At 33.5% G+C, this 103,203-nt stretch overlaps 12 protein-coding genes, 2 long non-coding RNA genes, 2 other non-coding genes and 4 pseudogenes across 18 annotated transcripts; 2 read left to right on the plus strand and 18 right to left on the minus strand.

Moving 5' to 3' along the window:
• Nucleotides 1-1,694: 1,694 nt before the first annotated feature.
• Nucleotides 1,695-6,189, minus strand: LOC148762887 (F-box only protein). The gene is made up of 2 exons (XM_088806851.1): nucleotides 6,037-6,189; nucleotides 1,695-1,961 (listed from the first exon to the last, which is right to left on the minus strand). The coding sequence occupies exons 1-2, from the start codon at nucleotides 6,187-6,189 to the stop codon at nucleotides 1,842-1,844; spliced, it is 273 nt and encodes a 90-aa protein (XP_088662977.1). The 3' UTR covers nucleotides 1,695-1,841.
• Nucleotides 6,190-6,803: 614 nt separating this feature from the next.
• On the minus strand, nucleotides 6,804-11,122 carry LOC148762888 (putative disease resistance protein RGA1). The gene is made up of 2 exons (XM_088806156.1): nucleotides 8,301-11,122; nucleotides 6,804-7,126 (listed from the first exon to the last, which is right to left on the minus strand). Exon 1 carries the CDS (start codon nucleotides 10,915-10,917, stop codon nucleotides 8,305-8,307), a length of 2,613 nt encoding a protein of 870 aa, XP_088662282.1. The 5' UTR covers nucleotides 10,918-11,122; the 3' UTR covers nucleotides 6,804-7,126; nucleotides 8,301-8,304.
• Nucleotides 11,123-15,383: 4,261 nt separating this feature from the next.
• Nucleotides 15,384-17,119, minus strand: LOC148762889 (disease resistance protein RGA2-like). Its single transcript, XM_088806159.1, has one exon. The coding sequence runs from the start codon at nucleotides 17,117-17,119 to the stop codon at nucleotides 15,446-15,448; it is 1,674 nt and encodes a 557-aa protein (XP_088662285.1). The 3' UTR covers nucleotides 15,384-15,445.
• A 416-nt stretch (nucleotides 17,120-17,535) lies between these two features.
• Nucleotides 17,536-19,079, minus strand: LOC148762890 (fructan 6-exohydrolase-like). The gene is made up of 5 exons (XM_088806659.1): nucleotides 19,072-19,079; nucleotides 18,764-18,896; nucleotides 18,150-18,388; nucleotides 17,959-18,049; nucleotides 17,536-17,841 (listed from the first exon to the last, which is right to left on the minus strand). Exons 1-5 carry the CDS (start codon nucleotides 19,077-19,079, stop codon nucleotides 17,650-17,652), a joined length of 663 nt encoding a protein of 220 aa, XP_088662785.1. The 3' UTR covers nucleotides 17,536-17,649.
• Nucleotides 19,080-21,090: 2,011 nt separating this feature from the next.
• Nucleotides 21,091-22,432, minus strand: LOC148762891 (uncharacterized). The gene is made up of 2 exons (XR_016026223.1): nucleotides 22,350-22,432; nucleotides 21,091-21,411 (listed from the first exon to the last, which is right to left on the minus strand). It is a non-coding gene; the product is annotated as an uncharacterized LOC148762891 (long non-coding RNA).
• On the minus strand, nucleotides 22,433-24,993 carry LOC18599570 (putative disease resistance protein RGA1; annotated as a pseudogene).
• Nucleotides 24,994-29,737: 4,744 nt separating this feature from the next.
• On the plus strand, nucleotides 29,738-29,830 carry LOC148762892 (small nucleolar RNA snoR8a). The gene has a single exon (XR_016026852.1). It is a non-coding gene; the product is annotated as a small nucleolar RNA snoR8a (small nucleolar RNA).
• A 1,785-nt stretch (nucleotides 29,831-31,615) lies between these two features.
• LOC148762893 (putative disease resistance protein RGA1) lies at nucleotides 31,616-35,291 on the minus strand. 2 transcript variants are annotated; one of them, XM_088806157.1, is made up of 2 exons: nucleotides 32,425-35,291; nucleotides 31,616-31,907 (listed from the first exon to the last, which is right to left on the minus strand). In XM_088806157.1, exon 1 carries the CDS (start codon nucleotides 35,039-35,041, stop codon nucleotides 32,429-32,431), a length of 2,613 nt encoding a protein of 870 aa, XP_088662283.1. In that variant the 5' UTR covers nucleotides 35,042-35,291; the 3' UTR covers nucleotides 31,616-31,907; nucleotides 32,425-32,428. The 2 variants fall into 2 exon arrangements, with proteins under 2 accessions (XP_088662283.1, XP_088662284.1); XM_088806158.1 differs by having other exon boundaries at nucleotides 32,419-35,291.
• Nucleotides 35,292-39,778: 4,487 nt separating this feature from the next.
• Nucleotides 39,779-44,310, minus strand: LOC18599565 (uncharacterized). Its single transcript, XM_007029584.3, has 2 exons — nucleotides 44,127-44,310; nucleotides 39,779-40,049 (listed from the first exon to the last, which is right to left on the minus strand). Exons 1-2 carry the CDS (start codon nucleotides 44,273-44,275, stop codon nucleotides 39,926-39,928), a joined length of 273 nt encoding a protein of 90 aa, XP_007029646.3. The 5' UTR covers nucleotides 44,276-44,310; the 3' UTR covers nucleotides 39,779-39,925.
• Nucleotides 44,311-44,913: 603 nt separating this feature from the next.
• Nucleotides 44,914-49,216, minus strand: LOC18599567 (putative disease resistance protein RGA1). Its single transcript, XM_007029586.3, has 2 exons — nucleotides 46,390-49,216; nucleotides 44,914-45,228 (listed from the first exon to the last, which is right to left on the minus strand). Exon 1 carries the CDS (start codon nucleotides 49,004-49,006, stop codon nucleotides 46,394-46,396), a length of 2,613 nt encoding a protein of 870 aa, XP_007029648.3. The 5' UTR covers nucleotides 49,007-49,216; the 3' UTR covers nucleotides 44,914-45,228; nucleotides 46,390-46,393.
• A 4,308-nt stretch (nucleotides 49,217-53,524) lies between these two features.
• LOC18599568 (disease resistance protein RGA2-like) lies at nucleotides 53,525-55,260 on the minus strand. The gene has a single exon (XM_088806160.1). The coding sequence runs from the start codon at nucleotides 55,258-55,260 to the stop codon at nucleotides 53,587-53,589; it is 1,674 nt and encodes a 557-aa protein (XP_088662286.1). The 3' UTR covers nucleotides 53,525-53,586.
• Nucleotides 55,261-55,790: 530 nt separating this feature from the next.
• Nucleotides 55,791-56,942, minus strand: LOC148762894 (fructan 6-exohydrolase-like). Its single transcript, XM_088806660.1, has 5 exons — nucleotides 56,898-56,942; nucleotides 56,617-56,775; nucleotides 56,291-56,529; nucleotides 56,100-56,190; nucleotides 55,791-55,982 (listed from the first exon to the last, which is right to left on the minus strand). The coding sequence occupies exons 1-5, from the start codon at nucleotides 56,940-56,942 to the stop codon at nucleotides 55,791-55,793; spliced, it is 726 nt and encodes a 241-aa protein (XP_088662786.1).
• A 2,289-nt stretch (nucleotides 56,943-59,231) lies between these two features.
• LOC108662305 (uncharacterized) lies at nucleotides 59,232-60,573 on the minus strand. The gene is made up of 2 exons (XR_001928205.2): nucleotides 60,491-60,573; nucleotides 59,232-59,552 (listed from the first exon to the last, which is right to left on the minus strand). It is a non-coding gene; the product is annotated as an uncharacterized LOC108662305 (long non-coding RNA).
• LOC148762895 (putative disease resistance protein RGA1) lies at nucleotides 60,574-63,189 on the minus strand (annotated as a pseudogene).
• A 4,671-nt stretch (nucleotides 63,190-67,860) lies between these two features.
• LOC148762896 (small nucleolar RNA snoR8a) lies at nucleotides 67,861-67,953 on the plus strand. Its single transcript, XR_016026853.1, has one exon. It is a non-coding gene; the product is annotated as a small nucleolar RNA snoR8a (small nucleolar RNA).
• A 1,785-nt stretch (nucleotides 67,954-69,738) lies between these two features.
• LOC18599571 (putative disease resistance protein RGA1) lies at nucleotides 69,739-73,309 on the minus strand. Its single transcript, XM_018120673.2, has 2 exons — nucleotides 70,557-73,309; nucleotides 69,739-70,030 (listed from the first exon to the last, which is right to left on the minus strand). The coding sequence occupies exon 1, from the start codon at nucleotides 73,171-73,173 to the stop codon at nucleotides 70,864-70,866; it is 2,310 nt and encodes a 769-aa protein (XP_017976162.2). The 5' UTR covers nucleotides 73,174-73,309; the 3' UTR covers nucleotides 69,739-70,030; nucleotides 70,557-70,863.
• A 1,200-nt stretch (nucleotides 73,310-74,509) lies between these two features.
• On the minus strand, nucleotides 74,510-77,120 carry LOC148762897 (uncharacterized; annotated as a pseudogene).
• Nucleotides 77,121-77,725: 605 nt separating this feature from the next.
• Nucleotides 77,726-80,337, minus strand: LOC18599569 (beta-fructofuranosidase, insoluble isoenzyme CWINV1-like). 2 transcript variants are annotated; one of them, XM_018122432.2, is made up of 7 exons: nucleotides 80,109-80,337; nucleotides 79,962-79,970; nucleotides 78,985-79,835; nucleotides 78,704-78,862; nucleotides 78,378-78,616; nucleotides 78,187-78,277; nucleotides 77,726-78,069 (listed from the first exon to the last, which is right to left on the minus strand). In XM_018122432.2, exons 1-7 carry the CDS (start codon nucleotides 80,233-80,235, stop codon nucleotides 77,878-77,880), a joined length of 1,668 nt encoding a protein of 555 aa, XP_017977921.2. In that variant the 5' UTR covers nucleotides 80,236-80,337; the 3' UTR covers nucleotides 77,726-77,877. The 2 variants fall into 2 exon arrangements, with proteins under 2 accessions (XP_017977921.2, XP_088662287.1); XM_088806161.1 differs by lacking the exon at nucleotides 79,962-79,970.
• A 1,440-nt stretch (nucleotides 80,338-81,777) lies between these two features.
• On the minus strand, nucleotides 81,778-84,698 carry LOC148762898 (putative disease resistance protein RGA1; annotated as a pseudogene).
• A 3,981-nt stretch (nucleotides 84,699-88,679) lies between these two features.
• On the minus strand, nucleotides 88,680-101,536 carry LOC148762899 (putative disease resistance protein RGA1). Its single transcript, XM_088806661.1, has 3 exons — nucleotides 99,099-101,536; nucleotides 96,154-96,160; nucleotides 88,680-89,002 (listed from the first exon to the last, which is right to left on the minus strand). Exons 1-3 carry the CDS (start codon nucleotides 101,391-101,393, stop codon nucleotides 88,680-88,682), a joined length of 2,625 nt encoding a protein of 874 aa, XP_088662787.1. The 5' UTR covers nucleotides 101,394-101,536.
• Between the last annotated feature and the right edge of the window lie 1,667 nt (nucleotides 101,537-103,203).

Here is a 103,203-nt window from a genome sequence, read left to right on the forward strand (position 1 = left end):
GAATATATCTCAGACAGGTATTTGATATACAAAGACATAAGTTTTATGACTTTTTCTCTTTGCTATTAATTATGAATTTGAAGTTGCTGGGCAAACTACACAGAAAAGAAGAAGGGCAAAACAATCCACATGTTATGCCACATGGCATGTTTCAACTTTCTTCTCTTTGGTTCCCTTTGCCAGTGCCAGTAGCCATGTTTTCTTTGGACAGACTGAGAGGTCGTTTTAAGCTTTCTGTATCCCTTGGGGGGAAAATCTTTTTTTTTTTTTTGGGTTTTTGAAGTTAAATTACAGTAAGAACCCTAATGTTATTTATTAAAAGAAAAAAAAAGAAAAAAAGAAGGGGGTGTTTTAGTTCAAATGATAGCCCACAAAACGCAATATAGTGAAGTTTATTGAAAATTGAAAGCATGGAGAATGCAATACCATAGATGGAGAACAATTGACTTTCGCCATAAAAGAATATATTATTAATGTGATCAAAGTTTTATTATATGTTACAAAAGAGAAAAGAGTGATACGTAAGATTTGAATCCCCTGGCAGATGAGTCCAAAACAACTGTCATTGCACATGGAGGTGGGATCAAAATGGCTGAGAAATGCAGAGGAACAAAAGGTAAGGATGTCAAGCCAAGACAAGATGTACTACCAGCCTATTGTGGAAAGCATGTTTGTTTACTCTTTGATTATTCCTTTGCCAGCCTCACCTCTTCCATATTGCACCTCTTCCCCCACACAAATAAGGCTTATCCTGAATAAGGCTGGCTACTGCTTCAAGGAATTAGTTTACATCCTTGTAAATGATTCCACTGCCTTCTGCATGTAGACCTTCCACCTTTTTCTTGTCAGGGCAAATCATTCTTGCTGTATTTCGACTGAGATGGGTTTTTAAAGTGACCTGTTTTCATGCAAAATTTGGCTTCTTCAACATATGTATCAGTCATTATGATTAGATAGATAGAACCCACATGGGATGAATGTTACTGGTTACCAGTTGATCCATTGAAGAAGACACAATGTGCCTGACAATAGAACCATCCGGATTTCTATGTTCGAAGATTGAGATGAAAAGATAGTCATTAAGATGCGGACAGGGGAGTAACAATCCATACATGACCCCTTTTGTTGCCATCCCTAGTCAAGGAAAAGCTTAAGGAAACTGCGCGGCACCCATGACGACTCTTCCTAGAAGGCCTCTTAATCAAACAAAAAATGGGTGTAAAAACGACAAACTAATTGATCCTGGGTTAAAGTTGCTAGGTTGTTTACAGATAAACTAAAAAGAAAGCAGTAAGCAGGCTAACGAAGTAATAAGAGGGCCAACTCCACCAGCTACAGATGATCATGTACTCGATGAAGAATTATTCAGATCTTTTCATGCATATTTTGCAGCTAAGCTCAATAGTTGACAGCTTTACTTTTTCAGAAAACTTAATACAATTCATTGGGAAGCCAAGTGCTGCATCACCAAAATTTCAGAACTTTTCCTCTTTTTACTTTTTACATAAAAAAAGAATCTAACCTGTGCCATGGAAAATTTACATTGTGGTACATTTAGGCCCGTGGCACACGCTGTCCTGCATCATTGACTATCACTTATTGGGCAGAGAACCACACATTTGCTAGATTTAGTGAAATTGAAGCTATACCAACCCCACAAAATAAATCCAGGAACCGAGAAAAAGGGACATAAATTAGATAGCCAATTCTCTCGTGATATATTAATGAAGGACAATACAAGGACAGTTACATTTATATCAAGAACAGAGGTATTCAGAAATATACAGATTTAATCTTCAGTGAAGATTCAGGTGATGAAGAGGGGTAGGGGAAATAACACATCAATCATCATCATAAGAGACATGGAAACTGGTAATGCAGCCTAAAGCCTCAGGGTCCTCAGCCCCACAGCAGTCATAGAACTTGGCAGCATACGGCGGATCATCAGGTCTCAATTCATAGTACCTTCAATCAATCCAAAGAGGTAAACAGTAACTAGAAAACATCTGCCCTTATGTCAGATAATTCAGGAAAATAGTAAAATGTGTTCAATTAACTTACAAGGAAACATTATGCCAAAAACAAGGGGAGATTTTCTAATCCGAATAATTTGGCTAACTACATAAACTTCATAAAACTTTATTGCTATAAGAGAGACATGCACATATGCAGGCACACTACAATATCTCCTCATGGCAAACAGTCTAGTATAGTCACAAACACAAGAAGTCAAGCACAATACCAAATTTTCTCATGGCAAACAATCCACATCTCTTTCTCGCTCAATCACATGTGAAATGTTTAGTCCAGTATATTTTCAATTGGAAAGGAGACACATGTACAAGCAAAGATATCTATTCTACAGTATGACACTGAATCACTTCTAGTCCATTATATATTCAATACAAAATATGAAGGAAAGATAACATTCTTCTTTATTGAGTAACCGTATTTTCGCATCAAATTTGAGACAAGCCCTTCTCCAATTGAACCTCAAAATCATTATCAGGGACTTCTAGACTAAAGACAGAAGACAGAGAAAGCTCTATCCTTGCCAAGCACCTATTCCTAAAACCAGGACTTCGATGGGAAGTTCTGACAACAACCTGTTAAAAATTACTTTTAGCTCACGTATACAGTTTTGAATTTCCATAGAGTCTCTCAACATTCATTTTTGAAAAAAAAATTATTTAATTCAGTATGATATAGTCAACATCTCCTCTTTTCTACTTCAGATATTAATCTCATTATAATCACTTCAAGCAATTAGCTCCACCATATTTAGTTCTGCAATCTCTCCCTCTCTACAATCACAGTCACACATATTGTAGAGTACCTCAACAACATGAAAGCAAGTTCAACTGCAATGCAAACTGTTACATTGATTCATTCTCATTACAGAACTGAGAAATGTAACTTTCTATAAAAGAGAGAGAGACAGAGAAAGAGAGAGAGAGAGAGAGAGAGAACATTTACCAAAATTGCGTCACAGAAGATTGTAGATTTGAATTTAAAAAAAAAAAAAGAAGAGGGAGACTGCATGAAACCTGAAAGCGTGTTTCATCACCAGCCATATTAAGTAAACATAAAAATATGTAGACATGGTCTTGCCAAAACTACAATCAGAAGTAGCAGGCTAGCAGCCGTGGGGATACACGAGATTAATGATTAGATTAAGAAAGCTGTCTGACATCCAAAGTTCTGAAAATGTCAGGGTGGACTCTTGGAGACATACGGAAAACACAATAGTTGAAGTAGCACTGATGAAGACCCATTTATTAACAAAAATCTTCAAGTCCTAGTGAAAGAGAGAATTGATCCTAGTATCTGTACAATCATTTAAAAACTTCACAAGCATGCTAGATGGCACCTTCTGGTAGTAGTTGTCTAAAGGTGGTCCATTAGTTTTTGCAACTATGGTGCTCTTGCTCATGTAGGTGAATGTGGTGGTAACTTTAGTCAGGATGTTTAAATGGTCGGACGGTATCAATCACCAAAAGGCAAAGCAAAATTTTGCTTAGAAGAAATACAAATCCAATCCATCCTAATCTAACATTTTGATTGCACGCTTACACTCTGTATGGAATGTAATGTACTAAGATGAACTTACTCATAAATGGCCAATGGAATTCATGAAAATAGTTAATAAACATAGTTGACTACACTATACTCATGTTACCATACAGCTTAGATATATCGCTTTTGCCAATCAGCTTGCTGATATCTTCTCTAAGGCACATCCACCAGGTTGTTTACATGACTTGGTTCTCAAACTCAACCCCGTTTCTATTTCACCATCTTGAGATAAAAAGGGCATGTTAATGCATGTAAAAATTTTGTACAATTTGTAGTCAACCATCTGTCACACTAAACCAAAAAACACTGTTTTTGAGTTGGTTTGGCATAAAAGCGTCCCGCTCACTACCTCACTTTTCTTCTGGAAAGCATTACAGAATGGATACCTATGGATAGCTGCATGAAGTCTAAGGGGTTTATGCTAGCTTCAAAATGTCAATGTTGCAACTCAGAAGAAACCTTAATGCATGTACTATGGCAGAGCCCTCTGGCACAACAGATTTGGAATCACTTCTCACAATTCTTTCACATCTCAATCATTCAACCACAAAATATTTGGCAGGTAGTATAGGCATGGTTTCACACAGGGGACTATACAAAGCAGGGTCATATACGAACTTTGATTCCTATCTTCATCTGTTGGTTCTTATGGGTGGAATGGAATGATGCTAAATACAGGCAACTAGGCATGTATTCCCAATGTGTCATATGGAGAATTATGAAGCTGTTGACACAACTTCATAAAGGTAACCAAATGGAGAAATGGCAATGGAAAGGTGATTTGCAAATAGCAAAACTGTGGAACATAGAATTCCCAATCCATTATTCTAAGCCCCCATAGATAATTAGATGGATAAAGAAAACTGTGGAACATAGAATTCCCAATCCATTATTCTAAGCCCCCACAAATAATTAGATGGATAAAACCATGGTTCAATGAAACAAAACTGAATGTGGATGGGAGCTCTAAATATGGCCAGGATGCCACAGGCAGTGGAGTAGCACGTGACCACACAGGTGAACTCCCTTTTGGCTTTTCGGAACACTTTGGTCCCCATAACTCTCTCAAAGCTGAATTACTTGCAATTGAGAGAGGATTCAGTTTATGTAGTGCACATAATTTGCCGACTATTTGGATTGAGATGGATGCCAAAGTAATAGTCAATATGATAAAGGACAGCAGTACAGGTTCCCATGACATCTGGTATGTCTTAGTATCTGTCTGCAAATATTTGCATCGTGTTTTCTATAGGATTTCTCATCTTCATCGTGAAGGTAACCAAGCCACAGACTTTCTATCAAATAGAGGTTATTTACATGAAGGACGTAGAGTATTCAACCAAGCTGAAGGCCAATTAGAAGGTATGCTCAAGTTAGATAGAATTAATCTCCCATATGTCAGAAGCAAATATATGTAAGGGAGTAGTACTCCTTATTTATTTTTTGTTTTTAGCATATCATGAAAGAGTAGTATTATTTTGCTCATGCTTGAACAAAAGATCTATAAGGAAAATAATACCTCTATTAGGACGATTTATTTTTATTTTTACTTTAAAATTATTTCTTGTAAAAAGGGTTGTATTACTTTTCTTACACATCCATCATTATGCAAGGAAAGTAGTACCTCTTTTAGGAATTCTTTCCCATATGTCACAGGTAATTCTGGAGGTAAGGTTTATATCCCCGCCATTATGTACTTAATTTTCATTTTAAGCAATAAAACATTAACAGCGTAGCTGGGCCCTGCGAGAATTTCCAACATAAAAAAAACATATTTATTAACTTGCCTTATTTGTATTCAATTGTTAGTGGTAAGAACCGCACTCATGCAACAGACACAAAAAGCAGAAATCCTAAGGAAATCTAAAGTAACTGAAAAACTAACCTACTCCTTCAATTGATTTATCAAAAACAAAGGAAATGATGGTGCTTGCTTACTAAGGACTTCGACTTAAAAGGTTCCTCATTAGACTGAGCTGAGTTCAATCATCATCCTACAATTTGTTGATTCTCATTTTTTAGAACCAATTCAAGCTCGGAAAGCTTGAAAGCAATCAATTGACAATTTATAGCCTAATTTCCAATAATATTTTTGATGAATTTTAAATAAAAATTTAGTAACAAAGCTAAAAGTAAAAAAAAAACTACACAATAGATAAAGAAGGGAGAAGTCATCAGTATTCAGCAGCAACTTTCATTCAAAAGAATCAAAAGGGAATACAAAATCATGAAAATAAGGAAATGGGTATGAATCATTTCTCAAGTACAAGCAGATAACAATTCAATTAAATAACATATAAATTATAAAAAGCATTCAAATTAGGCAAAAGGGTATCCAAAATCACCCCCACGCCCCCAGAAATTTTATTTTTTCTTTTAAAAGTGCAGTTCAAGCAGAAAGACTCGATTATAAACACAAAGAAAGACATATAGAAAGAGAGAAAGAAGCGGGACTGGGAGGTACCTCTTTTGGTCGTCATGACGACGACAAACAAAGAAAGAAGGGTGGAAACGGCAAGAAGCGGAAGTGTTAGAAGACGCAGTGTAGCTCTGCTTGCATCTCTTGCATATCTTTTCTGCTTCTTTTTCCATGTCTCTCTTCGTCTCTTCCATGGCCACGGCCTCTCTCTGCTTTACTTTTTCCCGGACTTGTATTTTTGTATCTGTGTGTCTCGGGCCCTCGGCCCACAGATTTTTATGTTTATTCTTTTTGCAATCCTCCTCTAAAATAGAAACCCGTCCTTCTTTTTTTTTTTTTTTTTAATAATTTTTACGTTTTTAATATAAAATAATATTTTAACAAATTAATTATTAAATTATTTTTTACAAATTAAAAAGTAAAATTTGAACTTAACTCTTTGTAACAAAGATAAAATATATCTCACTATTAAATCAAATTATCAAGTGCAAACTCATTTAAATTTTCAAATCAATATGATGTTTGCATGTTTTTAAGTTATCTAAAATCAATATATTGAAAAAATTAGACCTAACATGTATTTGATAATCTCAATTATTATCTCTTTTTTTATTTATATATCATACTTTTAGTATATGTACATAAATATTTACGTGTAAATCCTCTTTCATCTTCATTAAAAAAAGCATTAAAATATAATTCATCACATGCATTAGGTTTTTATTCATTCAATTTTCTTGTTTTTTTAGGAATTATAACCCTTAAAACAACAAAATATCAAGTAGAAGGCATTTAAGAATTAAAGAAGTTATTCTGGAGAAAAACTAAATATATATAAACATGGATCACCCAACCAAAACAAATTACAAACCAAATTTTGAATCCAAAGGCAATACATCAAGCCAACAAATTGAGAGTAGGGATTACATGAACAATCCAAAGCAAAGGAATTTAAGTACATAAACAAACATCAAATGTATATGTCCATAACACAAGTAGGGAGATAAAATACAAGCCAACAAGTAGGAGAAATGAGAAGCCAAGCCCAAGCACACCCCCTCCACTCTATTTCAGGGATTACAGCAACTGTACTTCCATCCAGTCCCAATACCAATAAAATGGAGATATGCCCTGCCACCCATTCACAAGCCAAATTAGGAAATTTCTCAAAATTAAATGTAACTTTTTCCAATTACTCTCACAAAAGAATGTTACTTTTTTTAACTTTTACCAGCTACTATTTGCTTCCATGGCTTTTTCATAAAATAACAGTGTCAAGGAAGTACTAGGCTACTAGCTAGTAAAAACTTCAATTAATATATTTCGATGAAAAATTAAAAGCAATACCCTTTAAAAAGCTATTCAAACAAGATAAATGTGAACATATTCTTTTTTTTTTATTATTCTGGGGAAGGGGGAATACTAATATCTTTTATTATTTAAAAATGAATATATATATATATATATATATTTAAGTTTTGAAAGTATATTTCGTGCTTCTTTCTTATAAAATGAAAACAATAAATAATAAAAGACCAACAACCACAAAAACAAATTCAAATGAAAATAAACACCGTCACAGCTTAAAGATTTTGTTTTTTTTTTGTCTTTTTGACTAGGAAAAGAATATTCGCACTCTCAACTTTTTAGTTAAAGGATAAATATGCTTCCTATTGATCCAATTGTTTAGATATTTAATTTTGTTTTAGTTTCTTGTGAAATAATAGTGATATTAATACCTACGCATGTAATAACGTAATCACTACTACTAAGCTGATCATACTAACTAGTTATGAATCTTAAATGAGATTTATAGACTAACAATACTGGCCCAAAATATAGAAGTTTTGTACAAAAAAAAATTGTAAAATTTAGAAGTTTTAAAAGTTTAAAAGCATATGGGATTGCTTCGTAACTCAAGTACATCGTGAAGTCAATCAATATGTAAATTGGATGGCAACACACCATGGTAATCTTTCATTGGACTTACATGTTTTTGATAAACCCCTATCTAGTATTCTTACTCTTTTATTTGAAGATATGTTTGGTGTTATTTGGTTAAGGATAATTTAGTTTTGATTTAAATTAATATATTTCTTTTTTTATAACAAAAAAAAAAACACTTTTATATATCATCTATCTGACATGTTCTAGAAAAAAAAAATGCCGTAAGTAAGTATTATTTACTCCATTTTCCATTTTATTGTTATTTCCTCTTACATTTCAAATAAAAAATATGAAACGGGGGAAAGCAAATTGCAAAAATGAAAACGAAGGAAGAAGAGAGAGAAATATTAGGCCTTACCGAATCATGGGGCTGATGATTGTTTAGATGAAACTTCATCACCGTCCAGATATATACGAGAGACATGAGCAATGTTGGGCCAATCCTCTCCGCCTTCCGGTTCGCATCTTTCACTCAAAACAGGACATTCTTGAATCGTCAAATGTTTGAGGCGCTGCATCTTTTCTGGCAGAGTTGATAATTTTGGGCAATCCATAATCTCAAGCTTTTCAAGTGATGTGAGATTGTGCCACTCTGATAAGGTTGTGAGGTTCTCACATTCTGCAATAAATAGGCACTTTAAAGTGTTGGCAGATCGTTGTAGAAGCCACTGGGGTAGAGCCTCCAGCTTTGGTAACGGTCCAAGGATCACTAATTTTAGAAGACACAAACTACTACCCACGAGGTAGTCTTGATTATCATCTTCTTTCTCTTTGAATCCCAGTGTCATATTCAGATCAAGCTTTACACAATCCCCAATTACTAGAGTATGTAATGCAGTTAGATATTTCAAACCGTACGGCAGTGATATCAAGTTTCGGCAACCAGATATACCTAGTAATTGAAGTGATGTGAGGTTCTCAATCCCTTCAAACAAATATTCCAGATTTTTACAGTCTTGGATAAACAAATATCGAAGAGATTTCAAGCATTCTAATCCACGTAGAAGCTTTTGTTTTGTAGTTATTGTCAAAGCTCTAAGACTGGTTAAGTATCCCATATCTCTAGGCAACTCTTCAAGTTTGTCACAACCATCAAGATATAGGGTTTGCAAATTTTGCAACTTACAGATGGAGTTCGGAAGTTTCTTGATGCTGTGATTGTTGGTTAGGTCGAGATACCTTAAATGCTTCAAATCCCCAATCCTTTTGGGTAATACCTCGAGATTAGATCTTTTGAAATCAAGCACCCGTAAATGTTGGAACCTCTTGAGGCATGCTTCAATAAAGGATTTGTTGCTAGGACCTATGTTCGTATCTGTACACCTAAATGAGCGCCAATGTCCTACTTTATTAAGTAATTTGAAGTCACTTTCTTCAGGAGAATCACAGTTAGTAAGGCACAAATGTCGAACTCCTTGGGCAATATTTTGCTCGGAAAGATTTATTGTACAACACTCATTTTTTGCTACTGATAGTGCAAGATCATGTAAAAGATCATGCATTTTAAATGCAATAAAATCAAGGCCATACTCATAATCTTGGAAAAAACACCTTGACAGTAGATCGTTCAAATACTGCCTCCCAATATCCTCCAGATCTTCATTTTTTTTGGAGGGCCGAATAAGACCATGAGCCATCCAAAATTGAACTGTGTCGACTTCATCAAATCCATAATCCTTTGGAAAGAGTGAACAATAAGCAAAGCATTGCTTTAGATGAGGAGGCAGTTGATCATAACTTAGTTTTAAAACAGAAAATATTTCATTTTCTTTTTCCATTAATTCCCACATCTCACTATCTTTCAATCGATTCCACTCACCTTCTGAAAATTTGGAGAAAAGTAAACTCCCCAATGTCTTCACAACCAAAGGAACCCCTTTGCATTTTCTAACAATTTCTTCCCCAATTTTTACAAGGTTCGGATGTCGCTTCTCTTCTCCTTCCTTGAATGCAAATTTGAGAAACAAAGATAAAGATTGGTCATAAGGAAGACCTTCCAAATTGTGCGGAGGGATTGTGCCGACCATCTTTCCAACTTGGTTACTGCGAGTGGTGACCACAATTTTGCTTCCGTTAGCTCCTCCCACTAACAATTGTTTCAGTTCTTGCCATTTTCTATTATCCTCATTCCACACATCATCTAAAATGAGTAAATACTTTTTACCATTCAAACAATGACGTAAAACCCTCTGTAATTGCTCCAAATCCATGTTACCAAGGTCTCCATCACCCTCCTTTCCAGCTTTAATAATTTTCAGAACTAATCGTTTCAGATCAAAATCATCTGAAACACACACCCACATTGTCAACCCAAAATGCCCATCTACCCTTCCATCATTGAACACCAATTTCGCAAGGGCGGTCTTCCCAAGACCTCCGATTCCAACTATGGGAAGGACGGAAATGTCTTCCTCATCAGCTGGATCTTGCATTAACATTTTTATGATTCTCTCTTTCTCTTCATCTCTGCCAATGACCTCCGATGCCTGCACAAAGGAGTGGGTCTCCCTGTCCAAGCGCACCACATGCCCAGGGCCATCATGTCTCTCAATGAGATGAAAATTATTTTTCAAAGCAGCAATCTCAACGAATCTCTCAGTAACTTTTTTAATCTTATGTGCCAACTTAAACCGAAAAGCAAGTGGGTTTGAGCTTGAAAAGAAATGACTTACCTTCTTTCCGATGCTCCTCTGTTTCACAACTTGCTTCCGCAGTGCTTCGATTTCAAATTCATCCAACACATCATCTGCATCATAACAGGCATCCCTAAGCTCTTGAAGCCAAACCCGCAGCTGATTGTCATGAGCCTGTTTTTCTTCAGCATCTAAAAGCACGGCTTTGATGGTAGTTAAGGTCGTCTTAAGCTTTGCAAGGTCACTCTGGACACCCCAAGCTAGGCGAATTTCTTGATATGCAATATTGGCTAGTTTTGAAAGGACATTTTCAGCAATGTTAAATGCGAAGGATTCAGCCATTATTGGAGGGGGGAAATTGTGCTATGCCTTCTGCTGATGAGGTTTATTGATAGAATTAAACAAGGAAGTGTAAAAGAAAGAAAGAAACTGTTGGAGAGGAAGAGAATTTCTACGAAATGATGTCTGTTTCAGCCCACCATTTTCGACCAATAATGCAGGTCGAACACAAAGGAACGAAGCAGCTAGGAAAAGAGAAAGGAAGTGAGAAAGATGCAAGGAAAATTAGACGTTGACCTCGAAAAGAGAACGGAGCAATTGGGTGTGGTCCTGCCACGTGCAAACTCATGTTAATTAAATACTGAAATATATTTTCAGAAAAATTAAATACTAAAATACAACAATTTGCCATACAACTTGCATCGTTGCAATAAAAAAGGGGAGGACTTCTGTGCTATCAAGCTGTGTTTGGGATTTGATGGGCCAAAACTATAATGGGCTTCAATCAATAAAAATGGATTAGTTGTTTTAAATGCATGCAAAATAGGAGTTCAAATGAATTAATAAAAAAATGATAACGTAATTAGTAAGTTTAAATGAAACATCATCATTATTCTAGACAATGTTCATAAGTATTTGCTCAAAAGTTTGTGGTGTCAAAAGTTCTATTTGAAACATATCAAAACAAGTATTAAGTATGCAAGAGATGTACTATTTAGTTGAGTATCAATAAACTCATAGTTCAGTATCTAATTATTGAAAATCTTTTCTTTCCTAAGAATAATTACTATGTATTTGTTTTGGGTCACATCCTTGACATATGATTAACAATCAAAAACATGTTAATGAACTTTTGTAGAGAATTCAAATAAGAAAAATACTTCAAATATTCTTCCAAATTTATTGGTTAAAACAGCACATTTAAGATTGTAAAATAAGTGAATAATTGTAAAAACAGAAGTTCATCCAATTGTCTAAATCAGAATTGCTGAAGAGTCTGATTGATCTGTTTGTTGTTACTCACCTTGTCAAAGTAATCGATGAGCTTGGTTTTATTTTTATTTTATTTTTTATTTTATTCATGACTTAAAATTTATTATTTGATTTATGAATATAACGTTCAAATGATACATTTATAAAATACATAATATAAATCTCAATAAACATTATTTTTTATTATCTATTCTATTAGTGTAACTTGCAATTCTCTCGCCTAAAGAGTTACTCATAAAAGCTTGCCTTTGCAAGCATCAAACAAATCTCATTAGATAATTATTTGTGAATAAATTTTTTTTTATATAATATAGACCCTATTTATTAAAAAAAAGTCATTTTATCAAGAACGTCCATTAAACCCTCTCATTTTATTGATGGGTCTCCTTGTCCAAGCGTACAACATGCCTAGGGCCATCATGACTCTCGATGGGATGAAAATTATTTTTCAAGGCAGCAATCTCAACGAATCTCTCAGTAACTTTTTTAATCTTTGCATCATAAAAGGCAATAATGCAGGTCGCGACCGCAAAGGAAAGAAGCAGTTGGGAGAAGAGAAAGAAAGTGAGAGAAAGATGCAAGGAAAATTAGACGTTGACTTCGAAAAGAACAGAGCACTTGGGGTTGTGCTTCCAAGTGCAAACCTCACATTAAGTAAATACTAAAAAACAACAATTTGCTATACAACTTGCGTCAAATTAATAAAAAAAGAAATGAATTTTGTGCTACCAAGCTGTGTTTGGATTTGATGGGCCAAAACTTTAATGAGCTTCAATCAATAAAAATGGATTAATTGTTCTAGATGCATCATAAGTGGGAGTTCAAATGAATCAATAAAAAAAAGAAAATGTAATTAGTAAGTTTAAATGGAAATATCATCATTATTCTAGACAATATATGTAAGTATTTGCTGAAGAGTTTGTGGTGTCAAGTTCTATTTGAAACCTATCAAAGGAAATATCAAGTATGTAAGAGATCCACTGTCTACTTCAATACCTAATTAATGAAAATATTTTCTTTTATATTAACAATTAGAGTAAAATATCCTTTTATCTTTAAGTTTTAATTAAAATTTTAAATAAATTTATTAATTTTTGAAATAGACACTCCACTTAAAAAATATAAACATCATTAACAGAGATTATAAAAAAACTAAAATACTTTTTTTTAATTTAAAAAAATAAAAAATAAGGAACATTTATCGGTGCTCCCCAGGAAAAGGGAGCACCGACTGGTGCTACCCAAGAGAGGGGAGCTCTCTTGGGGAGCACTAGATCATTGCTCTCCTATTTTTTTTAAATTAATAAAAAATTAATAAAAAATAAAATTATTATTTTAATATTACCATTTTATTAAATTAATAATTAACTAATAACAGGACTTATGTGATTTTTTTTATAATGAATTATTCATTTCGAAAATTAAAAGATTTGATTAGAATTTCAATTAAAACTTAAAAGAATAAAGTATTTTATTCTAATAATTACTATATATTTGTTTTTGGTCACATCCGTAACATATGATTAACAATCAAAAGCATGTAAATGAATATCTTTAAAGAATTCAAATAAGAAAAATGCTTGAAATATTTTTCCAATTTACTAGTTAAAACAGCGAAATTAAAATCGTTGAATGAGTGAATAACTATAAAAGTAGAAGATCATCCAACTTTCTAAATCATAATTAGTAAAGAGCTGCTTGATCACTTTGCTGTTACTGCTGCTATGCATCCATGAATTAGATAGAAAATCTCTCTTCCTTCCTCACCTTGTCAAAGCAATCGGTGAGCTTGGCTGTCTACATGACAAGGGGGAGGAAAGGAAGAGAATTTCAGTGAAATGATATTTGTTGCCACTGACTGACGCAAATAGAATTCAGATTGATCCAAATGGAAGAAGCAGCTGCGAAATGAGAAGGAAGCTTGAGAAGGACGCGATGAAGACTAATCACACGTTGAGCTAAGTAACTCTGGCGACAGCTTCCTAATCTGTTATTTTAAAGTTAAATTTTTATTTTATTTATTCAATCGTATTTTTTTCCGAAATCGCTTCTTTTCTCTTTTCTTGTAAATGTCAATGAAACATTTCGAAATTATTTATGCCATATGAAACTGTCTACACTTAGAAGCAGAAATTAGTGGGCTAGGGAATGTAAAGTTAGATGAGCAAACTATAACACGATTTCAGGTATTATAACTTATGAAACAACAAAATGTCCGATTTGAAAGTACAACGCATTGTAGGAGTTAATGAAGTTCTCCCAAAAGTCTTTCATTTTGGAAAGAAACAAACAAACCTCACCCAACCATAACAGTAACCCTTGGTCATTTCTTTTGCAGAATCAAAGATAGTTTACTTAAGATGGGCAAAACTCACAATGCCCCTATTTGCATTCATGAAAATAATAAACGGAGGAACGAAAAATAAAATTCCCAAGATTTGATACAATCAACAGAACAAAGAAATTACAACACAACATGCAGGACATGTGGCAAGCCAAGAATATCCCTGCGCTCAATTTTAAGATTTATCCTTTAGATACCGGAATAGTCCTTTAGTCCACCTGCCGCCAGATGGTGATTGCCCTGCCAATAATTAACAAGGATTTACAAAAATTTTTGGGAGACAATTGAAAAAAAAATAGAAAAGAAAAGAACTTAACTCGTACCTAATCATCGGGCTGATCATTTGCTACATTAAATTGCGTTACCGTCGAGATATATACGAGAGACATGAGCAATCTTTGTCCAATCCTCACCCGTCTCCCGTTTGCATCTTTCATTCAATATGGGACAATGCTCAATATTCAACTCTGAGGCACGGCATACCCTCTGGCAGAGATGACAGTTTTGGGCATTCCTCAATACTAAACATTCCAAGTGATATGACATTCTGCCACTCTGCTAAAGTTGCGAGATTCTGACATTCTTGGATTACCAAGTGCTGCAAAGTGTTGGCTGATCCCACAAGAAGCCATTTGGGTAGTGCCTCCAGCTTTGGTAAACCTCCAATTGCCAATAATTGAAGGGAGCCTTACACACTTCCGATGGGCTAATCTTGATTATCATCGTCTCATTTAAGATCAAGTTTTTCACAACTAGAAATTATCAGATATTTTAATGTTTTTAAAGATTTCATGCCAGTTGGAAGTGACATCAAGCTTGTGCAATTACCTATCATTAATGTTTCAAGGGATGTAAGATTCTCGATTCCTTCAAACAAATATTCCAGATTTTCACAACAAGCAATTACTAAATACCGAAGAGATTTCAATTGCTCAAGTCCATTCTCAGTTAGAACCCTTTGCTTCATACTTATTTTTAACTTCTGAAAATTGATCATGAATATCATATCTCTAGGCAACTCTTCAATTCCCAAACACATCAAAAGTAAAGTTTGCAATTTTTGTAATTTACAAATGGAATTTGGAAGTTTCTTAATATTGAAATTGTCGCTTAGGTCGAGATATCTTAAATGCTTCAAATTACCAATCTTTTTGGGCAATGCCTTGATACAAGATCTACGTAAATCCAACACTCGTAAATCATGAAATGTGGAAAGGCATTTTTCAATAAAAGATTCATTGCTATGACCTTCTTTCATATTTGGAATCGAAATGTAAGCATGTGACGTAATTTATCAAAATCAAAGACTTTAGAAGGGCTTTCCTCGTGAAAATTCGAGTTGTCAGGGCACACATGTCGAACCCTTTGAGTAATATTTTGCTTGAAAGAGTTTGACATAGACCACTCCTTCTCTGCCACTGACAATGCGAGATCATGTAAAAGATCATGCATTTTGAAATAATTATTCAAAATATTTTTGATAAAATCTTGAAAAAAAGATCTTAATGATAGTTCAATCAAATACTGCCTACCAATGTCTTCTGGTTCTTCATTTTCATTGGAGGATTGAAGCAAACCATGAGCTATCCAAAATTGGATCAACTCCCCGTCATAAAATTCATAATCCTTTAGAAAAATCGAAAAATAAGCAAAACACTGTTTCAAATATGAATGCAATTGATCATAACTCAATTTCAAAACAGGAAACATGTTGTTTTCCTTTTGCACTAATTTCCACATCTCACTATCTCTCACAAGTTTCCAATCATGTTCCGAAGGTTTGGAGAGAAGTAAGCTCCCAAGTATTTTCAAAACCAAAGGAACTGCCTTGCCTTTTTTGGCTATTTCTTCCCCAATTTTTCCTAGATTTGGATATTGTTTCACATCCCTTTTCTTGAAAGCAAATTGGAGAAATAAACACAAAGATTCCTTTTCAGGAAGACCTTGCAATTTGTATGTTGGGATTGTACCCATGATCTCTGCAACTTGGTTACTACGAGTGGTGACTATAATTTTGCTTCCCCAACCTCCTCCCACTAACAACTGTTTAAGTTCATCCCATTTGATATGATCCTCGTTCCATAAATCATCCAAAACGAGTAAATACTTTTTCTCATCAAAACAATCTCGTAAGATTTTTTGTAATTGTTTTAAATCCATGTTACTACAATCTCCATTAAGTACCCCCTTTTCAGCTTTAATGAATTTTATCATTAATTGCCTCAAATCAAAATCATCTGAAACAGACATCCACATCTTCAACTCAAAATGCCTATCTACACACTCATCGTTGAACACCAATTTTGCAAGGGCAGTCTTTCCAAGACCTCCAATTCCAACTATAGGAAGGACAGATATGTCTTCACCATCAGTTGGATCTTGCAGCAAAGTTTTTATGATTTTTTCCTTGTCTTCATCTCTACCAATAATATCTGATGCTTGTACAAAGGAGTGGGTCTCCCTGTCCAAGCGCACGACATACCTAGAGCCATCATGGCTTTCACTGAGATGAAAATTGTTTTTTAAAGCAGCAATCTCACCAAATCTCTCTGTAACTTTTTTAATCTTATGGGCCATCCTAAACCAAAAAGCAAGTGGATTTGAGCTTGAAAAGAAATTGCTTAGCTTGTCTCTCAGGCTCCTCTGTTTCAGAGCTTGCCTCCACAATGCTTCGACTTCAAATTCATCTAACACATCTTCTGCATCATAACAGGCATCCTTCAACTCTTGTAGCCAAACGCGCAGCTGATTGTTTAGAGCCTGTTTTTCTTCAGCATCTAAGAGCACAGCTTTGACAATGTTCAACGTTTTACTAAGCTTTTGGAGGCCACTTTGGACACCCCAAGCTAGGCGAAGTTCTTCATAGGAAAAACTGCTTAGTTTTTCGATGTCATTTTCTACAATGTTAAATGCGAAGGTTTCAGCCATGACTTCGAGGTGGAGGGGAAATGTGTTTTCTCGTAACAGCAAAGGTTTTCGATGGTAAGGTTTGCTGGGATTGAACAACGAAGAATACTGGAAAGAAAGAAAGCTATATGAAGAAGCAGCTGCAGAGAGAGAAAGAAATGATAATTGCAAATAAAAAAGAAAAGGAGAAGACTTTTTGCTGCTGCTGATCAATGTTCAAACGAGTATTCATTCCCGACAAAGGAAAAAACAGCTCCGAAAGAGAGAAAGTCAGAGAAGGATATGGTTGAATACTAATTATACGCGTTGAGTTGAATGATAGTTGAAATTAAGTTATACAACAAATGTAATTTTTTTTAATCTGATTCGAAAATTTCAATTGTAATTATTGAGCAAAACACAATGGAATACCATAAATTGTGCTTACAAAATATCAATTTTGAGCAAATAGAGCTCTGTTATTGCACAAGAGACTTTGTGTACAAATAGAGAGCAATCAATGATCTGTCCAGCCTTATTCAAAATTACATTGTCTATTGATATGGGGTTTTCTATATATTGGCAGAAACAAGTTGAGCTTTCTTCATGCTCCAGGCATCGAGCCTTGAGATTGTGACATCCACGGTTCCGTTATTGAATACGTACAGGTGAGCTTGTCTGTCTACGGCCAGAGCTGGATAAACTCTAGCGGTAATGCAGGCTCTTCCCTTCCCACTGAAACTTTCTACAACCGAATGATCTATCTGCAATGGAGAAATCAATGTATAAATTTAATTGTGAGTAAAGTCCAGGACGTAAAATGGTTTGAATATTGAGACAAAGTTCTAAAATGAATCATATGTTTTAAGTAGGCAACGGGCCGGGGTTCTTAGTGTAATCTTCTCCTGACGGGGGTCTATGTCAATGAAAGCTCCATAGGTGGTCTTGTCTGGGCCTTCCCTAAATGTAGACCTGTTAAAATTTGTAATCTGAATTTGAGTCTGACTTCAAATCAGGAGGGAATGAAGCAACTCAAATTAACAGTCACAAAAAGCATGGAATAAAAACTGACCTGCTTTGATCACTACACATGGGCACAACATATTTTTCACGGCTTCTGAAGATGCGAAAGAAGACCGCAGTTTGCTCTGTCAAACCTTGAGAAGCTAAAACTAGTAATCCAAATGGCCCAACCATGCCTCGAAATGATGCTGTCTGTTGGCTACCGAGTGCTCGAGGATCAACCCCATCTGGGACCATGAATTCAGCCTTCTTCAAATTGGTTAAATCAAATGCTACTTCTACATCGGCCTGCACATGGAAAAATCAACATAATTATCCTTCCAAGTGTATGATTTGGGGACAGGTGTAATTGTTAATTAGGATTAAACTTGTTACCTGTGAAGCTGTTACTCCCAAAACTTCAAGAACTGATCCACCCTTCAGCTGCTTCTCCTGGATGCTTACATTCTCCGCACGAAGAGTCTCAATCTCTTTGATTGGCCATTGAATCAATTGCTTTCCAGTTTTACTGAGCAGAATGCTTCTAGGAATTGACTGTCAACACAGATTGCATTGCAAAATGAGTACTGTCAATTTTCATATATGAATATATATATTAAACGAGTGATGAGCCGGAGAGCTAATAAGAGCGAATATAAAAATTCAAGTTGGATTACCTGAAACCCCGACCCATCCTTTCTCAAGGGCATTTGCATCACCATCCATCTCTGCTATCCAGCCCCATGATATTCGCCTCTTCTTAGAGCTGTCAAAAAACGTCTTGGAAGCATAAAATTCGGTATATGAGAGTGAAGTGCTGAGGAATAACAGCTAAGCACAGGATTCCAGACTTGGAATTCTGTGCTTTTCAACGTACACTACAACGGTTCTAAAATATAAAAATATTTGTATATTTTTATATGAATTTTTTTCATGTAAGTTGCTTTATATTGTCTTCGGCTTTTCGTCTCCCCCCAACACAAAATTCTGACTTCGTCATTGCCTCTTTTATTCGTCATGACGACGACAGACAAAGAAACAAGGATGGAAACGGCAAGAAGCGGAAGTGTTGGAAGATCCAGCGTAGCTCTGCTTGCATCTCTTGCATATCTTTTCAGTTTCTTTCTCCATTTCTCTCTTCTTCTCTTCCATGGCTGCAGCCTCTCCCTGCTTTTTTCTTTTTCCTGGATTTGTATTTGTCTATCTGTGTGTCTCGGGCTCTCGGCCCACAGATTTTCATGTTTATTCCCGTTGCAATCCCCACAAAAGTAGAAGACCAGATTTGTGATTAACTTATATAATGTTGTATTTTGTTTTTAATTTTTACATTTAATATAAAATGATATTTTAACAAATCAATTATTAAATTTAATAATATATTCATAATCCCATAATTTTATTTTTTTATAAAATTAAAAAGTAAAATTTGAACTTAACTCTTTGAAACAAAAATAAAGTACATCTCACTGTTAAATCAAATAATCAAGTGCAAACTCATATAAGTTTTCAAATCAATATGATATTTACGTGTTTACGAGTTACCTAAACTAAATATACTTAAAAAATTTAACTTAACTTTTGTAAAAAAAAAAAGAGATTTAACATGTATTTGATAGTCTCAATTGTTATCTCTTTTTTATATTTATGTATTGTACTTTTGGTGTATATATGTATGTAAATATTTACGTGTAAATCCTCTTTCATCTTCATAAAAGAAAAAGTAAGCATTAAAATATAATTTATCACAAGCATTAGTATTTTATTCATTCAATTTTCCTTTTTTTCTTCAAAAAAAATCCATGAAATAAGCATGACTACTACCATTTCAGATCCTGAACTTGCAAGCAAAAGTTAAGTTCAATGGAATAAATTTACATTGACAGTAATTGAATGAATTAGGGAATGGAAAAGAACCAAAGATTTCTGTTTAGTTTGAAAGGAAAGAGATTACAACACAATGTAATTATAATTAAATTAGTAAATGGAGAAAATTTGTTTTGAAGGAATTATAACATTTAAAACCACAAAATCTCAACCTTGAAAGTTGAAAGTAGAAGACATTTAAGAATTATTAATGAAGTTATTTTGGAGAAAAACTAAACATAAACATATTACAAACCAAAATTTGAATCTAAAGGCAATACAACAAACCAACAAATAAAGAGTAGGGATCACATGAACAATCCAAAGTAAAGGAATTTAAGTACATCGACAAACATCAAATATATATGTCATTAACACAAGTAGGTAGATAAAATTTGGTCGTCATGACGACGACAAACAAAGAAAGAAGGGTGGAAACGGTAAGAAGCGGAAGTATTAGAAGACGTAGTGTAGCTCTGCTTGCATCTCTTGCATATCTTTTCTGTTTCTTTCTTCATTTCTCTCTTCGTCTCTTCCATGGCTGCGGCCCCTCTCTGCTTTACTTTTCCCCGGACTTGTATTTTTGTATCTGTGTGTCTCGGGCCCTCGGCCCGCAGATTTTTTTGTTTATTCTTTTTGCAATCCTACTCTAAAAATGAAACCCGTCCTTTTTTTTTAAAATAATTGTTTACATTTTTAATATAAAATAATATTTTAACAAATCAATTATTAACTTATTTTTTATAAAATTAAAATGTAAAATTTGAACTTAACTCTTTGTAACAAAGATAAAATATATCTCACTATTAAATCAAATTATCAAGTGCAAACTCATTTAAGTTTTCAAACCAATATAATATTTACGTGTTTTCAAGTTATCTAAATTAAATATATTTAAAAAATTAGACCTAACATGTATTTGTTAATCTCAATTGTTATCTCTTTTTTTGTTTATATATTATACTTTTAGTATATGTACATAACTATTTACGTGTAAATCCTCTTTCTTCTTCATAAAAATAAAGCATTAAAATATAATTTATCACATGCATTAGTCTTTTATTCATTCAATTTTCCTTTTTTTTAAAGGAATTATAACCTTTAAAACAACAAAATGTCAAGTAGAAGGCATTTAAGAATTAAAGAAGTTATTTTGGAGAAAAACTAAATATATATAAACATAGATCACCCAACCAAACCAAAACAAACCAAATTTTGAATCCAAAGGCAATACAACAAACCAACAAATAAAGAGTAGGGATCACATGAACAATCCAAAGCAAAGGAATTTAAGTACATTAACAAACATCAAGTATATATGTTCATAACACAAGTAGGTAGACATAATACAAGCCAACAAGTAGGAGAAATGAGAAGCCAAGCCCAAGCACACCCCCTCCACTCTATTTCAGGGATTACAGCAACTGTACTTCCATCCAGTCCCAATACCAATAAAATGGAGATATGCCCTGCCACCCATTCACAAGCCAAATTAGGAAATTTCCCAAATTAAATGTAACTTTTTCCAATTACTCTCACAAAAGAATGTTACTTTTTTTCACTTTTTACCATCTACTATTTGCTTCAATGGTTTTTTCATAACATAACAGTGTCAAGGAAGTACTAGGCTGCTAGCTAGTAAAAGCTTCAATTAATATATTTCAATGAAAATAAAACAAAATTAAGAGCAATACCAATTGCTGCCTAAAAAAATTATTAAAACATGATAAATGTGAACATAATCTTTTTTTTTTTATTTTGGGGGAAGGGGAATACTAATATCTTTTATTATCCAAAGATGAATATATATATTTTTTAAAAATTTTTGAAAGTATATTTTGTGCTTCATTTTTATAAAATGAAAACAATAAATAATAAAAGACCAACAACCACAAAAACAATTTCAAATGAAAATAAACCCCATCATAGTTTAAAGATTTTGATTTTTTTTTCTTTTTGGCGAGGAAAAGAATATTCACACACTTAACTTTTACATTAAAAGATATATACCCTTTCTATTGATACAAATGTTCAGATATTTAATTTTGTTTTTGGTTCCTTGTGAAATAATAGTGATATTAATAACTAGGCATGTAACATATCACTACCACCTAGCTGATCATAACTAGTTATGAATCTTAAATGGGATTTATAGACTAAAAATAGTGGTCCAAAATATAGAAGTTTTGTACAAAAAAAAATAGTAAAATTTAAAAGTTCTACAGGTTTAAAAAACACTTTTATATATCATCGATCTATCTGGCATGTTTTACAAAAAAAAAAAAAAAACGTTACTCGATTTTATATGTTATTTCTTTTTACGTTTCAAATACAAAATATGGAACGAAGGAAAGCAAATTACAAAAACGAAAACAAAAGAAGAAGAGAGAAAAATATTAGGTCTTACCAAATCATGGGGCCGATGATTGTTTAGATGAAACTTCATCACCGTCCAGATATATACGAGAGACATGAGCAATGTTGGGTCAAATGTTTGAGGCGCTGCATCTTTTCTGGCAGAGTTGATAATTTTGGGCAATCCATAATCTCAAGCTTTTCAAGTAATGTAAGATTTTTCCACTCTGGTGAGGTCGTGAGGTTCTCACATCCTCCAATTGTCAGGTGCTTTAAAGTATTGGCAGATCCTTGTAGAAGCCATTGGGGTAGAGCCTCCAGCTTTGGTAACGGTCCAACGATCCCTAATGTTTGAAGACACAAACCACTACCAACAAGGTAGTCTTGATTATCATCTTCTTTCTCTTTGAGTCCCACTGTCGTATTCAGATCAAGCTTTGCACAATCCCCAATTATTAGAGTATGTAATGCAGTTAGATATTTCAAACCATATGGCAGTGATATCAAGTTTCTGCAACCATAAATACCTAATAATTGAAGTGATGTGAGGTTCTCAATCCCTTCAAACAAATATTCCAGATTTTTACAGTCACGGATACACAAATATCGAAGAGATTTCAAGCATTCTAATCCCCGTAGAAGCTTTTGGTTTGTAGTTAATGTCCAAGCTCTAAGACTGATTAAGTATCCCATATCTCTAGGCAACTCTTCAAGTTTGTCACAACCATCAAGATATAGGGTTTGCAAATTTTGCAACTTACAGATGGAGTTCGGAAGTTTCTTGATGTTGTGATTGTTGGATAGGTCGAGATACCTTAAATGCTTCAAATAAAGGATTTGTTGGTAGGACCTATATTCGTATCTGCACACCTAAATGAGCGCCAATGTCTTACTTTATTAAGTAATTTAAAGTCACTTTCTCCAGGAGAATCACAGTTAGTAAGGCACAAATGTCGAACTCCCTGGACAATATTTTGCTTGGAAGCATTTATTGTACAACACTCATTTTTTGCTACTGATAGTGCAAGATCATGTAAAAGATCATGCATTTTAAATTCAATAAAATCAAGACCATACTCATAATCTTGGAAAAAACACCTTGACAGTAGATCGTTCAAATACTGCCTCCCAATATCCTCCAGATCTTCATTTTTTTTGGAGGTCTGAATAAGACCATGAGCCATCCAAAATTGGACTGTGTCAAATTCATTAAATCCATAATCCTTTGGAAAGAGTGAACAATAAGCAAAACATTGCTTCAGATGAGGAGGTAGTTGATCATAACTTAGTTTTAGAACAGAAAATATTTCATTTTCTTTTTCCATTAATTCCCACGTCTCACTATCTTTCACAAGTTTCCACTCATGTTCTGAAATTTTGGAGAAAAGTAAACTCCCTAATGTCTTCACAACCAAAGGAACCCCTTTGCATTTTTTAACAATTTCTTCCCCAATTTTTACAAGGTTCGGATGTTGTTTCTCTTCTCCTCCCTTGAATGCAAATTTGAGAAACAAAAATAAAGATTGGTCATAAGGAAGACCTTCCAACTTGTGCGGAGGGATTGTACCGACCGTCTTTCCAACTTGGTTACTGCGAGTGGTGACCACAATTTTGCTTCCGTTAGCTCCTCCCACTAACAATTGTTTCAGTTCTTGCCATTTTCTATTATCCTCACTCCACACATCATCTAAGATGAGTAAATATTTATTACCTTTCAAACAATCTCGTAACACCTTCTGTAATTGCTCCAAATCCATGTTACCAAGGTCTCCATCACCCTCCTTTCCAGCTTTAATGATTTTCAGAACTAATCGTTTCAGATCAAAATCATCTGAAACACACACCCACATTTTCAACCCAAAATGCATATCTACCCTTCCATCATTGAATACCAATTTCGCAAGGGCGGTCTTCCCAAGACCTCCGATTCCAACTATGGGAAGGACGGAAATGTCTTCCTCATCAGCTGGATCTTGCATTAACATTTTTATGATTCTCTCTTTCTCTTCATCTCTGCCAATGACCTCCGATGCCTGCACAAAGGAGTGGGTCTCCCTGTCCAAGCGCACGACATGCCCAGGGCCATCATGTCTCTCAATGAGATGAAAATTATTTTTCAAAGCTGCAATCTCAACGAAACTCTCAGTAACTTTTTTAATCTTATGTCCCATCTTAAACCGAAAAGCAAGTGGGTTTGAGCTTGAAAAGAAATGACTTACCTTCTTTCCGACACTCCTCTGTTTCACAACTTGCTTCCGCAGTGCTTCGATTTCAAATTCATCCAACACATCATCTGCATCATAACAGGCATCCCTAAGCTCTTGAAGCCAAACCCGCAGCTGATTGTCATGAGCCTGTTTTTCTTCAGCATCTAAAAGCACAGCTTTGATGGTAGTTAAAGTCGTCTTAAGCTTTTCAAGGTCACTCTGGACACCCCAAGCAAGGCGAATTTCTTGATATGCAATATTGGCTAGTTTCGAGAGGACATTTTCAGCAATGTTAAATGCGAAGGATTCAACCATTTTTGGTGGGGGGAAATTGTGCTAAGTCTTCTGCTGATGAGGTTTATTGATGGCATTAAACAAGGAGGAAAAGAAAGAAAGAAACTGTTGGAGAGGAAGAGAATTTCTACGAAATGGTGTCTGTTTTTACCGACTATCGTCAAGCAATAACGCAGGTCGATCACAAAGGAAAGAAGCAGCTGGGAAAAGAGAAAGATGCAAGGAAAATTAGACGTTGACTTGGAAAAGAGCAGAGTAGTTGGGTGTCGTGCTTCCAAGTGCAAACCCCATATCCATTAAATACTAAAATACAACAATTTGCTATACAACTTGCATCATATAAATCAAAAAAGAAATGAATTTTGTGCTACCAAGCTGTGTTTGGATTTGATGGGCCAAAACTTTAATGGGGCTTCAATCAATAAAAATGGATTAATTGTTCTAGATGCATCATAAGTGGGAGTTCAAATGAATCAATATAAAAAAACTGATAATGTAATTAGTAAGTTTAAATGGAAATATCATCATTATTCTAGACAATATATGTAAATGTTTACAGCTGATAATACAAGATCAAGTAGAAAATCATGCATTTTAAAATACTGGACAGATAAATCTTTATAAAAATCTTAAAAAAAGATCATGATGATAACTCATTCAAATAATGCCTACCAATGTCTTGAGGCTCTTCATTTTCGTTTGAGGAAGGACAGATATATCTTCCTCATCAATTGGATCTTGCAGCAAACGTTTTATGATTTTTTCTTTGTCTTAATCTCTACCAATGATATCTGATACTTGTACAAAGGAGTGGGTCTCCCTGTCTATTGAATGTTTATCAATATTCCAGAGAGTAATGAACGTAAGAGATTTGCAGAGAAGCAAAAGGAGAAGAAGGAAAAACTTGAAAATGAAACAAAATAAAGAAAATGCTTCACACACTTTTCTCATTTCATTTCTTAGTTAAATACTAAGTAGAAAATATTGCCATCTGTACAAATTCTTTTGGATTCAGAAAACATAGAAAAAAGCAACAAATTCTTCACAGAATTTGATGCTCAGCAACACCGCCATCGAGAAAGTAACAAACCAACAAAAAACTATAGAAAGAAGAAAGAACACGTGGCTTTAACAGCCAATTAACAAGCTTATAAACTAAACGACATAAGGACTTGCGTTTAAAAAAAGGATTTATTTTGTCTAAACGGTGCCATCCCTCAGCGTTTTGCTTGCAGCTTAAAACAGCCCAATTAGTCAAGTTAAAACGGCATCGTTTAAGTCTCCTTCCTGTCTTGAATCTGTTCATTCCCGCCAAACTCCCTTCCCTTCTAAACTGAACCAGATTGGGATCAAAGTTCTCAACACCCCTCCTTGATCCCTGTCAGGTAAACACCCAATTCATTCCTTAAAAATTCGAATCTGTCTTTGCTCAGACTTTTAGTGAGAATATTTGCCAACTGGAGGTCTATATGACAATATTCCAATCGAATTTCCTATTCTTTCAATATATCTCGCAAAATATGAAATTTAACTCGAATGTGTTTAATTTGATCATACTGAATAAGACTTTTTGCTATGATTATAGCAGATTGATTATCAACCTTCAATATGGTTCATTTGTCTTGATTGAATCCCACATTGGATAAATCTTTCTTAACCATTGAGCATGGTTAGCAGCTAAAGCAGCAGTAATATGCTCAACCTCAACTAATAATTGAGCTACTAATTCCTGTTTCTTTGAATTCCAGGTGAAGACTACACTTTCAAAAGAGAAACAGAATCTGCAAGTGCTTTTGGAATCATCAATGGAACTAGTCCAATCACTGTCACTGTACCCTTGAAGCTCACTGCTTTCTTGATAAAAATTCTTCGGAAACAAGGTGATAGTTTGGTGGATTTTGTCCTGCCAATGAATGTGTTCGTTACGAGCTTTTCCACTGGATGCTGGATATTTGGAATCAATGGGGCACATTATTATGCCAAAATTTTCAATATAGCTTGATATTTTATTACCACTAATTATATACATATATAATAATTTTTGTTGAGAAAATTGTGGGAGATGACCTTTCTTTATAAAGATATTTTAAAAGTAACCATCAAAATAAGTTTAACTGTTTTTACTCATATTTAGTCATAAATTGATAAAAATACCCTTTAAACTATTTCAAATAAATTAAACCATTCATTACAATTTCTCCCTATTACTTCTCATCTGTGCTTCGGATTTTTCTCTCACCATCACAGTCTCTCAAATTTTATCGATTTTTCTGTTCGACATTCATCTGTTATGCTTTCGATTTCTCTCTCCCGTGTTTTTAAATTTCTCTTTCTTATGCTTTCAAGACACCAAGCAATGGTTTTGACGTGCTTGGGTAGTGGGTGACTGTTTGAGAAATTCGATTTTTAAGTATTTTGGATAAAAATAAAATTGTAAAAATAATTACAAATGTATAAAATAGTTTTTAATTGAATCAATTCGGGATCTAGATACCAATAAACTCAAAATTTTGAAATTTATAAATCTAGGTTTTCAAATATTTTTTTTTAGTCAAAGTAAGTATTTTAGATAAAAAAACATTTGTATTTTGATTTATAAAAACATGTTAGAAACACTTTAATTTGTGCCAAATTGTCAGAAAAATAAAAAAAAAAGTTGAGAGGATTTAAAGTTTTCGTTCGTAAGTAACAACAACAACATTTTAGACATTAAAGTATAACAAAATGTTTTTGAATATGTCGTGTAACAATAATATTTTTTTAACATGACGTGTAACAACAATATTTTTTTTTCAACATGACGTGTAATAACCTTTTTTAACCATGGCAATGTACATGTTTTTTTATATGGCGTGTAATAACAGTATTTTTTTTCAACATGACGTGTAACAACCTAACCTTAACTTGTCACGAGTTTTTGTACATGGCATATAACAAGCTAACCATAATTTGTCACGAGATTTTGTACTTGGCTTGTCACATATTTTTTGTACATAACGTGTAACACGCTAATCACGGCTTGTTACAGGTTTTTGTACATAACGTGTCATATATTTTTGTACATAGCGTGTAACACGCTAACCACGGCTTGTCACAGGTTTTTATACATAATGTGTAACAAATTAACCATAACTTGTCATAAGTTTTTGTACATGACGTGTCACATATTTTTATACATAGCGTGTAACACACTAACCATAGCTTGTCACAGGTTTTTGTACATAGCGTGTAACATCATAGCGTGCAACTTCATTAAGAGTAATTTTATCTAACTTAACTAAAAATAATTAAACTTATAAATAGTACTATTTTTAAAAATATCTTATCTTTAAAGATCATTTTTTAAAATACCCCTTTGTTTGTTTCATACTTTTTCAAAAAGTTTGTACGGTAGTACCTTTATAACCTTCATTATTCTCTATTTTTCCCCTTTTTCATGGAGCCCTGTTCGTTCAAATATGTTAAAACCTTCTAGGTTGCTAGAGCTTGACCAGTGGGAGGGAATACTTATACACGGCTCTGCTTTCATGCTGTAATTAGTCACAGCCGACCATCACCATGTTAAAGTAAATTGGAATTTGGCACCTATTTACTTGGTCAAATTTAATTAGATAGAAAAAGTTGTCATGTACATTGACGGTGACTTGTTTAAAAAAACTTTTAAATATTGTATAAGTTTTCATTAACAAAAGACATAATGTTCAAATAAACTCTTAAGTTATTAAAAAATATATAAATAAATCATTATTCTTTTATTGTGTTCAATTAAGTGATTATACTTTTATTTTGAATCACATAAACCTTTATGATTAATGATTGGCTAATTGTTATTTGTTAAAATGCCACTCATCATTTTATATCCATATGCTATTAATATGCTGTTAATGTGAAGAGTGAAAAATGTTATATAATCATATTATAATATTTAATTAGCATATCACGTCATTATCAATTATGATATGTCAACATGCCATATTATCATCAATTATAACATGTTAGCATGTCACGTCGGTGTCATATGGTATAAAATGACAAATGACATTTTGATTAAGTCATTAATAATTAGTCATAAGAATTTATTTGACTTAAAATAAAAATATAAGGGTTTATTTGGTTCATAATAAAAATATAAGGACTTGATTAAACGTAATAAAAGTATGGTCAAAATGCCCACCAAGTCCTTGTACTCATGCATTTTATTTAATTTAATCCTTTTACTTAAAATCGAAGTAATTTAATCTCTTGATTTTGAAACTTGTTTTAATTTAGTTCCTCATCCTAACAACATCCAATTTTGTCTTTAAAAGGAATAACATCAATACTGACGTGGTATATTTTGATGATGTGGCATGCCACATGGTACCAACTTGATTATGTGGCAATGCCACATGGCACTAATATGATGGCATGGCAATGTTGATGTGGCATTGACATGCTGATGTGTCAGTGCCACATGGCAAATTAAAAAATTTTCAAAAATTTTTTTGTGCCACATCATAAGGACTAAATTAAATAAAAATGTATAATACTAGGATTAAATTGAACAAAATTGAGATGTTGAGGGTTTAAATTAAAAAAAATTTCAAAATTACAATTCTTTAAGTAGATGATAGATATACTTATTAATAAGCCAAATATTTAAATGTAAAAGATTTAAGATGTTAATATATATATATATATATATATATATATATATATATATATATATTTCTTACTTGATTATTTGATTATAGAATATAGACATTAATTTATCTTCTTTGCAAAAATTAAGTTTGAATTCTCCTTCTATAAAAAAAATGAAAAAAAATTTCATACCTAAAGTCAAATTTAGATAAATAATTTGCATTATGTTGGAATAAAATAATATAAAAAGATTAAATAATTAGTAAAATAAGTTGATTTAATTTTTTCTTTTAAAAAAATGAAAAATGGAGACGTGGAGTTAACGATGATTATAAAAATAATTATTTGTTCTGACTTGCTTAATTTGGGTATGACAAACCTCTTATTACAACTATAAAATATGAGTTACTCCACTCCTTCAATTTTTTATATTTTTATTTTGTGAAATATTTCAGTTTATATTTTTTTATGTTTCTGGATTAAAGATTGCATTTATAGTTGATGGAATTAAGTATAATTGTAAATATTTGTACAATTTTATTTTGTATTTCCAAATTTTTTGTATATCCAAATTAATAATTTAAATTTAAATTCAGCAAAATTTAATTGTGGTATTTGAACTTAAATAAAATTATTTTATAAGAAAATTTGAGTAAATTTGAGTAAAAGGTAAATTGGGTAAGGGTTGAATAATTCCAAAAAAAATAGGTATTTGTAAATTGTGAAAGTTGTAACTAAATCAACCTATTTTGCTAATTTGAATTCATCTCAAATTAAAAATTAAATCAAATAAATTTTAAATTTTTATACTATTATAAATAGAAAAAAAAGAATTTATTTAGTTCTTTTATATTATTTTATTCTAACATAATACAAGTTATTCATCTAAATTTAACTTTAAGCTTTACATTTTTTTCGGAATTTGTTTATAGAAGAAGAATTCATACTTAATTTTTGCAAAAAAAAAGTAATGTATATATTATAAAATCAAATAATCAAGTAAGAAAAAATATATATATTTTTAACATCATAATTCTTTTATACTTAAACATTTGGCTTATTAATAAGTATATCTATCATTTACTTAAAGATTTATATTTTTCAATTTAGTCTTTTTGCATCTCAATTTTGTTCAATTTAATCTGTCTACTATATATTTTTGTTCAATTTAATTCTTATGACGTGGCACAAAAATTTTTTAAAAAAATTTTTGATCTACCTCGTGGCACTACCACATCATTAAGTTAATGCCACCTGACATACCACATTATTAAAATATGCCATGTTAGTGCTGATGTCAGCATTGACGTCACCCCTTTTAACGATAAAATTAAATGTCGTTAGAGAGAATGACTAAATTGAAGTAATTTCTAAAATCAAGAAATTAAATTATTTTGATTTTGAGTATATAGACTAAATTGAATAAAATTCATGAATATAGGGAGTTGGTGGGTTTTTTAAGGACTTATTTAAATTTTTCTAAATAATTTAAAGACTTTTTTGAATATTATGCCTTAATAAAAAGAGAGATAAAAGCAAAGAATATCAAGAATTCTTTGTAAATACAAATTGAAACAGTGTAAAAAACTTTTCAAAAAATATTTCAACAAAAATGAGGCACTTAAACTACAAACATACTTGTGAAATTAAAGACTTTCCTCGATGATATATTTATAAGGTTGTTGTTATTAAATAGACATATAATAATATTATAAATTTATTTATGAAGTTTAAAAATTTTATTGTTGATATATATGAAATTAATCTGAAGATTCTAATTGATAATCACTCAAAAAAACTTGGTATTTGTATATCTTACTTTTAGTGTATGCATGTAAATATTTACGCATAAATCCTCTATCATTTTGATAAAAAAATAGGCATTAAAATATAATTTATCATATGCATTAGTATTTTATTCATTCAAATTTCTTTTTTTTTTTCCAAAAAATTCCATGAAATAAGAATGACTACTACCAGTTTATATATGCCATACTAAATCCTGATTTGAGATCCTACAGTTGCAAGCAAAAGTTAATTTCAATGGAATAAATTTACTTTGACGGTGATTGATTGAATTAGGGAATGAAAAAGAACAAATTAAAGATTTTTATTTAGTTCGGAAGGAAAGAGATTCCAACACAATCTAATTAGGGAATGAAGTGATTTTGGAGAAAAACTAAACACAAACATAGATCACCCAACCAAACCAAACCAAATTTTGAATCCAAAGGCAATACAACAAACCAACAAATAAAGAGTAGCGATTACATGAACAATCAAAGCAAACGAATTTAGGTACACAAACAAACATCAAATATGTCCATAACACAAGTAGATAGATAAAATATACAAAGCCAACAATTAGGAGAAATGGGGAGCCAAGCACACCCCTCCACTCTATTTGAGGGATTACATAAACCGTACTGCAGTCCAGTCACCAAGGGGGAATTCCAGTCCCAATACCAATAAAATGGAGGTATGCCCTGCCACTCATTCACAAGCCAAATTAGGACATTTTCCAAACAATGCTAAATTGGCCAACATTTTCAAGTAAAAGACGTAATTTTGTATATAAATAAATATATATTTATATATTTATGTATTTATTTATTTATCATTTATCCAAATGTTCATATATATGCTTGATTTTGTTTCTAGTTCATTGTGAAATAATAGTGATATTAATAACAAGGCATGAAGTAACATATAAGTAGTTAGCTGATCATATTAACTAGTTATGAATCTTAAATGCCATTCTAGGCTAACAATAGTGGTATCAAATTTAGAAGTTCTAAAAGTTTAAAAACACTTTTATCATCTATCTGGCATGCTTTACAAAAAATATATATATATTAAAAATTTATTAGAAGTATGCATTATTACTCCATTTTATATGTTATTTTTTTTACATTTCAAATGAAAAATGCGAAATGGAGGAAAGCAAATTAAAAAAAATAAAAAGAGAAGAAAAGAAGAAGCGAGAAAAATATTAACTCTTACGGAATCATGGGCTTGATAATTCTTTAGATAAAATTTCAGCATCGTCCAGACATATACGAGAGACATGAGCAATGTTGGGCCAATCCTGTCCACTCTCCGGTTTGTATCTTTCACTCAAAATAGGACACCCTTCAATCCACAATCTTTTGAGGCGCTGCATCTTTTCTGGTAGAGTTGATAACTTTGGGCAGTTTAAAATCCAAAGCCTTTCAAGTGATGTAAGATTTTGCCACTCTGGTGGGGTTGTGAGGTTCTCACATCGTTCAATGGCCAACTGCTTTAAAGTGTTGGCAGATCCTTGTAGAAGCCATTGGGGTAGAGCCTCCAGATTTGGTAACGGTCCAGCAATCCCTAAACTTTGAAGACACAAACCACTATCAACGAGGTAGTCTTGATTATCATCTTCTTTCTCTTCGAATCCCATTGTCTTATTCAAATCAAGCTTTACACAGCCCGTAATTGCTAGAGTTTGCAATGCAGTTAGATATTTCAAACCATGTGGCAGTGATGTCAAGTTTCTGCACCCAGAGATATATAATGTTTGAAGGGACGTGAGGTTTTGAATCCCTTCAAACAAATATTCAAGATTTTCACAACTTATAATATATAAAGTTCGAAGAGATTTCAAATGTCCTAATCCACGTAAATCCCTTTGTTTTGTAGTTAATGATAAAAATCTGAGATTGATTAAGTATCTCATATCTCTAGGTAACTCTTCAATTTCGAAACAACCATCAAACCACAAAGTCTGCAAATTTTGCAACTTACAAATGGAGTTCGGAAGCTTCTTGATGTTGGGATTATCGCATAGATTGAAAAACCTTAAGTGCTTCAAATTACCAATCCTTTTGGGCAATATCTCGAGATTAGAACTGGATAGATTAAGCACCCGCAAATATTGGAACCTCTTGAGGCATGTTTCGACAAAAGATTTGTTGCTAGGACCTGTATCCGCGTCTGGAAGCATAAATGTGCGCACATGTCCTGCTTTATTAAGTAATTCAAAGGCTTTTTCCTCGAGAGAATCACAGTTATCAAGGTACATATGTCGAACTCCTTGAGGAATATTTTGCTCGAAAGAATTTACTGTAGAACACTCATTCTTTGCTACTGACATTGCAAGATCATGTAAAAGATCATGCATTTTAAATTCAGTAAGAAAACCTTTATCCTGATAATCTTGGAAAAAACACCTGGATGATAGGTGGTTCAAATACTGCCGGCCAATATCCTCCGGATCTTCATTTTTTTGAGAGGATTGAAGAAGACCATGAGCCATCCAAAATTGGATTAACTCAAATTCAACAAAAGTATAATCCTTTGGATAGACTGAACAATAAGCAAAACATTGCTTTAAATGAGGAGGCAGTTGATAATAACTTAGTTTTAAAACAGAAAATATTTCATTTTCTTTTTCCATTAATTCCCACATTTCACTATCTTTCACAAGTCTCCACTCATGTTCTGAAATTTTGGAGAAAAGTAAACTCCCCAATGTCTTCACAACCAAAGGAACCCCTTTGCATTTTTTAACAATATCTTTCCCAATTTTTACAAGGTTGGGATGTTGTTTCTCTTCTCCTCTCTTGAGTGCAAATTTGAGAAACAAAGATAAAGATTGATCGTAAGGAAGACCTTCCAAATTGTGTGGAGGGATTGTGCCGACAATCTTTGTAACTTGATTACTGCGAGTGGTGACCACAATTTTGCTTCCACTAGCTCCTCCCACTAACAATTGTTTCAGTTCTTGCCATTTTCTATTATCCTCACTCCACACATCATCTAAGATGAGTAAATATTTATTACCCTTCAAACAATCTCGTAACACCTTCTGTAATTGCTCCAAATCCATGTTACCAAGTTCTCCATCACCCTCCTTTCCAGCTTTAATGATTTTCAGAACTAAACGTTTCAGATCACAATCATCTGAAACACACACCCACATTTTCAACCCAAAATGCCTATCTATCCTTCCATCATTGAATACCAATTTCGCAAGGGCGGTCTTCCCAAGACCTCCGATTCCAACTATGGGAAGGACGGAAATGTCTTCCTCATCAGCTGGATCTTGCATTAACATTTTTATGATTCTCTCTTTCTCTTCATCTCTGCCAATGACCTCCGATGCCTGCACAAAGGAGTGGGTCTCCCTGTCCAAGCGCACGACATGCCCAGGGCCATCATGTCTCTCGATGAGATGAAAATTATTTTTCAAAGCAGCAATCTCAACGAATCTCTCAGTAACTTTTTTAACCTTATGTGCCATCCTAAACCGAAAAGCAAGTGGGTTTGAGCTTGAAAAGAAATGACTTACCTGCTTTCCGATGCTCCTCTGTTTCACAACTTGCTTCCGCAGTGCTTCGATTTCAAATTCATCCAACACATCTTCTGCATCATAACAGGCATCCCTAAGCTCTTGAAGCCAAACCCGCAGCTGATTGTCATGAGCCTGTTTTTCTTCAGCATCTAAAAGCACAGCTTTGATGGTAGTTAAAGTCGTCTTAAGCTTTTCAAGGTCACTCTGGACACCCCTGGCAAGGCGAATTTCTTGATATGCAATATTGGCTAGTTTTGAGAGGACATTTTCAGCAATGTTAAATGCGAAGGATTCAGCCATTATTTGTGGGGGGAAATTGTGGTAAGTCTTCTGCTGATGAGGTTTCTTGATGGAATTAAACAAGGAGGAGGAAAAGAAAGAAAGAAACTGTTGGAGAGGAAGAGAATTTCTACGAAATGTTGTCTGTTTCTACCGACAATCGTCAAACAATAATGCAGGTCGAAGCAGCTGGGAAAAGAGAAAGAAAGGGAGAGAAAGATGCAAGGAAAATTAGACGTTGACTTGGAAAAGAGCAGAGCATTTGGGTGTCGTGCTTGCCAGTGCAAACCTCATATTAATTAAATACTAAAATACAACAATTTGCTATGCAACTTGCATCATATAAATATATAAAAAAAAAGAAATGAATTTTGTGCTACCAAGCTGTGTTTGGATTTGATGGGCCAAAACTTTAACGGGCTTCAATCAATAAAAATGGATTAATTGTTGTAGAAGCATCACTAGTGGGAGTTGAAATGAATCAATAAAAAAAATGATAATGTAATTAGTAAGTTTAAATGGAAATATCATCATTGTTCTAGCCAATATATGTAAGTATTTGCTGAAAAGTTTGTGGTGTCAAGTTCTATTTGAAACCTATCAAAGCGAGTATCAAGTATGCAAGAGATTCACTGTTTACTTCAATACTTAATTAATGAAAATCTTTTCTTTTATATTAATAATTACTATGTATTTGTTTTTGGTCACATCCCTAACATATGATTAACAATCAAAAGCACGTGAATGAATATATTCAAAGAATTCAAATAAGAAAAATACTTGAAATATTTTTTCAAATTTACTGGTTGAAACAGTAAAAGGACAATCGTAGAATGAGTGAATAACTGTAAAAATAGAAGATTATCCAACTTTCTAGATCATAATTAGTAAAGAGCTGATTGATCAATTTGCTGTTACTGCTGTTATGCATACATGAATTAGATAGAAAATCTCTCTTCCTTCCTCACCTTGTCAAAGCAATTGGTGAGCTAATTGGTTGTCTGAATTAGGCCTTACCTAATCATCAGGCTGATTCTTTCTTAAATTAAATTTTCATTGCAGTGACTTTTTCTAAGTTACTAAGTTACTTTTTCTACAAGGTTAAATGCAAAGGATTCAGCCATGATTTTTTTGAGGTTGTGGTCTTGACAAGGAGGAGGATAGGAAGAGAATTTGTGTGAAATGATATTTGTTGCCACTGATTGAAGCAAATAGAATTCAGATTGATTCAAGAAGCAGCCGCGAAATGAGAAGGAAGCTTGGGAAGGACGCAATGAAACCTAATCACACGTTGAGCTAAGTAACTCTGGCGACAGCTTCCTAATCTGCTATTTAAAAATTTGATTTTTATTTTATTTATTCAATTATAATTTTTTTTCTGGAATTGCTTCTTTTCTCTTTTGTTGAAAATATCCATGAAATATTACGAAATTATATATGCTATATGAAAACTGTCTACACTTAGAAGCAGAAATTAGTTTCAAGTGACACGGGCTAGGGAATGTAAAATTAGATGAGCAAACTATAACAGGATTTCAAGTATTATAACTTATGAAACAACAAAATGTCTGATTTGAAAGTACAAGGCATTGTAGGAGTTAATGAAGTTCTCTCCAAAGTCTCTAATTTTGGAGAGAAACAAACAAACTCACCCAACCATAACAGCAACCCCTTGTTTCTTTTGCAGAACTAAAGATGGTTTACGTAAGATGGGCAAAACTCACAATACCCCTATTTGCATTCATGAAAATAATAAACGGAGGAACGAAAAATAAAATTCCCAAGATTTGATACAATCAACAGAACAAAGAAATTACAACTTAACATTCAGGACATGTGGCCAGCCAAGAATATGCCTGCGCTCAATTTTAAGATTTATCCTTTAGATACCGGAAGAGTCCTTTAGTCCACCTGCCGAGAGATGGTGATTTGCCCTGCCAATAATTAACAAGGATTTACAAAAAATTTTTGGAGACAATTGAAAAAAAAAAAATAGAAAAGAAAAGAACTTAACTCGTACCTAATTATCGGACTGATCATTTGCTACATTAAATTGCATTACCGTCGAGATATATACGAGAGACATGAGAAATCTTTGTCCAATCCTCACCCGTCTCCCGTTTGCATCTTTCGTTGAACTCACCCTCTGGCAGAGATGACAATTTTGGGCATTCCTCGATACTAAACATTTCAAGTGATATGTCATTCTGCCATTCAGCTACAGTTGCGAGATTCTGACATTCTTGGATTACCAAGTGCTGCAAAGTGTTGGCTGATCCTACAAGAAGCCATTTGGGTATTGCCTCCAGCTTTGGTAAAACCTCCAATTGCCAATAATTGAAGGGAGCCAAATACACTCCTGATGGGGTAATCTTGATTATCATCGTCTCCTTTAAGATCAAGCTTTTCACAACCAAAAATTATCAGATATTTTAATGCTGTTAAAGATTTTATGCCAGTTGAAAGTGACATCAAGCTTGTGCAAATATCTATCATTAATGTTTCAAGGGACGTAAGGTTCTCGATTCTTTCAACAAATGTTGTAAATTTTCACAAGAAGCAATTACTAAATATAAAAGAGATTTCAATTGCTCAAATCCATTCTTAGTTCGAACCCTTTGCCTCGTACTTATTTTTATGATTTTCTCAATTTTTTCACAATGCATCATCCTAAAGTAATAAAAGATCAAAATTCTTTTTATGCATTTGTGGTCCACTTTGCTGGATTGTTGCTACTGTGCCCAAAATATTTTATTTAGACATTTTTTCAAGTTTTTAAATTAAAATATAAATATTTGATAATAATTGAAGCTTTGACGTTTCACGATTTAATTTATCAATTTTTTTTAAAAAAAGCTTAACCATTAAAGAGAATATTTACGAATTTTTTATTTTCTAAAAAAAACTTTTGAATAAAATTCAAGGTTCAAACTTTGGACAAACATAAAATACAATTTTAACAATTTAAAAACAATTCCATCCATATATATATATATATGTACGTACGTAAAGTGATAGCTTTTGTTGAAGTTGAACCCACAACTTAAAACAAAGTGGACCAAAGAAAAATCTATGAAAAAAGCAAAATGTTGATGACTGATCTTAGCAATCACTTCACCTTAAAGCTGTGGTCCTTGCAAATTTTGAAGAAAAATTGCACAAGATATTATCTCTGTTTTCATCTTTTTTTCCTTTTATACTAAATGCTCTATCTTTCAATTCAATTGTCAATGTTTTCACTTACCTCAACCAAACCTCAATAAAAAACAAAATTGAGCTGCAAAATTAGGCCTGCCATTGCATAAAGGGTTGGGTGGGAGTACTTGAGTTCATTAGCTTCGCTTTGTTGTTATTCTAAATTAAAATCACATGAGAGACAGGCAGATGGAGATTTTGCAAAGCTTTTTTCATGCATAATAAATTCAAGGGTTTTGAATTTAATGTAATTTGGTTAGGATATTAATCCTCTGTGAGAAGAATAATGTTCCATTATCGTGGGCCATGTGCTGGATTCCGATTAATCAATTGGTCTAATGGTTGTTGGGTCCACTTATTTTCTGCCAAATTAATGATCCCATTTTCTGTTCTCTTTTTTTTTTTTTTGTGTGTATTAATTTTATCAATTAATGATATAATAAAAACCATATAAGCTCCAAATCAAAGAACTGAACCCAGGCTATTTTCAATAAAAAATGTTATTATCTCATGTGAATTGGGAAGGGCTAGATACCTATTGTGGAAAGCATGTTTGTTTACTCTTTGATTATTCCTTTGCCAGCCTCACCTCTTCCATATTGCACCTCTTTCCCCACGCAAATAAGGCTTATCCTGAATAAGGCTGGCTACCGCTTCAAGGAATTAGTTTACATCCTTGTAAATGATTCCACTGCCTTTTGCATGTAGACCTTCCACCTTTTTCTTGTCAGGGCAAATCATTCTTGCTCTATGTCGACTGAGATGGATTTTTCAAGTGACCTGTTTTCATGCAAAATTTGGCTTCTTCCACGTATGATTAGATAGATAGAACTCGCATGGGATGAATGATACTGGCTACCAGTTGATCCGTTGAAGAAGACACAATGTGCCTGACAATAGAACCATCCGGATTTTCTCTGTTCGAAGATTGAGATGAAAAGATGGTCATTGAGATGGGGACAGTGGAGTAACAACCCATACATGACCTCTTTTGTTCCCATCCCTAGTCAAGGAAAAGCTTAAGGAAACTGCGCGGCACCCACGACTCTTCTTCCTGGAAGGCCTCTTAATCAAACAAAAAATGGGCGTAAAAACGACAAACTAATTGATCCTGGGTTAAACTTGCTATGTTGTTTACACATAAACTAAAAAGAATGCAGTAAGCAGGCTAAAGAAGTAATAAGAGGGCCCACTCCACCAGCTACAGATGATCACGTACCCGATGAAGGATTATTCAGATCTTTTCATGCATATTTTGCAGCTAAGCTCAACAGTTGACAGCTTTACCTTTTCAGAAAACTTAATACAATTCACAGAGAAGCCAAGTCCTGGATCACCAAAATTTCAGAACTTTTCCTCTTTTTACTTTTTACGTAGAAAAAGAATCTAACGTCTGTCATGGAAAATTTACATTGTGATACATTTAGGCCCGTGGCACATGCTGTCCTGCATCATTGACTATCACTTATTGGGCAGAGAACCACACATTTGCTAGATTTAGTGAAATTCAGGCCATACCAACCCCACAAAATAAATCCAGGAACCGAGAAAAAGGGACATAAATTAGATAGCCAATTCTCTCGTGATATATTAATGAAGGACAATACAAGGACAGTTACATTTATATCAAGAACAGAGGTATTCAGAAATATACAGATTTAATCTTCAGTGACGATTCAGGTGATGATGAGGGGTAGGGGAAATAACACATCAATCATCATCATAAGAGACATGGAAACTGGTAATGCAGCCTAAAGCCTCAGGGTCCTCAGCCCCACAGCAGTCATAGAACTTGGCAGCATACGGCGGATCATCAGGTCTCAATTCATAGTACCTTCAATCAATCCAAAGAGGTAAACAGTAACTAGAAAACATCTGTCCTTATGTCAGATAATTCCGGAAAAATAGTAAAATGTGTTCAATTAACTTACAATGAAACATTATGCCAAAAACAAGGAGAAATTTTCTAATCCGAATAATTTGGCTAACTACATAAACTTCATAAAACTTTATTGCTATAAGAGAGACATGCACATATGCAGGCACACTACAACATCTCCTCATGGCAAACAGTCTGGTGTAGTCACAAACACAAGAAGTCAAGCACATTACCAAATTTTCTCATGGCAAGCAATCCACATCTCTTTCTCGCTCAATCACATGTGAAATGTTTAGTCCAGTATATTTTCAATTGGAAAGGAGACACATGTAAAAGCAAAGATATCTATTCTACAGTATGACACTGAATCACTTCTAGTCCATTATATATTCAACACAAAATATGAAGGCAAGATAACATTCTTCTTTCTTGGGTAACCGTATTTTCTCATCAAATTTGAGACAAGCCATTCTCCAATTGAACCTCAAAATCATTATCAGGGACTTCTAGACTAAAGACAGAAGACAGAGAAAGCTCTATCCTTGCCAAGCACCTATTCCTAAAACCAGGACTTCTATGGGAAGTTCTGACAACAACCTGTTAAAAATTACTTTTAGCTCATGTATACAGTTTTGAATTTCCATAAAGTCTCTCAACATTCATTTTTGAACAAAACATTATTTAATTCAGTTTGATATAGTCATCATCTCCTCTTTTCTACTTCAGATATTCATCTCCTTATAATCACTTTAAGGAATTATCTCCACCATATTTAGTTCCGCAATCTCTCCCTCTCTACAATCACAGTCACACATATTGTAGAGTACCTCAACTACATGAAAGCGAGTTCAACTGCAATGCAAACTGTTACATTGATTCATTCTCATTACAGAACTGAGAAATGTAACTTTCTACAAAAGAGAGAGAGAGAGAGAGAGAGAGAAAGAGAGAGAGAGAACATTTACCAAAATTCCGTCACAGAAGATTGTAGATTTGAATTTTTAAAAAAAAAAAAAAAAAGAAGAGGGAGATTGTATGAAACCTGAAAGCGTGTTTCATCACCAGCCATATTAAGTTAACATAAAAATATGTAGACGTGGTCTTGCCAAAAGAACAATCAGAAGTAGCCGGCTAGCAGCCGTGGGGATACGCGTGATTAATGATTAGATTAAGAAAGCTGTCTGACATCCAAAGTTCTGAAAATGTCAGGGTGGACTCTTGGAGACATATGGAAAACACAATAGTTGAAGAGCATTGATGAAGACCCATTTATTAACAAAAATCTTCAAGTTCTAGTGAAAGAGAGAATTGATCCTAGTATCTGTACAACCATTTAAAAACTTCACAAGCATGCTAGATGGCACCTTCTGGTAGTAGTTGTCTAAAGGTGGTCCATTAGTTTTTGCAACTATGGTGCCCTTGCTCATGTCGGTGAATGTGGTGGTAACTTTAGTCAGGATGTTTAAATGGTTGGACGGTATCAATCACCAAAAGGCAAAGCAAAAATTTGCTTAGAAGAAATACAAATCCAATCCATGCTAATCTAACATTTTGATTGCACGCTTACACTCTGTATGGAATGTAATGTACTAAGATGAACTTACTCATAAATGGCCAAGGGAATTCATGAAAATAGTTAAAAAAAATAGTTGACTACACTATACTCATGTTACCATACAGCTTAGATATATCGCTTTTGCCAATCAGCTTGCTGATATCTTCTCTAAGGCACATCCACCAGGTTGTTTACATGACTTGGTTTCCAAACTCAAGCCGGTTTCTATTTCACCATCTTGAGATAAAAAAGGCAAGTTAATGCATGTAAAAATTTGGTATAATTTGTAGTCAACCATCCGTCATACTAAACCAAAAAACACTGTTTTTGAGTTGGTTTGGCATAAAAGCATCCCGCTCACTACCTCACTTTTCTTCTGGAAAGCATTACATGAATCGATACCTATGGATAGCCGCATGAAGTCTAAGGGGTTTATGCTAGCTTCAAAATGTGAATGTTGCAACTCGGAAGAAACCTTAATGCATGTACTATGGCAGAGCCCTCTGGCACAACAGGTTTGGAATCACTTCTCACAATTCTTTCACATCTCAATCATTCAACCACAAAATATTTTGCAGGTAGTATGGGCATGGTTTCACTCAGGGGACTATACAAGGCAGGGTCATATGCAAACTTTGATTCCAATCTTCATCTGTTGGTTCTTATGGGTGGAATGGAATGATGCTAAATACAGGCAACTAGGGATGTATTCCCAATGTGTCATATGGAGAATTATGAAGCTGTTGACACAACTCCATAAAGGTAACCAAATGGAGAAATGGCAATGGAAAGGTGATTCGCAAATAGCAAAACTGTGGAACATAGAATTCCCAATCCATTATTCTAAGCCCCCACAGATAATTAGATGGATAAAAAAAACTGTGGAACGTAGAATTCCCAATCCATTATTCTAAGCCCCCACAGATAATTAGACGGATAAAACCACGGTTCAATGAAATAAAACTGAATGTAAATGGGAGCTCTAAATATGGCCAGGATGCCACAGGCAGTGGAGTAGCACGTGACCACACAGGTGAACTCCCTTTTGGCTTTTCGGAACACTTTGGTCCCCAAAACTCTCTCAAAGCTGAATTACTTGCAATTGTGAGAGGACTCAGTTTATGTAGTGCACATAATTTGCCGAATATTTGGATTGAGATGGATGCCAAAGTAATAGTCAATATGATAAAGGACAGCAGTACAGGTTCCCATGACATCTGGTATGTCTTAGTATCTATCTGCAAATATTTGCATCGTGTTTTCTATAAGATTTCTCATATTCATCGTGAAGGTAACCAAGCCGCAGACTTTCTATCAAATAGAGGTTATTTACACGAAGGACTTAGAGTATTCAACCAAGCTGAAGGCCAATTAGAAGGTATGCTCAAGTTAGATAGAATTAATCTCCCATATGTCAGAAGCAAATATATGTAAGGGAGTAGTACTCCTTATTTATTTTTTGTTTTTAGCATATTGTAAAAGAGTAGTATTATTTTCCTCATGCTTGAACAAAAAATCTATAAGGAAAATAATACCTCTATTAGGACGTTTTATTTTTATTTTTACTTTAAAATCATTTCTTGTAACAAGGGTTGTATTACAGTTCTTACACATCCATCATTATGCAAGGAAAGTAGTACCTCTTTTAGGAATTCCTTCCCATATGTCACAGGTAATTCTGGAGGTAAGGTTTATATCCCTGCCATTATGTACTTAATTTTCATTATAAGCAATAACACATTAACAGCGTAGCTGGGTCCTGCGAGAATTTCCAACATAAAAAAAACATATTTATTAACTTGCCTTATTTGTATTCAATTGTTAGTGGTAAGAACCTCACTCATGCAACAGACACAAAAAGCAGAAATCCTAAGGAAATCTAAAGTAACTGAAAAACTAACCTACTCCTTCAATTGATTTATCAAAAACAAAGGAAATGATGGTGTTTGCTTACTAAGGACTTCGACTTAAAAGGTTCCTCATTAGACTGAGCTGAGTTCAATCATCATCCTACAATTTGTTGATTCTCATTTTTTAGAACCAATTCAAGCTCGGAAAGCTTGGAAGCAATCAATTGACAATTTATAGCCTAATTTCCAATAATTTTTTTGATGAATTTTAAATAAAAATTTAGTAACAAAGCTAAAAGTAAAAGAAAACTACACAATAGATAAAGAAGGGAGAAGTCATAGCATTCAGCAGCAACTTGCATTCAAAAGAATCAAAAGGGAATACAAAATCATGAAAATAAGAAAATGGGTATGAATCATTTCTCAGGTACAAGCGGATAACAATTCAATTAAATAACATATAATTATAAAAAGCATTCAAATTAGGCAAAAGGGTATCCAAAATCAACCCCACCCCCCCAGAAATTTTTTTTTTCTTTTAAAAGTGCCGTTCAAGCAGAAAGACTCGATTGTAAACACAAAGAAAGACATATAGAAAGAGAGAAAGAAGCGGGACTGGGAGGGTACCTCTTTTGGTCGTCATGACGACGACAAACAAAGAAAGAAGGGTGGAAACGGCAAGAAGCGGAAGTGTTAGAAGACGCAGTGTAGCTCTGCTTGCATCTCTTGCACATCTTTTCTGTTTCTTTCTCCATTTCTCTCTTCTTCTCTACCATGGGTGCGGCCTCCCTCTGCTTTGCATTTTCGCGGACTTGTATTTTTGTATCTGTGTGTCTCGGGCCCTCGGCCCACAGATTTTTATGTTTATTCTTTTTGCAATCCTTCTCTAAAATAGAAACCCGTCCTTTCCTTTTTTTTTTTTTTAATTTCTACATTTTTAATGTAAAATAATATTTTAACAAATCAATTATTAAATTCAATAATATATTCGTACTCATACAATTTTATTTTTTTATAAAATTAAAAAGTAAAATTTGGACTTAACTCTTTGTAACAAAAACAAAATATATCTCACTATTAAATCAAATTATCAAGTGCAAACTCATTTAAAGTTTTCAAATCAATATGATATTTACGTGTTTTCAAGTTATCTAAATTAAATATAATTAAAAAATTAGACTTAACATGTATTTGATAATCTCAATTATTATCTCTTTTTTTATTTCTATATCATACTTTTAATATATGTACATAAATATTTACGTGTAAATCCTCTTTCTTCTTCATAAAAATAAAGCATTAAAACATAATTTATTACATGCATTAGTCTTTTATTCATTCAATTTTTTTTTAAGGAATTATAACCTTTAAAACAACAAAATGTCAAGTAGAAGGCATTCAAGAATTGAAGAAGTTATTTTGGAGAAAAACTAAATATATATAAACATAGATCACCCAACCAAACCAAAACAAACCAAATTTTGAATCCAAAGGCAATACAACAAACCAACAAATAAAGAGTAGGGATAACAATCCAAAGCAAAGGAATTTAAGTACATAAACAAACATCAAATATATATGTTCATAACACAAGTAGGTAGATAAAATACAAGCCAACAATTAGGAGAAATGAGAAGCCAAGCCCAAGCACACCCCCTCCTCTCTATTTCAGGGATTACATCGACCGAACTTCCATCCAGTCCCAATACCAACAAAATGGAGATATGCCCTGCCACTCATTCACAAGCCAAATTAGGAAATTTCCCAAAATTAAATGTAACTTTTACCAATTACTCTCACAAGAGAATGTTACTTTGTTTTAACTTTTACCATGTACTATTTGCTTCAATGGTGTTTTCATAAAATAACAGTGTCAAGGAAGTACTAGGCTACTAGCTAGTAAAAACTTCAATTAATATATTTCAATGAAAAATTAAAAGCAATACCCTAAAAAAAACTATTAAAACATCATATATGTGAACATATTCTTTTTTTTTTATTATTCTGGGGGAAGGGGGAATACTAATGCCTTTTCTTATCCAAGAATGAATATATATTTTTTTAAGTTTTGAAAGTATATTTCGTGCTTCGTTTTTATAAAATGAAAACAATAAATAATAAAAGACCAACAACCACAAAAATAATTTCAAATGAAAATAAACCCCGTCACAGCTTAAAGATTTTGTTTTTTTTTTTTTCTCTTTTTGACGAGGAAAAGAATATTCGCACACTCAACTTTTTAGTTAAAAGATAAATATGCTTACTGTTGATCCAATTGTTTAGATATTTAATTTTGTTTTGGTTCCTTGTGAAATAATAGTGATATTAATACCTAGGCATGTAATAACACATCACTACTACTAAGCTGATCATACTAACTAGTTATGAATCTTAAATGAGATTTATAGACTAACAATACTGGCCCAAAATATAGAAGTTTTGTACCAACAAAAAAATTGTAAAATTTAGAAGTTCTAAAGGTTTAAAAAAATTTAAAATTGCTTCTTAACTTACGTACATCATGAAGTCAATCAATGTATAAATTGAATGACAACACACCACGATAATCTTTCATTAGGCGTAGATGTTTTTGATAGACCCTATCTAGTATTCTTACTCTTTTATTTGGAGATATGTTTGGTATTGTTTGGTCCAGGATGATGTAATTTTGATTTAAGTTAATATATTTTCATTTTTATAAAAAAAAAACTTTTATATATCATCTATCTGACATGTTCTAGAAAAAAAATACCGTAAGTACGTATTATTTACTCCGTTTTCCATTTTATATGTTATTTCCTTTTACACTTCAAATAAAAAATATGAAACGGTGGAAAGCAAATTACAAAAAAGAAAACGAAAGAAGAAGAGAGAAAATATTAGGTCTTACCGAATCATGGGGCCGATGATTGTTTAGATGAAACTTCATCACCGTCCAGAAATATACGAGAGACATGAGCAATGTTGGGCCAATCCTCTCCGCTTTCCGGCCTGCATCTTTCACTCAAAACAGGACAATCTTGAATCCACAGTTCTTTGAGGCGCTGCATCTTTTCTGGCAGAGTTGATAATTTTGGGCAATGGATAATCGCAAGCGTTTCAAGTGATGTGAGATTGTGCCACACTGGTAGGGTTGTGAGGTTCTCACATCCTCCAATGCTCAGGTGCTTTAAAGTGTTGGCAGATCCTCGTAGAAGCCATCGGGGTAGAGCCTCCAACTTTGGTAACGGGCCACTGATCCATAATCTTTGAAGACACAAACCACTACCAACGAGGTAGTCTTGATTATCATCTTCTTTCTCTTTGAGTCCCAGTGTCATATTCAGATCCAGCTTTACACAATCCCCAATCATTAGAGTATGTAATGCAGTTAGATATTTCAAACCATATGGCAGTGATATCAAGTTTCTGCAACCATAAATACCTAATAATTGAAGTGATGTGAGGTTCTCAATCCCTTCAAACAAATATTCCAGATTTTTACAATCACTGATATACAAATATCGAAGAGATTTCAAGCATTCTAATCCACGCAGAAGCTTTTGTTTTGTCGTTAGTGTCAAAGCTCTAAGACTGATAAAGTATCTCATATCTCTAGGCAACTCTTCAAGATTGTCACAACCATTAAGAAATAGGGTTTGCAAATTTTGCAACTTACAAATAGAGTTCGGAAGTTTCTTAATGTTGAGATTCTTGGATAGGTCGAGATACCTTAAATGCTTCAAATCTCCAATCCTTTTGGGCAAAACCTCAGGATTAGATCTTTCTAAATCAAGCACCCGCAAATGTTGGAACCTATTGAGGCATGCTTCAATAGAGGATTTGTTGCTAGGACCTATATCCGTATCTGCACACCTAAATGAGCGCACACGTCCTACTGTATTAAGGAATTTAAAGTCACTTTCTTCAGGAGAATCAAAGTTAGTAAGGCACAAATGTCGAGCTCCGTGGGCAATATTTTGCTTGGAAGGATTTATTGTACAACACTCATTTCTTGCTACTAATAGTGCAAGATCATGTAAAAGATCATGCATTTTAAATACAAACACACCAGAGCCAAACTCATAATCTTGGAAAAAACACCTTGACGCTAGATCGTTCAAATACTGCCTCCCAATATCCTCCAGATCTTCACTGTTTTTGGAGGGCTGAATAAGACCATGAGCCATCCAAAATTGAACTGTGTCAAATTCATTAAAGATATAATCCTTTGGAAAGAGTGAACAATAAGCAAAACATTGCTTCAGATGAGGAGGTAGTTGATCATAACTTAGTTTTAAAACAGAAAATATTTCATTTTCTTTTTCCATTAATTCCCACATCTCACTATCTTTCAATCGATTCCACTCACCTTCTGAAAATTTGGAGAAAAGTAAACTCCCCATTGTCTTCACAACCAAAGGAACCCCTTTGCATTTTCTAACAATTTCTTCCCCAATTTTAACAAGGTTCGGATGTCGCTTCTCTTCTCCTTCCTTGAATGCAAATTTGAGAAACAAAGATAAAGATTGGTCATAAGGAAGACCTTCCAAATTGTGCGGAGGGATTGTGCCGACCATCTTTCCAACTTGGTTACTGCGAGTGGTGACCACAATTTTGCTTCCATTAGCTCCTCCCACTAACAATTGTTTCAGTTCTTGCCATTTTCTATTATCCTCATTCCACACATCATCTAAAATGAGTAAATACTTTTTACCATTCAAACAATGACGTAAAACCCTCTGTAATTGCTCCAAATCCATGTTACCAAGGTCTCCATCACCCTCCTTTCCAGCTTTAATAATTTTCAGAACTAATCGTTTCAGATCAAAATCATCTGAAACACACACCCACATTGTCAACCCAAAATGCCCATCTACCCTTCCATCATTGAACACCAATTTCGCAAGGGCGGTCTTCCCAAGACCTCCGATTCCAACTATGGGAAGGACGGAAATGTCTTCCTCATCAGCTGGATCTTGCATTAACATTTTTATGATTCTCTCTTTCTCTTCATCTCTGCCAATGACCTCCGATGCCTGCACAAAGGAGTGGGTCTCCCTGTCCAAGCGCACCACATGCCCAGGGCCATCATGTCTCTCAATGAGATGAAAATTATTTTTCAAAGCAGCAATCTCAACGAATCTCTCAGTAACTTTTTTAATCTTATGCGCCAACTTAAACCGAAAAGCAAGTGGGTTTGAGCTTGAAAAGAAATGACTTACCTTCTTTCCGATGCTCCTCTGTTTCACAACTTGCTTCCGCAGTGCTTCGATTTCAAATTCATCCAACACATCATCTGCATCATAAGAGGCATCCCTAAGCTCTTGAAGCCAAACCCGCAGCTGATTGTCATGAGCCTGTTTTTCTTCAGCATCTAAAAGCACGGCTTTGATGGTAGTTAAGGTCGTCTTAAGCTTTGCAAGGTCACTCTGGACACCCCAAGCTAGGCGAATTTCTTGATATGCAATATTGGCTAGTTTTGAAAGGACATTTTCAGCAATGTTAAATGCGAAGGATTCAGCCATTATTGGAGGGTGGAAATTGTGCTATGCCTTCTGCTGATGAGGTTTATTGATAGAATTAAACAAGGAAGTGTAAAAGAAAGAAAGAAACTGTTGGAGAGGAAGAGAATTTCTACGAAATGATGTCTGTTTCAGCCGACCATTTTCGACCAATAATGCAGGTCGAACACAAAGGAACGAAGCAGCTAGGAAAAGAGAAAGGAAGTGAGAAAGATGCAAGGAAAATTAGACGTTGACCTCGAAAAGAGAACGGAGCAATTGGGTGTGGTCCTGCCACGTGCAAACTCATGTTAATTAAATACTGAAATATATTTTCAGAAAAATTAAATACTAAAATACAACAATTTGCCATACAACTTGCATCGTTGCAATAAAAAATGGAAGGACTTCTGTGCTATCAAGCTGTGTTTGGGATTTGATGGGCCAATACTATAATGGGCTTCAATCAATAAAAATGGATTAGTTGTTTTAAATGCATGCAAAATAGGAGTTCAAATGAATTAATAAAAAAATGATAACGTAATTAGTAAGTTTAAATGAAACATCATCATTATTCTAGACAATGTTCATAAGTATTTGCTCAAAAGTTTGTGGTGTCAAAAGTTCTATTTGAAACATATCAAAACAAGTATTAAGTATGCAAGAGATGTACTATTTAGTTGAGTATCAATAAACTCATAGTTCAGTATCTAATTATTGAAAATCTTTTCTTTCCTAAGAATAATTACTATGTATTTGTTTTGGGTCACATCCTTGACATATGGTTAACAATCAAAAACATGTTAATGAACTTTTGTAGAGAATTCAAATAAGAAAAATAATTCAAATATTCTTCCAAATTTATTGATTAAAACAGCACATTTAAGACTGTAAAATAAGTGAATAATTGTAAAAACAAAAGTTCATCCAATTGTCTAAATCAGAATTGCTGAAGAGTCTGATTGATCTGTTTGTTGTTGCTCACCTTGTCAAAGTAATTGATGAGCCTGGTTTTATTTTTATTTTATTTTTTACTTTATTCGTGACTTAAAATTTATTATTTGATTTATGAATATAACGCTAAAATGATATATTTATAAAATACATAATATAAATATCAATAAATATTATTTTTTATTATCTATTCTATTAGTGTAACTTGAAATTCTCTCGCCTAAAGAATTAGGCATAAAAGCTTGCCCTTGCAAGCATCAAACAAATCTCATTAGATAATTATTTGTGAATAATTTTTTTTTATTTAATATAGACCCTATTTATTAAAAAAAAGTCATTTTATCAAGAACGTCCATTAAACCCTCTCATTTTATTGATGGGTGTCCTTGTCCAAGCGTACAACATGCCTAGGGCCATCATGTCTCTCGATGGGATGAAAATTATTTTTCAAGGCAGCAATCTCAACGAATCTCTCAGTAACTTTTTTAATCTTTGCATCATAAAAGGCAATAATGCAGGTCGCGACCGCAAAGGAAAGAAGCAGTTGGGAGAAGAGAAAGAAAGTGAGAGAAAGATGCAAGGAAAATTAGACGTTCACTTGGAAAAGAACAGAGCAGAGAGAGAAAGATGCAAGGAAAATTAGACGTTGACTTCGAAAAGAACAGAGCACTTGGGGTTGTGTTTCCAAGTGCAAACCTCACATTAAGTAAATACTAAAAAACAACAATTTGCTATACAACTTGCGTCAAATTAATAAAAAAAGAAATGAATTTTGTGCTACCAAGCTGTGTTTGGATTTGATGGGCCAAAACTTTAATGAGCTTCAATCAATAAAAATGGATTAATTGTTCTAGATGCATCATAAGTGGGAGTTCAAATGAATCAATAAAAAAAAGAAAATGTAATTAGTAAGTTTAAATGGAAATATCATCATTATTCTAGACAATATATGTAAGTATTTGCTGAAGAGTTTGTGGTGTCAAGTTCTATTTGAAACCTATCAAAGGAAATATCAAGTATGTAAGAGATCCACTGTCTACTTCAATACCTAATTAATGAAAATATTTTCTTTTATATTAACAATTAGAGTAAAATATCCTTTTATCTTTAAGTTTTAATTAAAATTTTAAATAAATTTATTAATTTTTGAAATAGACACTCCACTTAAAAAATATAAACATCATTAACAGAGATTATAAAAAAACTAAAATACTTTTTTTTAATTTAAAAAAATAAAAAATAAGGAACATTTATCGGTGCTCCCCAGGAAAAGGGAGCACCGACTGGTGCTACCCAAGAGAGGGGAGCTCTCTTGGGGAGCACTAGATCATTGCTCTCCTATTTTTTTTAAATTAATAAAAAATTAATAAAAAATAAAATTATTATTTTAATATTACCATTTTATTAAATTAATAATTAACTAATAACAGGACTTATGTGATTTTTTTTATAATGAATTATTCATTTCGAAAATTAAAAGATTTGATTAGAATTTCAATTAAAACTTAAAAGAATAAAGTATTTTATTCTAATAATTACTATATATTTGTTTTTGGTCACATCCGTAACATATGATTAACAATCAAAAGCATGTAAATGAATATCTTTAAAGAATTCAAATAAGAAAAATGCTTGAAATATTTTTCCAATTTACTAGTTAAAACAGCGAAATTAAAATCGTTGAATGAGTGAATAACTATAAAAGTAGAAGATCATCCAACTTTCTAAATCATAATTAGTAAAGAGCTGCTTGATCACTTTGCTGTTACTGCTGCTATGCATCCATGAATTAGATAGAAAATCTCTCTTCCTTCCTCACCTTGTCAAAGCAATCGGTGAGCTTGGCTGTCTACATGACAAGGGGGAGGAAAGGAAGAGAATTTCAGTGAAATGATATTTGTTGCCACTGACTGACGCAAATAGAATTCAGATTGATCCAAATGGAAGAAGCAGCTGCGAAATGAGAAGGAAGCTTGAGAAGGACGCGATGAAGACTAATCACACGTTGAGCTAAGTAACTCTGGCGACAGCTTCCTAATCTGTTATTTTAAAGTTAAATTTTTATTTTATTTATTCAATCGTATTTTTTTCCGAAATCGCTTCTTTTCTCTTTTCTTGTAAATGTCAATGAAACATTTCGAAATTATTTATGCCATATGAAACTGTCTACACTTAGAAGCAGAAATTAGTGGGCTAGGGAATGTAAAGTTAGATGAGCAAACTATAACACGATTTCAGGTATTATAACTTATGAAACAACAAAATGTCCGATTTGAAAGTACAACGCATTGTAGGAGTTAATGAAGTTCTCCCAAAAGTCTTTCATTTTGGAAAGAAACAAACAAACCTCACCCAACCATAACAGTAACCCTTGGTCATTTCTTTTGCAGAATCAAAGATAGTTTACTTAAGATGGGCAAAACTCACAATGCCCCTATTTGCATTCATGAAAATAATAAACGGAGGAACGAAAAATAAAATTCCCAAGATTTGATACAATCAACAGAACAAAGAAATTACAACACAACATGCAGGACATGTGGCAAGCCAAGAATATCCCTGCGCTCAATTTTAAGATTTATCCTTTAGATACCGGAATAGTCCTTTAGTCCACCTGCCGCCAGATGGTGATTGCCCTGCCAATAATTAACAAGGATTTACAAAAATTTTTGGGAGACAATTGAAAAAAAAATAGAAAAGAAAAGAACTTAACTCGTACCTAATCATCGGGCTGATCATTTGCTACATTAAATTGCGTTACCGTCGAGATATATACGAGAGACATGAGCAATCTTTGTCCAATCCTCACCCGTCTCCCGTTTGCATCTTTCATTCAATATGGGACAATGCTCAATATTCAACTCTGAGGCACGGCATACCCTCTGGCAGAGATGACAGTTTTGGGCATTCCTCAATACTAAACATTCCAAGTGATATGACATTCTGCCACTCTGCTAAAGTTGCGAGATTCTGACATTCTTGGATTACCAAGTGCTGCAAAGTGTTGGCTGATCCCACAAGAAGCCATTTGGGTAGTGCCTCCAGCTTTGGTAAACCTCCAATTGCCAATAATTGAAGGGAGCCTTACACACTTCCGATGGGCTAATCTTGATTATCATCGTCTCATTTAAGATCAAGTTTTTCACAACTAGAAATTATCAGATATTTTAATGTTTTTAAAGATTTCATGCCAGTTGGAAGTGACATCAAGCTTGTGCAATTACCTATCATTAATGTTTCAAGGGATGTAAGATTCTCGATTCCTTCAAACAAATATTCCAGATTTTCACAACAAGCAATTACTAAATACCGAAGAGATTTCAATTGCTCAAGTCCATTCTCAGTTAGAACCCTTTGCTTCATACTTATTTTTAACTTCTGAAAATTGATCATGAATATCATATCTCTAGGCAACTCTTCAATTCCCAAACACATCAAAAGTAAAGTTTGCAATTTTTGTAATTTACAAATGGAATTTGGAAGTTTCTTAATATTGAAATTGTCGCTTAGGTCGAGATATCTTAAATGCTTCAAATTACCAATCTTTTTGGGCAATGCCTTGATACAAGATCTACGTAAATCCAACACTCGTAAATCATGAAATGTGGAAAGGCATTTTTCAATAAAAGATTCATTGCTATGACCTTCTTTCATATTTGGAATCGAAATGTAAGCATGTGACGTAATTTATCAAAATCAAAGACTTTAGAAGGGCTTTCCTCGTGAAAATTCGAGTTGTCAGGGCACACATGTCGAACCCTTTGAGTAATATTTTGCTTGAAAGAGTTTGACATAGACCACTCCTTCTCTGCCACTGACAATGCGAGATCATGTAAAAGATCATGCATTTTGAAATAATTATTCAAAATATTTTTGATAAAATCTTGAAAAAAAGATCTTAATGATAGTTCAATCAAATACTGCCTACCAATGTCTTCTGGTTCTTCATTTTCATTGGAGGATTGAAGCAAACCATGAGCTATCCAAAATTGGATCAACTCCCCGTCATAAAATTCATAATCCTTTAGAAAAATCGAAAAATAAGCAAAACACTGTTTCAAATATGAATGCAATTGATCATAACTCAATTTCAAAACAGGAAACATGTTGTTTTCCTTTTGCACTAATTTCCACATCTCACTATCTCTCACAAGTTTCCAATCATGTTCCGAAGGTTTGGAGAGAAGTAAGCTCCCAAGTATTTTCAAAACCAAAGGAACTGCCTTGCCTTTTTTGGCTATTTCTTCCCCAATTTTTCCTAGATTTGGATATTGTTTCACATCCCTTTTCTTGAAAGCAAATTGGAGAAATAAACACAAAGATTCCTTTTCAGGAAGACCTTGCAATTTGTATGTTGGGATTGTACCCATGATCTCTGCAACTTGGTTACTACGAGTGGTGACTATAATTTTGCTTCCCCAACCTCCTCCCACTAACAACTGTTTAAGTTCATCCCATTTGATATGATCCTCGTTCCATAAATCATCCAAAACGAGTAAATACTTTTTCTCATCAAAACAATCTCGTAAGATTTTTTGTAATTGTTTTAAATCCATGTTACTACAATCTCCATTAAGTACCCCCTTTTCAGCTTTAATGAATTTTATCATTAATTGCCTCAAATCAAAATCATCTGAAACAGACATCCACATCTTCAACTCAAAATGCCTATCTACACACTCATCGTTGAACACCAATTTTGCAAGGGCAGTCTTTCCAAGACCTCCAATTCCAACTATAGGAAGGACAGATATGTCTTCACCATCAGTTGGATCTTGCAGCAAAGTTTTTATGATTTTTTCCTTGTCTTCATCTCTACCAATAATATCTGATGCTTGTACAAAGGAGTGGGTCTCCCTGTCCAAGCGCACGACATACCTAGAGCCATCATGGCTTTCACTGAGATGAAAATTGTTTTTTAAAGCAGCAATCTCACCAAATCTCTCTGTAACTTTTTTAATCTTATGGGCCATCCTAAACCAAAAAGCAAGTGGATTTGAGCTTGAAAAGAAATTGCTTAGCTTGTCTCTCAGGCTCCTCTGTTTCAGAGCTTGCCTCCACAATGCTTCGACTTCAAATTCATCTAACACATCTTCTGCATCATAACAGGCATCCTTCAACTCTTGTAGCCAAACGCGCAGCTGATTGTTTAGAGCCTGTTTTTCTTCAGCATCTAAGAGCACAGCTTTGACAATGTTCAACGTTTTACTAAGCTTTTGGAGGCCACTTTGGACACCCCAAGCTAGGCGAAGTTCTTCATAGGAAAAACTGCTTAGTTTTTCGATGTCATTTTCTACAATGTTAAATGCGAAGGTTTCAGCCATGACTTCGAGGTGGAGGGGAAATGTGTTTTCTCGTAACAGCAAAGGTTTTCGATGGTAAGGTTTGCTGGGATTGAACAACGAAGAATACTGGAAAGAAAGAAAGCTATATGAAGAAGCAGCTGCAGAGAGAGAAAGAAATGATAATTGCAAATAAAAAAGAAAAGGAGAAGACTTTTTGCTGCTGCTGATCAATGTTCAAACGAGTATTCATTCCCGACAAAGGAAAAAACAGCTCCGAAAGAGAGAAAGTCAGAGAAGGATATGGTTGAATACTAATTATACGCGTTGAGTTGAATGATAGTTGAAATTAAGTTATACAACAAATGTAATTTTTTTTAATCTGATTCGAAAATTTCAATTGTAATTATTGAGCAAAACACAATGGAATACCATAAATTGTGCTTACAAAATATCAATTTTGAGCAAATAGAGCTCTGTTATTGCACAAGAGACTTTGTGTACAAATAGAGAGCAATCAATGATCTGTCCAGCCTTATTCAAAATTACATTGTCTATTGATATGGGGTTTTCTATATATTGGCAGAAACAAGTTGAGCTTTCTTCATGCTCCAGGCATCGAGCCTTGAGATTGTGACATCCACGGTTCCGTTATTGAATACGTACAGGTGAGCTTGTCTGTCTACGGCCAGAGCTGGATAAACTCTAGCGGTAATGCAGGCTCTTCCCTTCCCACTGAAACTTTCTACAACCGAATGATCTATCTGCAATGGAGAAATCAATGTATAAATTTAATTGTGAGTAAAGTCCAGGACGTAAAATGGTTTGAATATTGAGACAAAGTTCTAAAATGAATCATATGTTTTAAGTAGGCAACGGGCCGGGGTTCTTAGTGTAATCTTCTCCTGACGGGGGTCTATGTCAATGAAAGCTCCATAGGTGGTCTTGTCTGGGCCTTCCCTAAATGTAGACCTGTTAAAATTTGTAATCTGAATTTGAGTCTGACTTCAAATCAGGAGGGAATGAAGCAACTCAAATTAACAGTCACAAAAAGCATGGAATAAAAACTGACCTGCTTTGATCACTACACATGGGCACAACATATTTTTCACGGCTTCTGAAGATGCGAAAGAAGACCGCAGTTTGCTCTGTCAAACCTTGAGAAGCTAAAACTAGTAATCCAAATGGCCCAACCATGCCTCGAAATGATGCTGTCTGTTGGCTACCGAGTGCTCGAGGATCAACCCCATCTGGGACCATGAATTCAGCCTTCTTCAAATTGGTTAAATCAAATGCTACTTCTACATCGGCCTGCACATGGAAAAATCAACATAATTATCCTTCCAAGTGTATGATTTGGGGACAGGTGTAATTGTTAATTAGGATTAAACTTGTTACCTGTGAAGCTGTTACTCCCAAAACTTCAAGAACTGATCCACCCTTCAGCTGCTTCTCCTGGATGCTTACATTCTCCGCACGAAGAGTCTCAATCTCTTTGATTGGCCATTGAATCAATTGCTTTCCAGTTTTACTGAGCAGAATGCTTCTAGGAATTGACTGTCAACACAGATTGCATTGCAAAATGAGTACTGTCAATTTTCATATATGAATATATATATTAAACGAGTGATGAGCCGGAGAGCTAATAAGAGCGAATATAAAAATTCAAGTTGGATTACCTGAAACCCCGACCCATCCTTTCTCAAGGGCATTTGCATCACCATCCATCTCTGCTATCCAGCCCCATGATATTCGCCTCTTCTTAGAGCTGTCAAAAAACGTCTTGGAAGCATAAAATTCGGTATATGAGAGTGAAGTGCTGAGGAATAACAGCTAAGCACAGGATTCCAGACTTGGAATTCTGTGCTTTTCAACGTACACTACAACGGTTCTAAAATATAAAAATATTTGTATATTTTTATATGAATTTTTTTCATGTAAGTTGCTTTATATTGTCTTCGGCTTTTCGTCTCCCCCCAACACAAAATTCTGACTTCGTCATTGCCTCTTTTATTCGTCATGACGACGACAGACAAAGAAACAAGGATGGAAACGGCAAGAAGCGGAAGTGTTGGAAGATCCAGCGTAGCTCTGCTTGCATCTCTTGCATATCTTTTCAGTTTCTTTCTCCATTTCTCTCTTCTTCTCTTCCATGGCTGCAGCCTCTCCCTGCTTTTTTCTTTTTCCTGGATTTGTATTTGTCTATCTGTGTGTCTCGGGCTCTCGGCCCACAGATTTTCATGTTTATTCCCGTTGCAATCCCCACAAAAGTAGAAGACCAGATTTGTGATTAACTTATATAATGTTGTATTTTGTTTTTAATTTTTACATTTAATATAAAATGATATTTTAACAAATCAATTATTAAATTTAATAATATATTCATAATCCCATAATTTTATTTTTTTATAAAATTAAAAAGTAAAATTTGAACTTAACTCTTTGAAACAAAAATAAAGTACATCTCACTGTTAAATCAAATAATCAAGTGCAAACTCATATAAGTTTTCAAATCAATATGATATTTACGTGTTTACGAGTTACCTAAACTAAATATACTTAAAAAATTTAACTTAACTTTTGTAAAAAAAAAAAGAGATTTAACATGTATTTGATAGTCTCAATTGTTATCTCTTTTTTATATTTATGTATTGTACTTTTGGTGTATATATGTATGTAAATATTTACGTGTAAATCCTCTTTCATCTTCATAAAAGAAAAAGTAAGCATTAAAATATAATTTATCACAAGCATTAGTATTTTATTCATTCAATTTTCCTTTTTTTCTTCAAAAAAAATCCATGAAATAAGCATGACTACTACCATTTCAGATCCTGAACTTGCAAGCAAAAGTTAAGTTCAATGGAATAAATTTACATTGACAGTAATTGATTGAATTAGGGAATGGAAAAGAACCAAAGATTTCTGTTTAGTTTGAAAGGAAAGAGATTACAACACAATGTAATTATAATTAAATTAGTAAATGGAGAAAATTTGTTTTGAAGGAATTATAACATTTAAAACCACAAAATCTCAACCTTGAAAGTTGAAAGTAGAAGACATTTAAGAATTATTAATGAAGTTATTTTGGAGAAAAACTAAACATAAACATATTACAAACCAAAATTTGAATCTAAAGGCAATACAACAAACCAACAAATAAAGAGTAGGGATCACATGAACAATCCAAAGTAAAGGAATTTAAGTACATCGACAAACATCAAATATATATGTCATTAACACAAGTAGGTAGATAAAATTTGGTCGTCATGACGACGACAAACAAAGAAAGAAGGGTGGAAACGGTAAGAAGCGGAAGTATTAGAAGACGTAGTGTAGCTCTGCTTGCATCTCTTGCATATCTTTTCTGTTTCTTTCTTCATTTCTCTCTTCGTCTCTTCCATGGCTGCGGCCCCTCTCTGCTTTACTTTTCCCCGGACTTGTATTTTTGTATCTGTGTGTCTCGGGCCCTCGGCCCGCAGATTTTTTTGTTTATTCTTTTTGCAATCCTACTCTAAAAATGAAACCCGTCCTTTTTTTTTAAAATAATTGTTTACATTTTTAATATAAAATAATATTTTAACAAATCAATTATTAACTTATTTTTTATAAAATTAAAATGTAAAATTTGAACTTAACTCTTTGTAACAAAGATAAAATATATCTCACTATTAAATCAAATTATCAAGTGCAAACTCATTTAAGTTTTCAAACCAATATAATATTTACGTGTTTTCAAGTTATCTAAATTAAATATATTTAAAAAATTAGACCTAACATGTATTTGTTAATCTCAATTGTTATCTCTTTTTTTGTTTATATATTATACTTTTAGTATATGTACATAACTATTTACGTGTAAATCCTCTTTCTTCTTCATAAAAATAAAGCATTAAAATATAATTTATCACATGCATTAGTCTTTTATTCATTCAATTTTCCTTTTTTTTAAAGGAATTATAACCTTTAAAACAACAAAATGTCAAGTAGAAGGCATTTAAGAATTAAAGAAGTTATTTTGGAGAAAAACTAAATATATATAAACATAGATCACCCAACCAAACCAAAACAAACCAAATTTTGAATCCAAAGGCAATACAACAAACCAACAAATAAAGAGTAGGGATCACATGAACAATCCAAAGCAAAGGAATTTAAGTACATTAACAAACATCAAGTATATATGTTCATAACACAAGTAGGTAGACATAATACAAGCCAACAAGTAGGAGAAATGAGAAGCCAAGCCCAAGCACACCCCCTCCACTCTATTTCAGGGATTACAGCAACTGTACTTCCATCCAGTCCCAATACCAATAAAATGGAGATATGCCCTGCCACCCATTCACAAGCCAAATTAGGAAATTTCCCAAATTAAATGTAACTTTTTCCAATTACTCTCACAAAAGAATGTTACTTTTTTTCACTTTTTACCATCTACTATTTGCTTCAATGGTTTTTTCATAACATAACAGTGTCAAGGAAGTACTAGGCTGCTAGCTAGTAAAAGCTTCAATTAATATATTTCAATGAAAATAAAACAAAATTAAGAGCAATACCAATTGCTGCCTAAAAAAATTATTAAAACATGATAAATGTGAACATAATCTTTTTTTTTTTATTTTGGGGGAAGGGGAATACTAATATCTTTTATTATCCAAAGATGAATATATATATTTTTTAAAAATTTTTGAAAGTATATTTTGTGCTTCATTTTTATAAAATGAAAACAATAAATAATAAAAGACCAACAACCACAAAAACAATTTCAAATGAAAATAAACCCCATCATAGTTTAAAGATTTTGATTTTTTTTTCTTTTTGGCGAGGAAAAGAATATTCACACACTTAACTTTTACATTAAAAGATATATACCCTTTCTATTGATACAAATGTTCAGATATTTAATTTTGTTTTTGGTTCCTTGTGAAATAATAGTGATATTAATAACTAGGCATGTAACATATCACTACCACCTAGCTGATCATAACTAGTTATGAATCTTAAATGGGATTTATAGACTAAAAATAGTGGTCCAAAATATAGAAGTTTTGTACAAAAAAAAATAGTAAAATTTAAAAGTTCTACAGGTTTAAAAAACACTTTTATATATCATCGATCTATCTGGCATGTTTTACAAAAAAAAAAAAAAAACGTTACTCGATTTTATATGTTATTTCTTTTTACGTTTCAAATACAAAATATGGAACGAAGGAAAGCAAATTACAAAAACGAAAACAAAAGAAGAAGAGAGAAAAATATTAGGTCTTACCAAATCATGGGGCCGATGATTGTTTAGATGAAACTTCATCACCGTCCAGATATATACGAGAGACATGAGCAATGTTGGGTCAAATGTTTGAGGCGCTGCATCTTTTCTGGCAGAGTTGATAATTTTGGGCAATCCATAATCTCAAGCTTTTCAAGTAATGTAAGATTTTTCCACTCTGGTGAGGTCGTGAGGTTCTCACATCCTCCAATTGTCAGGTGCTTTAAAGTATTGGCAGATCCTTGTAGAAGCCATTGGGGTAGAGCCTCCAGCTTTGGTAACGGTCCAACGATCCCTAATGTTTGAAGACACAAACCACTACCAACAAGGTAGTCTTGATTATCATCTTCTTTCTCTTTGAGTCCCACTGTCGTATTCAGATCAAGCTTTGCACAATCCCCAATTATTAGAGTATGTAATGCAGTTAGATATTTCAAACCATATGGCAGTGATATCAAGTTTCTGCAACCATAAATACCTAATAATTGAAGTGATGTGAGGTTCTCAATCCCTTCAAACAAATATTCCAGATTTTTACAGTCACGGATACACAAATATCGAAGAGATTTCAAGCATTCTAATCCCCGTAGAAGCTTTTGGTTTGTAGTTAATGTCCAAGCTCTAAGACTGATTAAGTATCCCATATCTCTAGGCAACTCTTCAAGTTTGTCACAACCATCAAGATATAGGGTTTGCAAATTTTGCAACTTACAGATGGAGTTCGGAAGTTTCTTGATGTTGTGATTGTTGGATAGGTCGAGATACCTTAAATGCTTCAAATAAAGGATTTGTTGGTAGGACCTATATTCGTATCTGCACACCTAAATGAGCGCCAATGTCTTACTTTATTAAGTAATTTAAAGTCACTTTCTCCAGGAGAATCACAGTTAGTAAGGCACAAATGTCGAACTCCCTGGACAATATTTTGCTTGGAAGCATTTATTGTACAACACTCATTTTTTGCTACTGATAGTGCAAGATCATGTAAAAGATCATGCATTTTAAATTCAATAAAATCAAGACCATACTCATAATCTTGGAAAAAACACCTTGACAGTAGATCGTTCAAATACTGCCTCCCAATATCCTCCAGATCTTCATTTTTTTTGGAGGTCTGAATAAGACCATGAGCCATCCAAAATTGGACTGTGTCAAATTCATTAAATCCATAATCCTTTGGAAAGAGTGAACAATAAGCAAAACATTGCTTCAGATGAGGAGGTAGTTGATCATAACTTAGTTTTAGAACAGAAAATATTTCATTTTCTTTTTCCATTAATTCCCACGTCTCACTATCTTTCACAAGTTTCCACTCATGTTCTGAAATTTTGGAGAAAAGTAAACTCCCTAATGTCTTCACAACCAAAGGAACCCCTTTGCATTTTTTAACAATTTCTTCCCCAATTTTTACAAGGTTCGGATGTTGTTTCTCTTCTCCTCCCTTGAATGCAAATTTGAGAAACAAAAATAAAGATTGGTCATAAGGAAGACCTTCCAACTTGTGCGGAGGGATTGTACCGACCGTCTTTCCAACTTGGTTACTGCGAGTGGTGACCACAATTTTGCTTCCGTTAGCTCCTCCCACTAACAATTGTTTCAGTTCTTGCCATTTTCTATTATCCTCACTCCACACATCATCTAAGATGAGTAAATATTTATTACCTTTCAAACAATCTCGTAACACCTTCTGTAATTGCTCCAAATCCATGTTACCAAGGTCTCCATCACCCTCCTTTCCAGCTTTAATGATTTTCAGAACTAATCGTTTCAGATCAAAATCATCTGAAACACACACCCACATTTTCAACCCAAAATGCATATCTACCCTTCCATCATTGAATACCAATTTCGCAAGGGCGGTCTTCCCAAGACCTCCGATTCCAACTATGGGAAGGACGGAAATGTCTTCCTCATCAGCTGGATCTTGCATTAACATTTTTATGATTCTCTCTTTCTCTTCATCTCTGCCAATGACCTCCGATGCCTGCACAAAGGAGTGGGTCTCCCTGTCCAAGCGCACGACATGCCCAGGGCCATCATGTCTCTCAATGAGATGAAAATTATTTTTCAAAGCTGCAATCTCAACGAAACTCTCAGTAACTTTTTTAATCTTATGTCCCATCTTAAACCGAAAAGCAAGTGGGTTTGAGCTTGAAAAGAAATGACTTACCTTCTTTCCGACACTCCTCTGTTTCACAACTTGCTTCCGCAGTGCTTCGATTTCAAATTCATCCAACACATCATCTGCATCATAACAGGCATCCCTAAGCTCTTGAAGCCAAACCCGCAGCTGATTGTCATGAGCCTGTTTTTCTTCAGCATCTAAAAGCACAGCTTTGATGGTAGTTAAAGTCGTCTTAAGCTTTTCAAGGTCACTCTGGACACCCCAAGCAAGGCGAATTTCTTGATATGCAATATTGGCTAGTTTCGAGAGGACATTTTCAGCAATGTTAAATGCGAAGGATTCAACCATTTTTGGTGGGGGGAAATTGTGCTAAGTCTTCTGCTGATGAGGTTTATTGATGGCATTAAACAAGGAGGAGAAGAAAGAAAGAAACTGTTGGAGAGGAAGAGAATTTCTACGAAATGGTGTCTGTTTCTACCGACTATCGTCAAGCAATAACGCAGGTCGATCACAAAGGAAAGAAGCAGCTGGGAAAAGAGAAAGATGCAAGGAAAATTAGACGTTGACTTGGAAAAGAGCAGAGTAGTTGGGTGTCGTGCTTCCAAGTGCAAACCTCATATCCATTAAATACTAAAATACAACAATTTGCTATACAACTTGCATCATATAAATCAAAAAAGAAATGAATTTTGTGCTACCAAGCTGTGTTTGGATTTGATGGGCCAAAACTTTAATGGGGCTTCAATCAATAAAAATGGATTAATTGTTCTAGATGCATCATAAGTGGGAGTTCAAATGAATCAATATAAAAAAACTGATAATGTAATTAGTAAGTTTAAATGGAAATATCATCATTATTCTAGACAATATATGTAAATGTTTACAGCTGATAATACAAGATCAAGTAGAAAATCATGCATTTTAAAATACTGGACAGATAAATCTTTATAAAAATCTTAAAAAAAGATCATGATGATAACTCATTCAAATAATGCCTACCAATGTCTTGAGGCTCTTCATTTTCGTTTGAGGAAGGACAGATATATCTTCCTCATCAATTGGATCTTGCAGCAAACGTTTTATGATTTTTTCTTTGTCTTAATCTCTACCAATGATATCTGATACTTGTACAAAGGAGTGGGTCTCCCTGTCTATTGAATGTTTATCAATATTCCAGAGAGTAATGAACGTAAGAGATTTGCAGAGAAGCAAAAGGAGAAGAAGGAAAAACTTGAAAATGAAACAAAATAAAGAAAATGCTTCACACACTTTTCTCATTTCATTTCTTAGTTAAATACTAAGTAGAAAATATTGCCATCTGTACAAATTCTTTTGGATTCAGAAAACATAGAAAAAAGCAACAAATTCTTCACAGAATTTGATGCTCAGCAACACCGCCATCGAGAAAGTAACAAACCAACAAAAAACTATAGAAAGAAGAAAGAACACGTGGCTTTAACAGCCAATTAACAAGCTTATAAACTAAACGACATAAGGACTTGCGTTTAAAAAAAGGATTTATTTTGTCTAAACGGTGCCATCCCTCAGCGTTTTGCTTGCAGCTTAAAACAGCCCAATTAGTCAAGTTAAAACGGCATCGTTTAAGTCTCCTTCCTGTCTTGAATCTGTTCATTCCCGCCAAACTCCCTTCCCTTCTAAACTGAACCAGATTGGGATCAAAGTTCTCAACACCCCTCCTTGATCCCTGTCAGGTAAACACCCAATTCATTCCTTAAAAATTCGAATCTGTCTTTGCTCAGACTTTTAGTGAGAATATTTGCCAACTGGAGGTCTATATGACAATATTCCAATCGAATTTCCTATTCTTTCAATATATCTCGCAAAATATGAAATTTAACTCGAATGTGTTTAATTTGATCATACTGAATAAGACTTTTTGCTATGATTATAGCAGATTGATTATCAACCTTCAATATGGTTCATTTGTCTTGATTGAATCCCACATTGGATAAATCTTTCTTAACCATTGAGCATGGTTAGCAGCTAAAGCAGCAGTAATATGCTCAACCTCAACTAATAATTGAGCTACTAATTCCTGTTTCTTTGAATTCCAGGTGAAGACTACACTTTCAAAAGAGAAACAGAATCTGCAAGTGCTTTTGGAATCATCAATGGAACTAGTCCAATCACTGTCACTGTACCCTTGAAGCTCACTGCTTTCTTGATAAAAATTCTTCGGAAACAAGGTGATAGTTTGGTGGATTTTGTCCTGCCAATGAATGTGTTCGTTACGAGCTTTTCCACTGGATGCTGGATATTTGGAATCAATGGGGCACATTATTATGCCAAAATTTTCAATATAGCTTGATATTTTATTACCACTAATTATATACATATATAATAATTTTTGTTGAGAAAATTGTGGGAGATGACCTTTCTTTATAAAGATATTTTAAAAGTAACCATCAAAATAAGTTTAACTGTTTTTACTCATATTTAGTCATAAATTGATAAAAATACCCTTTAAACTATTTCAAATAAATTAAACCATTCATTACAATTTCTCCCTATTACTTCTCATCTGTGCTTCGGATTTTTCTCTCACCATCACAGTCTCTCAAATTTTATCGATTTTTCTGTTCGACATTCATCTGTTATGCTTTCGATTTCTCTCTCCCGTGTTTTTAAATTTCTCTTTCTTATGCTTTCAAGACACCAAGCAATGGTTTTGACGTGCTTGGGTAGTGGGTGACTGTTTGAGAAATTCGATTTTTAAGTATTTTGGATAAAAATAAAATTGTAAAAATAATTACAAATGTATAAAATAGTTTTTAATTGAATCAATTCGGGATCTAGATACCAATAAACTCAAAATTTTGAAATTTATAAATCTAGGTTTTCAAATATTTTTTTTTAGTCAAAGTAAGTATTTTAGATAAAAAAACATTTGTATTTTGATTTATAAAAACATGTTAGAAACACTTTAATTTGTGCCAAATTGTCAGAAAAATAAAAAAAAAAGTTGAGAGGATTTAAAGTTTTCGTTCGTAAGTAACAACAACAACATTTTAGACATTAAAGTATAACAAAATGTTTTTGAATATGTCGTGTAACAATAATATTTTTTTAACATGACGTGTAACAACAATATTTTTTTTTCAACATGACGTGTAATAACCTTTTTTAACCATGGCAATGTACATGTTTTTTTATATGGCGTGTAATAACAGTATTTTTTTTCAACATGACGTGTAACAACCTAACCTTAACTTGTCACGAGTTTTTGTACATGGCATATAACAAGCTAACCATAATTTGTCACGAGATTTTGTACTTGGCTTGTCACATATTTTTTGTACATAACGTGTAACACGCTAATCACGGCTTGTTACAGGTTTTTGTACATAACGTGTCATATATTTTTGTACATAGCGTGTAACACGCTAACCACGGCTTGTCACAGGTTTTTATACATAATGTGTAACAAATTAACCATAACTTGTCATAAGTTTTTGTACATGACGTGTCACATATTTTTATACATAGCGTGTAACACACTAACCATAGCTTGTCACAGGTTTTTGTACATAGCGTGTAACATCATAGCGTGCAACTTCATTAAGAGTAATTTTATCTAACTTAACTAAAAATAATTAAACTTATAAATAGTACTATTTTTAAAAATATCTTATCTTTAAAGATCATTTTTTAAAATACCCCTTTGTTTGTTTCATACTTTTTCAAAAAGTTTGTACGGTAGTACCTTTATAACCTTCATTATTCTCTATTTTTCCCCTTTTTCATGGAGCCCTGTTCGTTCAAATATGTTAAAACCTTCTAGGTTGCTAGAGCTTGACCAGTGGGAGGGAATACTTATACACGGCTCTGCTTTCATGCTGTAATTAGTCACAGCCGACCATCACCATGTTAAAGTAAATTGGAATTTGGCACCTATTTACTTGGTCAAATTTAATTAGATAGAAAAAGTTGTCATGTACATTGACGGTGACTTGTTTAAAAAAACTTTTAAATATTGTATAAGTTTTCATTAACAAAAGACATAATGTTCAAATAAACTCTTAAGTTATTAAAAAATATATAAATAAATCATTATTCTTTTATTGTGTTCAATTAAGTGATTATACTTTTATTTTGAATCACATAAACCTTTATGATTAATGATTGGCTAATTGTTATTTGTTAAAATGCCACTCATCATTTTATATCCATATGCTATTAATATGCTGTTAATGTGAAGAGTGAAAAATGTTATATAATCATATTATAATATTTAATTAGCATATCACGTCATTATCAATTATGATATGTCAACATGCCATATTATCATCAATTATAACATGTTAGCATGTCACGTCGGTGTCATATGGTATAAAATGACAAATGACATTTTGATTAAGTCATTAATAATTAGTCATAAGAATTTATTTGACTTAAAATAAAAATATAAGGGTTTATTTGGTTCATAATAAAAATATAAGGACTTGATTAAACGTAATAAAAGTATGGTCAAAATGCCCACCAAGTCCTTGTACTCATGCATTTTATTTAATTTAATCCTTTTACTTAAAATCGAAGTAATTTAATCTCTTGATTTTGAAACTTGTTTTAATTTAGTTCCTCATCCTAACAACATCCAATTTTGTCTTTAAAAGGAATAACATCAATACTGACGTGGTATATTTTGATGATGTGGCATGCCACATGGTACCAACTTGATTATGTGGCAATGCCACATGGCACTAATATGATGGCATGGCAATGTTGATGTGGCATTGACATGCTGATGTGTCAGTGCCACATGGCAAATTAAAAAATTTTCAAAAATTTTTTTGTGCCACATCATAAGGACTAAATTAAATAAAAATGTATAATACTAGGATTAAATTGAACAAAATTGAGATGTTGAGGGTTTAAATTAAAAAAAATTTCAAAATTACAATTCTTTAAGTAGATGATAGATATACTTATTAATAAGCCAAATATTTAAATGTAAAAGATTTAAGATGTTAATATATATATATATATATATATATATTTCTTACTTGATTATTTGATTATAGAATATAGACATTAATTTATCTTCTTTGCAAAAATTAAGTTTGAATTCTCCTTCTATAAAAAAAATGAAAAAAAATTTCATACCTAAAGTCAAATTTAGATAAATAATTTGCATTATGTTGGAATAAAATAATATAAAAAGATTAAATAATTAGTAAAATAAGTTGATTTAATTTTTTCTTTTAAAAAAATGAAAAATGGAGACGTGGAGTTAACGATGATTATAAAAATAATTATTTGTTCTGACTTGCTTAATTTGGGTATGACAAACCTCTTATTACAACTATAAAATATGAGTTACTCCACTCCTTCAATTTTTTATATTTTTATTTTGTGAAATATTTCAGTTTATATTTTTTTATGTTTCTGGATTAAAGATTGCATTTATAGTTGATGGAATTAAGTATAATTGTAAATATTTGTACAATTTTATTTTGTATTTCCAAATTTTTTGTATATCCAAATTAATAATTTAAATTTAAATTCAGCAAAATTTAATTGTGGTATTTGAACTTAAATAAAATTATTTTATAAGAAAATTTGAGTAAATTTGAGTAAAAGGTAAATTGGGTAAGGGTTGAATAATTCCAAAAAAAATAGGTATTTGTAAATTGTGAAAGTTGTAACTAAATCAACCTATTTTGCTAATTTGAATTCATCTCAAATTAAAAATTAAATCAAATAAATTTTAAATTTTTATACTATTATAAATAGAAAAAAAAGAATTTATTTAGTTCTTTTATATTATTTTATTCTAACATAATACAAGTTATTCATCTAAATTTAACTTTAAGCTTTACATTTTTTTCGGAATTTGTTTATAGAAGAAGAATTCATACTTAATTTTTGCAAAAAAAAAGTAATGTATATATTATAAAATCAAATAATCAAGTAAGAAAAAATATATATATTTTTAACATCATAATTCTTTTATACTTAAACATTTGGCTTATTAATAAGTATATCTATCATTTACTTAAAGATTTATATTTTTCAATTTAGTCTTTTTGCATCTCAATTTTGTTCAATTTAATCTGTCTACTATATATTTTTGTTCAATTTAATTCTTATGACGTGGCACAAAAATTTTTTAAAAAAATTTTTGATCTACCTCGTGGCACTACCACATCATTAAGTTAATGCCACCTGACATACCACATTATTAAAATATGCCATGTTAGTGCTGATGTCAGCATTGACGTCACCCCTTTTAACGATAAAATTAAATGTCGTTAGAGAGAATGACTAAATTGAAGTAATTTCTAAAATCAAGAAATTAAATTATTTTGATTTTGAGTATATAGACTAAATTGAATAAAATTCATGAATATAGGGAGTTGGTGGGTTTTTTAAGGACTTATTTAAATTTTTCTAAATAATTTAAAGACTTTTTTGAATATTATGCCTTAATAAAAAGAGAGATAAAAGCAAAGAATATCAAGAATTCTTTGTAAATACAAATTGAAACAGTGTAAAAAACTTTTCAAAAAATATTTCAACAAAAATGAGGCACTTAAACTACAAACATACTTGTGAAATTAAAGACTTTCCTCGATGATATATTTATAAGGTTGTTGTTATTAAATAGACATATAATAATATTATAAATTTATTTATGAAGTTTAAAAATTTTATTGTTGATATATATGAAATTAATCTGAAGATTCTAATTGATAATCACTCAAAAAAACTTGGTATTTGTATATCTTACTTTTAGTGTATGCATGTAAATATTTACGCATAAATCCTCTATCATTTTGATAAAAAAATAGGCATTAAAATATAATTTATCATATGCATTAGTATTTTATTCATTCAAATTTCTTTTTTTTTTTCCAAAAAATTCCATGAAATAAGAATGACTACTACCAGTTTATATATGCCATACTAAATCCTGATTTGAGATCCTACAGTTGCAAGCAAAAGTTAATTTCAATGGAATAAATTTACTTTGACGGTGATTGATTGAATTAGGGAATGAAAAAGAACAAATTAAAGATTTTTATTTAGTTAGGAAGGAAAGAGATTCCAACACAATCTAATTAGGGAATGAAGTGATTTTGGAGAAAAACTAAACACAAACATAGATCACCCAACCAAACCAAACCAAATTTTGAATCCAAAGGCAATACAACAAACCAACAAATAAAGAGTAGCGATTACATGAACAATCAAAGCAAACGAATTTAGGTACACAAACAAACATCAAATATGTCCATAACACAAGTAGATAGATAAAATATACAAAGCCAACAATTAGGAGAAATGGGGAGCCAAGCACACCCCTCCACTCTATTTGAGGGATTACATAAACCGTACTGCAGTCCAGTCACCAAGGGGGAATTCCAGTCCCAATACCAATAAAATGGAGGTATGCCCTGCCACTCATTCACAAGCCAAATTAGGACATTTTCCAAACAATGCTAAATTGGCCAACATTTTCAAGTAAAAGACGTAATTTTGTATATAAATAAATATATATTTATATATTTATGTATTTATTTATTTATCATTTATCCAAATGTTCATATATATGCTTGATTTTTTTTCTAGTTCATTGTGAAATAATAGTGATATTAATAACAAGGCATGAAGTAACATATAAGTAGTTAGCTGATCATATTAACTAGTTATGAATCTTAAATGCCATTCTAGGCTAACAATAGTGGTATCAAATTTAGAAGTTCTAAAAGTTTAAAAACACTTTTATCATCTATTTGGCATGCTTTACGAAAAAAACAAAAAATGAAAAATATTAAAAATGTATTAGAAGTATGCATTATTTACTCCATTTTATATGTTATTTTTTTTACATTTCAAATGAAAAATATGAAATGGAGGAAAGCAAATTAAAAAAAATAAAAAGAGAAGAAAAGAAGAAGCGAGAAAAATATTAACTCTTACAGAATCATGGGGTTGATAATTCTTTAGATGAAATTTCAGCACCGTCCAGACATATACGGGAGACATGAGCAATGCTTGGCCAATCCTCTCCCGTTTCCGGTTTGCATCTTTCACTCAAGATAGGACACTCTATAATCGACAATCTTTTGAGGCGCTGCATCTTTTCTGGTAGAGTTGATAACTTTGGGCACTTGAAAATCCAAAGCCTTTCAAGTGATGTAAGAGTTTTCCACTCTGGTGTGGTTGTGAGGTTCTCACATCGTTCAATGTCCAACTGCTTTAAAGTGTTGGCAGATCCTTGTAGAAGTCATTGGGGTAGAGCCTCCAGATTTGGTAACGGTCCAGTAATCCCTAATCTTTGAAGACACAAACCACTATCAACGAGGTAGTCTTGATTATCCTCTTCTTTCCCTTCGAATCCCATTGTCATATTCAAATCAAGCTTTACACAAACCCTAATTGATAGAGTTTGTAATGCAGTTAGATATTTCAAACCATGTGGCAGTGATGTCAAGTTTCTGCACCTAGAGATACATAATGTTTGAAGGGATGTGAGGTTTTGAATCCCTTCGAACAAATATTCCAGATTTTTACAGTTTATAATACATAAGGTTCGAAGAGATTTCAAATGTTCTAATCCACGTAAATCCCTTTGTTTTGTAGTTAATGATAAAAATCTGAGATTGATTAAGTATCTCATTTCTCTAGGTAACTCTTCAATTTTGTAACAACCGGCAAACAACAAAGTCTGCAAATTTTGCAACTTACAAATGGAGTTCGGAAGCTTCTTGATGTTGGGATTATCGCATAGATAGAGAAACCTTAAGTGCTTCAAATTGCCAATCCCTTTGGGCAATATCTCGAGATTAGATCTGGATAGTTTAAGCACCCGCAAATGTTGGAACCTCTTGAGGCATGTTTCCATAAAAGATTTGTTGCCTGGACCTGTATCCACGTCTGGAAGCATAAATGTGCGCACATGTCCTGCTTTATTAAGTAATTCAAAGGCTTTTTCCTCGAGGGAATCACAGTTATCAAGGTACACATGTCGAACTCCTTGAGGAATATTTTGCTCGAAAGAATTTAGTGTAGAACACTCATTCTTTGCTACTGATAATGCAAGATCATGCAAAAGATCATGCATTTTAAATTCAATAAGAAAACCTTTATCCTGATAATCTTGGAAAAAACACCTTGATGATAGGTGGTTCAAATACTGCCGCCCAATATCCTCCGGATCTTCATTTTTTTTAGAGGATTGAAGAAGACCATGAGCCATCCAAAATTGGATTAACTCAAATTCAACAAAAGCATAATCCTTTGGATAGACTGAACAATAAGCAAAACATTGCTTTAAATGAGGAGGCAGTTGATCATAACTTAGTTTTAAAACAGAAAATATTTCATTTTCTTTTTCCATTAATTCCCACATTTCACTATCTTTCACAAGTCTCCACTCATGTTCTGAAATTTTGGAGAAAAGTAAACTCCCCAATGTCTTCACAACCAAAGGAACCCCTTTGCATTTTTTAACAATATCTTCCCCAATTTTTACAAGATTGGGATGTTGTTTCTCTTCTCCTCTCTTGAATGCAAGTTTGAGAAACAAAGATAAAGATTGATCGTAAGGAAGACCTTCTAAATTGTGTGGAGGGATTGTGCCGACGATCTTTGTAACTTGGTTACTGCGAGTGGTGACCACAATTTTGCTTCCACTAGCTCCTCCCACTAACAATTGTTTCAGTTCTTGCCATTTTCTATTATCCTCACTCCACACATCATCTAAGATGAGTAAATATTTATTACCCTTCAAACAATCTCGTAACACCTTCTGTAATTGCTCCAAATCCATGTTACCAAGGTCTCCATCACCCTCCTTTCCAGCTTTAATGATTTTCAGCACTAATCGTTTCAGATCAAAGTCATCTGAAACACACACCCACATTTTCAACCCAAAATGCCTATCTATCCTTCCATCATTGAATACCAATTTCGCAAGGGCGGTCTTCCCCAGACCTCCGATTCCAACTATGGGAAGGACGGAAATGTCTTCCGCATCAGCTGGATCCTGCATTAACATTTTTATGATTCTCTCTTTCTCTTCATCTCTGCCAATGACCTCCGATGCCTGCACAAAGGAGTGGGTCTCCCTGTCCAAGCGCACGACATGCCCAGGGCCATCATGTCTCTCGATGAGATGAAAATTATTTTTCAAAGCAGCAATCTCAACGAATCTCTCAGTAACTTTTTTAACCTTATGTGCCATCCTAAACCGAAAAGCAAGTGGGTTTGAGCTTGAAAAGAAATGGCTTACCTGCTTTCCGATGCTCCTCTGTTTCACAACTTGCTTCCGCAGTGCTTCGATTTCAAATTCATCCAACACATCTTCTGCATCATAACAGGCATCCCTAAGCTCTTGAAGCCAAACCCGCAGCTGATTGTCATGAGCCTGTTTTTCTTCAGCATCAAAAAGCACAGCTTTGATGGTAGTTAAAGTCGTCTTAAGCTCTTCCGGTTCACTCTGGACACCCCTGGCAAGGCGAATTTCTTGATATGCAATTTTGGCTAGTTTTGAGAGGACATTTTCAGCAATGTTAAATGCGAAGGATTCAGCCATTATTGGTGGGGGGAAATTGTGGTAAGTCTTCTGCTGATGAGGTTTTTTGATGGAATTAAACAAGGAGGAGGAAAAGAAAGAAAGAAACTGCTGGAGAGGAAGAGAATTTCTACGAAATGTTGTCTATTTCTACCGACATCGTCAAGCAATAATGCAGGTCAAAGGAGCTGGGAAAAGAGAAAGAAAGGGAGAGAAAGATGCAAGGAAAATTAGACGTTGACTTGGAAAAGAGCAGAGCAATAGGGTGTGGTGCTTCCCAGTGCAAACCTCATATTAATTAAATACTAAAATACAACAATTTGCTATACAACTTGCATCATATAAATAAAAACAAAAAGAAGAAGTGAATTTTGTGCTACCAAGCTGTGTTTGGATTTGATGGGCCAAAATTTTAACGGGCTTCAATCAATAAAAATGGATTAATTGTTGTAGATGCATCACTAGTGGGAGTTGAAATGAATCATTAAAAAAAATGATAATGTAATTAGTAAGTTTAAATGGAAATATCATCATTATTCTAGACAATATATGTAAGTATTTGCTGAAAAGTTTGTGGTGTCAAGTTCTATTTGAAACCTATCAAAGCGAGTATCAAGTATGTAAGAGATCCACTGTTTACTTCAATACCTAATTAATGAAAATCTTTACTTTTATATTAATAATTACTATGTATTTGTTTTTGGTCACATCCTTAACATACGATTAACAATCAAAAGCACGTGAATGAATATCTTCAAAGAATTCAAATAAAAAAAATACTTGAAATATTCTTTCAATTTTACTAGTTGAAACAGCAAAATTAAAATCGTAGAATGAGTGAATAACTGTAAAAATAAAAGATTATCCAACTTTCTAGATCATAATTAATAAAGAGCTGATTGATCAGTTTGCTGTTACTGCTGTTATGCATACATGAATTAGATAGAAAATCTCTCTTCCTTCCTCACCTTGTCAAAGCAATTGGTGAGCTTGGTTGTCTAAATTAGGCCTTAGCTAATCATCAGGCTGATTCTTTCTTAAATTAAAATTTCATTGCAGTGACGTTTTCTAAGTTACTAAGTTACTTTTTCTACAAGGTTAAATGCAAAGGATTCAGCCATGATTTTTTTGGGGTGGTGGTCTTGACAAGGAGGAGGATAGGAAGAGAATTTGTGTGAAATGACATTTGTTGCCACTGATTGAAGCAAATAGAATTCAGATTGATTCAAGAAGCAGCTGCCAAATGAGAAGGAAGCTTGGGAAGGACGCAATGAAACCTAATCACACGTTAAGCTAAGTAACTCTGGGGACAGCTTCCTAATCTGCTACTTTAAATTTTGATTTTGATTTTATTTATTCAATTATACTTTTTGTTTCTGGCATTCAAAATGGGACAATGCTCAATATTCAACTCTTTGAGGCACGGCATACCCTCTGGCAAAGATGACAGTTTTGGGCATTCCTCAATACTAAAGATTTCAAGTGATATGTCATTCTGCCATTCTGCTTCAGTTGCGAGATTCTGACATTCTTGGATTACCAAGTGCTGCAAAGTGTTGGCTGATCCTACAAGAAGCCATTTGGGTAGTGCCTCCAGCTTTGGTAAACCTCCAATTGCTAATAATTGAAGGGAGCCTAGCACACTCCCGATGGGTAATCTTGATTATCATCGTCTCCTTTAAGATCAAGCTTTTCACAACTAGAAATTATCAGATATTTTAATGCTGTTAAAGATTTCATGCCAGTTGGAAGTGACATCAAGCTTGTGCAATTACCTATCATTATTGTTTCAAGGGACGTAAGGTTCTCGATTCCTTCAAACAAATGTTCCAGATTTTCACAACAAGCAATTACTAAACACCGAAAAGATTTCAATTGCTCAAGTTCATTCTCAGTTAGAACCCTTTGCCTCGTACTTATTTTTAACATCCGGATATTGATCATGAATCTCATATCTCAAGGCAACTTTTCAATTCCCAAACACATCAAAAGCAGAGTTTGCAATTTTTGTAATTTACATATAGAATTTGGAAGTTTCTTAATATGAAAATTGCCGCTTTGGTCGAGATACCTTAAATACTTCAAATTACCAATCTTGTTGGGCAATGCCTTGATACAAGATCTACGTAAATCCAACACTCATAAATCATGAAATGTGGAAAGGCATTTTTCAATAAAAGATTCATTGCTAGGACCCTCTTTCATATCTTGAAATCGAAATGTATGTATGTGACGTAATTTATCAATATCAAAGACTTTAGAAGGGCTTTCCTCAAGGAAATTCGAATTGTCAAGGCACAAATGTCAAACCCTTTGAGTAAGATTTTGCTTGAAAGAGTTTGACATAGAATATGAATGCAACTGATCATAACTCAATTTCAAAACAGGAAAAATGTTGTTTTCCTTTTGCACTAATTTCCACATCTCACTCTCTCTCACAAGTTTCCAATCATGTTCTGAAGTTTTGGAGAGAAGTAAGCTCCCAAGTGTCTTCAAAACCAAAGGAACTCCCTTGCATTTTTTGACTATTTCTTCCCCAATTTTTTCTAGATTTGGATATTGTTTCAGTTCCCTTTTTTTGAAAGCAAATTGGAGAAATAAACACAAAGATTACTTTTCAGGAAGACCTTGCAATTTGTATGTTGGGATTGTACCCACGATCTCTGCAACTTGGTTACTACGAGTGGTGACTACAATTTTGCTTCCCCTACCTCCTCCCACTAACAACTGTTTAAGTTCATCCCATTTGATATGGTCCTCGTTCCATAAATCATCCAAAACGAGTGAATACTTTTTCTCATTTAAACAATCTTGTGAGACTTTTTGTAATTGTTCTAAATCCATATTACTACAATCTCCATTAAGTACCCCCTTTGCAGCTTTAATGATTTTTATCATTACTTGCTTCAAATCAAAATCATCTGAAACACACACCCACATCTTCAACTCAAAATGCCTATCTACACACTCATCGTTGAACACCAATTTTGCAAGGGCAGTCTTTCCAAGACCTCCAATTCCAACTATAGGAAGGACAGATATGTCTTCCCCATCAATTGGATCTTGCAGCAAAGTTTTTATAATTTTTTCTTTGTCTTCATCTCTACGAATAATATCTGATGCTTGAACAAAGGAGTGAGTCTCCCTATCCAAGCGCACGACATGCCTTGTGCCATCATGTCTTTCAGTGAGATGAAAATTGTTTTTCAAAGCAGCAATCTCACCAAATCCCTCTGCAACTATTTTAATCTTATGGGCCATCCTAAGCTGAAAAGCAAGTGGGTTTGAGCTTGAAAAGAAATTGCTTACCTTGTCTCCCATGCTCCTCTGATTCAGAGCTTGCCTTTGCAATGCTTAGACGTCAAATTCATCTAACACATTGTAAAGGGGGTTCTTGTGATAGGGAGTGGAAGTATTGTAAATAAGTAAAATGATGCGTCAGAGGCGTCAGAGAGGAAGATTGGAGCAGTTCTTGAAGTATTGAGTGTTGTGGCAAGTGAAAGACAATAAGAAGAGAATTAGAGAGATGATTTAGAGAGAAAAGCTCTCAAGTTGAGAATGTGTTAACTCGGACGGAGAGAGAAGAGCCCCCTAAATGAATTGTGAGGTTTTATATATAGTGCTAAAAGTGACGGTTACTTAAGAATTGACTTTAATGCTTATAATGAATGATATTATTATGAAGAACATTAATATGAATAACTATTACTGTAATTGGATGTAATAAGATTTGTTCTCAACTAAAAAGTAATAGAAAAGAGGTATACGTGAAAAGGTACAAGAGAAGAAGCTGTACGTGAACAAGTATAAGAGAAGAAGCTATACGAGAACAATGTATGAGAGTGAAACACTTGTACTTCAAGAAAAAGTTAAGAGAAAAGCTTCTTAACTACCTCCATATCTAAGCCACCAAGCCAAACTCTCGAGAACATTCCAAGATGAAAGTAACCCATGAGTTTGTCACTCATTCCGAATTGCTTTCGCTGTCATCCAAGTACAGTAGCTATTCTACTCGAAGTAACTATTTTACTTGTAGTAGTTATTTTATATGAGATAATACTTTATTTATTCTAATTGTTCTATTTTAAATAGTACTTCACTTGTGCTTAACATGTAAGGTTTGATGGGATTGAATAGTATAGAATAATGGAATGAAAGAAAGCTATATGAAGAAGCAGCTGCAGAAAGAGAAAGATATGATAATTGCGCATAAAAAAAAGAAAGAGAAGACTTTGTGCTGCTGCTGATCGATGTTCGAACAAGTACTCATTGCCGATAAAGGAAAAAGCGGCTCCGAAAAGAGTGAAAGTCAGAGAAGTATATGGTGAAATGCTAATACTTATTATAGGTGTTGAGTTGACCAAAAAAGAGAGAAAAACTTTAAATTAACATGAATCCAGTTTTCTAAATGTTAAATGATAGTTGAAATTAAGTTATACAATAAATGTAATTTTTTTAATCTGATTCGAAAAATTCAATTGTAATTATTGAGGAAATCAAAATGGAATACCATAAATTATTCTGACAAAACATCAATTTTGACCAAATAGAGCTATGTTATTGCACAAGAAACTTTGTGTACAAATAGAGAGTAATCAATGATCTGTTCAATTTTGACCAAATAGAGCTCTGTTATTGCACAAGAGACTTTGTGTACAAATAGAGAGTAATCAATGATCTGTCCAGCCTTATTCAAAACTACATTGTCTATTGATATGGGGTTTTCTATATATTGGCAGAAACAAGTTGAGCTTTCTTCATGCTCCAGGCATCGAGCCTTGAGATTGTGACATCCACGGTGCCGTTGTTGAATACGTACAGGTGAGCTTGGTTGTCTATGGCCAGAGCTGGATAAACTCTAGCGGTAATGCAGGCTCTTCCCTTCCCACTGACACTTTCTACAACTGAATGATCTATCTGCAATGGTGAAATCAATGTATAAATTTAATTGTGAGTAAAGTCCAGGACATAAAATGGCTTGAATATTGGGGCAAAGTTCTAAAATGAATCAGATGTTTTAAGTAGGCAACGAACGAGGGTTCTTAGTGTAATCTTCTCCTGACGGGGGTCTATGTCAACGAAAGCTCCATAGGTGGTCTTGTCTGGGCCTTCCCTAAATGTAGACCTGTTAAAGTTTGTGAACTGAAGTTGAGTCTCATTGCAAATCAGGAGGAAATGAAGCAACTCAAATTAACAGTTGCAAAAAGCATGGAACAAAAACTGACCTGCTTTGATCACTACACATGAGTACAACGTATTTTTCATGGCTTCTAAAGATGCGAAATAAGACTGCAGTTTGTTCTGTCAAACCTTGAGAGGCTAAAACTAGCAATCCAAATGGCCCAACCATGCCTCGAAATGATGCCGTCTGTTGGCTACACAAAGCTCGAGGATCAACGCCATCTGGGACCATGAATTCGGCCTCCTTCAAATTGGTTAAATCAAATGCTACTTCTACATCGGCCTGCACATGGAAAAATCAACATAATTATCCTTCCAAGTGTTTGATTTGGGGACAGTTATAATTGTTAATTAGGATTAAACTTGTTACCTGTGAAGCTGTTACTCCCAAAACTTCAAGAACTGATCCACCCTTCAGCTGCTTCTCCTGGATGCTTACATTCTCAGCACGAAGAGTCTCAATCTCTTTGATTGGCCATTGAATTAATTGCTTTCCAGTTTTACTGAGCAGAATGCTTCTAGGAATTGACTGTCAACACAGATTGCATTGCAAAATGAGTACTGTCAATTTTCATATATGAATATATATATTAAACGAGTGATGAACCGGCGAGCTAATAAGAGTAAATAAAAAAATTGAAGTTGGATTACCTGAAGCCCTGACCATCCTTTCTCAAGGGCATTTGCATCACCATCCATCTCTGCTATCCAGCCCCATGATATTCGCCTCTTCTTAGAGCTGTCATAAAACGTCTTGGAAGCATAAAATTTCCCATAATCATATCGAAAATCAAAACTACTATCCAAGAAGTCACTTTCAGCTGAGAAGTTGTCTGTTTGGGGTGTGTAACTTCCTAATATGTAGTAATCATTTCCATTGAAGCTTGCCTTTAGCACATGCTTGGTAAGTTTATCTTGTGAAGAAGTGTCAATTCCATAATTTCCATTTATGCTAACAGGATAGAAATCAGGACACTCAAACATTCCGGTCTTTGCTGATGAACGAAGTGGATTTGTACTCCTAATCCAGTTAACAAAGTCTTTGCTTTGATATAGAATTGCTTTTCCCTGTCCATTTTGGTGGCCTCCAACAATGACCCGCCATATTCCATCAGGACCTTGCCAGGCAGTTGAGGGATCCCTAAAATTCTTTGGATCAATGCCATCAATGGGGATAATTAAAGGATTTAGAGGAGATTTCACCCATTCTGTTAGGAATGGATCAGTCAGGTTCGCAGGCAAAGCCAGGTTTTGGACCTGACTGTCATTAGCGTAAACGCCAGTGTATAGAATGGCTGGTTTTCCGTCAGAAAGGATTGTGGTTGAACCAGAAAAGCAACCTTTGATGTCAAAAGGATCTGTAGGGGAAAGTGCTTGAGGAAGATGAAGCCAATTGACAAGATCATATGATACCGAATGAGCCCATGTAATGTTACCCCACAAGGGACCATATGGATTGTATTGATAAAACAGATGATAGACTCCCTTGTAGAACATTGGTCCTGTTATAAATGAGTCAGCAATGGATGAACTGTTGAATTGACATCAAAGTTGAAAAAGTTTAAAGGAAGGGGAAACAAAAGAAGCAGATGCAGTGTAAGAAACTAAATCAATTTTCACAAGCATACCATTTGGATCTGGATTGCCATTGCATCCATTTGCAAATTACACGTCAATTCCAAAGGCAAAAAAATGGAAAAAAAGAAGTTAGCTGCCAAGCTAGAGCTAATAGTTGATTAAAATTGGACATTGTGGAGCAATTCAAGAAGGCATACCATTCATCCAGTTTTTAGGAGGTTGGAAATGGTAGGCAGTCCTGTATGGTTGTTCTATTGAGGACTCAGCTCCGACGCAAGCCAATGCCAGACAAAAAGCAACAAACCTTATTACAGATATTTGCATTTTGGTTTAACTCCCAGGAGTCCGCCTTTGAAGCTTAAGTTAGATATTCTAAACCCTTCTTCAAAGCAGTATTGTATCTCTATATTGGATATACTGATAGTCATCTAATATAATATTAAAGAGGGGAATGCATCCGTTTTCGCAAAGGAAGTTCAGCAGACCATCATAGTCTTACATAGACCAAGACTTTGGTTTTGGACAGAGCAATACGTAAGAGAAATTAGGTCTGATCAATTAATGTGAGAGAGTGACTTGCAAACTTACAGACAAAAAATGTGGTAGCCCAAAGTGATTAATAACAGCTCTGAATTGTTCCACCTCTTCAAAAGTCTTTCTTCCACGTAGTAGAAAAATATCTCTATTTCATTAATGAACCTTCTTTGCTCTTTCATTACCATAGAAGGTAAAAAGACCTAGTGCTGAAGTCAATTCATGAGGGACCTATTTTCATAACAGGGAAAAATTAAAGTTATTAATAAATATTTAAGAATATTTCATTTACATATGTAAATTGATTCACAACTCATAATTGAGTCTTAGACATTTAAAGGACGAGTTTAATTTTATTAAAAACATAAAAAATAAAATAAAAAATATTTGAGTAAAATCAAACTTGTAATAAGTAATATTGTTCCATATTAAAAAAGATAACAAAATTATTAAATAAGTAAGAAGTAAATACATAAAATAAAGTTTTAACAATAAAAAAAAAAAGTGAACAATCATGTGACATGGAGGCCCCATTTGGCACACTTCGGCTACACTGAAGACCCGGTTGCCCGCACCCGATGTGCAGCATGGGACTTAAATCCGTAGAAAGAAGAGGCAAGCCCAAGGCAACAAACCAACAATGAACAAAACAAAGGAATGGCCATGGACTGATCTTTAGGGATTACATGAAGAGTACTTTGGTCCAGCCACCAAGAAAAGCCCAATCCAATACCATTAAATGCAGACTTGCCCTGCCATTCACTAAACACGAAATTAGGCAAAATTATAAAGAATGTTAAATTGACCAACAATTTTTGTTAAAATAAAGATGTAAAACAATAAGTTTTGTCCTTTTAAAGCATATTCTATGTTTGTATCTATACACAGTTTATTGTTTTATTGCTATAAAAACTAAAATGTATACAATAAATGTTCAAAAACAACAAAAAGAAAAAAAAAGATAATGAGACATAGTAAATTAACTTTTTATTTTGAAAAAAAAAATGAAAATAGAAATAAACAACTGCCACTTATCTTTCAAAGTTTAGATTGCTTTATTCTGTTTGGTAATTCCTTTGGAGATAGTAACACATTGCTACTACTTAGTTGATCATATTAATATTAAATATTGCTTGGCTAAAGGAAGGGGAATCTTAAATACTGATTTTTGGACTACCGACTAAAATCAATTGCTGCATCATTTCTCTGACAAGATTTATAAAACAAATAAACAAAAGAATCGTGTTTTATTGGCTGATATATAAATGGAGGAAAGAAAGAAAATTGTACAAAAAAAAAAAGAAAGATGGAAAAAATAGTTGTTACCTAGTTTATCGTCGTGAGGCTGTTCATTTGTTTGATGTGATTTCAAGGCGATCAATAAGTATACGAGATGCATGAGAAATCTTGGCCCAATCCTCTCCGCTTTCTGGTTTGTATCTTTCGCTCAAAATCGGACATCTTTCAATCTCCAATTCTTTGAGGCATTGCATCCGCTCTGGCAGTGATGACAAATTTGGGCAGTCCGAAATCGCCAACCTTTCAAGTGATGTGAGATTCTGTCTCTCTGGAAATGTTTTTAGATTTTCACATTCCTCAAGTATCAGGAACCGCAAAGTGTTGGCAGATCCCACAAGAAGCCATTGGGGTAGTGCCTCCAACTTTGGTAACCCTCCAATGCCTAATGTTTGAAGGCGTAACCGACTGCCAATGTGGTAATCTTGACTCTCAACTTCATTGCCTCTCCCTTCGGATCCCAACGTCATATCAAGATGGGAATTTTCACAATCCACAATTACCAGAACTTTCAACGTGGTCAGGGCTTCAAAACCCTGCGGCAGTGAGATCAAGTTCTTGCAATTAGCAACTGCAAATGTATGAAGGGATTTGAGGTTTTGAATCCCATCAAATAAATATTCTAAATTTTCACAATTACTGATCATCAAATGTCGAAGAGATTTCAAATTCTCAAATCCATTCTTAGATAGAGACTTCTGTTCTGTACTTATCATTAGCAGTCTAAGACTGATCATATATCTCAGATTTTTGGGCGACTCTTCAATTCCACCACAAGTAAGAAGCAAAGTTTGCAAACATGGTAACTTACATATAAAGTTTGGAAGTTTCTTGATTTTGAAGTTGTCATTTAGGTTGAGATACCTTAAATGCTTCAATCTGTCAATCCTTTTGGGCAATGCCTCAAAACTAGATCCTTGTAGATCTAGTACTCGTAAATTCTGAAACCTTGGAAGACATTTCTTTATAAATGATTCACTATTAGGGTCTTCTTTCATATTTTTAAAATGAAATGTGCGTACATGACATAACTTATCAATATCAGAAAAACTAGAAGAGTTCTCAAAAAAATCAAAATTGTCAAGGCACAAATGTTGAATTCCTGGAACAATAGTTTGCTTAAAAGAGTTTACCACAGAACACTCGTTCTTTGCCATTGACAATGCAAGATCACGTAAAAGATCATGCATTTTAAAAGACTGTATAGACAAACTTTGATCAAAATCTTGGAAAAAAGATCTTGATGACAGGTTATTCAAATAACGCCTGCCAATATCTTTTGAATCTTCATTTTCATTGGAGGAATGAAGCAAATCATGAGCCATCCAAAAATGGATCACCTCCACATCATTAAATTCATAATCTTTCGGAAATATCGAAAGATAAGCAAAACATGGCTTTAAATATGGAGGCAATTGATCATAACTCAATTTCAAAACAGGAAAAATTATTTTTTCCTCTTGCACTAATTTCCACATCTCACTATCTCTCACAAATTTCCAATCATCTTCTGAAGTTTTGGAGAGAAGTAAGCTCCCAAGTGTCTTCAAAACCAAAGGCACTCCATTGCATTTTTTAACTATCTCTTCCACAATTTTTACTAGGTTTTGGTATTGATTGATTTCCCTTTTTTTGATGCAAATTGGAGAAACAAACACAAAGATTTCTTTTCAGGAAGACCTTGCAAATTGTGTGTTGGGATTGTGCCCATGATCTCTGCAACTTGGCTACTACGAGTGGTGACTACAATTTTACTTCCCTTAGCTCCTCCCACCAACAATTGTTTTAGTTCATCCCATTTGATATGATCCTCGTTCCATAAATCATCCAAAACGAGTAAATACTTTTTCTCATCTAAACAATCTCGAAAGACCTTTTGTAATTGGTGTAAGTCCATGCTACTCCAATTTCCATCGAATCCCTTTGCAGCTTTAATTATTTTTATCATTAATTGTTTCAAATCAAAATCATCTGCAACACATATCCACTTTTTCAACTCAAAATGCCTATCTATACATTCAGCATTGTACACCAATTTTGCAAGGGTAGTCTTTCCGAGACCTCCAATTCCAACTATAGGAAGGACAGGTATGTGTTCCCCATCAGTTGGATCTTGCATCAAGGCGTTTATGATTTTTTCTTTGTCTTGATCTCTACCAATGACATCTGCTGCTTGCACAAAGGAGTGGGTCTCCCTGTCCAAGCCCATAAGATGCCTAGTTCCATAATGTCTTTCAGCAAGATGAAAATTAGCTTTCAAAGCGGCAATCTCCCCAAACCTCTCAGTAACTTTTTTAATCTTATGGGCCATCCTAAATCGAAAAGCAACTGGGTTTGAGCTTGAAAAGAAATTGCGTACCTTCTTTACGATGTTCCTCTGTTTCAAAACTTGCCTCCGCCATGCTTCGATCTCAAATTCATCTAGTACATCTTCTGCATCGTAACAAGCATCTTTCAGCTTTTGCAACCAATTCCGCAGCTGATTATTATGAGCTTGGTTTTCTTCAGCATCTAAGAGCACATCTTTGACAGTGGTCAATATGTCATTAAGCCTTTGAAAGTCAATTTGCACACCCCAAGCTAGGGAAATTTCTTGATAAGCAGCAGTGGCTAGTTTCTCAATAACTTTTTCTACAATGTTAAAGGCAAAGGTGTCAGCCATGAATTTTTTGAGGTGGTGAACAAGGAGGAGGGAAAGGAAAAAAAGGAGCAGATGGAGAAGATAATTTGTGTGAAATGGTGTATGTTGCTACTGACTGACTATATATCTTGAAGCAAATAGAATTCTGATGGATCACAAATGGAAGAAGCAGCTGTGAAATGAGATTGAAAGAGAGAGAAGGATGCGATCAAGCCCAATTACACTTCTGATTAATTTATAGTTAAAGTTTTCGCTTAACTATTCGTTTATTTAGAATTTCCACCCATCTTTTCTTCAGCCTGTTAGCTGAGTCATAAGTAGCATCACTAAGTTTCATAAAATAATCCTCCTTTTACTACGGCAGCTCAATTATCCATTGGAGCAATTGCTTTTCCAGCCCATGCGTGTTGAAAAAGAAGGCACAAAAAAAGGGCATGTCAGAGATTAACAATTACAAAGTGTTTTTAATCTTTAAAGAGCTTTTAAATTTTATGCTGCTAAGCTGTTATTAGTCTTCAAACCAATTGCACACCCCCTTCTTCACGTGATCTAAAATGGAAACGCTAAAATTGAGTCCAGGGGTGCACCTGGCTTGCCACGTGTTTTGATTGCTGGGTTGTCATTTCTTTGTTTTGTTTGTTGCCTTGACTGAAATCGAGATTTCGCTTGCATCTTCTTTCTTTTGGATTTAACATCACATATTACCTTTAAAAAAAAAAAAAAAACATCACATATTATGTTTATTGCTTCATTGTAAAAGACTTTATTTTATGTACTAATTTATACTTATTATGTTTTCAGTAATTTCATTCTTTCTCCCAACATGCACTAATATTAATTACCAAACATAACTTATGTTTGGTTAATTAAGGCCTATAGGAAATATTTTTTATTTAATGTATTTTTCCTAAATTAAAAAGAGTATTAATTCATTTGATGAATATCACCTTAACTAGAGTCTATAGACACTATTTAACATTTTGTTATGTCTTTTCAATTTTTAAAAACAAAACAAAGTAAAAATTTTGAATGCATAATAAAACAAAATATAAAAGACAGAACGAACCCTACAAAATTTATTTTCCGTTCCTCCGTATGTTGATTTCATGAACCAAATAAGGCTTATAAGTTTGACTGGATGATCAATATGCTTAGTTCTTCTCTGTAAGACTTTTCTAAGACTTCATTAATTTTTAAATGTCTCCTATTACAAACAGGACAATTTTTTTTTTCATAATTAAATTTTTGAGACTTGTTTCAGTCGTCTACTCTCCAATTATGAATAAAATTATTTACCCTTTCCATACCCTAATCAACCTTGGTTCATGATTTTTAACCAACAATTTTTTTTTTATGATTAACCAAAAAATTTTGTAAAGAATTTCATATGAAAAAGAAAAAAAAAGGATTAGAGAAATGGTCAATAATTATATGAAGCTGGAGGCCTGAAGCTTGAAGAGAAGCCCAACTTGTTTCTTCCAATATATAGAAATTAAGTTTCAAATCATTTGACAATCAAGTTTTGAATAAGGCAGGACAGACTACAGAGCACGAATTACTCTTGCATGTACAAGTTTATATTCTTGTCAGTTTTATAGCCTTCTTCTATTGAATGTAAAAAAAGGGCATAGTAATAAAAATAAGCCTTCAAACTATGACATAATTTTCAGTCAAATTCTTTTTATATATGTAAATCGAGTCTTCTATTTTATTTTTCTATCAAATGAACCCAATTTAAATAGAAAATACTAATGTAGCTATCGGCCAAATAACTTGAATAAATCACATCAATAATTTGACACAAGTTGAGAGCAGCGTCTCCTGGATGCTTACATTCTCAGCGCGAAGAGTCTCAATCTCTTTGATTGGCCATTGAATCAATTGCTTTCTAGTTTTACTGAGCAGAATGTTTCTAGGAATTGACTGTCAAGCACAGATTGCATTGCAAAATGAGTATTATCAATTTTCATATATGTATATATATTAAACGAGGGATGAGCCAGTGAGCTAATAAGAGTGAATATAAAAATTAAAGTTGGATTGCCTGAAGCCCTGACCATCCTTTCTCAAGGGCATTTGCATTACCTCCATCCCTGCTATCCGGCCCCATGACAGTCGCCTCTTCTTAGAGCTGTCATAAAACGTCTTGAAAGCATGAAATTTCCCATAATGATATAGAAAACAAAACTGCTGTCCAAGAAGTCATTTTCAGCCGAGAAGTTGTGTGTTTGGGGTGTGTAACTTCCTAATATATAGTAATCATTTCCATTGAAGCTTGCATTTAGCACATACTTGGTAAGTTCATCTTGTGAAGAAGTGTTAACTCCATAATTTCCATTTATGCTAACAGGATAAAAATCAGGACACTCAAACATTCCAGTCTTTGCTGATGAACGAAGTGGATTTGTACTCCTAATCCAGTTAACAAAGTCTTTATATACTGATAGGCATCATATATAATATTAAAGAGGGAAATGCATCCGTTTTCGCAAAGGAAATTCAGCAGACCATCATAGGCTTACACAGACCAAGAATTTTGTTTTGGACAGAGCAATACGTAAGAGAAATTAGGTCTGATGAATTAATGTGAGAAGAATGTCCTGCAAACTTAGAAACAAAAATGTGGTAGCCCAAAGTCATTAATAAACAGCTTTGAATTGTTCCGCTTCTTCAAAGTCTTTGTTCCGCGTAGTTGCAAAATGTCTCTTTCATTTTACTAATGAACCTTCTTTGCTCTTTCATTTTTATATATGGTAAAAAGACCTAGTGCTGAAGTCGATTCAGGAAGGACCTATTTTCATAACAGGGAAAAATCAAAGTTATTAGTAAATGTTTATGAATATTAATTCCATTAATTCACAATTCATGATTGAGTCCTATATATGTGAATGAGGAGTTTAATTGTATTGAAAAGCGTGAGACAATGAAAAGATAATGGAGTAAAGCCAAACTTGCGTTTAGTAATACTGTTGCATAAACAAATGAAATTATCAATTAAGTAATAAGTAAATACATAAAATAAAGTTTTAACAATATAAAAGTGAACAATATATAAAGTGACTTTAAGGCCAAAAAGACCTAGTGCTTTGAATTGTTGCGCCCCTTCAAAGTCTTTCTTCCACGTAGTAGAAAAATATCTCTTTCATTTCCTTAATTAACCTTCTTTGCCCTTTCATGATTATAGATGGTAAAATGACCTATTTTCATAACAAAGAAAAATCAAAGCTATTAATAAATATTTAATAATATTTCATTTACATATATAGATAGGATTCACAATTCATAAGTAAGTCTTACATAATTGAATGACAAGTTTAATTACTTTAAAAAAAATGACAAGTTTAATTGTATTAAAAACGTGAAAAAATAAAATAAAAAAAAAATAGAGTAAAGTTAAACTCGTAATTAGTAATATTGTTGCATATTAAATAAGTAAGAAGTAAATACATAAAATAAAGTTTTAACAATATAAAAGAGTGAACAATAATGTGACATTGAGGACCCATTTGGCACAGTCCGACTGCACCACATGGGGCACCGTCCCTATGTGCCTCATGGGGCTTAAATCCAAAAGAAAGAAGAGCCAGACCCAAGGCAACAACCAACAAACCAACTTTGAACAAAACATAGGAAATTACAACTCAAATAAATTACAAAGAGGACAAGTGGCAAGCCGGGAATGCCCGATGGACTGACCTTTGGGGATTACATGAAGACTACTGCCAATCCAACACCATTAAATGCAGACGTGCCCTGCGATTCAGTAACACCAAATGAGGTAAAATTATAAAGAATGTTACATTGACCAACATTTTTTATTAAAAGTAAGATGTAAAACGATAAGTTTTTTCTTTTAAATGTGTATTCTATGTTTGTATCTATACACAGTTTATTGCTTTATTTCTATAAAAACTAAAATGTATATAATAAATGTCCAAAAACAACAAAAAGAAACAAAGAGCGAGGAATAGTAAATTAAGTTTTTATTTGAGAAAAAATTGAAAATAGAAATAAACGTTGCTTGGTAATTCCTTTGGAAATAGTAACACATTGCTACTACTTAGGTGATCATATTAATGTTAAATATTGCTAGGCCAAAAAAAAAAAGAAAATCTTAAATACTGATTTCTGAGCTACCAACTAAAGTCAATTGTATCATTTATCTGACAAGCTTTATAAAAAAAGTTAAAAAAGAATCATGTTTTATTATTTGATACATAAATGGAGGAAAGAAAGAAAATTGTAGAAAAATAACAGACGGAAAAAGCAATTCTTAATTAGCTAATTGTCAGGCTGTTCATTTGTTTGATGTGATTTCATGGCCATCAATAGTAATACGAGATACATGAGAAATCTTGGCCCAATCCTCTCCGTTTTCTGGTTTGTATCCTTCGCTCAAAATCGGACACCTTCCAATGTTCAATTCTTTGAGGCATTGCATCCGCTCTGGCAGTGATGACAAATTTGGACAGTCCCTAATCACCAACCTTTCTAGTGATGTGAGATTCTGTCTGTCTGGAAATGTTGTGAGATTTTCACATTCGACAAGTGCCAGCAACTGCAAAGTGTTGGCAGATCCCCCAAGAAGCCATTGGGGTAGTACTTCCAACTTTGGTAACCCTCCAATAATTACCATTTGGTAACTCTTAAAGGAAATATTTACTTGTTGGTTTTAATGATATATTTTTTAAGTGATTTTCAGCTTGGGTTTAGGGTTACAATGTGATAAAAAATTGATGCTTATTTTATTAAAGTTTATATTTGATTTAACAAAATTTTACAAAGTTTACTGGTTTGTCACTTTCCCCAACTAAAGTTTAGTGTTAATCTTGTTTAAAGAACTTTTTGGCAGTTGAATTGACAGCCAAGTTTTGCTGCAAGCACAAGTATAATTTTCTTTGTATACTATTCAGTTTAACTTATGCGATTCCCATTTACATTTCCTATGATTTAACTTTGGTTGTTGCCTTTTAGTTTAATTGATCAAAATATGTCTTGCTGCCTTGTGATTTCTGTGTAGAAAAATTAGAAACCATTCAATGAAATCTTATCGGCCTTTTCACTATGGAGAGTGCTGTCATTACATAAGCAGCAAAAACATTGGCAATCAAAGTCTCACGCCCATTAAGTCGAGTTAAGACTTTTCTAAGCCTTTTCAAATTTATTGAAATTTATTGAAGTTAACACAATAATTTTGTCAAATTTGCTTTTAATGGAATAAAGAAGAGAAGAGGAGAAATGATGGAGTTGGAGAGAGATAAAAGGAGAGGAGAATAAGAAAACCTTAGAGTGAGGTGAGCGGGAAAAAAATTATTACTTATGTATTTTTAAAAAAATTATTAATATTTAGTTTTATCTTATATGTATTTTTGAAGAAAATTTTTAATATTTAATTAAGATTTTAATTTTACTTTATTAATGAGATGACATATTTTGATAGTTTGACAGTATATAGAAACTATACGCTGTTAGTGTATTAAATATAAATCTCATTCTTAATATAATTAATTATATTATTATTATAAAAATATGAAATCTCTCTTAATTTAAAAGCTAAAGTCCTTATTTGGGTGACTTTAGCAAGCGTCGACTTGGACCACATTTAAAAGTTTACAAATCACTTTCTCACATTAAAGTTTTTTGTTTTTTTGAAATAATATCAGTACAAAAAACGACCCTTCATAGGCATTATTGCAGTGGAAACACGACAAAGTAGTATTGCACTAGAAACACGGTAAAGGGACAAGACCCCTTCCTTGGTGTCACTGCGTATGCAAGACATTTAGCAATTTACTAGGTTGTATCTGGGATGAAACTGATGCAACAACAACCCTCCCCCCACGGTGACAACCAAACATCACAAGCTCTCAGGAACATCCCATAACAACCTGATTTGAACGTATATCCTGAACAACAAAAGTAGAGAAAAACACAATCTGCACACTGCACAAATCATAACCAAGAAAACTGCCCTTGCTTCCCTACACAGGAATTACATTCAACGGTCCTGGTGAGATGACAACAAAACATTGTAATACATTCAAGGTCTATTTCACAACACATGACAACAAAAATCATATTTCCATCACCTCAATCAGCAAAGCAAACACAGAAAATGCAGAAAAGAAAAGAGATACCAAGCCCATAGGTGTCCACCGTATAGATCGGATTTGGCGCCAGTGACGATTCTGATCATTGCGTTTTTTTGGGTAAATTTCATCAGAAATCGTTGACAATGGTTAGGAAGAGAACCCGTTGGATTTCCACCAGAAATTGCTGACGAAATTTGTTCGGTCGAAAAAGGGCTTACTTTTAGTAATGACGTCTTGGGAGAGTTTCCCTCTCTACGTTCACTATTCTTCAATTCTAATTAATTTAGTTAATTGGTAACCTTTCCTTTTAAATCCTTATTTCTTTCTTTGTTATTTGATTAATCTTAATTAGTTTTGAGTTTAATATGTATTTTGAGTTTTTAACCGTTTGAGTCGCAATTAAATGTCACGTGGCCAGCTATAAATTCACGTCACATTTTTTAATTTTTTAATTTCTCCAAAACTTTCCATTTTAGAACCTATCAAAGTCACAGCACTAATAACTGTCTTATAAGCTTAGTTAATGTCACATCATGGTATCAACAATTTTAGCATAACATAATACTAATTAGACTGATATTAATAAGTTTTGAAAATATAAAGATTTCGTTTAGACAAATTAGATCAAATTATACAATTAATCTTTATACTCTATCAAAATAGTGAATTTAGTCATTATACAAGAATTTGTAAAAATTGAGTCCTTATACCTTTTAAAATTGATAATGTCAATCCAATGTGTTAAAAATTTTCAATTATCTATATTCATATAACGTTTCGTTGTGTTCATGTGACATTAAATTTGATAACATGACAATGATGATGTGACATTTCACAAATGATGTAATAGTAATATCAATATAACGTGAACAAGTACTAACATGAATTTTATAACTCAGACATAGAATTATCTAGTGTGAGTTAATGATTTTAAACAGGATTAAAAAAAACAAATTAAAATTATGAATAGGTTTTTAGGATTTAGGAAAAAAGTATTGTGAGACAGTGAAGAATTAAATTTTTGTGCTCTATAATTTAAAGCGATGAAAGGAATGTTGTGAAATAAATGAAAAATGTCACGTCATCATTAACATATCATCGTATTTAATGTTATATCAATAAAAAATGCCATCTAAACATAAATAATAAAAACATTTTAATACTGTTAACAATTTGACTAACATGTCAATTTTAAAAAATATAAGGATTCAATTTTTACAAATTAGTATACAGAAACTAAATCCACTATTTTACCAAAGTACATAGAGTAATTGCATAATTTAACCTATAAATTATAATAAAAAACTCAATTTAATATTTTAATAGAGTATGAAGACTAAATTAAACATTTTGATAAAATATGAGGACTAAAAATTTAATATTTTTATAAAGTATAGGGATTAATTTCATAATTTAATCTAATTTCTTTATTCGGTTATTGTTGGTTTGTTGGCTTGAGCTTGGACTCAGGATTCTTCTTTCTTTTAGATTCAACTTTACTGCTTATTGTTTCGATCATTGTTAAAAACTGTACTAAAAATATCTATTGATCATGTTTCCAATAATTTTGTATTTTTTTATTGTGGGATAATGCTAATTAATAATCATATTTTTTATCTTTAATTTTTTTAAATATAAGCACAAATTTTGACACTAAAAAAAATTAATTAAAAATAGGAAACTTTATGAAAGAAATCTTAAGATTTTTTTTGTTCCTCCATTTATTGTTTTCCTTCTCTCACTTTCGTTCTCATTTCACAGCTGCTTCTTCCATTTGCAATTAATCTGAATTCTATTTGCTTATCAAGAAATTTCTCTCTGCAGCTCTCCCAACGTTTTCTTGTTCTCCTCGTCTTTATCTCTCTCCAACTCCATTATTTTTTTTTCTTCTTTCATTAAGAACAAGTTTGGTAAATTGTGCAACTTCAAGAGTTAAAGATTTCAAAGAAATTTTTACTTATTGGCTTTAATGATATATTCAGTTTTAACTTATGCGATTCCCATTTATATTTCCTATGATTTAACTTTGGTTGTTGCCTGATTTCTGTGTAGAAAAATTAGAAACCATTCAATGAAATCTTACCAGCCTTTTCACAATGGAGAGTGCTGTCATTACATAAGCAGCCAAAACATTGGCAATCAAAGTCCCAAATGGAATCCAGAATCCCTTACTCTCCTAACCCAATCCCATACTGTCCTAACCCACGTCCATTAAGTCGAGCCAATACTTTTCTAAGCCTTTTCACTATTGAAGTTAACAAAATAATTTTGTCAAATTTGCTCTTAATGGAAGAAGAAGAAAAGAGGAGAAATGATGGAGTTCAAGAGATAAAAGAAAAGGAGAACAAAAAAAAATTGAGAGGGAGTTGGAGAGGAAAAAAATTATTATTTATGTATTTTTAAGGAAAATTATTAATACTTAGTTTTAACTTCTTATAAGATTTTAATTTTACTTCATTGATGAGATGAAATATTTTGATAACTTGACATCAATTATAAATCTTATTTTAATATAATTTATTATATTATTATTATAAAAATATAAAGCCTCTTCAAATTTGAGACCTAAAGCTTTTTCTTGGGTGACTTTAGAGTTGGCTCTGACCACATTTACTCTAAGTTTGCAAATCACTTTCTCACATTAAAAGTTTTTTGCTTTTTTTAAATAATATCAGTACAAAAAACTTACCCATCATAGGAATCGCGTGGAAACACGGCAAAGTAGTATTGCGGTAGAAACACGGCAGTAGTATTGCAGTAGAAACACGGCAAAGTAGTATTGCAGTAGAAACACGGCAAAGGGACAAGACCCCTCCTTAGTGTCACTGCGTATGCTAGACCTTTAGCAATCTGCCAGGTTGTACCTGGGATGAAACTGATGCAACGGTAACAACCAAACATCACAAGCTCTCAGGAACATCCCATAACAACCTGATCCGAACATATCCTGCACAACAAAAGCAGAGAAAAACACAATCTGCACACTGTACAAATCATAACCAAAGAAAACTAACCTTGCTTCCCTACACAGGAATTACATTCAAGGGCCCTGGTGAGATAACAATAAACCATTCTAACACATTCAAGGTCTATTTCAGAACACATGACAACAAAAATGATATTTTCAGCACTTCAGTCAGCAAAGCAAACACAGAAAATGCAGAAACCACACATCAATTCTAATTAATTTAGTTAATTGGTAACTTTTAATTTTAAATCCTTATTTCTTTCTTTGTTATTTGGTTAATCTTAAGTCGTTTTGAATTTAATGTGTATTTTGGATTTTTAACTGTTTAAAGAGCAATTAAATGTCACGTGACCACCTAAAAATTCATATCACACTTTTTAATTTTTTAAATTCTCCAAAAATTTCCATTAATGTGTATTTTATATCTTTAATTTTTTAAAACAAAAACACAAATTTTGACAGTAAAAACTAAAAATTAATTAAAAATAGGAAACTTTATCAAATAAATCTTAAGATTTTTATTGTTTTCCTTCTCGCGCTTTCTTTCTCATTTCACAGCTGCTTTTTCCATGTACGATTCATCTGAATTCTATTTGCTTCAAGGTACATCGTCAGTCAGTGGCAATAAATAGCATTTCACACAAATTGTGTTCTCTTCTGTTTCTTTCTTTCCTTTTCCTTCCCCTTGTTCACTACCTCAGAAATTCATGGCTGAAACCTTTGCCTTTAACATTGTAGAAAGTTTAGTTCAGAAACTAGCCACTGTTGCTTATCAAGAAATTTCTCTAGCTTGGGGTGTCCAATCTGACTTTCAAAGGCTTAATGACATATTGACCACTGTCAAAGATGTGCTCTTAGATGCTGAAGAAATCCAAGCTCATAACAATCAGCTGCGGAATTGGTTGCAAAAGCTGAAGGATGCCTGTTATGATGCCGAAGATGTGTTGGATGAATTTAAAATCGAAGCATTGCGGAAGCAAGTTCTGGGACAGAGGAGCATCGGAAAGAAGGTAAGTCATTTCTTTTCAAGCTCGAACCCACTTGCTTTTCGATTTAGGATGGCCCAAAAGATTAAAAAGGTTACCCTGAGATTTGGGGAGATTGCTGCTTTGAAAGCTAATTTTCATCTCGCTGAAAGACATTATGACACTAGGCATGTCGTTATGGGCCCGGACAGGGAGACCCACTCCTTTGTGCAAGCAGCGGATATCATTGGTAGAGATGAGGACAAAGAAAAAATCATAAGAGCTTTGATGCAAGACCCAACTGATGGGGAAAATATCTGTGTCCTTCCTATAGTTGGAATTGGAGGTCTCGGAAAGACCGCCCTTGCAAAATTGGTGCTCAATGATGAAATCATAGATGGGGAATTTCAGTTGAAAATGTGGGTTTGTGTTTCAGATGATTTTCATCTGAAACGATTAATTGTAAAAATTATTAAAGCGGCAAAAAAGATCAATGGAGATTGGAGTAATATGGATTTAGATCAATTACAAAAGGTTTTACGAGACTCTTTAGATGGGAAAAAATATTTACTCATTCTAGATGATCTGTGGAATGAAGATAATATTAAATGGAAGGAATTGAAACAGTTGCTTGTGGGAGGAGGTAGGGGAAGCAAAATTGTAGTCACCACTCGTAGTAGCCGAGTTGCAGAGATCATGGGCACAATCCCAACACACAATTTAGAAGGTCTTCCAGAAAAGGAAGCTTTGTCTTTGTTTCTCCAATTTGCATTCAAGAAAAGGGAAATGAATCAATACTCAAACCTGGTAAAAATTGGGAAAGAGATAGTTAAAAGTTGCACTGGAATTCCTTTGGCTTTGAAGACACTTGGGAGCTTACTTCTCGGCAAAACTTCAGAATATGATTGGAAACTTGTGAGAGATAGTGAAATGTGGAAAGTAATGCAAAAGGAAAACAACGTTTTTCCTGTTTTGAAATTGAGTTATGATCAATTGCCTCCATATTTAAAGTTATGTTTTGCTCATCTTTCAGTCTTTCCAAAGGATTATGAATTTAATTACATGGAGTTGATCCATTTTTGGATGGCTCATGATTTGCTTCAATCCTCCAATGAAAATGATGACCCAATAGATATTGGTCGTCGTTATTTGAATGATCTATCATCAAGGTCTTTTTTTCAAGATTTTGATAAAAGTTTGTCTAAACAATATTTTTTTAAAATGCATGATCTTCTACATGATCTTGCAGTGTCAGTGGCAAAGCATGAGTGCTCTAGGATAAACTCTTTCAAACAAATTATTACCTCAGGAATTCGACATCTGTACCTTCAAAACTCTGATTTTTTTAAGAAAAATTCTTGTGACTTTTTTTATATTGATAACTTATGTCATCTACGTACATTTCGTTTTGAAAATATGAAAGCAGATGCCAAAAGTGAATCATTTATCAAAAAATGTCTTTCAAGATTTCAAAAGTTGCGAGTGCTAACTCTACAAGGATCTAGTCTTGACGTAGTGCCCAAAAGGATTAGTGGTTTGAAGCATTTGAGATATCTCGATTTAAGCGGCAACTCCAATATCAAGAAACTTCCCAATTTCATATGTAAGTTACTGTGTTTGCAAACTCTGCTTCTCATTCATGCAGGAATCGAAGAGTTGCCCAGCAATATGAGATACATGATTAGTCTCAGAATGTTATCAATAAGTACAAAGCAAAAAGATCTATCCAAGAATGGACTTGAATACTTGAAATCTCTTCGGTATTTGTTATTTGCTAATTGTGAAAATTTAGAATATTTGTTTGATGGGATTCAAAATCTGACATCCCTTCATACATTGATAATAGTTGATTGCAAGAACTTGATCGCGCTGCCACAAGGTATTAAAGCTTTAACCCCGTTAAAAATTCTGGTGATTTCGAATTGCGAAAAGCTCCATCTAAATATGATATTGGCATCCAAAGCGAGAGGAAAAGAAGATGACAGTCAAGATCACAACATTGGCAGTGGGTTACGCCTTCAAACATTAATCATTGGATGGTTACCAAGGCTGGAGGCACTACCCAATTGGCTTCTTGGAGAATCTGCCAACACTTTGCAGATCCTGGTAATCGAAGAATGCAAGAATCTCACAACATTGGCGGAGTGGCAGAATCTCACATCACTTGAAAGGTTTAGTATTGGGAAATGCCCAAAACTGTCATCTCTACCAGAGAGTATGCCTTGCCTCAGAGAATTGAGTATTATGCATTGTCCCATTTTGAAAGAAAGATGCAGACCAGAAACAGGAGAGGATTGGGCCAAGATTGCTTACGTCTCGAACATACGGATTGATGGCTCTGCCGGAGGGTATGCCGTGCCTCAAAGAAATGACTATTATGCATTGTCCCATTTTAAACGAAAGATGGAAACCAGAAACAGAAGAGGATTGGGCCAAGATTGTGCAGCGTAACGACTCGCTAAGAAGTAATTTTTTCCACTTTTTTTCTTGAATTTTCTTTCTTTCTTTCTTCCATTTATACATATTAAATTGAGTTTTATTTGTTTTATAAATTGTCAGTGAAATGATACAAGTGATTTTAGTGGTTAGTCTGGAAATCAATGTTTTTAAGACTCAATTAACAAGTAATATGATCAACTAAGTAGTAGCAATATGTTACTTCATGCTTACAATACTGTTATTTCAAAAGAAATTGCAAAACAAAATAAAGATATTTAAGTTATGAAAGATACATGGTACATAGTTGTTTATCTTCATTTTTCATTTTTTTTTTTTCGTTATTGTTTTTGGACTTTTATTATTCATATATTTTAATTTTATAGAAATAAAATAATAAACAATGTAGGAACAGATACTAGTTCAATATACTCCAAAAAGAAACTTATTTTTACAAATAATAAAAGATATTGCTATTAAGTTTATGTGCACATTTATTATCATGTTTCAATTGGGTTTCGTCCCTTTTAAGAGGTACCATGGTATTGTTTTTAATTATATATTTCTTCATTCTTATTTAAACATATTAATGATTTTTTTACTAGTTTTTTTCTAAAAAGAAAATCAGTAAAGAGAATAATAGAACCATTAAAACTTAAAAACTAACGTAACAAATGAAAAAGTGACTGAGTAAAGAACCTTTTTTATTTAAATAAAGATGACTTTTCCGAAATAGCAACTACATTTTTTCACATCCTAATATACCATAACATGTTGGTGTCCATTTTAGCATTCTTTAGAGATTTTGCTCATCCATTGTTAATTTGTTATTGAGTGGCAGGGCGCATGTATCTCCATTTATTGGTACGTAATTGGACTGGACTTCTCATGGTGGCTGCACCATTCTTCACGTAACCACTAAATATGATTCCACTAAGTATGTCCTGATTGTTGGGTTGTATTCTAGCTAGTTGTGTTATGGACCTATCTGAAATTTGATGCTTGTTTGTGGGCTGTGATTTCCTTGTTTTGTTCAATGTTGGTTTGATGTCTTGGGTTTGAATTCAAGATTTGGCTTCGTCTTATATCTTTTGGATTCAACATTGCTGTTTGTTGTTTCATTAATAAAACTTAATTTTACGTTTAGGTGTATAAAATAATCTTTCTTTACTTATTGTTAAAAATAATTTTACAGAGATTTGCGTTCTGGTTGAACTCTCAGGAGTCAGCCTATGGGGCTTAGGTTAGATATTGTAAACCCTTCTTTCAAATCAGTATTGTATCTCTGTATTGGATATACTGATCATAGGCACCAAATATAATATTAAAGAGGGAAATGCATCCATTTTCGCAAAGGTAATTCAGCAGACCGCCACAGGCTTACATAGACCAAGAATTTTGTTTTGGACAAAGCAATACGTAAGAGAAATTAGGTCTGATGAATTAATGTGAGAAGAGTGTCCTGCAAACTTAGAGACAAAATGTGGTAGCCCAAAGTCATTAATAAACAGCTTTGAATTGTTCCACCTCTTTAAAGTCTTTATTCCATTTAGTAGAAAAATATCTCTTTGAATTCACAATTCATGATTGAGTATTATATATGTAAATGAAGAGTTTAATTACATTGAAAAGTGCGAGACAATAAAAAAGTAATTGAGCAAAGTCAAGCTTGTAATTAGTGACAAGTAAAAACATAAAATAAGGTTTTAACAATAAAAAAGTGAACAATAAAGTGATATTAAGCCCAATCCAAAAGAAAAGAAGCGCAGTCCAAATATTGAACTCAAAACCAACAAAGAACAAAACAAGGAAAGTACATCCCAAACAAGTGGCAAGCAAGGAACGACCATGGACTCATTTTCAGGGAATTCAAGAAAGAGTTCTTCGGTCTAGCCACTAAGAGAAGCCCAATCCAACATCTTTAGCTGGAGACGTACCCTGCCATTCAATAACAGCAAATTAGGAAAATTGACCAACAACTTTTAGTGAGATATTAAGATGTAACAGAATAACTTTTTTTTCTTTTAAAAGTGTATTCCATGCTTGTATCTATACACCATTTGTTGCTTTATTTCAAAATCCGCTCTGGCAGTGATGACAAATTTGGGCAATTCGTAATCACCAACCCTTCACGTGATGTGAGATTCTGTCTCTCTGGATATGTTTTGAGATTTTCAGTCCTCAAGTATCAGGAACCGCAAAGTGTTGGCAGATTCCACAAGAAGCCATTCGGGTAGTACCTCCAACTTTGATACCCCTCCAATAGCTAATTCTTGAAGGCGTAACCGACTGCCAATATGGTAATCTTGACTATCATCTTCTTTTCCTCTCCCTTCGGATCCCAACGTCATATTAAGATGTAGCTTTTCACATTCCCAAATTCCCAGAACTTTTAACGCGATTAAGGCTTCAAAACCCTGTGGCAGTGAGATCAAGTTCTTGCAACTATGGATTATCAATGAATTAAGAGATTTGAGGTTTTGAATCGCATCAAACAAATATTCTAAATTTTCACAACCAACAATAATCAAATGCCGAAGAGATTTCAAGTTTTCAAGTCCATTTTTAGATAGAGACCTCTGTCTTGTACTTATTACTAGCATTCTGAGATTGATCATATACCTCATATTTTTGGGCAACTCTTCAATTCCTTCACACGCGAGAAGCAGAGTTTGCAAACATGGTAACTTGCATATACAATTTGGAAGTTTCTTCATTTTGGAGTTGCCATGTAAGTTGAGATACCTTAAATGCTTCAAACTGCCAACCTTTTTGGGTAGTACCTCAAAACTAGATCCTCTTAGATCTAGTATTCGTAAATTCTGGAATCTTGAAAGACATTTCTTGATAAATGATTCACTGTTAGAACCTTCTTTCACATTTTCAAGAAGAAATGTGCGTAGATGACATAACTTATCAACATCAAGGAAGCCAGAAGACTGCTCCTCAAGAAAATCAAGGTTGTCAAGGCACAAATGTCGAATTCCTGGAGCAATAATTTGCTTGAAACAATTTACCGTAGAGCACTCATTCTTTGCCACTAATAATGCAAGATCATGTAGAAGATCATGCATTTTAAAAGACTGAAAAGACAAACTTTTATCAAAATCTTGGAAGAAAGATCTTGATGATAGGTTATTCAAATAACGCCTACCAATATCTTCTGAATCTTCATTTTCAATGGAGGAATGAAGCAAATCATGAGCCATCCAACAATGGATCACCTCCACATCATTAAATTCATAATCTTTTGGAAATATGGATAGATCAGCAAAACATGGCTTTAAATATGGAGGCAATTGATCATAACTCAATTTCAAAACAGGAAAAATGCTTTTCTCCTCTTGCACTAATTTCCACATCTCACTATCTCTCACAAATTTCCAATCGTCTTCTGAAGTTTTGAAGAGAAGTAAGCTCCCAAGTGTCTTCAAAACCAATGGCACTCCATTGCATTTTTTAACTATTTCTTCCCCAATTTTTACTAAGTTTTGGTATTGATTGATTTCTCCTTTCTTGGACGCAAATTGGAGAAACAAACACAAAGATTCCTTTTCGGGAAGACCTTGCAAATTGTGTGCTGAGATTGTGTCCATGATCTCTGCAACTTGGTTACTACAAGTGGTGTCAACAATTTTGCTTCCCTTAGCTCCTTGCACCAACAACTGTTTCAATTCATCCCATTTGATAGGATCTTCATTCCATAAATCATCCAGAATAAGTAAATACTTTTTCTCATCTAAACAATCTCGAAAGACCTTTTGTAATTGCTCTAAATCCATATTACTCCAGTTTCCATCGAAACCTTTGGCAACTTTAATGATTTTTATCATTAATTGCTTTAAATCAAAATCATCTGAAACACACACCCACATTTTCAACTCAAAATGCCTATCTACATGTTCATCATTGTACACCAATTTTGCAAGGGCAGTCTTTTCGAGGCCTCCAATTCCAACTATGGGAAGGACAGATATGCCTTCCCCATCAGTAGGATCTTGCATCAAAGTTTCAATGATTTTTTCTTTATCTTCATCTCTACCAATGATATCTGCCGCTTGGACAAAGGAGTGGGTCTCCCTGTCCAAGCCCGTAACAAGATGCCAAGTGTCATAATGTCTTTCAGCAACATGAAAATTAGCTTTCAAAGCAGCAATCTCACCAAACCTCTCAGTAACTTTTTTAATCTTATGGGCCATCCTAAATCGAAAAGCAACTGGGTTTGAGCTCGAAAAGAAACTGCGTAGCTTCTTTCCGATGTTCCTCTGTTTCAAAACTTGCCTCCGCCATGCTTCGATCTGAAACTCATCTAGTACATCTTCGGCATCGTAACAAGCATCTTTCAGCTTTAGCAACCAATTCCGTAGTTGATTGTTCTGAGCTTGGTTTTCTTCATCATCTAAGAGCACATCTTTGAGAGTGGTCAATATGTCATTAAGCCTTTGAAAGTCAGTTTGGACACCCCAAGCTAGGGAAATTTCTTGATAGGCAACAGTGGCTAGTTTCTCAATTAGTTTTTCTACAATGTTAAAGGCAAAGGTTTCAGCCATGAATTTTTGAGGTGGTGAAGAAAGAGGAGGGAAAGGAAAGAAAGCAACAGATGGAGAAGATTATTTGTGTGAAATGATATCTGTTCTGACTGACTATATAACTTGAAGCAAATAGAATTCAGGTGGATCACAAATGGAAGAAGAGCTGTGAAATGAGAATGAAAGAGAGAGATGGATTTGGTGAAACCTAATCACGCGTTGACGTGAATAGACTTGGAATGGAAGATATTTATCACTGTTTACCAACATCTGTACTTTTTTATGAAAATGGCCTCCAACGGGTAATTGGCTGCCACCCCTTGAGGACAAATTTTTTTTATTTTATAATGATAAATAAATATCTATTTATATATTAAAACTAATTTAACTAGTTTTTTAATGACATTTTATAGGCTGACACTTAAGTATAGTAGCATAAATATTTTGATTTTGTTTTCCAATTCTTTGTGAAAAATAAAAGTAATGCTAATAGTAAGCACGTAATTTAACTGATGTGTAATTTTTTTTAAAAAAATAATTTTATTAATCTCAATGATTCACATATTATTTCAAATCTCTTACTTATTTGTCAAAAGATTTTTAATAATATAATGCTTAGCTGATCACAATGTTATTAGTTCTTTAAATGTTAAACATTGTATACTGATATCTAGATTAATAAGGCTAGCGTATAATTACAAATTCTGAACTAAAAACAGTACCTTCTCGTTATAAAGAATTGAAAATAAATCATGAAAAATGGAGACAATTGAGAAAAAAAACAAAAAACGAGAACTTGTTCAATTTTACTATATTAAATTGCATTACTGTTAAGATATATAGGGGGGGGCATGAACAATGTTGGTCCAATCCTCACCGATCTGGCGTTTGCATCTTGGGATCAAAATGGGACAATGCACAACATTCAATTCTTTAAGAATGGCATGTCACCCTTGAATGTCAGTGTCACAATCTCAAAATTCAAGGCCAGGAGCCCGAAGATAGCTCAACTTTTCTTTGACTAACGAAAATGTGCAAAAGCTCTATTTCCCAATACATACAGCAAGCTCCGAATTAATTGACAATATGAAGTATTGAAGAAGGCAGGACAGAGCATGAATTACTCTGCTTAAACAAGTTAGGTACTGCTGGTATTTCTCTCTCTCTCTCTCTCTCTCTCTCTCTCTCTTGTTTTTTCAATTTTAATGTTTCCGAAAAATTTTTAGACTAAGAAACTGTTTAAGATTGAATTATCTGTTTAGACCGCAGAGTATTATGATGCCCTACAGGTGCTTCATGAATCAATTCACAAGGTAATTCCAAGGTGGCCCGACTGCAGCGCCAAGCAATGTCCTTATTAGAAGTTTGAACCAAATTAGCTCCAAAGCTATTCATCTTGGCTGCAAAAGCATCCTTTTTAGAAACAGGTAATTGACAATTGAGCCTGAGAAAGTAATACGTAATTAGAAAGTAAAAGATAAAAAAAAAATCATTGAGCAAGAAATTAACCCAATGAGTAAAGAAGGCTAAACAGGAACTTTGTAAAGAGTAACACCCTGAATCTGAAAATTGGAAACTGTGGTTAGCATTAAGCCACATGAGCGAAGGAAAGATAAAGAAATACTTACCATAGGAAAAAACAAATGTCGTTTCTGAAGTAGTTGGAGGGCCGGATGTTGTAACAGTTGAATACTAGGTCCAGGAAGGTCAACCCAATGATGGAATAAGAAGAGCTTGATTGTGGGAATTTGGCCTAATTAAGCTTCAGAATTGGGGCTTTGAGTTGGAGTATCACTTTGTGTGGGAAGGGTATAACCTTGAGTAGAAGCCG

This window comes from Theobroma cacao, chromosome 5, assembly GCF_053813885.1.
Source record: "Theobroma cacao isolate CCN51 chromosome 5, ASM5381388v1, whole genome shotgun sequence".
Classification (NCBI taxonomy): Eukaryota; Viridiplantae; Streptophyta; class Magnoliopsida; order Malvales; family Malvaceae; genus Theobroma; species Theobroma cacao.

Bases quoted from the DNA above. Each gene is read 5' to 3' on its own strand.
- LOC148762887 (XM_088806851.1), bottom strand. From the start codon at position 6,189: ATGGAAGAGACGAAGAGAGACATGGAAAAAGAAGCAGAAAAGATATGC. The intron at 1,962-6,036 runs CTCCCAGTCCCG...GATTGAAGGTAC, and splicing joins ATGACGACCAAAAGAGGTAC to TATGAATTGAGACCTGATGA.
- LOC148762888 (XM_088806156.1), bottom strand. From the start codon at position 10,917: ATGGCTGAATCCTTCGCATTTAACATTGCTGAAAATGTCCTTTCAAAA.
- LOC148762889 (XM_088806159.1), bottom strand. From the start codon at position 17,119: ATGGCTGAAACCTTCGCATTTAACATTGTAGAAAATGACATCGAAAAA.
- LOC148762890 (XM_088806659.1), bottom strand. The intron at 18,050-18,149 runs GTCAGTTTTTAT...AAATTTTAACAG, and splicing joins ATGTGTAGTGATCAAAGCAG to GTCTACATTTAGGGAAGGCC. The intron at 17,842-17,958 runs GCCCGTTGCCTA...TCTCCATTGCAG, and splicing joins AGATTACACTAAGAACCCCG to ATAGATCATTCGGTTGTAGA.
- LOC148762893 (XM_088806157.1), bottom strand. From the start codon at position 35,041: ATGGCTGAATCCTTCGCATTTAACATTGCTGAAAATGTCCTCTCAAAA.
- LOC18599565 (XM_007029584.3), bottom strand. From the start codon at position 44,275: ATGGTAGAGAAGAAGAGAGAAATGGAGAAAGAAACAGAAAAGATGTGC. The intron at 40,050-44,126 runs GTACCCTCCCAG...GATTGATTGAAG, and splicing joins CGTCATGACGACCAAAAGAG to GTACTATGAATTGAGACCTG.
- LOC18599567 (XM_007029586.3), bottom strand. From the start codon at position 49,006: ATGGCTGAATCCTTCGCATTTAACATTGCTGAAAATGTCCTTTCAAAA.
- LOC18599568 (XM_088806160.1), bottom strand. From the start codon at position 55,260: ATGGCTGAAACCTTCGCATTTAACATTGTAGAAAATGACATCGAAAAA.
- LOC148762894 (XM_088806660.1), bottom strand. From the start codon at position 56,942: ATGGTGATGCAAATGCCCTTGAGAAAGGATGGGTCGGGGTTTCAG. The intron at 56,776-56,897 runs GTAATCCAACTT...CTGTGTTGACAG, and splicing joins AGGATGGGTCGGGGTTTCAG to TCAATTCCTAGAAGCATTCT. The intron at 56,530-56,616 runs GTAACAAGTTTA...TTCCATGTGCAG, and splicing joins TGGGAGTAACAGCTTCACAG to GCCGATGTAGAAGTAGCATT.
- LOC18599571 (XM_018120673.2), bottom strand. From the start codon at position 73,173: ATGGCTGAATCCTTCGCATTTAACATTGCTGAAAATGTCCTCTCAAAA.
- LOC18599569 (XM_018122432.2), bottom strand. From the start codon at position 80,235: ATGCAAATATCTGTAATAAGGTTTGTTGCTTTTTGTCTGGCATTGGCT. The intron at 78,863-78,984 runs GTAATCCAACTT...CTGTGTTGACAG, and splicing joins AAGGATGGTCAGGGCTTCAG to TCAATTCCTAGAAGCATTCT. The intron at 78,070-78,186 runs GTTCGTTGCCTA...TCACCATTGCAG, and splicing joins AGATTACACTAAGAACCCTC to ATAGATCATTCAGTTGTAGA.
- LOC148762899 (XM_088806661.1), bottom strand. From the start codon at position 101,393: ATGGCTGAAACCTTTGCCTTTAACATTGTAGAAAAACTAATTGAGAAA.